This window comes from Schistocerca americana, chromosome 2, assembly GCF_021461395.2.
Source record: "Schistocerca americana isolate TAMUIC-IGC-003095 chromosome 2, iqSchAmer2.1, whole genome shotgun sequence".
NCBI classification, from domain to species: domain Eukaryota; kingdom Metazoa; phylum Arthropoda; class Insecta; order Orthoptera; family Acrididae; genus Schistocerca; species Schistocerca americana.
In genome coordinates this window covers 399,973,212-400,109,565 of record NC_060120.1, presented here as the reverse complement: position 1 = coordinate 400,109,565, position 136,354 = coordinate 399,973,212, and the positions used below count along the sequence as shown (strand labels likewise).

At 39.0% G+C, this 136,354-nt stretch overlaps 2 protein-coding genes across 2 annotated transcripts; both read right to left on the bottom strand.

Moving 5' to 3' along the window:
• Positions 1-15,998: 15,998 nt before the first annotated feature.
• On the bottom strand, positions 15,999-16,670 carry LOC124594050 (piggyBac transposable element-derived protein 4-like). The gene has a single exon (XM_047132400.1). It carries the CDS (start codon positions 16,668-16,670, stop codon positions 15,999-16,001), a length of 672 nt encoding a protein of 223 aa, XP_046988356.1.
• A 49,456-nt stretch (positions 16,671-66,126) lies between these two features.
• On the bottom strand, positions 66,127-135,642 carry LOC124593736 (eukaryotic translation initiation factor 3 subunit B). Its single transcript, XM_047132066.1, has 13 exons — positions 135,458-135,642; positions 101,553-101,748; positions 101,345-101,464; positions 88,448-88,634; positions 82,106-82,260; positions 78,038-78,242; positions 77,808-77,950; positions 76,905-77,046; positions 76,164-76,359; positions 75,749-75,957; positions 67,734-67,937; positions 67,533-67,641; positions 66,127-66,616 (listed from the first exon to the last, which is right to left on the bottom strand). The coding sequence occupies exons 1-13, from the start codon at positions 135,591-135,593 to the stop codon at positions 66,522-66,524; spliced, it is 2,097 nt and encodes a 698-aa protein (XP_046988022.1). The 5' UTR covers positions 135,594-135,642; the 3' UTR covers positions 66,127-66,521.
• Between the last annotated feature and the right edge of the window lie 712 nt (positions 135,643-136,354).

The following is a 136,354-nucleotide window of genomic DNA, read 5'->3' as shown; positions in this document are numbered from 1 at the left end:
TCAAACAGGTAAATGAAAGTACTAGAAAAAGCATTGTATGAATCATCAGTTGTCGTTTCTCAAAATACATTTCCCCAGTGTAATGACACATTCCGACGCAGAGACATACAATACCTTAAAAGCTGCGCCAAAGATAAATTGAGAGGCATGTATATTATAATCTTTGTAAAGTTCACATTGGATTCTCTTTTGTTTGATACTCCAAGGAGCTAAGGGACACTTTCGATTGTTGCCTTGTGGAGGATGGACGTGATTTTTAGACTATGCGGAAAGGCAGCCATATGGTTGGTAATTATGGTTTGTGCGACGAGCACAGCAAGTCTTATTGTGTTGTGAATAAGAAGTAGTGAAAAGTATCGAAGCGTTACGAAAATTATTTAAAGCAACGTAGCATTGTATTCCTTAGTTTCCACCGTCTTCGTGAAGTGAACCAATGCCGACTCATGATGGTACACACGGTCAACAAAGAGAAGAACATCGATGGCGACTAATGAATTAATATTGTGGCAGAAGGACTAATTCTACATCTAAGGTGAGAACTCTGATTAAATCAACAATGACGTGGAATTTAAAATGTAAAATGTTTTTTATTTATTTCGCCACACTGGCGACCGCTGACAGGGACAGTGCTGGTGGAACAAAGAGTAAGTACTTCATTGTTGTGCTACAAATGTACTTGTACTAATTACTGTTTCTCTGTTACATGACGCACATGGAAAATGACGAATAAAGTGAAACAGTATTAACTGTATAAACGGATGGCACAATAACCAGAAGGAAACAGGACAAGGATTTACAAAACTAGCGTAATCGTGAGTGACGCAGCTCAGTCGGAATTAAGGTAGGAAAGTGCAAACGCATGCAGTGGCTGCACCTTGGCTTAGCTCCACTTAAAGCAGAACCATTTCCTGTCCATATTAAAATCCTGGTAGTGTTTGTGGCAACACACAATTACACTTTGATAATTACTTTTTTATGTTCAACAATCGGAGAATTAGAAGACGTAGTGCGCCATCTTGTAAATTTCCGACGCGCAACAAATAACAATCGCGAGATATTTTTATTAATTCAACTGCCAGAGAATTTAAAGATTTAGATTAACAGTAAATAACAGATAAAAATAATATCTTCACAATGGAATCGGAGAACTTTAATTTAACAAATGTTCATGGACACGTCACCGATTCTGACAATAGTGACGTAAATGATGACGCAATTAGTTTTTCAGCACAACATAATGTAGAAGTAAATACAATTCAATTGCACTCCACAGGGATTAACAATAACGAACCACTTGCAAATGAAACCTTGTGCACAGTCGATGAAGCATCGATTACCAGATCAGATGAAAATATTTCGCGGGAAATCAGTGAACCTAGCCCGGTTTCGATTCAATCAGACCGTGGCAGAGAAACAATGGCAACAAAAAATGGCATAAATACAAACACACAAGCTTCGTCAGTTACGCTTGAGGCATTATATAGTCTGATGTCAAACGTGAGCGAGCAATTATCTGATTTAAAGATGAGTCACAACACAACGAACACAAAACTGGCGAATCTAGAAGTCAGCCACAACACAACGAACACAAAACTGGCGAATCTAGAAATCAGCCACAACACAACGAACACAAAACTGGCGAATCTAGAAATCAGCCACAACATGACAAACACAAAATTGTCAAACATGGAAATTGGGTTCCAACAGCAGTTTTCAAGTGGAAACACGCAATTTGAAAACATACACAGACATTTCGATCAACGCTTAAATAAACTCACCAATGAAATCGATCAAAAGATCGAAGACAAAGTCATCAAAACCGTCAATAGTGTATACAATGTATTGGCAAATGACTTAGAAAAGAAATTGTCAGATCTTACAAACAAACAGGAACAGGAACTGTCAGAAATAGTAGAAACACACAATCAAACACAAACCGTACAAAAATAAATACATGAAAACGTACAGGCTATTCAATTAAATTTAACAAGAGTACAGTCCGCATGTGAAGAAATACCTGACCAAGTTAATAAAGTTAACGAAGAAGTCGGTTTTCTGAAACAGGAGACTCGACGTATCAACACGGACATTATCAAAATAAATGAAACTTTAGAAAACGGTAATGTAAATGAATCAATAACTGACCGGGAAACAAAACATTTTGAAAAATTAGGTAATGAAATCAAAGTAGCCGAGGACAGAATACGCAAGGAAATTGCTGGTAGACTGAATGTTTCAAATGACTTGCCTACGTCAAGCAACAGGCAGCGCAACACTTATTCGCCCGTGCCAGATTACGATGTCAATAACGCAGAACATCACGCGCCCAGTCCGGCGTATGTGCACGCACCGGCACAGGCAAACAATGGCTATTCGCCAAACGCGGTGCTGCAACAGGCAGTAGGTGTGTCGCCTTGCATCTCGACGATTCTAGTCGATGAGAGCCTGTTGAAACATAGACAGTTTCCAGTTTTCTCCACAGAATCCAGAAAAACTCATCCAGTCGTATTCGTAAGAGCATTTAAAAATGTCTTACCAAGAAACTGGACTGAGGCACAGAAGATTAGATATGTAGTAGGCTTCACACAAGGCGACGCACTTTTGTGGGCCACAGACATGGCTGAACAGTGCGTCACCTACGAACAATTTGAACGGGCTTTCTTGGAGAAGTATTGGTCTGCTGGGGTCCAAGAAAGACTGCGCCGTGAAGTATTCAACCCACAACCGTTCAACCTCAAAAACGGCGGGTTGAGAAAGTATTTCGAAAAGTACTTGAATAAGACGCGCTATTGGAACAATCCAATACCGCACGTAGATGTTCTCAAAATTCTGAAAAACAGACTACCCGCGAACTTACGCGAAAAATTGGTAACCATACCGGAGAACGACCTTGAATACTTTCTTTCCGTGCTTGACTCAATTGGTTCAAACGGCTCTGAGCACTATGGGACTCAACTGCTGAGGTCATTAGTCCCCTAGAACTTAGAACTAGTTAAACCTAACTAACCTAAGGACATCACAAACATCCATGCCCGAGGCAGGATTCGAACCTGCGACCGTAGCGGTCTTGCGGTTCCAGACTGCAGCGCCTTTAACCGCACGTTGACTCAATTGATCTAATATACGAAGAAGAGCCGAGCACAAGTAATCGGAATGAATATTCCGGAACCAATCAAAACAACGGTAACGGATATCATTTTAATGGCAGTGGACAAAACCCACACAGTTGGCATCCGTATGCGACAAGGCCAAATAATGGAACCTGGAATTACGTAAATCGGAGGAATTCGGCGCCACAGAGACGTGAAGACCGAAGGTACAGTACAGATTACGGTCCACGCCGGTATGGAAATGATAGAAATCACGTGAATGATTGGTCAGGCCCGCGTGATAAAAGGCGGCACACAAATGAAAATTACAATAGTTACAGTAATAGGAATGATAGACCAAGGAGGAATAGCGACGGCCGGTCGCAAGAAAATGTTGCACGCAGCGGTCCGGAAACTAATTGGCGACAGAATAACCACTCAGTACACTTTGTAGAGGTAACGGACAGTACTGAAGCAACGCCTTTGTCTCCCCCGGTAAACAACAATCGGTCGTAATGAGCCCCCACCGGCCGACCGATTTGACAACAGGGGGCACAAACAAGCACACATTACATCTTAGACAATTATTTTTAAGATATGATCAGAATGCGACCGTAGAAGATGATCTATGTGAAGAAGAGATGAAAGCACCGGACAAGGTAAGTGACCTCGTGCAGGCTGTAATGACAACAAAAAGATAAGAAAGGTTACAGAATTTAACATTGGACAGGAAGTACTATTACGTACCCACCCAAAATCCTCTAAAATTAAGGCATTAAACAAAAAGTGGCAGTTGTTGTATGATGGCCCATTCATTATAATAGACAAACCTCACCCAGGATGTTATCTGTTAGGTAACACACGAACGGGCAAGGTGAAAGGGTTATACCCCCACAAGGACATCAAGGAATTTTTTCATTTAAGGTTATATGTTATTTCAGCAAAATTGAAATTGTACAACCTTGGATCACATAGTAAAATTGCTGTCATTAACCTAAGAAACTTGCGAACAACTAGGGGCATATGCCAGCTTAAAAACGCATATTTAACCAAACCTAATGAAACATGTGTTACTGTGAGTCTTAACACTATAAAATAAACCATACGGTACTTTTGTAGTCTAACTCAGTTATTTAAGAGAGGGGAACAAAGACAAATTAGCGCGAAGGTCAGAGTTTGTTCGCTTGAGACGAGCAACAAACCACACGTCGAAGTTGCAATCCAACGCTCAGCTCATGAGCACGCGATAGCTGCATGTCAAGACGAGGTCATTGGCCGCGCTGTAGGCAGCGAGCCGGGGAGAAATCTTCCCCCCTTCCATGTCCGATCAGCTGAGCGTATACAAAGCGCAAAGGCGCATGCGCGGTCGAGTCCAGGTGGCTATCACGAATAATGTTCACCAACAATGCAGAGTTTTCCCCGCACCTACAGTCCAGTCGTGGTACGTAAGCGCGCATGCGCGGAACGTTTAAAAGTTTTGAGACCACTCTTACTATGAGACACAGAGACGAAAGTCATTCAAAAACAAGAAAGGAAAGGGTACACAAGTCTTGTAAATAGTAACTTAGAAAATTTAATTATAAGCTGGTACTACGTAATAAAAGTGAACATGCAAGTACATACTGGTCATGGACGGTATTGTAAGATTATATTATACTGAGTAAAATCTTAGCTTGTACGGAAGGAGAAAGAAAATAGAAAAATAAATAAATAAATAAATAATGCAGATATATAACCGGAAGAAAGGCTATGTACACGAGAACAGCACACAATTACATATAGGGAAAAAGCAGCAAAGAGGAAATCAAAGAGATAACGCATACATTTACATTACACAGTAGCTAGCGATTTTCAGAATGAACAACAAGGTAAACGCGGGAATTTTTGTGACTAAGGAAAAGAGTGACACAAGCTTTAAAATAGGGTAATAATAAACAGACCTATGCAGCGTGAGTAATGAACTGAATCGCTCTCAAAACAAATACCTAGGGTTTATAGAGAGAGAGACACACATTAACGTTAGGAAACACCTGAAGCACTCAGAAAACAACTTTGTAGAACATATAAGCTATACACGAGGGTACATGTACGAAAGCTAAAGTGTAAAGGAGGAAAATAGGGAATGTTGCACATTAATGGACTGTAAGGCAGTTATGTATGTAAGAAGAAATATTTAGTTGTATTATTAGTATAAGGGACGGTGCTCAGCACACCCTGAATTATTTTGGAATATTGAAGGAATGGTGCAGGGTACCGAAAAAGGGCCCCACCAGCAAAGTGTATATTATAGTGGTAGATATTTTTTTGTGTATAAACGTATGTATGAATGTGTGAAAGGCGAAAGAAGCCCTGTACATGTATGGAACTTAAACAACGTAGAAGTGTATAAGGAAATTAAACTGTAAGGCAACCTCGTATAAACAGGTATACCTAACGTCAAGAAACAACTTAATTAAAACCGTAAGACTCTACGAGTTTACGAGAAAATGCGAAAAACCTGATACAAAGTGCAACATTAGCGATGCTTCACTCATGTATGCAAAAGGAAGGTATGAATTACTTTACCCACTTGAAACATGAAAGGAAAAATCATGTCAAAATTATATCTTTCACACATATAACAATTTACAGTCACAAAGAATGAAAATGATGTCGCCGCTATACGAGAAACAGGTAAGTAGTGTGATCGACAACCTGTAAGCAAAGGAATCGTCTATAAAATGAATTATGAACAAAAACGTCATAAAGAATTTCATGCTGCACTGAAGCTATGAAGGTCTGATTGTTCGTGTACATAGATTTTCATGACAACCGATGCATTAAAATGTCTGTATTTTTTCTCCCATGATAACACAAGACGCCTATAAGCGTACTTTAATTGAAGATGATACACGCACACAAGGGCGTGCCGCTATTATGAAACTCTGTACATAGTAATAGTAGTTACACCCTGAACTTCAAAACTTTATGTTTATATGTCTATGTTAATGTAGGAAATTTTATTAGAGGTAATGATTTACAAGCACACCAGAACGTGCTTAAGCACAAAACACTGTACATATTAGGGTTATGCTGCATATAAATGATTATTTCGTGCATTTTCAGATTTTATACGCAAACAAAAAAACCGTAGCATACACGTAGTCGTTGCCACTACCCTAAGTAGAAGGTAGAAAATTCCCTTCCCAAGCTTCAGTGGAGCGGCTACAGGTGTATTCTCTGCATGCTGATGCATGTCGTTGCGTATGAAGAATACGTAACGGAGGTAAACCTTAACTTATACTCGAGTTCAAGAAGGAAAACAAAGGACTTGTTCCTTCTAACAGATTAATGGAAAAAGGCGAGTGTGTGTGTGTGTGTCAGTAAAATCCAAGACGAAGAAGCCACTATGAGTGGTCAAAAATTTTTTCAATTTTAGTCGATAGTTTTTTCCTGTAGTTAATGTAAACAATGTATTGTATGTATTATATGTTATTCCATTGTATGTGATGTATTTTGTATTTCATGCCAAGTCCCGTGACTTACAAATTATGTACATTGACCAGAAGTATTGAGGGGAATGAATCTCAGTACAATAGGTAAAAGGGGTTAATGCGAAGAAAAAAAAAGTGTAGTGAAAGGGAAGTTTCGATCGCAATACTCGCGGTTAAAGTGGTGTGTGTAGAAATTAAAACTGTGCAAAGTAGTGCTACGTTGCAAGTGTCAGCGAGCCTAAACAAGTGACATCGAAGATTGAAGCTCGTATCGTCAAACGACCCATGGCGTCACAGTAGGAAAGGACAATGCCAAACAAGTTTGACATGGTACGCTTCTTACCAGGAGCTGAATCGACGGGATCGTCCTCCGCCTCGCACATAGTGTGGTGTGTTCTTCGGGGCACATATTCCAATGTACCTCGTCGTATCCAGTCTAAGTACTGGAAGGAACTACAAAAAGCACACGCATAGTGAGGTTCGGAAGTCTCGACGGTACCCGCACGTCGGTGTATATTCAGTGCACTGGCGCGCGCATTCCACCAACGTCGCCCGCTAACGGACGACCAAACAATCAGGCGCGCGTATCACCCGCCCATATTCAACACGGGCTAGCGAACAAAGCTCGTCGCCCCAGAATAAATACAGAAAGCAATACAAGGACTTAATTTTCACCTCTGATGAGGAAGGAAACATTTGTATGTAACATTGTATTCAGTGTATATTTTATTGTACAAACTTTACTACATGATGTCATTTTCTCAGTATTAACCAGAACTTTGTATATTAGGATTAAGGTTTGTAAATATTAGCATAAGTATACCAAAAAACTGACACACACTCAAAAATACCAAAGAATTCACAGTGCCATGAAAATGAGACAATAAAAATGAAGTGTGTAAATAAAAGACCCCCCAAACCTATCAATTGCAAGGTCGACTACTGTATCCTGTCAATCAAATAAAATTTTCTAGTGACAGTATACAGTAGGGGGGCAGTTGTAATGACACATTCCGACGCAGAGACATACAATACCTTAAAAGCTGCGCCAAAGATGAATTGAGAGGCATGTATATTATAATCTGTGTAAAGTTCACATTGGATTCTCTTTTGTTTGATACTCCAAGGAGCTAAGGGACACTTTCGATTGTTGCCTTGTGGAGGATGGACGTGATTTTTGGACTGTGCGGAAAGGCAGCCATATGGTTGGTAATTATGGTTTGTGCGACGAGCACAGCAAGTCTTATTGTGTTGCGAATAAAAAATAGTGAAAAGTATCGAAGTGTTACGAAAATTATTTAAAGCAACGTAGCATTGTATTCCTTGGTTTCCACTGTCTTCGTGAAGTGAACCGATGCCGACTCATGATGGTACACACGGTCAACAAAGAGAAGAACATCGATGGCGACTAATGAATTAATATTGTGGCAGAAGGACTAATTCTACGTCTAAGGTGAGAACTCTGATTAAATCAACAATGACGTGGAATTTAAAATGTAAAATGTTTTTTATTTATTTCGCCACACCAGCTTTCTTCCACAAACACCTGTATAAAAGTATTAACTTTTTGTGTGTAGCAGTGTCTTCTATATTCCCACTTAACATTTTATTAACTTAGTTAAGTATTTGCATGTTTCATGGAAATTCTAAGCAAAATCGCTGATATGTCGAATAAGTCTGTTTTATTGTAGACTTTCTCAGTGAAGAATGTGACATACTGACCATTTGCAAGCGTTCTATTTTTTCATACTGTACACTGATCTGTACTTCACTACAGATGCGTCCATGGAATATATGTTTCATCTGTTTGACTTTGTGCATAGACTTATGTTTCCTACAGCACAACTATGCAAGCGCATTTGTGCATGCATAATTTTCTGAAAATGAAGGCCTTGTGTTTTCCTGGCTTTGGTGGGAATCTCTTGCACTGTGTAACAGACGACAAGCAGCTGGTCCCTTGTGTGTTCCGATGTGTGGTGTGTTGGAGGTATGCCATGAGGCGACTTATGTTCAATAACATCTGTTGACTCCACAGGAAGCATGCTTAAATTTGAAGATGATTACAGACAAAGAGAACTTATATGGGATGCTGCTTACAGGTTATTTAAATACAAATTTGAGGTGTGATGGCCTGAGTGTCAAGTATTAAATAAAATGTCTCCGATCATCTTACTGTAAAGGAGAAGACACCGTAAGTCTCGAAGGATGAAAACAGAGGAGAACAAGCTAGAAATTTATGAAAAATGTATGTGAAAACCGGACGAATATTCATGCTATGGCGATTTACAGTATAACAACTGAGGAGCCCAACATCTGAACAGAAGAAATTATGGGGTATGTGTAGCTCCTCAGCAAACTAATAGAAACTGAAATGAAGACATCGACGATTTGACAAATACAAAATTGGAAAACACAACCTCCATTGGAGTGGATTCTGGCCTCTACGAAATTCTCAGGTTTTAGAGTACAATGATTTTAATCTTCATATAATCTTTCATGGTTAACTTGTGTAAACACTTTTTTTATAAAAATAAAACATATTGAAAGTTAAATGACTTTCATATAACGAACAAAAACCTTCCATTTACATGTATAATCACTGAAATGCGAAATAAATAGTTTAAACTGGCTGACAGTCAGGCAGCAGTAGCCGACCGAGACAGACGCAGCAACAGGGAAGTAAACGGATTTTGTCAGTTCCTAACCAGGAGCGAATTTTATTATATCATCTGTGTGCTTTAATAGTTCAGTTTCTTGTATTTCTGCGTGTAAATTTAATATACAATAGCCACAGCTGTCTCGTTTTTGTAGCATCTGAAAGAAAACCGATTTTGTGACATAATAAAAGTTCCTATTTAGGGACAAATTATTTAGTTTCTCCTGAGTGCATCGGTAGATAGGTTTTTGAATATCTGCGTATTACTAGACACAGTTCGTACGTTTTCGTCAGGGTCTACAGTAGAGTTGCGCAGCACTTGCCGATAGTCCGTTTATCTGCATAGTTTAGTTTTCCATGGCATTTAGTGTGGACAGGGACTGCGATTGTTGTGTGCGGATGCGAGCCGAGTTGGTGACTCTTTGCTCTCAGCTTCAGGCTGTGATGGCTTCGGTTACACAGCTTGAGGCTGCAGTGGATGGGCACCACTGCTGTGGGCCGGCCGTGGGGACCCAACGGACGTCCATCACATCAGAGTCCTCCAATCGGTCCTCACCAGTGACCAACCCAGTTTCTGCTGCCACTGAAGCTGACCCCTCATCTGTGGTCGAGTGAAAGGTCGCCCCGGGGTGAAGCAGGCGGCGAAAGACTTCCCAGGCAGCCACACATGAGTCCTTCCCAGTTTGTCTGACAAACAGGTTCCAGGTGCTGTCTGTGGCTGACACTGTCGCTGAGCCAGATACTGTCGCCTGTCCTGTTTCAGAGGAAACCACTCAGCCTGCAAGATCTGGGCAATCGCAGAGGGTGGGATTATTGGTAGTTGGAAGCTCCAACGTTAGGCGCGTTATGGGGCCCCTTAGGGACTTGGCCGACAAGGAGGGTAAGAAATCCAATATATACTCCGTGCGCATACCAGGTGGAGTGATTCCAGATGTGGAAAGGATCCTCCCGGATGCCATGAAGAGCACAGGGTGCAGCCAACTGCAGGTGGTGGCTCACGTCAGTACCAATGATGTGTGTCACTTTGCATCAGAAGAGATTCTCTCTGGTTTCGAGCGGCTAACAAAAGTGGTAAAGGCTGCCAGTCTTGCTTGCAAGATGAAAGCAGATCTGACCATTTGCAGCATAGTCGACAGGACCGATTGCAGAGCCGAGTGGAGGGTTTGAATCAGAGGCTCAGACGGTTCTGCAACAGTGTAGGCTGCAGATTCCTCGACTTGCGCCATAGGGTGGTTGGGTTTTGGGTTCTGCTGAATAGGTCAGGCCTCCACTATATGCAGGAGGCAGCTACACGGGCAGCAGGGGCTGTGTGGCTTGGACTGGGCGGTTTTTTTGGTTAGAGGGTCTCGGGAAAACACAAGATGGGCTTCGGTGACAAACGGTGCAAGCTGAACACAGGAAGAACATAGAAACAGGAACCATTGGTATAACAGTTGTAAATTGTCGTATCTGTGTTGGGAAAGTACCAGAGCTCCAAGCGCTAATAGAAAGCATTGATGCTCAAATCGTTATAGGCACTGAAGCCGGATATAAGCTCAGCCGAAATTTTTGCGAAGAACCTAACGGTGTTCCGAAAAGATAGGCTAAACATGGTTGGCGGTGGCGTGTTTGTTGCTGTTAGAAAAGGTTTAACTTGTCGTGAAATTGAAGTAGACGGTTCGTGTGAGTTAGAATGTGCAGAGGTCATTGTTGGCAACTGGAGTAAAATAATAATTGGATCCCTTTACCGGCCTCCCAGTTCAGGTGAAACAATTGCTGAAAGGTTCAAAGAAAACTTGAGTTTGATTTCAAACATATACCTGACTCATACGATAATAGTTGGTGGTGACTTCAATTTACCCTCGATATGTTGGCGAAAATACATGTTTAATTCTGGAGGTATGCATAATATATCATCTGAAATTGTGCTAAATGCATACTCTGAAAATTATTTCGAGCAGTTAGTTCATGAGATCACGCGAATAGTAAACGGGTGTGAAAACACACTTGACCTCTTACCAACAAATAATCCTGAGTTAATAACCAGCATCAAAACTGATATAGGGATTAGTGAACACAGGGTTGTCATGACGAAATTGAATATTGTAATCCTCAAATCCTCGAAAAATATGCGAAAAATGTACCTATTCAAAAAAGCAGATAAAAATTCACTTGATGCCTTCCTGAGAGACAATCTCCACTCATTCCAAGTGTAGACCAGATGTGGCTTAAATTCAGATAAATAGTATTGGTAGCAATTGAAAGGTTTATACCAAACAAACTAACAAACGATGGAGCTGATCCTCCTTGGCACACAAAACAGGTTAGAACACTGTTGCAGAAACTATGAAACAAACATGCCAAATTTAAACAGACGCAAAATCCCCAAGATTGGCGATCCTTTACAGAATCTCGAAACTTAGCGCCGAGTTCAATGTGAGACGCCTATAACAGTTTCCACAACGAAACTTTGTCTCGAAACCTGACAGAAAATCCAAAGGGATTCTGGATGTATATGAAGTATGTTAGCGGCAAGAAACAATCAATGCCTTCTCTGCACGATAGCAATGGAGATATTATCGAAGACAGTGCTGCCAAAACAGCCTTCCGAAATGCATTCACAAAAGAAGATGAAGTAAATATTCCAGAATTCAAATCTAGAACAGCTGCCAACATGAGTAACATAGAAGTAAATATACTCGGAATAGTGAAGCAACTCAAATCACTTAATAAAAGCAAGTCTTCTGGTCCACACCGTATACCTATTAGGTTCCTTTCGGAGTATGCTGATGCATTAGCTCCATACTTAACAATCATATACAATCGTTCGCTCGACGAAAGATCCGTACCCAAAAAGTGGAAAGTTCCACAGGTCACACCAATATTCAAAAAAGGTAGTGGGAGTAATCCACTAACTTACAGGCCCATATCGTTAACGTCGATATGCAGCAGGATTTTAGAACATATATTGGTTCGAACATTATGAATTACCTCGAAGAAAACGGTCTATTGACACACAGTCAACATGGGTTTAGAAAACATCGTTCCTGTGAAACACAACCAGCTCTTTATTCACATGAAGTATTGAGAGCTATTGACAAGGGATTTCAGATCGATTCCGTATTTTTGGATTTCGGGAAGGCTTTTGACACTGTACCACACAAGCGGCTCGTAGTGAAATTGCGTGCTTATGGAATATCGTCTCAGTTATGTGACTGGATTTGTGATTTCCTGTCAGAGAGGTAACAGTTCGTAGTAATTGATGGAAAGTCATCGAGTAAAACAGAAGTGATTTCAGGCGTTCCCCAAGGTAGTTGTCAGCCCTTTGCTGTTCCTGATCTGTATAAGCGATTTGGGAGACAAGCTGAGCAGCCGTCTTCGGTTGTCGCAGATGACGCTGTCGTTTATCGACTAATAAAGTCATCAGAACACCAAAGCAAACTGCAAAACGATTTAGAAAAGATATCTCAATAGTGCGAAAAGTGGTAGTTGATCCTAAATAATGAAAAGTATTAGGTCATCCACATGAGTGCTAAAAGGATCTCGTTAAACTTCGGTTACACGATAAATCAGTCTAATCTAAGAGCCATATATTCAACTAAATACCTAGGTATTACAATTAAGAACGCCTTAAATTGGAAAGATCACATAGAAAATGTTGTGGGGAAGGCTAACCAAAGGCTGCATTTTATTGGCAGGACGCTTAGACGATGTAACAGATCTACTAAGGAGACTGCCTACACTACGCTTGTCTGTCCTCTTTTAGAATACTGCTGCGCAGTGTGGAATTCTTACCAGGTAGGACTGACGGAGTACATCGAAGAAGTTCGAAGAAAGGCACCACATTTTGTAATATCGCGAAATATGGAAGAGAGTGTCACAGAAATGATACAGGATTTGGGCTGGACACTATTAAAAGAAAGGCGTTTTTCGTTGCGACGGAATCTTCTCACGAAATTCCGGCCGGCCGCGGTGGTCGTGCGGTTCTAGGCGCTGCAGTCCGGAACCGCGGGACTGCTACAGTCGCAGGTTCGAATCCTGCCTCGGGCATGGATGTGTGTGATGTCCTTAGGTTAGTTAGGTTTAATTAGTTCTAAGTCCTAGGGGACTGATGACCTAAGATGTTAAGTCCCATAGTGGTCAGAACCATTTGAACCATTTTTTCTCACGAAATTCCAGTCACCAGCCTTCTCCTCTGAATGCGAAAATATCCTGTTGACACCGACTTACATATGAAAATCAGAGCTCGTACGGAAAGATATAGGTGTTCATTCATTCCGTGCGCTATATGAGATTGGAATAATAGAGAATTGTGAAGGTGGTTCGATGAACCCTCTGCAAGGCACTTAAATTTGATTTGCAGAGTACCCATGTAGATGTAGATAACTCATCATTTACTAGCGAACGAAATGTTATTGACAGTCTCATAGTTGCAGTTTCCCAGACAGAAAACCTAATGGTTCGTTTGAATAAAAACGAGAACATTCTCCAGAGTTTATTATCAGAGCAAAAGCACATTCTCAAAGAAAGTTCTCAGTTTCGTATGAATAAAAACTAGGAAGCATAAACTCTGACCCAGGAGTACTTTCTCTCTACCTTCCTTCCTTACTGAGTAAGTTCTCAGCAAAGAGATTAAAATCCAACATCTTTGGTTCTCAGTTTGTTTCGTTTGCGTGTGTTTTGTGATACAGGAAGTTTTTCTCACGTTATTTCTTTGCCGACATGGGAGATTCAGATTTAGCCTTCGTGAACATTATAAAAGATTATCTAGCAATCATCAGCAAATCGCCGATTCCAGCTGCAAGAAGAGAGAAGGCAGATTGCATTCAAGAAGTACAACACCATTCCAGGGTTAGCTTTGGGAAAGAAATTACAGGCGGGCAGAATATGAAGAAACTGCACAATATGAAATCCGATATCAAGGCCAAGAAGGATATAAATAAGACAGTAAACATTAATATTTCCCTGAAAAATTGGGAACAGATATTGTTGAAGTTTTTGGACGGAGATGACTGCGACCCAACTATCCACAGAGATCCTGGCAAGACCCACACTTTCCGATTTTTTTTTTATTACATGCTTAATGCTTTGTAATTGTGATTCAGAAAAATAATTTTTTTTAACGTGTGAAAATGAAACAATGTTTGGTAAAATTCGTCTAATATATGTCCACTTTTCTGTCAAAGTATCACAGTGTACTATGCATGAAATCGGACAAACCCCTCCCACATTTCTGCATAAACCTGCTTGCTATATATACCAACTAGAAACTGAATAGTGACACAAACTACTATTACTTTTTTTTATTTTTATTAGTAGCTTGTGTAGTAGGTGGTTCAACCTCTATTATCTCTTCACCATGGGGTTTGGAAGTAACGGATGCAGACTGTACATTCTACGATCCAGAATCAATTTTTAAACTACTACAAATTGTTGCAGCCGACCATACGGACCTCATGGGGCCCAAAGTCGTCATACCTGCTCAATCGCCTGTTTTGGGGCATGAGAAAGGGTCTAAACGGCGGAGATTGAGTGTGGAAACCGATGAGGCAGTTAATTTGTCCAATTCAGAGCTGCAAAGGCTGGTGCTGCCAGTTAGACATACCGAAAAGAAAGTAGCAGAAATTGATGTGTGAAGATAAACAATATAACAAATTGTGTAGTGTCGTATTACAGCACCGATTTTTATTAATAAAAACATATTTTTTAAGTAAATGTTCATTTACATTCCTCATTTACCAAATTCCATATCCTCTTACAAAAATTATTCAGTACAATTTTTTTTCAATGAAACAATAAGAGTAACATAATCCAATTTGAAATGTTAAAACGTGTATGCACTTATTTATTGTTGTGTCAGGCCAATAGGTTCACCACATCCTTGAAACAATTTTTGGTAAGCCAAAAAGAGCAACTTGTTTCTATTTTGAATGGTATACGTTAGACGGTTGTGCAGTTATTTACTGTAGCACCTGGCAAATACCTTCAACACATTCTTTAAACAATTTTTGGTAAAGTAAAGCAAAAAGTGTAAATTTTTTCTATTTCAAATTGTGCAAGTTAGACAGTTTGTGCACCTGGCAAATACCTTCACCACATCCTTGAAACAATTTTTGGTAAAGTAAAGCAAAAAAGAGTAATGACTTTCTATTTTAAATGGTACAGGTTAGACAGCTGTGCACTTATTTACTGTAGCACCTGGCAAATACCTTCACCACATCCTTGAAACAATGTTTGGTAAAGTAAAGCAAAAAGTGTAACATGATTCTATTTTAAATTGTGCAGGTTAGGCAGTTTGTGCACTTATGTACTATAGCACCTGGCAAATATCTTCCCCACATCCTTGAAACAATTTTTGTAAAGTAAAGCAAAAATTGTGGCCATTAATCTGCTACAGTACAAAAATGACATTAAGGTTCCAGCAACTTAACCCTTTGTTTCCTGACATAAGAAAAAATTTACTTTTTAACATTTTCTTTGCAGAACTTATGCTATTGTGGCCTCAAATGACGGTAAGATTTTTTGTAAAATTTTATTTTATTTTTCACAACTTTTTTCTCTCCTGGTACTTAGAAGTACCATCAGACTCCGTGTACAGAATCACAACATGCGCAGAAAAATGCTCCAATTTTTATAACTTGTACCTTATTCCACATAAATATTAAATATTTTTACATTAGAAAATTAATTAACCTAAATATGATATTTCTGAATTTTTTTTTAAATTTCGCATAAATTTATTCTAGAGCAACTTCACAATACATAGTAACTTAGCTATACATTTTTGACAGTATATACATATCACATATTTAGTGTTAGTGATACCTCATGAAATTGTAGGAAACAGTTCTTTTTCTCATTGCAGCACAAATGCACTTTACATGTACTATATTGTGAATGTGGTCTCGACTGAATTTTATTTTTCGCACACATTTTGCATCGTCCTCTTTTACAACTGAACACTACAAAATGGTTTCTTCGGTTGCCAAGACGTACATCCTTCGGAACAGAAAAGTTATCCTTACTTCTCTTTGGGAGAGTTATTTCATCTTTACCAGAGTTTCTCTTTTTGAGATTTGGCACTTGCTGTTCATTCATTAGCCCTAGTGCCACAGCACACCTGAATTCCAGCAGTGGCAGTGCCACATGTAGATAACTGAAAATGACGTAAGGATTGACAAAAGCAATTTCTATTGCTCCCCAGAAGAGACGGTGCCACCATTTCTTTGATCGCTTGCCAAGACCATAAGTTGAATGTAATCTGTCTGCATGATCCACACCACCCATGTTTTCATTGTAATCACATACAATGACTGGACGTGGTATAGTCCTACTAGTTCTATCTTTCTGTTTTCTTGTCACTACGCTCTGTTCAATGCCATGGAAGTTTGACGCAAAATATACTACTTTATTTTCATTCCATTGAAATACTGTTAGGTCTAAAGATGACTCTCTGTGATTTGATTTAGACATTTTTCTTTAGGTAAATTCCCTGGCAAACCTTTCCTGTTTGTTCTAATTGTTCCACAGGCAAATGTATTTACCGATTTCTGTGTGAGAAGAAGTGGACAGAACAACTAGTGAGAGGTAACGCATTGTTGCTACAATAAAGTGTTCGGACAACCTGACGGTACTAATAAGTCCGCTTTATATTTTCCACTTTATCTCATTCACTTGTAACGTAATGCTTCAAACTATTATAAAAAAAACAAAGAAGGTAAGTACGTACCATGGAAAACTCAACGGAAGTTTCAATAAATTGCGCACAAATTCAGGCAACACCATGGAAACAAGCACATACAATCTTCTGTTTTCACAGCAGCGCGCGAAAAACAATTTCAAGCTCTGACCGCCAGAGAGGTCTATGTATTGCACAATAACATCTATGAAACAGTAGAGCAGAGTTACTGTTACGTACCGACAGGCTCTCAGATCACGAAACTGCACCACGAGAAAATAATTAGAGTAAAAACTTACTGGTACTTTTAAGTACCGTCGGGCAACAAAGGGTTAAGTTAACCTGTTGTGTCCAAAGCTATTTACTGTAGTATCTTAAAATTCTGTTCCAGTTTGAATAATTACATGTTAAACAATTTTTGTTAAAAGTAAAAGCGATAACAGAGAATGAAGCAAAACACTAAACAGCATTTTATTATGTGACATCAGAGCACTGAGTTTTATTTTCATCAGGGAAAATTATTGTATTTACAAAAAATACACAAATTGGGTTTAATTGTGCAATGTTTTGACTTTTTACTTAGGCAAGCCTTATTTTATTTTGCAGAATTGGGAAACGTCTTTTTACCTTTCCAAAGTACCATTCGATTATCACCCCTTCCTTAGAGTGAAGTCTGTTGTACGCCCTTTCATCAGGTGTTTCGGGATTTAGAAACGGTGTCATTAAACACAGTGCAATGACATACCCTTTGTCTCCTAAAATTAGGGCGTTGCACTGGTTCTCTCGCAATATACGATACACATCTGAGTTTTTCCATACCCTAGCGTCATGTACAGATCAAGGCCATGAAGCATAAACACTCGTAAACATTTCACTGTTATCACACGTCGCCTGCACATTTATAGATGGAAAGCCCTTCGATTAACGTATTCGTCTCCTTGTGCAGAAGGTTTCATTATAGGTATGTGAGTGCAGTCAAGGGCCCCTACTGCACAGGGAAACTTGTCTCGCTTACCATTTAACTTAAGCTGTTTCTAGTTCGTTAACGTTTCTCGGAAATCGGATCCACAACGGTACTTTTCTGTTAACTTATTACGGAACATATGAAAATGTTAGTGATACTGTAGTCTGGTGTAATCCCAAGTCTTCACCTGTACCAATCTGAAAGCCTGGATCCGCTAAATAGCGCAAAAATGTTTTCATTTTGCATTCATTGGAAAGGGCGCCTCCTCTTCTTTGGTGATTTTTCTGGAAGAAAGTGATTCGCTAGCCGAATAATGTTTTCGCTGTTAAATCTATATAAATATCTGCAGTTCCTTTCTTCTGTGTTCGTGCATATTACATATATCTTTTTTTGCCTTTCCAGAAACATAAATTCCGCCATTTTCACTAAAAACACTCGGTAACGCACAACACAACTTACTTAGCTTGAAGTATGCTAAGGAGCCCACTCACAAAAACAGAGAATGTTCTCCACTTGTGAGAAGCTTCTCTGGCTTTATTCATAAGAAATCGTAGAAATTTCTTTGCTTTGAGCAAATTCCCCCACCCTTCAACCCACACTGAGAACATAGTCGGGTGAAGTATATTCCCAGACTCGCTTTATTCATGCCAACCAGAGAACTTCCTCTGAACTTCTGAGTATAAAGTATATTTTCCGTTTTACTTATATGACTCAATATCTTGCTGTGACCACCACTGTTAATTTGCAGACAAAATGTTGTCACCACTTTTTATTCATCCATTAACAATATACATTGTATGGATGCGAACAATTCAAAGCCAGGGATAGTTACAATAATATTTGCTATGTTTTAGTTGTTTGCAATCTTACATAAATATACAATCATCTTGCATCAGTACATTAAAATAATTCTACTCTTTTGTATTCAGATATACTTCAGTGTTATAGAAGCTATGCATTATTAAAAATTGTTTAAGTTCAACTTTCAATTTATGAAATTCTTTAATTTTCTTTGTTGTAGCAGGTGACACACAAAAAAGCATTTTGCTTTGATAATGTAAATTATTTTGGTAAAGCTCTTTTATGTGGGCCTCTCTGTGAAAGTCATCTCTGTTTCCTCTACTGTAGCTATGAAAGTGATCGTTCAATGTTGAAAATTACTGGTGCACTTTCAGAGAGCACACACTACACCAGGAATTGTCATTACTTAATTTCTTTAAATATTTTCCTGCATGGCTTTCTACAAGAATTCCTTCCATTATTCTAACAGCCCTTTCTTAAAGTTTGAAAGTTAGTTTTGCCATATCTGTACTCCCCCAGAAAACCATACCATATCTAAGCGAGCTGTTTGTATAAGTATAATAGGCGCACAATAATGATTCAATGCCACAGCAGTCCCAAAACATTCTTAGCACACACTAGCACTTCCGAAGTTGTTTGTTCAAAAATCATAGATGCTTCTCCCATCTCAAGTGCTCATCCACCCATTTGCCTAGAAATATTGTGGATGGAGATTTCGCGATAGCATAGTTATCTAACTCAGCTTTTATGCTTTACTTCTAATATTACTTAAATTCATCCATACCGATTTTCCTTATTTATGACCAAATTGTTATCCCTAAACCGTTTTATTGCTTCATTTACTGTCTTACAGACATTCTGCTGTATGTCATCATCTGTGCTTCATTTCATAAAAATGCTTGTCTTTGGCAAACATCACTGTCTCTGCAGCACTCAGATCATTTATATGCACCAGAAACAACACTTGGCGTAATACAGAACCCTGGGGGGGGGGGGGGCGGGTGTTTCATGGATAGTCTTTTTTTGTGAACTGAAAGGCATACCTTGCCTTAATTTCATATGTGTACTCTCTGTTGTCTATCAGAGAGATAAAGTCTGAACCATTTGAAAGACAATCCCTGGACCTCATACCAATCTAATTTCATAAGAAGTAAGTCATGGCTGATTACATCAAAAGCTTTGGGTCAATCTAAGAATATCCCACAGCTTAGTTCACTCCTAACCAAGGCATTTAGAACCATTTTCATGAACTGAAAGATTGCTGTTCCCATTGATCTATTTTTCCAAAAGGTACATCCACACAATGCTTTTTTTATGTTCATCTTTGCGCACGCACTTAAATTTCCAACAGCGCAACTATGCATCATAATTTCCTGGAAATGGAGGCTGTGCCTTTAGCACATTTCTAACCGCCTTCAGAGGGAGTCTTTAGGCTTTTTTAGCAGATGAGTAAATGTCAAGCAGTTGGGCCATGTGCATTTCACTGTTTTGAGCTTATACTGTGAGGCGATTTATCTGAAATAATGTCTGTTGGTTCCAAAGGAAGCACACTTAAATTTATAGATGATTACAGATAAAGAAAAGTCGCATGCAATGCTGCTTCTAGAGATTATTTGAATAAAAATTTGAGATGTGATCCTCTAAGTATCAATTATTAGATAAAAAGCCTCTGATCATGTTATTGTGATGTAGTTCTGCCTAGTGGCAGGTCCATGTCTTTGAACGGAGAATTTCTGATTCCACTGTTCCCTGTCTTCAGCTTCATCCTTCAGTCTGTTGTATCTCCTTCCATCTTTCATGTCGTCCAGATGTTGAATTCTTCTCCTTCCTCATCCTGCGTTTCCTCTGAGTTTCCCTTCAATGACATCATGTATGAGTCCCTCGTGTCTAAGTACATATCCAATCCAGTTGGCCTTTCTCCGAAGAATTGTACGCAGAATACTTCTCTTCTCTCCTACTCTTCGCAGTGCATCGTCATTTCTTATGCGATCTGTCCACTTGATCTTTCCCATTCTCCTCCAACACTATATTTCAAAGCTATCTATGTATTTTTCTTCTTCTTACTCATGGTCCATGTCTCTGCTCCATACAGTGCAATGCTCCAAATGTAGCACTTTATCAGTCTTTTCCTCAATGCAAAACTCAGCAGATTCCTCTTCTTGTTGAAAGTAGCTTTGGCCATGGCGATTCTTGCTCGGATTTCGTTGGTGCAGTGGGCATCCTTTGTGATAAAACTTCCCAGATACTTGAACTGATTCACATTTTCCAGTTCCCGATTGTCAACAGTTATCTTCAAGTGTTTCTCACGTTTTGATATGCACATCACTTTTGATTTTTCGATGTTGACTTCCATGCCGTATTTTCTTCCTGTTTCCACCAAATTGTTCATCATGTGTTGCAGCTGTCTCTGATTTTTGGCGAGCACTACCAGGTCGTCTGCATACTTGATGGTGTTGATGAGACGTCCTTCTACTTTGAAGTTTCCACATCCTTTCAGGACTTCTCTCGCCAGCATTTCTCCATACAGGTTGAAGAGACTTGGCGACAAACAACATCCTTGTCTCACTCCCCTTCCTATTTCCACACTGTTCGTTTCTCCATAGTTCAGTCGTACCTTTACCCTTTGTCCCAGGTACAAGTTCCTTATAAGTATCCAATCTCCAATTGATTTCTATTTCCTTAGGGATGTTCATCAATATATTCCAATTGACTCTGTCGAAGGCCTTCTGCCAGTCTATAAAACAAGCGCAAACTTCTTCGTTAACAGCCAAAACTCTCTCTGACATATCCTCATCATGCCAATGGCGTCTCTGGTCGTTTTTCCTTTCCTGAAGCCAAACTGGTCTTCTCCCATCACTTCTTAAATTTTGTTTTCCAACCGTCTATTTAGTATTCTTGCAATGATCTTTGCCACATGCGATATCAGACTAATTGTTCTATAATCACTACACTTTTTGGCTTGCTTTTTCTTCTCAAGAGTAACCATTGTGACGTCCAAAAAGTCTTCAGGCCATTCTCCAGTTTCATAGATTTTGTTTATGAGTTGTGTCAGAACTTTCAAACTTTTATTTCCGATTTCTTTAAGCAAATCCACTAGTATGTCGTCATCCCCTGTAGCTTTCCTACTCTTCATGTCCTTTATCGCCTTCTCTACTTCTGTTGTCAGTATACTGGGCCCTTTTCTATCTTCGTCAGTAGCTTCCTCTGGCTCTATGTCGATGTCATCTGGGCGATGATCATATAGTTTCCTTATATATTCTTCCCATGTTTTCAGCACTTCCACTTGTTCAGTAACCACTTGTCCTCTAGAATCTTCTATTCCGAACGTCCTTACACTTTTGTTCTCTCCTTCTCCCAGTTCCTTCGTTTTCTGGTACATGAGGTCGTACCTTCCTCTTCTTTGTAGTTCTTCTACTTCGTCACACATTTCTTCTAAGTACTTTTCCTTCGCTTTGTCTGTTTCCCTCCTGAAGGCGTTGTTAGGTCTTCTGTATTCTTCTTCATTAACATTTTTACACTTCCTCCTTTCCTCCATCTTCTCCAGCATCTCATTGGTGATTCAGGGTTTTCTCGCTCTCTTTGTTTCCCTGTTGTTTAAGAAAACTGTTTCAACATTTTGCCGCTGATCTTCCGCACTTCCACTTGTATTTTTGTGTCTCACTACGTCAAATTTTTCTCTAACGATTTTCTTACTGCCACCTTATTCTCTCTTAGCTTTTCCAAGTCCCATTTCTGTTTTCTCCTCCCATGCTGTTGGATCTTCTTCAGCCTTGTGCTGATATCTGCAACCAAATGGTTGTGATCCGAGTTGATGTCAGCAGCTGGCATAGTCTTGGCGTCCTTCACACTGCAACTAAACATCTGTTTGACGAGTATGTATTCTATCTGATATGTGTTCATATCTCCTGGGCTCTCCCATGTGTACAGTTCACTCTTCCTTTTCCTGAACCAAGTGTCTCCAAGGGACTCGCACCTAGTGAGTACATGGCTGGCAACCACGGAGCCCCAATCTGAGTCCTGGCTTTGCTTCCACTTACTTATGCCAGGCTCCTCACTTTTATCTTTCCTGTCTGGCCATCTTCGGCCAACTCTTGTTTTTTCCGACCCTGACACTATTAGGTTTCGAGGGCTACAGGTCTTTCTTTTCCCAATCCTATACTTCCTCTGGTACCGGGCAGCAGTGGGCACCAGTCTCGAATTGACGCACAGAGCAAATGATGCTTAAGATGCATCAAGATGGAGGGCTCATGAGCGAAACCAATCAGAGTCTGGTACTTCAGCCATGATACTGCGATGTGGAAAGGAAATCGAAAGACTACCACATTATTGTATTTCCAGAACGTTTGAAGACAGAAGTTAATGATGGCGTTTCCTGGAGTAAAATAATCCAGAGATAAACTACGCCCCCGTTCGGATCTCTAGGTGGGAGGTATTTCAGGTGGTGTCATCAAAAGAGATGAACATTTTAATTTCAGTATTGGGACATGGAACGTGAGAACACTTCAAAGAACAGGAAAACTGGAAACTCTGAAGAGAGAAATGGACAAATGTGAAGTGAACATAATGAGTTTAAGTGAAGTGAGGTGGACAGATAATGGTGAAATAGTATCAGGTAATTACACAATGTTTTTATTCCGACGGTAAAAGTTTTGAACGCGGTGTAGCAATAGTGATGGGAAATGTATTAGTGTAAAGCGTGAGTAAAGTTGTGTGTCATCGCAACCGTTCAATGTTTGTGGAAAACCAGGAGACATTCTAATAGTCCAAGTGTACATGCCAACATCAGATCACGATGACGAAGAAGTGGAGAAAAGTATGATGAAATAGAAGACATCATTCAGTCTGAACAGTCTGAAGGAACAGGAAACGTAAGTAGCATAATCATGGGTGACTGGAATAGTGTGGTTGGACAAGGCAATGAAGCAAAAATTGTTGGACAATATGGATTAGTAAAAAGAAACAACAGAGGAGGAATGCCAGTGGAATTCTGTCACCAAAATAATTTGATAATGTTACGGCAAAGAATAACACATTACCAGTTTCGACATTGGAACACAGAGAAGAATAAGCCAGAAATATGTGGAAAATGTATATGAAAATCGTGGACGAATCTTCATGCTATGGCAACATAATAACTGAGGACGACACAATAACTGAGGAGCCTGACAACTGAACATGAGAAATGACTGGGCATATGTAGCTCCTTAACCTACTAGAAATAGAAACGAAGGTCATTGACGTTGCAAAGAGTACAAAACTCTAAAGCACAACCTCCATTCTAGTGCTTTATGATGTCTGTGAAATTACCAAATTTGTCGAATCCGAGGATGTTAATTATTTATGTATAACCTTTCATGATTAAAGTTGTGTAAGTCATCTTTTCCATAAAACATAACAGAAATGACACATTGAAAAGTTAATTAACCTTCACATAACGACTAAGTATGTCTCAGGTTCAGAAATAAACAATGAAATGCTTTGTTTTCAAATGAGAAATAAATATTTCAAACTGGTATATTAGTCACAGTTACTAGCAAACAAAATATTATTTCCAAACTTATCGCTGCAGTTTCCCAAGCATGAAATCTAAAATCTCGCTCTGGGCTCCACCTGAAATGCGCAAACAGAACGTTGTCATTTTGTAATTGTCGTACCTCTGTTATTTAGAAACTTTGTTTAACTACAGTCGCTTTTGCGTTTTCTTTTTCTGTCGTCTTACCGTCACAATAAACGCAGCACAAGCTCCCAAACAGAGAAGAGAGCCCATAGCAGACTACTTGCAGAATGAGGCAACGTATGGACACAAGAATGCTCATGCATACATGCGTTCCTTATGTGCATTCCCTTTTATTCTCGTGTATCTGCAATTGTACACGTGGAATGAGGCCAGTATGTGGATATACCTTAGAATTAGTCAGTATTTTATTTTTACTCTGGAAGTTAGCTAGCTTTTCACAAATTACTCTTAGAGAAATCTGTCAATGGTTTATAATTATTCATGTCAGCTGTACTACCGTTTTTTTAGAGTGCCTTTGTAATGGGTTTGCTGTATTTCTCATACCTCTGTTCTTTACCCAGTATCACCTTTTCATCACAATAAACACATCACAAACTCCCAAGCAAAGATGGGAGATCCACAATAGTCCACTTGAGCAATGAGGCAACATGTGGACCTGAGAACGTACATGTGCACATATTTTTGTGCTTGTTCTTTAATCCCGTGCTTCTGCGATTTCGCATGACCACATGGTGAAAGAGGCATTGTGTGGATATACTTCATAGGTAAGTCCACACGATACCTGTTTCGTCGTGAGCAATCGCAGACGCGTGGGAATAAAAGGGCAGGCAATAAAATTGCGGAAAGAATGTATGTATGTATGGGCAAGCAGTCTCCTATGAATCTCCTTCTTTGCTTGGGAGCTTGTGTTGTGCTTATTGTGATAAAAAGCAGACAAAAAAGAAAACGCAAAAGCGGCTGTAGGTAAAGAAGTATATGAGTAAAAGGTGTACAAAAAATAGAAAGTGAAGACAACCTTTTGTCTGCTAATTTCGGGAGGAGGTTATGAAGAGATTTTAAATTTTCTGATTTGGAAACGGCAGCGAGAAGGCTGGCGATACAATTTTGTTAGCTAGTAACTGGCATCTTTACATACTCATTTGAGTTATTTATTCCTCATTGCAAAACAAAGCATTTCAATTCTATCAAATTTGTTATTTGTAATGTGGAAAGATTGTAATTTATTATTTGAGTACTTTATACCTCTTTTCACCACAGGAAATGCCCAGACTTGTAATTATTAGCATATTTTATTCCCATACAGTAGTAGCATCTATAAGTACTGTTCTCACGTATATCTTTACGGTTGGGTCCCTTTTATACTAACATCAGAACAGGAATAAATAAGTAAAATAATAGCGGTTATTCCCGAAACTGAGAAATGGTTCTTAGTCGTTATATTAAGGTTAATTTACATTTAATATTTCTTTGTATTTAAGCATGTAACACGATATGTAGATTAGCATCCTCGGACTCAACAAATTTGGGAATTCCATAGACGCCAGAATCCACTAGAATGGAGGTTGCGTTTTTCAGTTTCGTATTGTTTGCATCATCAATGCACTTCATTTCTATTTTTTGTGATTTGTTGATGAGCTTCGCTACCCCACCATTTCTGTTGTTCCGACATCAGGCTCCTCAGTGATAGTACTTTTAAGTCGCCATAGCATGAATACTCGTCCACAGTTTTCACATATTCTTTTCATAAATATTTGCATTATTCTTCAGTTTTTTTACTTCGAAACTTACAGTATCTTATTGTTTACAAAAATATTATGGGAGACTTTTTATCTATTGTGTGACGGTCAGGGCAACACATATCGAATCTTATTCAAATAACCTTTAGAAGCGGCATTACATATGACATCTGTCTTTGCTTGTAATCACCTATTAACTTAAGTGTGTTTCCTTTGGAGTCAACAGACGTTATTGCACAGTAATCACTTTACCTCAATGCACTACACAATCAAACACATCTGGACCCCAGCTGCCCACCATCTGCTAAAAAGCGCAATCATTCCCACTGAAGGCAGGTAGCAACGCGCTGTATGCACAGCCAGCATTACCAGGAAATTACGCATGCACAATTGCGCATGCATGGTTGTGCTACTGGAAATTAATGGGCATGCGCAAAAGTTGAACAGAAAAAAGGCATAGTGTGGACACACCTGTTCAATCTTTCTCTCAAATAAACAACCTAACACTCCCCAACCCCCATACAACACACTACTAATACATGTTTCATTTTGTCAACACTGTACGAAAAGACAGATTGCAACTGACATGTCAAGTTGCAGACAGGCATGATTAAAAGGCTCTTATTGTTCATATATCTTTCAGCCACAACCTTCATCATCCGGCCAGAGATGCTAAAGTTGATGATCATGTGTGCATGAAGTGTGCTTACTTGTGTGTTTGTGTCTCTTTTTACTGATGAATATCGTGGTCGAAAGCTATTTGCATGTGTCTTTTAATTATGTCTATCTGCAACTTGACATCTCTTCTCTACGGAAAGTAACGATCTGTCTTCTTGTACACCGTTGATATTCCTTCCTGGAGTTTCAATTCTTTTTTTATTTCAGTTTGTGTTTTAAGTTAGTTTTATTTTGTATTGATTTCTTAACATTCGTACACGTTAGGTTATCCAATTTTTCAGTAGTTGTCAGTAAAAAAAGTTACTAAAGAAGATGAGATATAAACTTCAGGCAAATGACTGTAGAAAAAGTGATAAAATATTCTAACATAAAAATCGCCTTTACCATTTAATGGTAACAAAAGAAGATAATGTCCCTCAGGGGAACCAAAATGTGCCATTTCACTTCGCTATTTCTATGAGAACACATGTACATTGGTCCTGAGAGTAGAAATTAATTTATTTATTTTATACTCGAGCATTATGGGTGCTATTGATGTTAATAGTTTGTACAAATTGAATAATACATAATAGTAAGTATAATAACAAAGAAAACAATTAAACCATGTGGATTTACATACAAACATACAATGAGTATAAGGAAAATTTAGATCATCTTTTGCAGAATCAGAGAAGTCCTGTGTGGAATAGAAAACCTTCCTTTTAAGCCAGTTTTGTAGAACATTTCCAAAAGTTTTTAATGAGGTAGTGTGTGCTTCTGGTGGCAGTGCAGTGGAGAGTTTTATTCCAAGGTATATTAACTGTTGTGAGTCTTGTAAACGGTTGGTCAGTCTTTTCTTTGCAGCAATGAAATGATTGCCTTACTCTGTAGCTCTCTTAGTTTTCTTGTGTAGACTAGGCAACTAAGTATAACAGGGCCATCAAAACACTCAGTTCCTTGAAAAGTGGCCTACAAGACACGGTGTTTCTGAAAATACCCATTACTCATCTGATAGCTTTTTTCTGTCACAAAAAAACTTTTTACCCCAATGGAGCTGCCCCAAGCAGCGTGCAGTATGTTAGATGGCTACGAAAAAACGCATAGTAGGAGCTGAGCATCATGTTTTCACTCACACATGCTCTTTAGGTGTATGTTAATAAGTATTTGACTCTTGATAACTTATTGCATTTAGAATCTGTGGACGTTTGTCAATTTGGAATCCAAGTGTACACCAAGAAGTATAATTGATACACAATCACTGTTGGGACTGCATAAACAAAAAATTTCATTTTATGTTTTATTTTGGTGTACAGTTAATTCATTGTGTTTGAAACATAACAGTCTAATTGAAACTAATTTCAACACATTAATTTTAACCATAACAGTAATTTCTGACATAGAGGTGTATGGAAATATGTACTTGCGGAAAAGTTACGAAGAAAATAATTATGGAATCTTAAGTACACTAATGTGTAGAAGTCTGTTAATTGGTAGGAACATTTTATATGATATGAATCTTCTGTAATTCGTTAATACAACAAGCGTATTGTTAACGTTTGATACCTAAGCGTTTATACACGATACAAGTTATATAGAGATTAGAATTAACTCATGTGTTTAATATATAAGAATCAATGTAATCATAGAAATGTATCATTTGTTTTAGGGTGAGAGTTTTAATTGTTAATTAATCAAAGAATATTTCTAAGCAATGCCGAAGATTGTTTGAGATTGTTAAGAAAGTATAAATAGTCACAGACATAGTGGCATACAGGATTTTATAAACTTTTATCGGGCAAAATTGTGGCTATAGCAGAAAAAAAATCTAGCGACTTTTTAGGTAGTCAAGACAAGACTATGTTACCTTTTACATATTTTGCATATGAATCGGTCTTAAAATTCAGTCACTTTCGGCTATGGACCACAGCTACATCCTCAGTGTTGTGCTAATTTTCTCTTCCTAATAATTATCGACATTCCTTTACTTCCCTAATTCCCCTTGTGGGGAGGGAAAATAAAAGATTACTCTGTGGAGAAAAATTCAACGCATGTATATTGGACCACAAAATATTTTACACCACCAGTATATGCTAGAGACTTTAATTAACTCTTCGTTTAACTCGCATAATATAGTCTATTGCCACTCAAAGTGCTTCCTTGCTATCATGAACTTTCTTATGACCTGCTAACTTTAACAATTTTCTTGGAAACTTATACACAGCTCATCTTAATTATGTACAAAAAGATCCACATATTTCGTTGATCTAGTACAAAAATGCACATCTGTGTTTACTTTTCTTTTTTAATGAAACTTAGGTATGAAACCAAATACTAGTATATTAATAGGTACAGACTGGAAAAGTTGTCAACTGACAAGCTTATTTGTATCTGAGAAACGGTCAGCCATTTACACAGTAGTAACATCATGAAAAGATGATAAAGAGATTTTTGCCAGTCTCGTTAAGTGTCTAAGATCTGATGCCAAACGAGTGAATAGAAAATGTAAATATTTTCTTGCAAGACTAAAAGTGTAAGTATGTTAAAATGGGTGTTTTTTAAAAATTCTTATAATATTATTCACATCCCTCACAGCATTCTTTGGAAATCGAAAAAGCGATAGTTTTGAAAGCTGCTGCAATTTATAGTGCCATAATAAGTCTGAAATACGACCGCATTTTTACTTTGAATGTGCTTTTGCATTTCATTCACAAAACGCACTATCGTTTCGCAGCGTTTATACAGAACAGCCGCTTGGCGGCACTGCAGTAGCGAACCTGCAGAAAAACTGTAGCTCCTTCGTGACTCAACAATGAGTGAGAACAAGAATACTGTATTGGAACTGGACTGTTTGGAATGTCATTTTCATTTTAGTTGTATCGATGTGGTGCGGTGTCGCTAGTTCTTGCAGTTGTTTACAAATTATCGGTTTTGATTGCGTAACGATAGTAGTTGTGTGGAATTAACGCAGTTATAAAAAAAATCATCGAAGTGCTGCCTAAAAGAAATGTCTACAGCCAGTGTTATAGAAAAGGGAGTGAGAAATGCATGGAGTTCAAACATTGGTTGAAGCCTGTGCCAGGTAACTCAACTAAAGCCTATTGTAGCTATTGTCAGTCCGAAATGTATGCAAAAATTATGATTTGAAGAAGCATTTGGAAACGAAAAAACATAGAGCAAAATACGAACTAATTTCTCAAAATAAGCAACTGACATTTTCTGCAGTACCAGTGAAAACATGTAATTCATGTGTAAGAGCTGAGTGTACGTTAGCGTTGTACAGTGTTGAACATAGCTCAATTTCCAACATTGATCACTTGACTGATATGTGTAAAAAATTCTTTAAGGATTCGAAATCAACAAACGACATGAAATTTCATAGAACCAAATGTACGGAGCTAATAAATTATATTCTAGCACCACATTTCAAAAAGGAACTTTTAAGTGACATAGTTGACCAAGAATATAGTTTATTATTAGATGAATCAACAGATGTAAGCATCAGGAAATATCTCGGGATCGTCGTAATATATTTCAGTTTAAATAAAAAAAAGTTGTGTGTGCATTTTTAAGTTTGCAGCCCCTGGAGAGTTCTGATGCCATTGGAATGGTATCAGCACTTTTACAGTGCTTAAAAGCTGAGGGCCTCAAACTACAAAATTTAATTGCAATGGGAACCGATAATGCAGCTGTTATGACTGGTTCCAGCCACAGCATGTATACTATTCTGAATAAGCAACACAATCTTCCACATCACATCTCTTCCACATCTCATCATAACTTGTGCATGTCACTCATTACGGTTGGCAGTAACGCACGCATTAGAATTCACTTTGCCACGAAACATAGAGTTTCTGGTCCGTGAAACCTACACCTGTTTCTCACACTTGTCAAAGCGCCAAATTGAGTATAAAAATATTTTTCAGCTAATTAATTGCGGTGATGCACTGTTAAAAATACTGAAAGTGTGTGACACACGATGGCTAACTATCGAACCGGCTATAGCGAGAATTTTATCCCAGTGGGATGAATTAAAATTGCATTTTAAGACTACTAAAGATCGATGTTACACAGCGGAAATGCTTTACAATATGTACTCAGATGAATAGAATCAACTCTACATGTACATTTTGAAAACAATTCTTGGTGAGGTGCAAGACAATCAAAATCTTTGAGAGTGAAAAAGCAAACCCCATAAAACTGTTAAGTTGTTTTGATGGCTTTGCTACATTCAGTCTGCCAAAGAATTCTGTTGCCGACAGCAGTAACAACCGATCAAGACTAGATAGATCTCAAAATAAGAGATCACCTTAATCCCATCCCCTACCTTGGATATCTTTTTGAGTCACATGTGCAGAAGCTTCCAGTAAATCACAATATTAGTATTGCAGGAATAAAAAAACAGTGTATTGATTTTAACGTAAAGTTAGGAGAAGTAATCCAAAAAAGACTTCCAGCCAACTGCAAAGCTTTAGAAAAAATGACACTCTTGAGTGAGGAAGAAACTTTGAAACAATCAAAAGTCACATCATTAACTAATCTTGTAAAGGAAATGGGATACCCTGACGAAAAAATTGATAAAATCTTGCAGCAGTGGCAAACTATTCACTTCGTTGATTGGAATCATCTAAACAGGAACACTATTAGTTTTTGTGCTAAAGTAGCCAAATATAAAAATGCGATTGGAGTAAACACCTTCAAGGATTTAAGTGATTTCGCCATTGCTGTTCTATCTTTACCACATTCAAACGCCGAAGTAGAAATACTGTGAAAAATAAGCTTCAGAACAGACTTTCTGAACAAACTGTAAATTCTCTTCTTCTCATCAGAAACCAATTGAAGATTAAAAATATGAGTTGCTCGACTTATGGTCTCCCAGAAGACGTTATTAACCAAGTCGGCAAAGGAAGACCAAGAGAAAAGGGAGAGGCTTCAATTTCTTCTTCAGTTAACGCAATTGATGATACTGGTGACTTCTTATATGATTTTGAAATTTAGGTAAAAGGATCCAGCTAATGATTATATTTCCTTTCATGAATGTGCAGCGTAACATAACATCGTGACATGTTGCATCAAAAGTTGAATCGAAGTTACTCATCATTGTGGACAACTTCTGCTATGGGACCAGCCGTGAAATTGCAAAAAATTAGCTATTCCATATACTTTATGAGTGGCACTGGTCTTTTTATGTGAAACAGCCGATTTTTTCCGCGATTTCAGTATTTATATCATAATAAAATTTGGAGTTATGAGTAGCTACATTATTTGGGCTTTCAATGTAACACGTTTAAAATGTGACAGTGTATGTATTTTATTTTATTAATAATCTTATGTACATAGTAACAACTACAGAATTTTAATAGCTAAAAGCATATTTTCATTTTGTCTTTTCAGATCAGAAGCTTGAGACACGAATAATTTCGATTGAGTGGAACATTTAATGGCTTCGTTTACAAGTTTATTTTTTTTCAGATTTTTCTAACTGTACATATGTTAGACTAATTTTGTTGTTGAAAATTATAAACTTACAGTACCATTTATCAATAAATTAATGTGATTTGTTGTATTTCATACCAAGTTTCTAAAATATCGCTGGAATAAAAGTAAAATAGGACCATATGTTGTAGGCATTGTAGTACATTATTGTCTGGCAATACCCAAGAGCTGAAAATAAACGTAATAATTCCCCGCCCACCGACATATCTTTGCCCTTAAGAAAGTTTAGCGACATCTAGCGGATTTTTAGTGACCGTTATTTTAGATATCTAGCGGATTTTTTAACAAGGGCTAGCGACTTCACACATTATGCAACGGCAACTCTGGTGGCATAATAAGTCAGTCTTTTTTTTTTTTTTTTTTGAGCAGTGAGCATGTAGGTGCTCCTTTTGTATTGTAAGTACTGTTTGCCTTTGTAATAATAATTTAATTTTGTTTTGAAAGTATAATAAATATATTGAAACATAGTAAAAATTGATTTTTAATTTTAACTTTTTCGAAGTAAAATTTTTTTTCAGTTACTGAGAACGTAGGACTCCAGCTGCAACAGATCTGCAGGAAGGATGATGTAAACTAATCTTGTATTTTGTTTCAGAGCTAACCCGCTTGTTGAAATAATATTCCATTTTTTCGAGAACAGGACAAAGAAGAAAGTGAGTAACACTACAAAGGACGTAGTGATGCTGATGTGAAAACGCAACTTGGAGAACCAACTGTAAGTACAAAAGTTATTTGAATTTTTACTTTTGGAAATTGTTTTTCGTCTGCATTGTCATTATAGAGGGTAATAGGGAGATTGACAACAATAGGGAAGTTGACGATAACAGGGAGGTTAATGGAAACTTGCAAAACAGCGTAGATATTACTGATAATAATGTAGTTAATCGAGACAATGAAATCGGAGAGGATAGTGATCACAGTAGTGTATGTTCACTCTTTCGTGGATTTGAACCTAATGCATCAGCCTTGGATACGCTAGTTCAACTTATGGAAGAACAAAAACGGTCGGTGGAAGAACAGAAAAAGACAACTGAAAAATCGTTTGATGAACGTAAAACCTTTTTCGATCAGAAGCTTGATTCTATCGGTAAAATGTTAAGACAACTATGGAACCCAAATTCGCGAGCCAAAGGAGCGTTCGATAGACGTCGGGAAAAAGTAGACGAAAATTGGGTCTAGTGCAGCAGGGGATACAACCCGTCGGCTTTGAACAATGACGTCATTCCTTAGTCATAGATCGTAATGTCTTCACTTCGAGGCATAGATAATAAAGCAGTTCTGTGTTCTAATAAGCTTTTGCTGTTATGTTTCAATTTCGTTTTTTTACTGATTGCTTAATAAAGTAGGATCAGTTTATTCTATCTCGTGAGATTTTTTTTAAAAAAGCCAAAAAACACTATTGCTTAATAAAGTAGGATCAGTTTATTCTATCTCGTGAATTTTTTTTTTTAAAAGCCAAAAAACACTTATCAGCTACTGAAGGCAGCTACAACACTACGAAGAATCGCTTCTCGGCTTTTGACAAGATATTGCTTAATAAAGTAGGATCAGTTTATTCTATCTCGTGAGATTTTTTTTTAAAAAGCCAAAAAACACTATTGCTTAATAAAGTAGGATCAGTTTATTCTATCTCGTGAGATTTTTTTTAAAAAAGCCAAAAAACACTTATCAGCTACTGAAGACAGCTACAACACTACGAAGAATCGCTTCTCGGCTTTTGACAAGATATTGCTTAATAAAGTAGGATCAGTTTATTCTATCTCGTGAGATTTTTTTAAAGTCAAAAAACACTTATTACGTACTGAAGGGAGCTAGAACATTAAGAACAATCGCTTCTCGGCTTTTGACAAGATATTGCTTAATAAAGTAGGATCAGTTTATTCTATCTCGTGAGATTTTTTTTTTTTAAGTCAAAAAACACTTATGCTTTTGACAAGATCAATGTTTATCTCTCTCGCATTCCTTTGTTTCTCAACATTCTCCTCAGCTCTTTCATCTCTGTAATACATGCTCTCTGGCGACTTGTGACGTCATTGTTCAAAGCCGACGGGTTGTCCCCCTCCTGCTGCACTAGTCCCCGAAAATTCCAGTAACGTGTCGACTATACAAGGGGAAATTGTTATCTTGAAACAGAAACACCAAAAATTAGAAGAGAGACTAGATTTCGTAGAAAATTTCGAAACAGTTGCTACTGTTGATGTGTTTGAATTAAAAAAATTCGACAAAGATTTCGTAAAGAAGTTCACAGAAACTGACCAAAATTTACAAAATTGCAAATGAGAACTTCGCGGAGTTAAAAGAAGATGTAGGCACTTGTTTAGGTGAAATTTCGAACTTCAACTCTAAATTTCGAAATCGAAGATACCGTTGTTGTGAAATCTTTCTGTAGTTGCAGTCCATTGTGGAACAATGGTACATAAAAACATTTTCAAGGGAGGGCAATATACATCCGGTTGATTTCATGTACTAGATAAAAAACAATTTCAATGATAAAATGAGCAATAAGTTGAAAATTAAATTTCTTAAAAAGTTTTTAGATGGGGAGGCTTTCTCATGGGCGAACCAAGCAATCAAACCCAAAATGTCGTTTAATGAGGTAGAACAAGCTTTCATGAACAAATTCTCGTCAGAAACTAAACAAGCTAGAATTAATTCAGAATTTTTGAATGGGCCAAATCGACTAGTGGACGCAGGAAAACCTTTTGTGAACAACAGTTAAGAACATCTTGATAAACCAATTGTTGAAATTATCAAATAGACGCATTAAAACGTAGATTGCCGAACAGGGTACAGTGGAGTTCGGCCTATGGGCCTGACGACACCATTGAAGAATTTTTAAGATTTGTAGACGAATTGGACTTGGCATAGGAAAGAAATGAAAGCTATGATGACAGGCAAAATGGCAGTAGAAATAGAAACGTAGCTCACAATTTCAGAAAGGGAAGGGGTAAAACAAACATGACATACCAAAACTATGCATCCACAAGACAATCTGAAGTGAAAAGAATAAATTTTGATAGGGAATTTTAGGAGAATTTTCTATCTGAAAACAAAGATGAACAAAGAAAGAAAACAAAATCTGAATTAAAATCAGAAGAAAACATGTTGACAAATTTCTTTAACAGTAGTGATGCAGTAGTAGTTGTTGATAGTGATGAGAACAGATCTGATGAATATGGTTTAGTGAGAATGTTGAATGACTGTGAAATGAGTGAAAATGCTGTTACTGGTGCTGTATGTGTGGAAGCTGATGTTCATGTGCTCAGCAATGGAAATGAGAATGACAAGAGTAATTCCAGATGAAATTGCAGTAGATAATAGACAGCAAAATGAGTATGTAGTAGAACAGAGTAGTCAGAGTGTTGAGGTTGTTGAACAAGTGTGTGAAGAAAGAAATGAGTTTGGTATTGAAAATAATATTAAGTGTGGTGGTGATGTTTCTAATGAGAATGTATCAGATGATGATTATAATGATGATAAGTTCCTTACAGAATTAGATGGGATGGTACATGTAGCCTAGAAGTTAAAGTTGATGATTTGATGCGGGATGATTCTGGAAATTCTGGTTGTGTTCAAGTAATGAGATAGAAACCATTAGAGCAGTGTTGATAGATTATTGTTAGCAGTTGATGTTAGTGATGTTGTGTCTGAATGTGTGTGTGAAAATGGAAAGAAGATCTAATTAGTGATAGAGTACTAAGTGTAGCCAATGAGTATAGTTACAAAGTGTAAGGTCTTAAGTGAAATTTGTCAAAGTGTGTACTCAGATGATAAAATAGCCATAAAAATATGGAACAGTCTCCTGGTGGTAATATGATTAGTAAATGTGTAGAATCTGTAGTAAAAGGTAGTGATTGTGATGAAGTGGTGAAAATAGAGTTTGAAAAGATAAATGAAATTTATCAAAATGTGCATTTAGGAAAGGAAAGTTGTTTTGGAAATTTGGAACAGGCATCTGATGGTAACTCAATTAGTGAATGTGTACAAGTTGCAAAGGAAGGGAATGTGTGTGTTGAAATCAGTAGCTTGCAGACAGATTTGAGGGAGCTTTGCAAAAACAATTACCTAGTTAATGAAAGTACCTCAAAACCGAATAAACAACCAGCAAATAGTAAGCTTGTGTTGAAGAATGTATACTCTATGGCACACAGAAAAACCCATGCTCTGCACCTTGTTAAGACACGTTATGATTATTCTGACCCAATAATAAAGAAGATACTAATTGAAAGAAAATTACAACTCATAAAAGATACAGTTAATGTTCGCTGCTTTTTGCAAATGCTAACACTGAGAAGTGAGAAATCAGATAACTTAAAACGTTTGAAGCTAGTACTGTAAAATATTTTTTGTAGTTTTTATTCATATTTCCTTTATGTGTGAATATTTGCATTTTTTACCTATTTTTGTCTATTCAAAGAGTGGGGGTTAAGAAGGGTACATTTGAACATTTGTATATGCTTTTACATGGCATATATTGGGGGTTGTTTGATATTTATGTAAGACTATTTGAATGTGTTGTTATTTGGACTACGGAACATGACACAGCTGAAATTCTGCAGACAACTTTAATCACCCATTTAGCATAATTACATTTGTTCTTTAATATTTGACACACCATTCGAAATTTATTTGTTATGCATCTTACCTTCCACAGTCAAGATCGTACTGTATACTTCAGCAAACTCTACAGCGAGCGCTTTAACCCAGTAAAAGTGAAATAACCAATAAGAGGAAATTTATTTTCATTTTTTGTTATCTCTGAATATTTGACCTTTTTTTTTTTTTTTTTAGTTGAAATAGTTGAGAATACATTCTGTGCACTGCATAGTCAAGGCAAAATCTGGGGGTGAACATGCTCTCAGAAACATTTTTCAGTAGTTTTGTGGTGAAATTTAACAAGTAGGATCTGTGGTACTTTCATAGTACAAATGTAGAAGTACAGGTTACAATAAAAAGCCTCAAAATGAAACACTGCAGGCGTATATGATATACCTGATTTCATTATAAAGAAATGTGGGGACTTGATCACTGAGCCCTTAACTCACCTATGTAACCTGTCTTTTGCTACAGGAGCTTTTCCTTCATGTTTGAAAATAGCAAAAGGAAAGCCATTATACAAGAAAGGAAACAAAGATGATATTTCCAACTACAGACCATTGACACTTTTGTCTGTTTTCTCAAAAATATTAGAAAGACTCTTCAATAAGAGACTAACAGACTTGGAGGATAATGGCATTCTGTCAGGATCTCAACATGGATTTAGAGGAAACCGTTCAACCGAATCAGCAATTCAGTCCTTTTCATTAGAGGCACTGATAGCATTACACAACAAAAAATTTACCATGGGCCTATTTTTAGATTTGTCAAAGGCATTTGACACCATAAATCATGAGAAATTGCTACACAAGCTAGAAAATCTTGGCATTAGGGGAACAGCTAACAACTGGCTCAGCTCTTATCTTACGAACAGGGAACAATATGTGGAAATAGATCAGGAAAGGGATAATGTCATTAGGAAATACAATTCCAAGCTACTGACTGTTAAATATGGTGTGCCACAAGAATCAGTAATGGGTCCTATTCTGGTCTTACTCTATGTAAATGACCTAAACTTAAGCAATGACAGCAGTAAAATATTTCAATTTGCTGATGATATGAGTGTTCTAATTACAGAAAACTTAGAAAAACTCTTGTAAAAAAACATAAGAGAAGCCACTGACAGGCTAACATGTTACTTTGATGACAATGACTTAACAATTAACACTAGAAAAACTGTTGCTATGGATATATACACACAGCACAAACAAAAAATCTGATATCACCCAATCTAGAGCTATATGGACAGACAATTGCCAAAACAGCCTGTACCAAATTTCTTGGACTTCATCTTCAAGACAACTTGAAATGGAAAGCACATATTGAGCAAATGAAGAAAAAATTAAGTACTTCTTGTTTTGTGTTATATACATTAAAATTGTACCAGCTACAACATTCTTCAGTGTGTATATTATGCAATTGTACACTCTCACTTCCGGTACAGGATGATGTTCTGGGGAAATTCAGGAGATGCCATCAAAACATTCAAAATTAAAAAAAAAAAATTATAAAAATAATGGAAGGGATAGGTAATTGCAAATCATGTTGACCATTGTTTCAAAAAACGATGATCCTGCCACTTCCTTTTATTTATATATATATTTTAGAGGGAAACATTCCACGTAGGAAAAATATATCTAAAAACAAAGATGATGAGACTTTCCAAACAAAAGCGCTGGCCGGTCGATAGACACACAAACAAACACACAAAATTCTAGCTTTCGCAACCAACGGCTGCTTCGTTAGGAAAGAGGGAAGGAGAGGGAAAGACGAAAGGATGTGGGTTTAAGGGAGAGGGTAAGGAGTCATTCCAATCCCGGGAGCGGAAAGACTTACCTTAGGGGGGAAAAAGAACGGGTATACACTCGCACACACACACACACACACACACACACACACACACACACACACACATATCCATCCACACATATCCATCCGTTGGTTGCGAAAGCTAGAATTTTGTGTGTATGTTTGTGTGTCTGAGACTTACCAATATATAAACAAAGACGATGAGACTTACCAAACAAAAGCGCTGGCTGGTCGATAGACACACAAACATATATATATACAAAGATGATGTGACTTACCATACGAAAGCGCTGGCAGGTCGATAGAAACACAAACAGACACATACATACACACAAAATTGTGTGAATTTTGTGTGTATGTATGTGTCTGTTTGTGTTTCTATCGACCTGCCAGCGCTTTCGTATGGTAAGTCACATCATCTTTTTTTATATTGATATCATTAATAAAAACAAAGATGATGTGACATACCAAACGAAAGCACTGGCACGTCGATAGACACACAAACATACACACAAAATTCAAGCTTTCGCAAACTGTTGCCTCATCAGGAAAGAGGGAAGGAGAGGGAAAGACGAAAGGATGTGGGTTTTAAGGGAGAGGGTAAGGAGTCATTCCAATCCTGGGAGCGGAAAGACTTACCTTAGGGGGAAAAAAGGACAGGTATACACTCGCGCACACACACACACATATCCATCCGCACATACACAGACACAAGCAGACATATATATATATATATCGGGGCGGTTAGTAGACCCGCAACTGAGCGCCTCCCCAGGTGGCGGATGGGGGAATGCCTCCTAGATATAGGTGGTACCGAGGAAATGAAATACTCGGGGCGGACCAAAACTGCTAGTAGCGTCTGTTCCCACAGTGGGTGGCTACAAAAGGCGTCTGCTCCACATGTCAGTGGCAGCTTCAACCAATCTCCTGATCTGGAAAGTCAGGTTGTAGTCGGCAGCATTCCATACATCCAACTACTAAACATCATGATGGTACAACGAGAAAAATCTCATTACCCCGGGTCCCAGTCAATAGACTGGGATCGTCGTGAGCATTGGATTCCGGAGGCTCATGGAATCGGAGCTTCTCAAACTCTCTCAAGACCAAACGCAAACACTACATTGGCACACTCAACGTGAACACACTGATTAAGACAGGAAAGATGAAGCAACTGACAGACACTCTCGAAAAATTTCCAATCAAAATATGTGCACTGCAAGAAACACGATTCACAGACGAAGACCATTTCAACACGGAGAATTTCAGAATATACAAAGGAAAACCATCGAGACAACTGAAAAACCTAAGGCTTTTTGGCACAGGATTTGCAGTACACAGGTCCATCACGGACAGTATAATCGACTTTTCATCACCAAACAAAAGAATCAGCACCATCACAGTGAAATCAGCCAATAAATCCTACACAATAATCAACACACATGCACCGTCTAATGACTACAACAGGAAAAACCCGGACGAAATTGAAGACTTCTGGACGACAATGGAAGAAACTATCAGAAAAATTCCTGCACATAGAGTCAAAATAATACCGGGAGACTTCAACGCTAAACTCGGAAAAGGAAAGATATACAGACATATCACAGGAAAACATACTCCACACAAGGACACCAACAAAAACGGAAAACATCTGATACTTTTGCAAAATCCACGACCTCGCCATTATGTCAACAAAATTCAAGAAACCAACACGAAAACTTACCACATGGAAATTCCCCAGTGGAAAGCAAGAACTACAAATCAACCACGTAATAGTCCAGAAAGACTCACAAAAAGAAATTTTGAACATAGACACCCGTAAAGGCTACTTAGACTCAGACCAGATCAGGATATTTTGATTGGAAATTTTTCGAGAGTGTCTGTCAGTTGTTTCATCTTTCCTGTCTTAATCAGTGTGTTCATGTTGAGTGTGCCAATGTAGTGTTTGCGTTTGGTCTTGAGAGAGTTTGAGAAGCTCCGATTCTTCTCATGATGTCCATGAGTCCCCGGAATCCGATGCTCACGACGATCCCAGTCTATTGACTGGGACCCGGGGTAATGAGATTTTTCTCGTTGTACCATCATGATGTTTAGTAGTTGGATGTATGGCATGCTGCCGACTACAACCTGACTTTCCAGATCAGGAGATTGGTTGAGGCTGCCACTGACATGTGGAGCAGATCAGGATTCGTCTTTTGCCCAAGAAAAAGCTCCGGAAGAACAAAATTGTTAGACCAGATCCAGAGTATGTTACTTTAAACCAGACACAAATATTACACAAAATTAAGAGGGAGAAAACGACAGACTGGACACAACTTTCACGAAGAATCTGAGAGGCCATGGAACTACCACAAGCACCACGCACATGGAAACACCGTTGGTGGAACCACACATGTGACCAAGCTATTGACCAACGAATCAGTGCATGGAAAAAATTTAGTAGCCATAAATCCCAAGAGAATTGGATGAACTTGTTGAAAACACAGAAGCAATCAAGCAAAATCATTCGCAGTGAAAAACGACAGTATGACAAACGGCGACTGACAGAGATCGAATCAGACTTCTACAGAATGTTCAGAGAAAATATGACTGGATATCAACCACCCAACTTGTGCTTCAGAAGACCGGATGGAACCCTAGAAACCAATACCAAAAACAATTGTGACATTCTGGCAAAGTACTTTGAAAAACTGCTCAACACGGACCCCCCTATGGAAGAAATGATGACAGAAACGAGCACATACAATCCAGATAGTGAACCTCCAACTCTAGAAGAAGTTAAAGAAATAATCAAGTCACTCAAGAATCATAGACCACCAGGAGAAGATGGCATCATTGCGGAAATCTGGAAGTTACAAGACCCAGAACTCACCAAAGACATCCACAGGATCTTGGAAGACATCTGGAAGACCATTAAAATTCCTGATGACTGGAAAACTGCCCTGTTACACCCACTACACAAAAAAGGTGACAAGACAGACCCGAACAACTACAGAGGAATATCCCTACTACCGGTCACATACAAGATCCTCTCTAAAGCTTTACTGAACAGACTAGAATGCCAGACCGACCACTTGATTGGGGAATACCAAGCAGGGTTCCGTAAAGGGCGGTCTTGTGCGGAACAAATTTGGAACCTGAATATGGTGGTGGTGGTGGTGGTGGTTAGTGTTTAACGTCCCGTTGACAACGAGGTCATTAGAGACGGAGCGCAAGCTCAGGTTAGGGGAGGATTGGGAAGGAAATCGGCCATGCCCTTTCAAAGGAACCATCCCAGCATTTGCCTGAAACGATTTAGGGAAATCACGGAAAACCTAAATCAGGATGGCCGGAGACGGGATTGAACCGTTGTCCTCCCGAATGCGAGTCCAGTGTGCTAACCACTGCGCCACCTCGCTCGGTGAACCTGAATATGATTTTACAACACAAACAGAACCTGATCATTACCTTTGTTGACTTCAAAAAGGCGTACGACTCTATCGACCGGAAAACTCTCTTCAAAATTCTAGCAGAATACAAAGTAGACAACAAAACACGGGCTATCATACAGCAAACTTTAACCAACACGACCTCCAAAGTAAAGTTCTGTGGGGAACTATCAGAGCCCTTTGAAATTCGCACAGGTGTCCAACAAGGCGATGGCCTCTCACCTCTCCTTTTCAATCTGGTGTTAGATAAGGTCATAAAAGAATGGGAAACATCACAACAGGGGATAACCTTAGGAAACCTACAGATTAAATGCCTGGCTTTTGCAGACAATTTGACGATTGTCACGAAAGGTATAAAGGAAACAAAAGACGCTATTGAAAAACTGCACGAAATCGCTTCCAAAACTGGACTACAGATCTCTTATGGAAAGACACAGTTTATGAGCACAAAGAAACTCTCATCTCTGAAAACAAAGTATGGCACGATTTACAAAACGGCAAACTTCAAATACCTCGGTGAAACACTACAAATGAGTGGACATAACAGAGACTCAAACGAAGAAAGAAAGACTAAACTGGACAAGGCATACAAAGTAGTGTGGAATCATTACAACAAGAAGTCTATCTTACAAAAAGCCAAATTACGCCATTACGACATGGTGGTGCTCCCCGAGGCACTATATGCAGCAGAGACCACACTAATCCTAGGGCATACACGTATCAGACAATTAGAAAAAGTAGAACGGAAAATACTTAGGAAAATATTTGGCGCAACCAACAACAATGGAATATGGATCAAGAAACCTACAGAGGGACTGTACAAACATACGGAGACAATCACAGAAAAGATTAGAAAACACAGACTACAATTCTATGGACACCTATACAGAATGCCATCACACAGGCTGACCAAACAGATCTTTGACTGGGTAACCACTAGAAACAACGAATGGGTGGCAGAGGTAGAAAATTACCTGAACCAACTCAACATAACAGCAGACACAATAAATGACAGAATAAAATTCAGAAACATCATTAAGAAAAGTAAACTACATGAGATACAATGTGACAAACGAACAGGCATAAAATGGACCGAAGAACGCAAGCAAGATCACAGCCAGAAGATGAAAGAAATATGGGCAACCAAAAAGGCAATCAAGATGAAGCCGAAGACACAAAGCCGACAAGAAGCATGGACAGAGGACCGGAAACAGAAACACAGCGAGCGAATGAGGGAAATTTGGGCAGCAAGGAAGGCAGCAAAAGGAACTGGCCATGTAGTTTAGTCCAAATGCGCTCTTTAACGGCAAAACACCAATAATATATATATCTAACAACAAAGATGATGTGACTTACCAAACGAAAGTGCTGGCAGGTCGATAGACACACAAACATACACACAAAATTCAAGCTTTCGTAACCAACGGTTGCTTCGTCAGGAAAGAGGGAAGGAGAGGGAAAGACGAAAGGATGTGGGTTTTAAGGGAGAGGGTAAGGAGTCATTCCAATCCCGAGAGTGGAAAGACTTACCTTAGGGGGAAAAAAGGACAGGTATACACTCGCACACACACACACACACACACACACACATATCCATCCGCACATACACAGACACAAGCAGACATTTGTAAAGGCCAAAGGCCATACAGGTGAGGTATGAGTGGCGGCAAAATGAAATTAGAATTTTGACATTGAAATCTTCTCATTATCCGCCAGGCCTCAATCTCCGCTAATTTGAATTTGCCACCGCTCATACCTCATCTGTCTTTCAACAACATCCTTGCCTTTGTACTTCCGCCTCGACTGACATCTCTGCCCAAACTCTTTGCCTTTACAAATGTCTGCTTGTGTCTGTGTATGTGTGTGTGTGTGTGTGTGTGTGTGTGTGTGTGTGTGTGTGTGTATACCTGTCTTCCCCCCCTAAGGTAAGTCTATCCGCTCCCGGGATTGGAATGACTCCTTACCCTCTCCCTTAAAACCCACATCCTTTCGTCTTTCCCTCTCTCCTGATGAAGCAACCATTTGTTGCGAAAGCTTGAATTTTGTGTGTATGTTTGTGTGTCTATCGACCTGCCAGTATATATATATATATATATATATATATATATGGTTATAATAGAGGGAAACATTCCACGTAGGAAATATATATCTAAAAACAAAGATGATGTGACTTACCAAATGAAAGTGCTGGCAGGTCGACAGACACACAAACATACACACAAAATTCAAGCTTTCGCAACAAACTGTTGCGTCATCAGGAAAGAGGGAAGGAGAGGGAAAGACGAAAGGATGTGGGTTTTAAGGGAGAGGGTAAGGAGTCATTCCAATCCCGGGAGCGGAAAGACTTACCTTAGGAGGAAAAAAGGACGGGTATACACTCGCACACACACACATATCCATCCACACATATACAGACACAAGCATACATATTTGAAGACAAAGAGTTTGGGCAGAGATGTCAGTCGAGGCAGAAGTGCAGAGGCAAAGATGTTGTTGAATGACAGGTGAGGTATGAGTGGCGGCAACTTGAAATTAGCGGAGATGGAGGCCTGGTGGATAACGGGAAGAAAGGATATATTGAAGAGCAAGTTCCCATCTCCGGAGTTCGGATAGGTTGGTGTTAGTGGGAAGTATCCAGATAACCCGGACGGTGTAACACTGTGCCAAGATGTGCTGGCCGTGCACCAAGGCATGTTTAGCCACAGGGTGAACCTCATTACCAACAAACACTGTCTGCCTGTGTCCATTCATGCGAATGGACAGTTTGTTGCTGGTAACATAGAATGCGTCACAGTGTAGGCAGGTCAGTTGGTAGATCACGTGGGTGCTTTCACACGTGGCTCTGCCTTTGATCGTGTACACCTTCCGGGTTACAGGACTGGAGTAGGTGGTGGTGGGAGGGTGCATGGGACAGGTTTTACACCGGGGGCGGTTACAAGGGTAGGAGCCAGAGGGTAGGGAAGGTGGTTTGGGGATTTCATAGGGATGAACTAAGAGGTTACGAAGGTTAGGTGGACGGCGGAAAGACACTCTTGGTGGAGTGGGGAGGATTTCATGAAGGATGGATCTCATTTCTGGGCAGGATTTGAGGAAGTCATATCCCTGCTGGAGAGCCACATTCAGAATCTGATCCAGTCCCGGAAAGAAAGGTGTACAGCAACAAACTGTCCATTCGCATGAATGGACACAGGCGGACAGTGTTTATTGGTAATGAGGATCACCCTGTGGCTAAACATGCCTTGGTGCACGGCCAGCACATCTTGGCACAGTGTTACACCGTCCGGGTTATCTGGATACTTCCCACTAACACCAAGATGTGCTGGCCGTGCACCAAGGCATGTTTAGCCACAGGGTGATCCTCATTACCAACAAACACTGTCTGCCTGTGTCCATTCATGCAAATGGACAGTTTGTTGCTGGTAACATAGAATGCGTCACAGTGTAGGCAGGTCAGTTGGTAGATCAGTTGGTAGATCATCAAACAAAGATGATGTGACTTACCAAACGAAAGCGCTGGCACGTCGATAGACACACAAACAAACACAAACATACACACAAAATTCTAGCTTTCGCAACCAACAGTTGCCTCGTCAGGAAAGAGGGAAGAAGAGGGAAAGACGATAGGATTTGGGTTTTAAGGGAGAGGGTAAGGAGTCATTCCAATCCCGGGAGCGGAAAGACTTACCTTAGGGGGAAAAAAGGACAGGTATCCACTCGCACACACACACACACACAAACACACATATCCATCCGCACATACACAAGCAGACATTTGTTAAGGCAAAGAGTTTGGGCAGAGATGTCAGTCGAGTTGGAAGTAAAGAGGCAAAGATGTTGTTGAAAGACAGGTGAGGTATGAGTGGCGGCAACTTGAAATTAGCGGAGGTTGAGGCCTGGCGGATAACGAGAAGAGAGGACATACTGAAGGGCAAGTTCCCATCTCCGGAATTCTGACAGGTTGGTGTTAGTGGGAAGTATCCAGATAACCCATGTGGAATGTTTCCCTCAATATAATGTACACTCCTGGAAATTGAAATAAGAACACCGTGAATTCATTGTCCCAGGAAGGGGAAACTTTATTGACACATTCCTGGGGTCAGATACATCACATGATCACACTGACAGAACCACAGGCACATAGACACAGGCAACAGAGCATGCACAATGTCGGCACTAGTACAGTGTATATCCACCTTTCGCAGCAATGCAGGCTGCTATTCTCCCATGGAGACGATCGTAGAGGTGCTGGATGTAGTCCTGTGGAACGGCTTGCCATGCCATTTCCACCTGGCGCCTCAGTTGGACCAGCGTTCGTGCTGGACGTGCAGACCGCGTGAGACGACGCTTCATCCAGTCCCAAACATGCTCAATGGGGGACAGATCCAGAGATCTTGCTGGCCAGGGTAGTTGACTTACACCTTCTAGAGCACGTTGGGTGGCACGGGATACATGCGGACGTGCATTGTCCTGTTGGAACAGCAAGTTCCCTTGCCGGTCTAGGAATGGTAGAACGATGGGTTCGATGACGGTTTGGATGTACCGTGCACTATTCAGTGTCCCCTCGACGATCACCAGTGGTGTACGGCCAGTGTAGGAGATCGCTCCCCACACCATGATGCCGGGTGTTGGCCCTGTGTGCCTCGGTCGTATGCAGTCCTGATTGTGGCGCTCACCTGCACGGCGCCAAACACGCATACGACCATCATTGGCACCAAGGCAGAAGCGACTCTCATCGCTGAAGACGACACGTCTCCATTCGTCCCACCATTCACGCCTGTCGCGACACCACTGGAGGCGGACTGCACGATTGGAAGACGGCCTAACGGTGTGCGGGACTGTAGCCCAGCTTCATGGAGACGGTTGCGAATGGTCCTCGCCGATACCCCAGGAGCAACAGCGTTCCTAATTTGCTAGGAAGTGGCGGTGCGGTCCCCTACGGCACTGCGTAGGATCCTACGGTCTTGGCGTGCATCCGTGCGCCGCTGCGGTCCGGTCCCAGGTCGACGGGCACGTGCACCTTCCGCCGACCACTGGCGACAACATCGATGTACTGTGGAGACCTCACGCCCCACATGTTGAGCAATTCGGCGGTACGTCCACCCGGCCTCCCGCATGCCCACTATACGCCCTCGCTCAAAGTCCGTCAACTGCACATACGGTTCACGTCTACGCTGTCGCGGCATGCTACCAGTGTTAAAGACTGCGATGGAGCTCCGTATGCCACGGCAAACTGGCTGACACTGACGGCGGCGGTGCACAAATGCTGCGCAGCTAGCGCCATTCGACGGCCAACGCCATGGTTCCTGGTGTGTCCGCTGTGCCGTGCGTGTGATCATTGCTTGTACAGCCCTCTCGCAGTGTCCGGAGCAAGTATGGTGGGTCTGACACACCGGTGTCAATGTGTTCTTTTTTCCATTTCCAGGAGTGTATTTAAAGCAAAACTTACATACAAAAAGGCCACTCATCACTCAAAATCATACAATACACAGCTATGATACAAGACAAAAATTGGATGTACATGTTCAAAGTGCCAACGCAAAGTTATTTCAAAATGGTCTTATCCATCCTAGTGTCAAACTATACAATGCCTTACCAAATACTATTAAACACATACAAAACATTGGTCACTTCAAATCTAAATTGAAGTCGTACTTGGTTGATCACTGCTTTTACACAGTTAATGAATACCTACAAAAATAAATTTTTCTATGTTAACCCAATGTAGTCTCATTCAGAACAACATTTGTATTTTATCTCCCTGTATATAGCATAACAACATTTATTTAAGTATTCATCATTTATTAATATATTAATGTGTGTTATTATGTACAAAGGTATATGTAAAATTGTTAATATTAACATAAAAATCCAAATATCTCTTGCACATTGTGCAGCTGTAGATGAAAATGGATCAATAAATCAATAGATACACCATGTGGCATATGGTGCCTTGCCCTAGCCAGTGACTCCATATTTATTTTCTGGAATCACTTCCCTTTTATTATCCTATCTAGTTAGTAAGAGCAGTTAGGATCCTTCTACTATCCTAGAGCATACAGTGTGCAATTTGTAAGACCCAAGTCTATATCTTGACCAGGCACTTAGTGTGTAAGAACAAAACAACACAATTTCAATTTTTTTTGGTAACCAGTATTTTCAAAATAATATCTTTTTTTTATTGAGATTCGTTGTGTAGTGGTTTGCTACTGTGTACCAGTAAAATATGAACAGAATAATTTAGTATATGGTTCTTCAATGTGAAGGAACAGGTTTTATTACATGAAATTTTCAATGTAAAAGCAGATAATGTGACTGACTGACTGTGTGGTAATGATATTAAAATATCTGACAGATGATGTTCAAAAATATTGTGAGATTCTATGAAAGCTATGAATTCTGATGAAACATGTAGTGACAAACATAACAATTCTGTGAGAACAGTAAGTACAGATGCTATTTCAAATGGTGACAGCCTCAAATCATTTTAACAACATACTCCTCAGGAGGTTGCAAGCTCTTTTCGCAATTTGAGGGTGGCGAACCCAAGGCTCTGAGCTGGTGTGACTCCTCTCTTACTTTTCTGTACAAACTCACCCTCTTCCATTTTCTGATTTGGACAAATAGTTAGAGACTGGATGCCAAAAGGAACTGGTGCACATAGTTTATACTAAACAAGCTGCCCTTTTCTGGTTATCTGGATACGAGTACAAACTTTGGGCACGTTTAATAATACAACCAGAGTATGAATTTTGAGGAGAGTTGGTGTATAGTGACATTCTATCACTTTACAACTGAGATATGATTACGATTAGGTCAGACTGTTTGTAGCCTTATATTTGTGTTCTCATTTGGTTGGTCCTGTTACTATACCTATTATGTGAAAGTCACTGGATAGACATTGATTTACTACCAAGTATGAAAATATTTTGTCATGATCCTGTCCTTAACATGTATTAGATCTACTAATTAATTGGAAAAGGAACATTTATCAGAAAGAAATTTATTATGTTTGTATTACTTCTGTAATCCATCTCTGGAGCATAAAGAAAATGGAATTTTATGTTGGAGATAGTTATTGGGGCAGAAGTGTTCTGATTCCCAGTTTTATTTTCATGTAATTTGACTAAACCATTAGTAGTCTTACTTAATTATTCTTTTGCCATCTTAATACTATAAAACAGGAATAAGGTTTGCTATATGTCTGGTATCTGTATAAGTCATGCTATCACCTGAGTATAGATATGAGGTGTTCTTTGTCAATGTGTACACAAATCTGAACTGTTCAATACTGCTGTATGTTACAGTCAGTCAGTGTTTTTCTATAGATACAAATGTTAGCTTACTATTTGATTCTTAATGAAAACTGATCAAATATCTCCAAGATCTTATTGAAAATACTCTGATGACCACTAAAGATTCATATGTAATGAGTAGTAGAGCAAAAACTAAAGACTGAGGATTTGTATTCATGACAGCTACTTTCAACTGAAGTCTAGTTGATTCATTAATATGTATATGAGGAGGAAATATATGTATTTATCGTACCTTTAGAGTGGCTGAACTAACCATTTTTATGTTGGAATTTACCTTATCTGTGCCCAATTTTATTTGCTGTCTGATCTGATGTTGCTACATCGTATCTAATGTGGTGATGACCAACGAGAAGTCTGTCTAGTAGTTGCTGAGCAGTATGTATTCTGGAAGTAACCTGCTGGTACTTAATTTACCAATGTAAATCTGATTTTACAGTGGATGTGGCCATGGTGGCTCTCAGTCTCTATGAGAAGATGCTGAAAAATTTCGGATGACGACTTTCAAGCTATGAGAACAAGGTGCCTTTGGCAGTTATTGTGGGCAAATCCCTTTATTTGTCCTAGTGGTTTCCTGACCTGAAATGTTCATGTCGGTGTAGTTGCTCTAAAGTCTGAGTTTGACTTGTAAAGAAATGAGGACGTTTAGTCCTATAAGTGGTGCAGTTTTTATGTCTATGTGTATTTCAACAGTTGAAAACTGACATAATTTTTCCATGAAAATAGATGTCTGAAAAGCTAACAATTACTGTTTCTTGTAAATTGCTTGACAACTACCGTTACATGATACGATGCATACTATAATCATCTTTTTCATCTCGTCTATCTGGACTTAATACAATGATATACTGTTAACATGCAATGTAATTCTTTACAATCACCTATTGTCAATGTAATTTCAAACTTATGAGTGTTTATTCATATGCGCTGCTGCTTGTAATATTTTCTGCCTACACTTAATACAATGAAATACTGTTACATGCAACATGGTTCTCAGTAATCACTTATTATCAGTGCTCTATTCCTTTCAAAAGAAATGCACACACACTATAATTAATCTACAACTTACAGGCACAAAATTAGAACTACTGATGTATTTACATGTAGTATGATGTACTGTCACACGGAAACCAATTCTCTGTAATTATTTATTGTATATGTGTAAACTGCTTTCTTGTGGCACACTGCCTACCCCAGCTATTATTAACAGCAATATCATAACTATAACTTTGCTTTATATAAAATTTTGTAACATTATAAACACATGAAATATGTCCTTGAACTTATTCCAGTAACTTTAATTTTATATCTCAGACCTGCTTCCTGATAATTTTGAAAGTGCAACAAAAAATTTTCTTTTGACATTATCATACTTAGCTCTGTGGTGTTTAGCAAATACATTGATGCATGTGAAAGTACTTCACATAATGTGAACATTGTAACACTTGGATGATCTGCCCTATGAGGCAGTTGACTGTTTATTTTTTGATATGAGGTATGCTGTAATTCGACGCATTTGGCTACCTTATTTCTATTTTTTCATATTTATATAATAATTTATGTTTAAGCAGCAACAGATATCAGAGGAACACAGTAATTCTGTACCTCGCTTTAGTAATTTTCATGTATATGTCTTAGATATGTCACAGGTTTCAATATTTTATGTTTATGTAATTGATTATATTTGGTCAAGCCCAGATACAAAAGGGGCTGCTTGTAAGTCAGCTGATAGGATCTAGCATTTGTTACTTGGTTAACCAATTCAGCATTGTATTCGTCATTTACTCTGTCCAGCAGAATGCTATTTGATCACCCTTCGTTGATAAATCAATAGGGAGTGTTGGTGTTAATTTTCGGGGACTGGGAAGGTGAAGCTGTGGCAAGTCTGTTCTGCAGGGAATGGCGAATACTCTTCTGCCTCTGCCGCCACAGTGAAGTACTGGAAAGTGGGGGGTCCTGGGTAAGGGGTTTCCTGTCTGGGGTGTATCATCTTTTCTTCTTCAACTCCCAACATTCCAAATTTTCTATGTCATTTCTTACTTATCATCAGAGTACAAAGCTATTCTTCCCCCCCCCCCCCCCCCCCACAACACAACTATATATATATATATATATATATATATATATATCAAACCAACTTACCAATGTATAAAACCTATTCATATTTTGTCATGATGTACCAGTCATTTAGGATTCGTTTATTGTGTATTCACACCTAAGTGGTGAACACTTACCAATGTATAATGCTTAACCATGTTTTGTCATTATGTACCAATTATTAATGATTCATTTATCATGTATTCACACGTAAGTGGTGAACACTTACCAATGTATAATACCTAACCATGTTTTGTCATGATGTACCACTCATTTATAATTCATTTATTGTGTATTCTCACCAAAGTGGTGAACCTTACATGTTCCACACCATTACAAAGTGTTGTATTCATGATCTATGGAACAAGTACTAATCTAATCTAATCTCTAATCACATACCTGTATATAAGGTCCAACAACAGTTGTTGGTGCTGTTTCAATTACTTATAAAACACAACTAATATGATGTATTAGTCACTTATTCAAGTTAATGTCACTCAAAGTAATATGTAACCGCACAGTCATATCTCTTTCCGTTATTGTTAGCACTTACTGTGAAGGGAAAAGCAACAAATATTCCTGAAAAAATACATTAATTAATGTTAGGATGATTGTAAAAGACGGGAGTGAAGCATTGGAAGTGTCTTGACAAATGAAAAATAGAGAGATTGGACATTGGTCCGACATTTCATTCTATATATGTAGGGTGAATTATGTTAACTGCTGAGGAACTGTACTCCAAGAATTTAGTTGTACTGTATTATTATAATAATATATTTGTTATTCAATACTGTACGTAAATGTCAATATAAATTGCAGAGAATAGTGCTGTAGCACTTAAAAAAATCTTTGTACTAGTATGATTTTAGTGCTATGTTATCGAAGAACAAGTTAAAATTACAACATGAGATTTAAGACAGGAAATGTTTAAATATGAACAGTTCAAATTTTGCTGAATTGAACTATTCTTTTCAAAACAATTAATTACACAATATATATGATGGTCATAAGGAGTGGAGTATGAGCCACATTTCAGGTTTTTGCAACGAAGAACTTCTGATGAACAGATCTACAGTGTACTTCAGTTCAGTCCTCTTCATTGCACGTAGAGGAGACCGAACACTTTGTTAATTATAGTCTAATACTTTGTGTACTTGCCAAAGATACGAGGTGGCTAAATACAAACTAATATGGATTTTGAGTATTGTAGTATCTTGATTCTAACGCTCGTTCTTCAGGGCATCGTCAATATTGAGAGAGTTACATCCAACAGTGTCTCCATTGCACTCAGGAGAACCTGGAGGATCTAATGACAGACATAAATATACAGAAACAAGACCAATTCAGCTAACTTCCAATAGATAATTTTTGTGATTGAAATACATTTACCTCATATTCATGTTGTAAGACATGCTGCAGACAAATCCTGCGCATTAACTTGTTCTTTCTTTGTGCTATTAATTAATATTTTGTTTAACCTAGTTGTATCTGATACAAAATAATTTATGATAATTTTACATATTTGGTTGTACATATCTTTCGCAAATTGTTCGTTCATCCAGTTGATTGTAAAATGAGGACTGTTATGTAGACCTGCCACAAAGAGTTTTGTTCAACTTTCAGTTGTACAAATCGTTTTGGGGGTTGTTAAAATGTAACAGTACTTGAAACTAATTTCAACATGTCAATTTTAACCATAAACAATAATTTCTGACAGGTGTATAGAAATATGTACTTGTGGAAAAGTGATGAAGAAAATAATTATGGAATCTTAATTACACTAATGTGTAAAAGTCCATTAATTGGTAGGAACATTTTATGATATGAATCTTCTGTAATTGGTAAATATAACAAGTGTATAGTTAACATTTGATACCTAAGCGTTTATATACGATACAAATTATATAGAGATTGGAATACACTCATGTGTTTAATATGCAAGAGCCAAGGTAATCATTTGTTTTAGGATGAGAGTTTTAATTGTTATTTAATCAAAGAATGTTTCTAAACAATGCCGAGGATTGTTCAGGATTGTCAAGAAAGTATAAATATTTACAGCCATATTGGCATTGTAAGTCAGTCTGGTTTTGGTTTTTGAGCAGTGAGCAATGTGGCTACTCCTTTTGTATTGTAAGTAATGTTTGCCTTTGTAATAATACTTTAATTTTGTTTTGAAAGTAATGAATATATTAAAACATAAGACAAAATTGATTTTTAATTGTAACTTTTCTGAAGTTAAAATTTTTTACTGTTACTGAGAACTTAGGACTCCAGCTGCGACAGATCTGCAGAAAGGATGAGTACACAAAAACCTCAGAATAAATGTTTAACCTAAGAATAGTTACATTTTATAGTTACATTACAGTGTTCAAAGCGGTTATTATAAGTTCTTGGATTGGCTTTGCTTTGTTCCTTTAGAACACCTATGTCATTCCCAGTTGCAGTGAAAGTGGTATCATCAGCATACAGAACAGATTTGTGTAGCATGTATAGTCATTAATGTAATTATAAACAATAAGGGTCCCAGTAAGGAACTTTGATGCACACCTCATGAAACACCAAGGACTCCAAAATTTACCTTCAACTTTGTGTTGTCAAGATACGATTCCATAAAGGTGAGTCCTGTCAGTCAGTAGGTCATCATCAGATAATGTTGCTTCAAAGACACTTGAGTATTGTTGAAACCAGATTTTCAACAGCTTTCAGCATAGACGAATTTTTCCTGGAGCCATATTGAGTGTTTTCCAGTGGTCCACTGCAGGTGTAATGTTCGTAAATTTGTTGGTACATGCAATATTCAACTATTGTCGAAAGTATTGTTATAAGAGAAATAGAATGGTAGTAGTTGTGAATCTTCAAGTTTTGGCGGCACGAAGACTGTTCCATTAAGTTTCGGGTGTGCAGCCGCAAGAAATCTTCTAATATTTCGGCTGTATAATGTTCAGCCATCTTCAGAGTGAGCCCCAAGACTGCCGCTACAGTGCTCGCTTCATCTCTTTATACTGTTGTACCGCACGACTGCGCATGCGGCCACAGATGCAAATGCGCCAGAGACGTTGGTCGGTGGCAGAGACGTGCATAATGCGCGAGTTGCATCTATGACTCCGCAGTTGATCTTTGTTGGCATATCGATATATCATTGTGAGTTGCACTGTGACGACGTCTTTGCGAGTTTATTACAGCAAGTGCCAGATTCCAGGATTTGTCAAGATTGAAACCACTATCTCTATTAATTAAGTTCGTTGTCAAGCAAATTTCAATTGCCTCCTTTACTATCGAGTCCCAAAAGGACGATGTAGTTGCCAAAATTTCGATGTTGTCATACAACATACTGTGACCATTATCAATACAGTGCTCTGCCACTGCCGACTTGTTAGGTTGTAAAAGTCGTGTGTACCTCTGGTGTTCTGTACATCTTTCTTGGACAGTATGAGTTGTTTGTCCGATGTAAGAAATGCCACATTCACATGGAATTTTGTAAACTCCAGATTTTCGGAGCAGCAAATCATCTTTGACGGAGCCCACGAGTGCAGCTGTCTTAGGTGGAGGACGAAAAATCACTTTTACTTTGTGTGCCGAGAATGCGTCCTATTTTTGATGAGAGGCTACCCATATATGGCAGGAAGGCCATCGATTTAAAGGTTGCTTCATTTTCTTCTGCTTTCTTTGTGGCCTCTTTCGGTTTCATTTTCAGTGCCCTCTGTATTTGTTGTGGAGAGTACCCGTTGTCTTCAAACACTCTTTGTAAGTGGGAAATTTGATCTTGCAGACTGCTTTCGTCAGAAATAATATGCGCTCTGTGAGTCAAAGTTCGGAGAAAACTCATTGCCTGGGCAGGATGGTGGCAGCTATTTGCACGTAAATACAGATCGGTGTGTGTCGGCTTCCTATACACTTTATGTCCCAAAGTGCCATCACCTCTGCGCTGAACCAAAACATTCAAGAATGGAAGGCATCCCTCCTTTTCAATTTCCATTAAGAACTTTATTTGATCGTGGAGGGAGTTCAGATGTCTTAAGAAGTCTTGCAAGTTGTCTTCACCATGATATCATCAACATACCTCCAGAATACCATGGGTTTCAAGCGCCTTCTCCTCGAAGTCCTCCATAAATAAATTGGCCACCAGAGGGGATAAGGGACTACCCATGGCGACTCCGTCCGTCTGTTCAAAAAATTCATTGTTGAGGCCTCTTGTGGGAAAATGTACTCACCACATAAGAAACTCGGCTGACTTCATTAGTAAACTGAAATCACTGAAAATGAACCCATCTGATATATTAGTTAGTTTTGATGTGGTGGCTTTATTTACAAAGGTTCCCCTTCCAGAATCTCTACAACTTATTGAAAGAAGTTTTGACAAAGAGATTTCAGCTTTATTTAAACATGTTCTGACCTCCACATATTTCTTATTTAACAACGAGTTTTTTGAACAGACGGACAGAGTTGTCATGGGTAGTCCCTTATCCCGACTGGTGGCCAATTTATTTATGGAGGACTTTGAGGAGAAGCCGCCTGAATCTGCTGACTTGAAACCCATGGTATTCTGGAGGTATGTTGATGATATCTTTGTAGTTTGGCCCCATGGTGAAGACAACTTACAAGACTTCTTAAGACATCTGAACTCCCTCCACAATCAAATAAAGTTCACGATGGAAATTGAAAAGGAGGGATGCCTTCCATTCTTGGATGTTTTGGTTCGGCACAGAGAGGATGGCACTTTGGGACATGAAGTGTATAGGAAGCCGACGCACACCGATCTGTATTTACGTGCAAATAGCTGCCACCATCCTGCCCAGACAATGAGTGTTCTCCGAGCTTTGACTCACAGAGCACATATTATTTCTGACGAAAGCAGTCTGCAAGATCAACTTTCCCACTTACAAAGAGTGTTTGAAGACAATGGGTACTCTCCACAACAAATCCAGAGGGCACTGAAAATGAAACCGAAAGAGGCAACAAAGAAAGCAGAAGAAAATGAAGAAACCTTTAAATCAATGGCCTTCCTGCCATATGTGGGTAGCCTCTCATCAAAAATAGGACGCATTCTCGGCAGATACAAAGTAAAAGTAATTTTTCGTCGTCCACCTAAGGCAGCTGCACTCGCGGGCTCCGTCAAAGATGATTTGCTGCTCCAAAAATCTGGAGTTTACAAAATTCCATGTGAATGTGGCATTTCTTACATCGGACAAACAACTCATACTGTCCAAGAAAGATGTACAGAACGCCAGAGGTACACACGACTTTTACAACCCAACAAGTCGGCAGTGGCAGAGCACTGTATTGATAATGGTCACAGTATGTTGTATGACAATGTCGAAACTTTGGCAACTACATCGTCCTTTTGGGACTTGATAATAAAGGAGGCAATTGAAATTCGCTTGACGACGAACTTAATTAATAGAGATAGTGGTTTCAATCTTGACAAATCCTGGAATCTGGCACTTGCTGTAATAAACTCGCAAAGACGTCGTCACAGTGCAGCTCACAATGATATATCGATATGCCAACAAAGATCAACTGCGGAGTCATAGATGCAACTCGTGCATTATGCACGTCTTTGCCGCCGACCAATGTCTCTAGCGCATTTGCATCTGTGGCCGCATGCGCAGTCGCGCGGCACAACAGTATACAGGGACAAAGAGAGCACTGGAGCGGCAGTCTTGCGGCTCACTCTGAAGATGGCTGAACATTATACAGCCGAAATATTAGAAGAAGAAGAAGAAGAAGAAGAAGAAGAAGAAGAAGAAGGTGATTTCTTGTGGCTGCACACCCGAAACTTAATGGAACAGAATGGTAGTTGTCAACACAAGACTTGTCTCCTTCGTTTATGTATAGGGATAACTGCTGTTATCTTTAAGCAGGTTGGAAAAGAACAACTCCTAAAAGTCTCGTTTGTTAACACACAAAGTGGTTGTAGTGTATGTCCACAATCTTTTTAATAACAAAATTTGATAGACCAAACGAGTCTTCCGAGTGAGTTGCTGAATTTTGCTATAGCTACTGCGACATCAGTGACAGCAATTTGTGTCCACTTCACTCTAACTGTTGCAGGTTTGCTGTGCGATATGAATGAGGGAACTGGCATCTTGGTTTGCTTGGTAACAGATACTTGTCTACAATTATATTTTCTCTTGGGTGATAATATAAATATTTGATTCTGTTAACTTGTTGCAAATATAGGAGTGAATTAGTTAGATGACATGTATTCAGTTCGGGTTGATCTTTCATCAAAACAGAGAATCCGAGAAGCTCTTGAAATCTGTTCTTTGTCAAAACATCCACAATGGAAGTAGGTCCCCAAGAATACAACCAGAGATGTTCCTTGGCAAGTTTTGCCAGACCGGGATTCGAACTCTGCTTAGTAGGCAGATGTGCTGACCACTATGCCATCCAAACAAAGTAGTCACCACAACTGCATGGACCACTGTAGCATGCCTTCCATCAGACCCAAATTCTCAACTTATACCACACACTACTGATGTAGTGCCCCTGCTCATTAGCCTCATTACTCGCAGCATCTCAAAGAGTTTGATGTGCATCTGCACAGATTTTTTCTAATGGATGGAAATGAAATGGGAGACTACATGAAGCAGTGGCCATCAATTTAAAAGACAACTTTCTTTTCTATTGAGAAACCAAGATGAGATATTCAAAGGGCTGACACGGTACCACTACATATTCCAAAATTTCGTCATTAACGTTACAAATCATCAATGCCACGAGTTGTGAAAGAGATGGAATTCATTAATGGGCTGCAGACAAATAACTTCACCTTGGAATCTGATCATAGGAGAAAACCCTAATTTCCAGGTAAGTGTTACAAGGAAGCAAAAGTACCCAAAAGGGTGAAGAAAATTGAAGATATTAGAAAATGTGTAGATTTGTTTCTGGTAGTGAAAGTGTGTCATCTTTCTGGAATAAAACATTAACTTGGCCTATTGCAGATGTGTGTGTGTGTGTGTGTGTGTGTGTGGGGGGGGACTTTGCAGGCCTACAGTAAACCTTCAATACAATTTGTTGTTGTACCTCACGAAATTTTTATCCACACACACACACACACACACACACACACACACACACACACACACACACACACACACACACTGATTGCGAAAACAACTTGAACCCACAGCATAAAAATATGTTTTACAATACAAACGGCATAGCAGGATGATGTGAGATATTGTTAATATACTTTTGGAGTGCTACTTAATCTTCAATTTAAGTTTCACCACATTCTAACATGCCATGTGTAAATTGTATTTCTTTTCCTTCTTAAAATTAGGTCAATGTGACTTAGGTTGTCTTTGCAATATGTGATTCATATGTAGTCTCACCTGTAATATATCATGGAGATATCTAACTTTGTATTCGAGCAACTCATTAAAATCTTTCAGCTTGTAGAAAACGGCCTGATCTCTGTACATCCGCTTTTTAATAGATAATGACATGACATCTTCAGGTGTATTTATATGTCTTACTTGGAAATCTATTTTGGTGTAAACACTACATGCTTTTTTTCCCCTCCCACTGTTCACACTATAAGCAAGAAAGGAGGTTCAGCATAGCCGACTTCAATTTTTCGTACCCTCTGTAAGATTTATGATGACTATCTGGAAGCCACATGATCATCTGGTATCGTAGAGGAGTTTGAAGATGGTATAATGTAACACTGAGATCAGTTGCAAATAAAATAAAACCTATTTAAACAGCTGAAGGTGTTATCACTATTACATCAACAACTGCCACAGTGACTATATGAGGTTGAATCAAAAAGTGAGTTACGCTTCCAAGTTATGGTCATTTATTAAACCACATACACACAGGCAACACGGCTATGACAACATACAATGTAACACTTTCCTACATAGTCCCTGAGAGACAGTAAACATTTTTTGGAATGGGTAACCAACTGAATGAGTAGAAATCACCTTGTTTCGTAATCATCATCCACTGAGATCCTTTTGCATCTTGCCAGACATACGATAATCACATGGTGCTAGGTCTGGACTGTACACCACATACCTCCAACTCAAATTGCACAGCAGTTCTGATGTTTGATGGGCCGAGTGTGGTGTTGTGTTATCATTCAACAAAATCACACCCGCACTCTATTTTCCCTGCCACTTTTCTTTAACTGCTTTACACAACGGGTGCAGGATTACTCCCTGCTGTCATAAAAGCATTGGAAGAGTATAGAACGCAGTGGCCCCATTTACGGCATGTTATCTTTGCCTTCTGCTAGCTATCTTTGGCAGCAGTTATTGTCTGTGGTGCAGAAATACAAACATTTCAGTTCTGCTGTTAGTGTGAGAATTATGACTGTGTTCAAGCTTTTTTGTACGATTTACCGTTTAAAATGTCAAGATATAGTGGTAAAGTGTTTAAGAAAGTGGCTAAAGCTTGCCATTTACATGTGGATAAACAGTTTCTACAAGTGAGTCAACATAATTCAGCGGAAGATAATTGTGAAGCTAAGACAACGAGCAGTTCACAGAGGAAACTTGGAACTGGTGTAGAGTTTGTCCAGTAGTGGTTTTAGGAATGGTAACTGTGGCAATAAATCTTTAAGATTATATGACAGGAATGACAGATGATATTGTGTGCAATATGCACTTATTTTGTGACAGCTGTCAAACGGACATTCAATTCAACACATCAATTGCTAAGAATTGGGCATATGAAGCCAATGTAAGATTCTGCTATGGGATGAGATGTGTTGGTGTTGGAAGGGAAGGTAGCTATTTGTTTTGTGCAATAATGAATATGCCATCTCCATCTGCCTTATACTCAAGATTAAACAATTATCTTCTGAACACCTTGGAAACAGAATGCAACAGCAGTTTGTCAGAAGCACTGAAAGTGGCAGTTTTACTTAACAAAGACCTTCAGACAGAAGCAAACGACCCTTGTAAACGACCCTTTGCCTTCTACAGATCTGTGTGTTTCATCAGTTATAAATATTGACACAGGCAAAGCTTTGGATTTGCAGGTGACATCCAAATATTGCTCTGTTTGTGCACAGAGGAAAATGTTAGATAATAAGGAAGAAGAGTGACAATGGAAAATAAAACACAAAGTAAAATTATGATTATGATGGTTCTGGTAGTGGCATGCAGCCAGCAGGAATGAAATTAATATTCCATCGGAGCGAAATGAGGCTTGGAGTTAAGATATGTGAAATATATTGGTGATGGAGATTCTAGTGCTTTCAAATCTGTTGTAGGAAACAAGCCCTATAGAAATGTATGCAACATTGAAAAGCTAGAGTGTGTGGGGCACATTCTGAAGAGGATGGGTGGGAGACTTGTGAAACAAACAAGAACAAAAAGGTTTAAAATTCAAAGATGGAAAGCCACTGGGTGGGCCACAATGTCTGACTGACAAAGAGAAGCACAGTTTGCAAATATATTATGGCAAAGCAATAAGGTAAAACACTGGAGATTTGAAGGCAATGTGGGCAATATTTTTTCACAAGTTGTCAACTATTCAGAAGCCAGTACACGAATTGCGTGATATATCGTGGTGCAAAAATAAGCAGGAAACAAAACCTATTCACATAAACACAGTATTCCTGAAGCAGTCTTAAAACACCATAAAGCCAACATCCCAGTTTCTAGCTCATCCAGAATCGTTAAAGAAACGTACTTATGGTGGAACACAAAACCCAAATGAGAGCTTCAACAGTCTCATTTGGAAGAGATGCCCCAAAACAACATTTAGCTCATCTACTGTTGTTAAAATTGCCATATAATATGGATGTCGTGTTTAATCATGGTAACATTGGAAGAATAAAGACCTTTACTGGACTAGGATTCGTTGCAGGTTGCTTCACCGAGAAGCTATTGAAGAAGATAGATACCGTGTGTGTTGCACGTCTGAACTGTCGGAAGGATATAGCCAAAAGGGCATGCCAGAAACATCAGATAAAGAGGAAACAGGTACATGAAGAGCAAGAAGACAACGTATGGTTATGGTCAACATTAAGATACTAGTTCATGGTGTAAATCTTTTATGTGCATTTCCTGAAACTTTCATTTTTCAGTGTATAAGGAACATTTTCCACTGAACCACTGCAGACAGAAAAGTGAAATTTTCTGCAGACTTTGTTCATAGTATAACACAACTTTCTGTAGTACATTTTTTTAAAAGTATTTCTGAAAAAAATATTTACTTTTCTGTGAAATTGCTTTGTTTCATAGGCGTAATTTTCTTAAAATTAATTGCAAAGAGCTCTAAAATCGATATTAAAAATCAGTTCCACACGTCTGCTTATGAATTACCTACCACAATATGAAAGTTTTAAGTAAAGTAATTTTTGTGAAAATGTTCCTTACATGATAGCATGTGTTGCGAAAATTTCCATCAATGCCATTATCAAATTTTTTGAGAAAAAAATTTGAAAAAATTCGAGTGTAGCCAATAACATAATTACCTCACATGTAAGATTTGATTCTATTATCTTTCAAACACCAAAAAACTGTGTTAGATTATGTAAACATGTCCATTTTCTTCTACGTCCCCTCTTAAGCCCAACTGATGGAAGGAAAGACAGCTAAAAACAGGGACTTCGAGAAAGGACCATAAAATACGCCACTGAGAAATGGAGGGCTCGAACTGAAGATTAAATGTCCTTCCTCATATTGCTACAATGGATAAAAAGTAAAACATGGTCAACAGCCTGCGCGTCATTTATCAAAAGCCGGTAATTCAGATGGTAAAAATAAATGAGAATGTATGTGGTTAAAAAAGAACATTCTGTCAGGAAAAGGTGAACTGTCAGAGGTTGAGGGCAATGAGCACATAGTGGTGGGGAGCTTCATTTAACAAAATGATGATGGCCGAAAGGACAGTGCTCAATTCATAACCTGGCTAAAATGATCTCGCGGAGAGAGCTTGTTTCCATGAAGGGAGGACCAGTGCTGATGCCAAAGTGACACCATGTACTGACACATGGGAACACAGAGATCATTGGAAGGAGTGAAAGAACTAGTGGGCCGAGGTACGAGGACTGCAACCTTGGCAGCAGCAGCCTCGTTGCCCATCAGATCGATGTGGCCAGGAACTCACATAAACATCACAGTGGCTCCACCAAGAGTGAGCAAGTGACACCTTTCCTGTACCCATTGCACTACGGGATGGACGGTGCTCAGCACAAGGAGGCTTTGAAGGTCACAGAGAGAGCTGGAGCAGATGATGCAATTGAAAGGCCTGTGTCACCTGATGTACTACGCAGCCTGAAACAGGGCAGAGCTCTGATGTAAATACTGTGCAGTGGTCCGGAAGCCAACACCGAAAAACGTTGGTCCCACTGATGAAGGTACACCCGACACCACGATCAGTCTCAGAGCCATCAGTATACACAAAGGTACTATCGCGAAGTTTTGTGCGATGGTTATGAAACTTACAGTGGTAGAGTGAGTCTGGAGTAGTGTCTTTAGGAAGCACTTTTCCACTGGGAAAGTTGCAGGGAGCGTGAAGTTAATCTGCCAGAGCAAGAGCCGAAAGTGAGCTCCAGGAGGTAACAGGGTGGCCAGGCGTGGCAGACAAATGCCACGCTTATCTGCTGAGGAGAAAGTCAAGGCAGTTTGACAGCGGTAGTCTAGCAGCTTCGGCATACACACTCAACCAGGCTAGCGTTATCAGGTACCAGTGGCCAAACAGGTGCCACGACGGTGGATAGTACCGAGATGGCGTAGGAGGGATGGACATGCAGATGCATTAACGAAACACTTGCAGTCTAATTTCAAACGGACAATGGACTGATACAAACCGAGAAGGGTGGTCCGATCCACTCCCTAGGAAGTACCACTGAGGACAAGTAGGAAACTGACGGACCACGTACAGCAGGCAGCCAGGTAAGACACGTGGGAGGACCAAGAAAGGAATTTCGTAGTTTCAATGAACGAAAAGCAACAGGCCGCAGATGTAAAGGTGGTGGAAGAAACCAACTGCGCCACCAGAAATTCAAACAGTTTTGTCAGTGTAAAAGTGAGAGCCATTGTTGATGCTCCATGAATAAAGATGATCAAGACATCACTGAAGACTCTGCTCAAGGAGACAAGTCCGTGGAGAACTGCAATAGATCGCAAAATCGTCAACAAAGAGGGAGTCAGAGATGCCCAGAGACAGGCCATTATAGGGTTAGTGGCAATAGCAAAGAGGATGACACTCAGGATGAAACACTGAGGCACACAGTTTTCCTGGATAAATATGTCCGACAAGGCAGAACCCATACGTACCTTGAAAACTCATTCTTTTAACAATTCCTGAAGGAAAAGGGACATACAACCAAGGAAGCCCCACATGTAGAGAGCATGGAGGATACCAGTCCTCCAGCAGGTGTAATAGGCTTTCTCCAAATCGAAAAGCATGGCCAGTCTGATATTTTCACAGAAAACCATACATTAAATGGATTGACAAAGTGAAAAGATAGTCAACCACAGCATGCTCGAAATCCACACTGTGCAGTGGTTAGTAAATTGCAAGACTCGAGCCACCATACGAGCCGGGTGTGAATCATAGCACCTTGCAAACACAGCTGGAGAGAGAAATGGGGTGATTGTTAGAAGGAAGGTGTTTGTCCTTGCCAGGTTTAGGCACAGGACTGACAGTGGCTTCGTGCCAGCATCTGAAAAATGTGCCCTCTGCCCAGATGCGATTGTACATATGAAGGAGAAATAGCTTGCCCGCAAGCTTGCAAAACCTGAATGTGAACATTGTCCAGTCCCGGGGTGGAGGATAGGGATAAAATGAGAGCATGATCTAGCTCCCGCATAATAAAGGTGGCATTGTAGCATTCACAATTCTGAGAAGTCTCCTCCACTCGCTTCTGAGGGATGAAGGCAGGGTGATTGCGGGTGGAGCTCAAAATCTTCACAAAATAGTGGCCCAAGGTGTTAGAGATAGTAGGGTCCACTATGATATCTGCGCCTGTCACGCTGGAAATTTGGGAACGGACCTTCGTCCCAGAGAGCCGTTTGAGGTTGGCCCATACTCCGGAGGAGGGAGTAGAACTGTTAAAACAACAAGTAAGGGAAATCCAGATAGCTGGTCATCGTAACTGGGGAAATGTTAATCTAAGGTCGCCATGGAGGATTAAAGACTGCTGTCAGCTTGGAAAGCTGCCACTTGGGTGTTTATGTAGGTGGGGTAAGTCAGCAGTCTGATAACACATGGGAAATGGTTGCTCAAGTACGTGTCACGGAGAACAGACTACTCGAAATGATGGGCAAGCTGGGAAGTGTAGGAGAGGACCAAATGGAAATAGATATGAGTGGAGTGTGGAAGGAACATGGATGCTCCCGTGTTAAGGCAGATGAGATTAAGGTTACTGAGGAGGTAAGCCAAGACGGCATCTCTGACGGGTTCTGGGTGAGCCCCAGAGGGGATGGTGTGCATTAAAGTCACCGAGCAGCAGAAATGGGTGAGGGAGTTGTGCAGTAAACTATGGGAAATCTGCCCTGGAGACACTGAATGACAGAGGGATGTAAATGGTACAAAAGGGGAAAGGTCAAGCGAGGAAGATAAATGGGGACTACAACAGCTTGAAGCCCAGTAGTCACGCAGATGTGCTATTATCGTCATCCCGGATGAACAGCATGACTCCCCCACGAGATGGAGGAAAGTCAAAGGGGACCAGGAAAAAAAATGCGAGAGATCAAAATGGTCGTAAGGACGCAGTTTGTTTCCTGGAGGCAGAGAACAAGCGGATGCTGCGATTCTAAGAGCAACTGTAAGTCCTCTGTGGGGTTGATGGCCGTGAACGTTCCATTGGACGAGAGCCATGGCAATGGAAGAGGAGAAAAAATGAACGAGTGTCTCAGTGCGGCTAACAAGTGCCTGCCAGCCTTTGAAGACTCACTGCTACAGGGCACAGGGGCTGGAGGATTCTGCTCCATGAGATCTACAAAGGTGTCAGCATTCTCCCCCTGTCGATCTTCAGAGTCTAGGGCAGCAAAACGGTTTGCGGTGTGCACCAGCGACATCGATGTCAGCCACAAAGGGTGTCATGTGGCGACACCATCTAAGAGGATCTCTTGAGTCAGCAAAGGAGAAAACCGTTTGCCTTCTTGGAGCCTTTCTGGTTGGCAGAGGAAGGATAGCAAAAGGGGAATGAAGAAAGGAAAAAAACGAACAAAAAACCAGTGGAGAGACTGTTCTGATATCTGCTACTGAATATGCAGAACACATTTCCAAAATGTCCCAGACATGGTCCCCAAGGGAGGGGAAAAAGAATAGCAAGAGGACAGAAGGCAGCATGATGTGGCAAAGGCTGGGGCTCTGTAGTAACTGAGCATGAACCCACGAAAAAGCTAGAAAGTGGGCTGCCATCCAGTTATTTCTTTTCGAAGTACTTGGTGCGGTTCAGCTTACCTTATAAACATAACAGACTGGAGGAACTCAAGCTACACTGACTAATGTAAACAACATTGCCACAAAATTTTTGAAATAGCATAAATGAAAGTCAGTCATGCTAATTCGTTCACTGAGCACTGCCATCACTAAGAACATGGGGCAACATGAAGCCCTCATTACCAACACAGAGTTCTTGGAACAACTAGCCAAAATCTATCACTTGATGGACATCTGATATCCAGTGACTCAACAGTCTATACTGAACTGTAAGTTTTGTGCTACAATAGTACTTACTAACGAAAAAGGGTTGAAATGATGTCACAAAGACTAAAATACTTCAGTAATTTTAAACACAGTTTTTACTATGTGGCACTGCTAGGCACTGTACAGTGTAATATGGTATACTCTTTTTGTGATTTTGCAAATGATTAGGAACACTTTTCTTATTTCCAGTTATTATTGCACAATCTGTACAGATGAAATGCAATTTCACAAAAAATACATTTATTTAATTGCTGGTATATTCTATATGGAACATGGTAGAGTTTGCCAAAATACAGTCTGAATGGTAATATTTTATAACAATGTACCGGTAAGCAACTCAGTATTAAAAGACCACAACACACAAATGAAATTGCTGACTTAAGCACAGACTGCCCTGGACAGTTTTTCATAAATGTCATTCTAGAAAAACAGAGTTCACAGTGATAGGAAGTCACACTCCCCCAACACTTCTCCACACAATACAGAGACATACTGAAGTTACATGTGGGGACCGCTCCCCACATTCACCAATACTTAACAGTATATCTACAAATACTGTATTCCTTTATGTCCACTGTCAGAGGTTTCCAAGAATGGCTTCTACTTCAGATCCTCACTTTAGTCCAACAATATCCTCTCTTCTTTGACAAAAAATTCTACTACTTCCTCTTCAAAGTTTCTTGGGTCTGAATCAAGTTCATCAGTATCAATATCTGCAAGAAAGAGAACAATGAGTAAATTTGAAATAAAACATAGGCACAAATTACATATTTTATGTTGCGACAGAATTGCAAAAGTATAAATAATGAAGGAAACAATAAGACTTAAAAAAGGGTACCATTTTCTAATAGACAAAACTAGAATAATATGAGCAAGGATGGGGGGAAAGGAAACACCGCTAACTTTTAGAGTCAGTCATTTTGTACATGTGCATGTGATGCCAGAAGGAACGATAAAACGAGAAATGCATGGAATTTCAAAGAATAAGATTTGAAGCACCAGAAAAATATAATTCAACAGGGACAATATAACCGCGCGCTGTGTGTGTGTGTGTGTGTGTGTGTGTGTGTGTGTGTGTGTGTGTGTACACAAGTTCTGTATTAGTTAGCTCTGAAGACGGGCACTGTCTAAAAGCATAGCAACATTTTTGATCTCTTATCTGTGTCTATCGACCACTCAACACCATATATCGTAAGTGGTTGCATTCATAACCACACTTGTCTCTAACTTTCCATTGTTCCATTAAAATTTTTGTAGCTATACCACAAAGATCATTGACAACAATGACTTTAATGCTTTCTTGTAAACACACAAGCAGCTGTACATAACAGAAACAAGTGCACCAGTTAACAATATATATGTGATTATAGCTAGTAGTGCTTACCTTTAAATATACATTAATGACAAATCATATATTTGGAAGAGATTCTGAAACGCTGACAGGAAGGACCAGCTAAGAAAGGGCAATAATATCTAAATTGCAACACCTGACATGGGAATCTCTCACACAATGTAATATGGTCAAGCATTGCTAATGGAAATGAAGAATGTAAAAATCACAATGATATTTGTGTTAAAGTAATGACGAGCCTGCTGATACAACAAAAAATGGGTAAAACAAACACTCACTGTTTCTGAGAGCCATACGCCTATCCTTTTGCTGCATCCATTGCTCAGTACATTTAGCTCTATACTCTGCAAATTCCTCCTTCAGTTTTGCTCGTTTCTCTATCAATTCCTGGAAGTTTAAATTGTTAATGTTTAAGCTGAAATAACAACAACAAACTGGGCTACCACAATAGTTACACGAATAATGAAATCAACAGTCACCTTTGATGCCTTCCACATACGTGTACGATCTTTTGATTCGAACTGAGAGCTATATTTTTTAAGATTCTTTTTTATTTCATTCTGTTGTTTCTGTGTCAACAAAGTTGGCAACCGAGGTCGCCATGTAAAGCAATAAAGCATATCCACAGGTGTCCGACTCAGTATTTTTCCTTGGAATGACCAGATCCAGTAAGCATTGTCTTCCTTAAATAAGAAAAATAGAAATGGCTTTATTTTCTCATATTCAAGCAGTATTTGTCAAATAAGCAATGAATAATTAAAAATACATGTCCCCAAGCATGTAAACTCTTCTACCACTTTAGATTTACCTAGATACATACATATTAAATTGTGAATCATAGTTACTTAATAATGCAGGGTTTTCAGAAATGAGTCTTCTAATGAAAAAAATTGTTTCTACAGTACAAAAAACATTTTTTACTTTTATCTGCACTGTGAATGTGAACCCCCCCCCCCCCCCTGCCTCGTCAACTAAGAAAATGCACTTAGCCATTACCAAATAAATACATGAAAAATATAGGCCATGTAATACTACAGCTTGCAGTCAAAATCAAGATAAAATCAAACTTTTTATATACAGCAACGAAGGAAATTAGAAAACACTAACACCCTTCTTGTTTTGGGTCAACAGCCAGAATAAACTTTTTGGAAGGAAACATCTCTCTCTTATAGAGTGTCATCTTCACATGTAACAAAACTCTGCAATTAGCTAATTTTAAAGTAACTGATCACCGATTTTGGTGTGCTTGGCAACTATGAATACTCCTTAATGATGTTAGACACTTTTATATCTGGGATAGAGGTGAAGTAACTATAATGCATCTCAAGAAGTTGTTTGTTTACTTTGTTTTTAGGGCACAAAAACAACTAAAGGTCATAGAACACAAATCAGGGAGGGGAAATAAACCCAAATCAACGGAAGGAAAGACACCTAAAAAAAGGGACACTGAGTAAGGTCCATAAAATACGCCATAGAGAAGTGAAGGTCCTGAACTAAAGATCAAATGTCCTTCGCCAAATTGCTACAAAACATAAAAAGTAAAACAAGGTCTACAGCCTGTGCTGATGGCTAAAACATAAATGAGAATGTAAGTGGGAGAGGTGAAAGCGGACAAGGAAGAAATGCGAGAGCTCACAGCAGTCTTGAGAATACAGTTTTTTTCCCCCTGGAGGCAGAGAAAAAGTGGACACTGTGATTCTAAGAGCACCCATTAGTCCTCTTTGTGGAATCGAAGACTGAACGTTCCATTGGAGGAGAGTCATGATAAGGGAAGAGGAGGGGGGAAAAAATGATTTGAGTGCCTCCTTGGAGGGTGCCGAGTGCCAGCCTTTGAAAACACTCTGCTACAGGACGTAGCGGCTGGACAATCCTGCTCCACGAGTTCTACAGAAGTGTCAGCATTCTCCCTCTGTCTATCTTCAGAGTCCAGGGCAGAAAAACAGTTTGTGGTGTGCACCAGGGACACAAAGGTCAGCCAGGTGAAGGTATCATGTGGCGACATTGTCGAGGAGGACCTCCGAGTCAGGAAAGGAGAAAACTGTTTGCCTTTGTTTGACTTCTTGGAGTCTTTCTGATTGTCAGAGGAAGAGTTACATGTTAGTTGGCTGGAGGAATGTAGGAAATCTTTGCGGGAGTATTCCTTCTGTCCCGTCCGGAATGCCCATTGTGTAGCAGGTGACTTCGCCCTGTGAGGCAGAAGTCTGGTGGCTTGTTGCATAGTTGGAGGAGACGGGCATGCTACCATGACATTGGACGATTTCACAACTGCAGTGCTGAATTTGAGGTTGCATGTCTATGTCCTTCGTGGAGCAACATGTAGCAAGAACAGTACTCCAAGTGCCGGATGGTAGAATGCAATGTTTCCGACTAGCCAACAACTTTCGAGCGATCAGGTAAGGCACTTTTTCCTTCACCGAGATCTCCTGGACAGTCTGCTTATCGAGATACATGGGCCAATCTCTACAGGTGGTGGCGCAGTCGCTATTGCAGTTGATACAGACGGGAGGAGGAGGCCAACAATTGCCCACCAGAGCATCCCTACCACAGGTTACATATTTTGCCAGGTGTTGACAGACATTTAAGTGTGGTTGTAATGACAACACTGGTAGCGCCTCAGGTTTGGAATGTACGGTCGGACTGCAATAACTTCATAACTCACTTTGATCTTTGACGGAAAGTAAGAAAAAGAGTGGGTATGGGCACTAAGGATGCATTTACCTTTCTTATCACCGAATGGACTGCAATGACGACCTGATTGGAGAGGTACGTTAGGATTTCTGTCTCGGTCAGACCGTTGAGCAGCCTCTTGTAAATAACACCATATGAAGAATTCTTCATTTGATGGGCCTTGACACAAACAGGATAGCCATGGAGGAGCAAAGCTACAAGCACAGTTGTTGGCTTGAGAATCGGAGGTAGTCTCCAAAAGCAAAGTGCCATTTCATAAATAAGAGCAGGATTTCACAGGGCCAGCAATTGCATAAACAATTTTCTGGATAATAAACTGATTTACTGTAGCAAAGGGCTGACCATCTTAAGTATGTGAAACCACGAGGAACCGTGGTACAGCTGGGAGGGTCTCTGAATCATTAGCCTCATTCCATTCACATATAGTAGACATTTACTGTGAGATGATGATTGGCTCATTGTGAGAAAATCCCCCAGATTGCCAGTGTCTCTGATGATGCAATCCTTCCAACTGTGCGCCCCCCTCAGAAGGGGTGCACCAGTCTTAGGTGATTATTCACACCTCCCGAACAACTAATTGACAATTTGGGAAGGTAGCAGGTCAGGCAGTCACCCCTCCCTGGGCCTGGCCTGTACCAGGGATATGTGCGAACCCTATCTATCAATTCGGGACTGGGAATTACACGTTACCCAATCACCTGTTACGCATCAGACGCCTTCAGGAGGTCACAGGGAGGAAGAAGAGGGAACTCAAACACCGAAGCAAAGGAAGGATAAGAGAAGGGGAACGAAGAAAGAAAAAAGGAACGAAAAACAGAGAGGGTTTTCTGATATCTGTTACTGAAAACACAGAACACCTTTCCAAAAATATCCCAAACATGTTCCCCAAGGCAGGGGGAAAAAGAATAGCAAGATAACGGACATGCAGCACAGAAGGGGAAAGATGCTGCAAAGGCTGGGGCCCCGTGGTAGTCAAGCACGAACCCGCCAAAGAGCGGCGAGCCCCTGGGGTAACTTGTTATTGGTAAAGGACAATATAATGCCAATGTCTGAATGTGATTTGATGAAATTCTGCCAAGCTCTTAACTGTGAATTGGCGAGTAGTAGTGAAACTGGTCCACCTTATATTATATCAACATTACAGGCTATAACAACTTTAAGTGCTGTTTCCCTCACAATTACATCACATCTTGCAGGCATAAGAAAGAAAAAAAAAGTGTGAACTTATTAAGCAGTTTGCATTATTATTTTTAGTGGTGTATGTGAAATAACTAATGAAATTGAAATCGGATAATAGCAAAGTAGACAAATAAATTAATACAGGTTGTGGAAGGAACACGTGTAACTAATTCTGTATGATTACAATAGGGATGTAGTATTAGCAACTACATAAAAGGGAAGATTCTAATCAGTAACAAAGAATGAAGTAAATATAAGAAATCAATGCTACCGTAATTTTCAGAAATAACCCTTCATCCTAGAAGCAGCAATGATTTTGTCGTGTTAGTTAAGTTTCTCTGTTGCCAATGGAGAAGTTTAGCAAGGAGTTAGGCTCACTACCTATTCACTGCATTTTCACATTTGCCAGCAAGACTTAGAGGAAATTTATTCTACCATGGGCAAAACTGCCTGCCTGCATTCTCCTAGTTTGTACTTCATTACATAATATAGAATTTAGCAAAATTGTTTAGTTTGCTAGTTTTTTTGTCAACAGCTGAAAAATAGAAATTAGAAACTGCCAGAGGCAAATTGTTTTTGAAAGAGGCAATCTGACAATATGTACATGAATAATAGGTTTCAGCAAATGCATGTTTTGCAACAAAAAGAACCACAAAGCAAGTAACATTTCAGACATTACCTACAGCATGCGTGCACATGCACACCGCCTTGGATAGGAATAAGGTGAATTCTAGGATAATTTTAAGCTGCATTTAATTTCAAATTAGGCTGGCGCTCAGTGGACAGAAACACTTTCTGCTAATACCTTCTCACAAATAACTAGGATGCAGCACAGCAAGCATTCTAACAATAAATGGATACTGGAGTATATTTTGTCAAACAATGGAAAATCCAGGATGAAATACTGACAGTATTATAGAAAAGGATAAATTTTTAACACTTTTGTGGCTACTTTATGATGACCTGCTTGTTGGCTTTTGTCTCGGGTTCTTTGGCTGATGCTCGTTTGATGATTTTTCTGATGTTTTGCCAGCATGAGTGGCTGGCATTGTCAGAGCTTCACCCTCCCTTACTGGTGATAGACTGAGTTCTGCTCGCAGCCACAGACTATATGTACCTGGTGCGCCAACATCCAAGAGCTCTTCTGTGGTGATTTCAGGTTTGGTTCTCCCCGTTATCTGCAGCGGGCATTCGCTGCAGCACGGGAATCCAGGATCCATTTACCTTGAGGCTTTCTTCTTTCTGGTTGAAGCTGTTCTTATGTATGTGCATTTCTATAGCTTCTCAGAACAAGCAGGTGGGAGAGCTCTTGTCTACAGCAAGAACTTCTGTGTTGGCGAATTTTGTTATGTGGTTGCCTCACACACTGCGTGCGCCACGGCCAATTTCTTCACCTGCCCCAACCTGCAATACTATTTATGTTCTGTGATTCTGGTGTTCATTGATCGTCCTGTCATTCCAACAAACTTTTCTGCATTTACATGGTATGTGGTATATTCCCGACACTGCAAGTACTCTTTTCTCCTTTGCCAACCTGAGACACTCTTTGATCATCTTTATTGGTTTATAGTCTTTACACTCTGTCTGCACAATTTATGGTCCATTCTGTCCTCCACTCTGGGAGTGTGTGGCAGAAAGGTTGTACCTGACATTTCTTTTTACGGTGTGTCACTTTGCTGAGTGTTTGACTCTGTGACAATTCCTGTGTAAATGGTGGAGCACTCATTGCTCCTCATAACACGTTCCAGGTATTGCATCATGTGTCTGAGGTGCTGCAACTCATGTATTCCTCTTGCTCACATTATAAGCATATTAATCATGCCTCTTTCCTGGCTCTGGTGATGATTCAACAGTTTGTGCAGGTTTCAGTCCCTGTGAGTCAGTTTTTGATACATGCTGTGTCCCAGGGTCTCACCACCACTTGTGACCTGCACATGTAGAAACTGTAGCTGTTTGTCCTTTTCTACTTCCATGGTAAATTTTATGTTGGCATGGAGGCTGTTCAGATGTTTTAAGAAGTCATCAATCTGTTTCTCACCATGACTCCACACAATGAAGGTATCACGACATATCTGTACTACACCTTAGGTTTACAAGATGCCAAGTTCAATGTCTGCACTTCAAAATGAAAAATCATCAAAAAAATATCAGCCAAAAAACCTGAGAAAGTGTGAATGATGTTCTCTCTCGCCTTTGTCATGGTGTGGGGTGATGGGGCTATGTAAAAGTTCTTAAAATGCCTTTTCACCACAACCTGAGGACACTGTATATGACAGAATGGAATGAGCCGTATCACCTTTGCTGTATAGATCACCAGATGACCATAAGAATATGTACCATTAAGACCAATTGTTAGTGCTCCTGGCTCACTGACGTATAAACTGGCCTTGGCCTGTCTGCTCTAGCTGCACATGGGAAAGACATATGAACGTAAAGAACTCAGGACATTTCACCAAGAAGTTGAAGGAACTAAAACTTTGACCAAATGACATCCTGACCAGTTTTAATGTTGTGTCTCTGTTTACCAAAATGCCAATCAGTGACACACTGGAGCAAATTGGTTCCCTTTTCCTCCAACAGATAACCAAGCTCTTTCACGCATGGTTCACCGCGAGTTATTTCACATGGAATGCCACCTTCTACAAACAGCTGGAAGGCATCACCATGGGTAGTCCTCTTAGTCTAGTTGTGGCAAACTTCTTCGTTAAACATTTCAAAGCACAGGCATTGGACTTGGCACCTCGTAAACCTAAGGTGTGGTGCGTATATGTCGATGATACCTTCATTGTGTGGAGCCATGGTGAGGAACAGCTCGGTGACTTCTTAAGACACCTGAACAGCTTCCATGCCAACATAAAATTTACCATGGAAGTAGAGAAGGCAAACAACTACCTTTCTAGATGTGCTGGTCACAAGGGATGGTGAGAAACTGGGACACAGCATGTATCGAAAAATCACCGAACAGATCAATACTGGCACAAACTGTCAAATCACAACCAGAGCCAGATAAGAGGCATGACTAATAAGCTCGTAACGAAAGCGAGACGAATATGTGAGGCACAGCACATCAGACATGAGATGCAACAACTGGTAAATGTTCTGAGGAGCACTGGGTACTCCACCAGTTACATAAGAAGTATCACAGAATCAAACACATGGCTAAGTGACACATTGGAAAAAGAAATTTTGTGTACAGCCTCTCTACAATACATTCCCAGAGTGATGAACACAGTGGCCGTATGCTGAGCAGTGTAAAAACTATTTATAAACTGACAAAGAAGATCAAAGAGCATTTCAGATTAGAAAAGGGGCCCACTTGCTATGTCAGGAATATTCCGCACATCATGTACATGTGGGAAAGTTTATGTCAGAATGACTGGACAATCAATGAACACGAGGGTCAGAGAACATAGTGGCACTGCAGGTTGGGACAGGTGGAGAAATTGACCATGGCAGAGTACACACTCAGAGATCAAACACAAAGTAAAATTGGCTGACACAGAAGTTCGTGCGATAGAGAAGAGCTATCACACCCACTTGTTCAGAGAAGCTATAGGAACACACAAACGAAGAACAGCTTCAACAAGAAAGAAGAAAGCCTCAAGGTGAACCGATCCTGGATTCCTGTGCTGCAGTGAATGACCACTACACATAACAAGGAAAGAACCAAATCGGAAATGACCACAGAAAGCCCTTTGACACTGGCGCACCAGGTACATATAATCTGTGGCTGCGAACTCTACTACATGAAATAACCAGCAATGGAGCATGAAGCTTTGACAATGCCAGCCACCTGTGCTCACAAAATGACAGAAAAATCATTGAACAAACATTGGCCGATGAATCCAAGACAGAAGCCAACAGGCAGTTTCTCAAAGGACGTATTGCTGCTTCCCATATAGATGAGATGTTCATTCACAGACACGCACAACAAAAAGACTGCTATACATTTCAGCTTTCGGCCAAAAGGCCTTCTCCTAAAGTAGAAAACCCATGCCCCCCCCCCAACAATACACCCCTCATTCCTCATTCACACACATCACTGTGTGTGTGTGTGTGTGTGTGTGTGTGTGTGTGTGTGTGTGTGTGCACTTTAGAAGGCCTTTTGGCTGAAACCTCAAATTTATAGGAGACTCCTGTCCCCTTCCAACAGCAGCAAGAGAGAACTGATTCAGATTACAGACTGCCACTTGTTACAGCAGAAAATGAAATTTCAAAAAATGTGGAGGCACACTTTTAAGCAATTCTCAATTAATGAACACATTAATTTTCACATATTTTTATAAATTAATTGTAACTAATACCTACATAACTGGTTTGTAAATTTGTCACACAACGAAGGGAATCTCTTACAATTATGGCAAAACATCAAATGCATCAGGCCCAGCTTACTGACAAACTTAAGGAATTTCCGAAGGTAGGTCCTTATGAAACTAATTAATGACCTGACATATAACGAAGAGTTCAGTAAGGAGTTAAGGAAATAATTGGTGGAGAAGCAAGATTTTAGGCAAATTACTGTCTTTAGTTGTTTGTTTGAAACAAGGAAATGTTGAAGGTCTAGTTCAATTACTATAGAAGCAATATACCTTAATTAAACTTACAAATATATTAAAAGTGGTCTCACCTTCGCTTTCCAGACTGTCACTGCAGTAACAACATACCGACCTGTTGGGTCCCACTCAATATGTGACACATTAAAATGTTCCGTTGTATTCATTATAACAAAATCATTTGTGTCAACAAACTCCAAAGATCCAGCATCGCTGGCTAAAACAATGAACTGTCCGCATGGTGCCCAATACATTTTGTTACAGTTCCTCTTCTCAAATTTTTCTGAAAAGCATAACCTCTGCTAATACTGGTACATCTTCAAATTTACATAGAAATAAATGTGATCAAAGGAACATTACTAACAAGAGAAGTAAAATTCAGAATAAATTAAAAAGGAGTTAGCCTATGTAGTTTATTATAAATATATATTTCTGAAGATGTACACAAAAAGTACTACACATAAATGTGCAGGAAAGATGAGAACATACTCAGGAGTGTTGGTGCTTGTCCTGTTTTGACACCATAGAAGCTTACACTAGTATTGTTTGTATCACCATGGATAATTGCAAACTTTGAACCAACTGGTTCCCAATCAAACTGCAGGATGTTTTCTTTGATTTCAACACTGTCTACAGGTATCTGCTTTTCCCTCATGTGAAAAATTTCAAAATTGTAATACATTCCCTGAAAAGGAACACACACACACATAAATAAATACTGAAATGCTCTAGATTTAGTCAATTCAAAAACTGTATTGTGTGAATCCTTGAAGCTAAACATGAGAAACTGGAGAAAAAACGACACAAGGAGAAGAGTAAATGGGTGTCAAACTAACATAGCATAGCAATTTAATAACACAATGGGGGAAAAACTTTTTCCAAACATGTTTGCGCATTATTTATGACCTGAACAACAATCTGTGTATAGAAAGCTTAAATTTTATCTCACTTATGTAGAATCTTCCAAAGTAAAACAGTTAATTACAAGAGGTTTTCCCTCTATTTACTAGTACAGCATTTTATCTGGATAACAATCAACTAACACTCTGGTACAGTATTTATATTTGCTGCTAACTACCAATCACCAACTGGTTGAAACAACTTTTAATTGAATGACAAGCAGCAGACATGTTATTTGTAAATCTGAGACAACATGATCACAACAAAACAGTTTTATGACAAACAGTTTAACATCTAAACAGAATTAATTACTTGAAAACATCTACTCACACTGTATTTGATTTCATTCTTTTCCTTCCTTGTAAGTTTCATATATCGATTCACATTCACACACAAATAGTCTCCTGTCTTTTGCCAATACATCTTGCAATCTGCGACATTGAAAAGATTCTTTGCTCTGACTTCATTGCGACTGCAAAAAATGCATTTTCTCTTAATCAAGGTTATTTAACATTAACCATTTTTTACATAGATTAATATAATTACATCATTCCATTTACAGTTACATTCCACAAGTGAACCATACATGCAGAGGACTATCATTTGCCACTTTTTTATTCCACTTACATAGGAAAAATTGCAAGAAAACCCGCTTGTGACGAGAAGCTGCAAAATAGAAGCTCATTGCTTCAAAACCTCAAACAGGCACCAAATAGCAAGTCTATTGTTCACTGCATAATTACAATTTACCCCAATTACAAAGTTGGTAGTACACCGTTGTAAATCGGTTTCTCCTCTGCAGAGGAAAGTGCTGCAGCAAAATGAGTAGCATTAATAAAAGTGATTTGAAACATTACTGCCTGTTAAGTTTAACTCTTGTATCAATAAATGTAATTTTTCTGCTGTATTACTCAATATGTTAACATTCAATAATTTTGATATGCTAATGCTTTTGCACATAGTACCCCCAGCTAATAGGAATTAATCAACTGAAGAAATTCTTGTGCCTGTTCCATTTAGCAAAAATTTTGCATTCAGATAAACTAATGTAATATTGGAACATTCCTAACACTAAAATTACAAGTTAGATCATCATGAACCCAGACCTATACCTTTGATAAATGTTCATAACAAATACTAAAGTGTATCTCACATACAATACAAAATTCAGCCTCCAGAAGGCCAACGGCAATCCTCTGAAATATATATAGTTGCAGTGGAACAGTAGCATACCTTGGTATCTCAAGAAGTGAAACTCTGGCTGGCACGTCCTTATCTTCTGCTACCCAGTATGCCAAAACATTATCAGATGGTGACCAGCTGAAATCTCTTATACCAGTAATCTTTATACTCTTCTTGTCCAGTAAACCAAATGACTGAAACATCCAAAGATTTATAGATACAAACAATGATCTGTAATGATGTCAAGATATTTCCCATAGAAAATATGTTCATACACTTACCGGCGTTTCATAGACACTAAGAATATCAGTACCTAATTTTGCAAAATATCTGTCATCGTGAGACCAACGAAGAATTGGCCATATTGTCGTCGTCGTCGTATCTAGAGGAAATGATCTTTTTTCCTGTCCAGTGCGAATGTCCCATGCAATTGAGGTTTTTTTATCACTATGATCATCAGCTACTGGCGAACAAGTAACAAGGTATCTGTAAAAATAGATTAGAAACCATCTGTCTAACCATTTCTTGTCCGTATCTGCAGTTTATTTAGGGGTTAATTCCACTACAGTAGAGAAATTTACAAGATAAAATTGAGGCAATGACCCACTGTAACTCAAAAGCGATTTTTTGCTCAAATTAGAACAATACAACTGAATACTCAACACAGAATTTTATTCAAATATAAGTCTGAATTCCTGAAAATTAAAAGTATTGCACACCATGAGAACAATTGCAATATTTCAGTTTACTATAATCAACAGAAATTACAAAATGATGGGTGGAAGTATCTACTTATATTTGCTTACACAAACAGTGTACATATACAATTAAAAGCACAGTTGTTTACTAGTCTCTTTCTGATGACTGTAAGGCTACATTTTCGACATACAGTATTTAACAAATATCTTACTAAAATACATCTTTCTTCTAGAACTCTGGTTCTAACAGTTACCATTTCTGAAGAACACTTTTCTCAAATGAAATACAGTGACAAACGTAAAGGCTGGAGTAAACATTCTCATTATAGATTACAAAAACTTCAGATGAAGGATGTGTTTAAAGTGACTAATGCTCGTTTCAAAAATCTTCCTGGAATTCACATGGATTTTGATTCAAGACTGACTTGGGCTACCATTACAGAGCTTACCACCAAAGTGAAGTAAATTAAAAAAAAATACTGATTAACAAAAACTAAGTGTCACAGAGAGACGATATATTCATTAAGAATGAATGAATCTGGCCAATTTCCGTCAAGTGATTTTAAGCAGATAATAGACACCTAGTGAGAGCGTTTTCCTGGTACACACAAGATAACAAAACCTAAGTATTTTAAATTATGGACAGATACAACCTAGAAGAGACTAACTAAATAACTCATCGCATATGTAAGGCTGGCTAATCACTGGCAGGAAAAAAATGGGAAGGGCCAATCACTGAGACAAATGTCCAGCACTAAATCTTAAAAATCATTCCTTGCTCCAGCAGAAAATTTATTATCTCTCAGAACCACAAGAATGGTGTGTGTGTGTGTGTGTGTGTGTGTGTGTGTGTGTGTGTGTCAAATACACAAAACCTGGTAATTTGGAAAAATGCTGTAATTGTAAACATAATGGATAATGCCTGAAGCACCCACACGAGGATGATGAAATGAAATAGGTTGAGAACACATTTGATGTTACTTCAGTGGGGCAGGGGGACTTTGAAGTATGAGCCCACTTAACAGAATGTTGCATCACCTGTTGACAGGATGTGGGCAATGATTTGCTTGGCAAGGATGTCATAACACTGATGTATCCTATGTTTCCCATTTACAGTACCACTCCAAACACAGCTATTTGTGTTGTGATGTTAACAGCAGCCCAGGCTTGGAACAGTGATTCTGTAGACTCTGTGCTGCCAGCTGCCAACCAAAGGTGCAGGATGACACACAATGGTGTAGGGACCCTGTTACGCGCTCTTGGGTGACAGATACAGATGTGAAGGAGTTACAATATGGTGATCCTTCCTTGTGGTGGTTAGATGTGGTCAACTGGAATTTTGACAGCATGCCTGCCCCCACGTTCCTGTGCAGTCTAACATAAGCCACTGACACATCTGAATGCCATATAGATTGCATGATTTGACCAGCAGCCAAATCGAGAACTACTATGAGGCTCCTTCCAAACTTTGCCAGGTGCTGATAATGTCATCTTACATGAATATACAGTGACCACTAGAACCCAGATTTTACGTAATTACATGTCCTATTCCTTTATACGTAATTATTTTAAAAAATGAAATTTCAACGAATTACACTGAAAGTACCATTACTGCAAATAAATTACAAATTTTACACACTTCTTGGTATAATACATATTTCACACTATACCAGATAATTTAACGTATGTTAATATTATTGTGGAACTATTACACATTTTCATTAAGTTCCATAAATTTTCCTTATATAGCTAGAAGGGGGGGGGGGGGGGAAGTTAAGTTTTATTATTGTGTTTCTCACACTGTCGTCCATCCCGTTGCACTGAAAATGGTAAATGCCTCAGTATGCGGTGCTTAATCACTTTCAATTCTTGTACTTTTCTTGAAAGCTGTAGCTTTTGAGGCTCCACAATACGAGCCGGAGAAATTGACCCCAAGGCAGATTTATGTCTTTCCTTCAGTATGTATAGGAATGTGATGTTACCTGATGTTAAATACAACTTCACTATACCTACATTATGCAAGACACCTAGCAGTGTGTTGAGGGACCTTTGTGTATCACTGTCACTCCTCCCTTCACCACCCCAGTTGTGAATGGTGGGCAGAAGAACAATTGTTGGTAAGCCTCAGGTTGAGCTTGAATCTCTTCATTTCAGCTTCAACATCTTTTCACTAGATACATGTATGAGAGAGTAATATATTGGTAACCTTTCTAAGAGCATGTGCTCTCTGAATTTTAATACTAAACCACACTGTTATGCACAACTTCTCTCCTAAGCATCTGCAACTGGAGATGACAGATTATCTCCATGATGATTTTGCATTTACTACATGAACCTGTAATGAAAAGTGCTGCTGCACTTTCAATCATCTTATTTCCTCTATCAATCCAATCTGACTAGTAAAACTTTTAAGACACGCCCTTTCCTGATGATTCTTCTAATGAATCTCAGTCTAGTATGTGCCTCACCTGTGATTAGTTGTATGTGGACATTCCACTTTAGCTCACACTAAGTGGTTACTTCTACGTTTTTATGGCAGTTACGGTGTATTGTGATTTGTCATCAATAGCATAATGAAACATTAGTGGATCTCTGTCTTTTGATGATCAACACACTACATTTATTTACAGCCTCAGTCTACTGCCAGTGCCTGCACCAAGATCATTAATACATATTGTAAATATGTGGAAACCCTACAAATCTCTCCTGGGATACACCCAAATATACTTCTAAGTCCAAAAATCTAAGTCCAAAAATCTAAGTCCAAAAATCTAAGTCCAAAAATCTAAGTCCAAAAATCTAAGTCCAAAAATCTAAGTCCAAAAATCTAAGTCCAAAAATCTAAGTCCAAAAATCTAAGTCCAAAAATCTAAGTCCAAAAATCTAAGTCCAAAAATCTAAGTCCAAAAATCTAAGTCCAAAAATCTAAGTCCAAAAATCTAAGTCCAAAAATCTAAGTCCAAAAATCTAAGTCCAAAAATCTAAGTCCAAAAATCTAAGTCCAAAAATCTAAGTCCAAAAATCTAAGTCCAAAAATCTAAGTCCAAAAATCTAAGTCCAAAAATCTAAGTCCAAAAATCTAAGTCCAAAAATCTAAGTCCAAAAATCTAAGTCCAAAAATCTAAGTCCAAAAATCTAAGTCCAAAAATCTAAGTCCAAAAATCTAAGTCCAAAAATCTAAGTCCAAAAATCTAAGTCCAAAAATCTAAGTCCAAAAATCTAAGTCCAAAAATCTAAGTCCAAAAATCTAAGTCCAAAAATCTAAGTCCAAAAATCTAAGTCCAAAAATCTAAGTCCAAAATCTAAGTCCAAAATCTAAGCCCAAAATCTAAGCCCAAAATCTAAGCCCAAAATCTAAGCCCAAAATCTCTACACTGAGATGACTCTTCAATCCCACAACACAGCTATTCTGCGCATTTGTATTTTGTTCATTAGGCAGCAGCGTAGAACTGTACTCAATGCCTTCTGGAGATCAAGGAACAAAGCATTAATCTGGGTGCCGGTAAATGATGTCTCCTGGGTTTTGAGGACGAACAAAATGAACTGGGTTTCACACAATACAGCTACTTTACTAACATGAAAGACTTTTCCACAGTGCATACCAATAAATTAATGTTATCCACAAATTAAAATTTGACAGAATTAACTTACTTTTCACAAGGTGAAAAATTAATAAACTGAATTCCAGGATGTGAAAATCTGAGTTTATCAAATTTTTCTCCATACCACAAAGCCACACCTTGCTTGTGGAAGGTAGCAAGGTAAGTTCCGAGTGGGGACCATATTGTGTGGGACTCTGACCAGCGCTAAAACAGAGCAACATCTAGTAATGAAACATCACAAAGAATTAAACAACTGTTACAAAAGCATGGAGAGTCTATTGTTCAAATAATAAATACCAGAAATAATGTCAAATATGCCAATGTTATTTCACAATTAACACTGTGAAGGATCTGGAGGGGTGACATCAGATGGGGCTGACTGTACACAAACTCCATTGCTAAGCACTGGTTACACAAAAGAACTGGAATAAAAAGGAACCCCATTCAAATCTGTGAAAATAGATGTACTGTACCAGTAAATATAAAACTGTCATCAACCTTAAAATTTTTTTTTACCATGACAGTGCTTTACTAGGCATGGTCCTACTGGAAGTGGCATGCTATGGCCTTCCTCCAAATCTCTGAACTGGCTAATCCACAACAGAGTTATAGGGGATCTACAGTTCATCCGACACCTCCGAGAAAGCAAGGTCAGCCAACAGTTTTGCCAAACAGCCCACAGTTATTGTGTACATAACAGTTTGCAGAAACCCCAGCATTAAATTGTATATGAAGGATGCAAAGACTGTTGCCAACACTTCCAAAATCAGTCAGCAGCGTAACTAAAGCTGAAAATGTTCTGAAGTTATGTACAGAATTAATTACTGTCAGAGAGAGAGAGAGAGAGAGAGAGAGAGAGAGAGAGAGAGAGAGAGAGAGATTTAAACGTATCTGTTATTCACTCCCTTCTTGAAACTTCACCAGTTAAAGGAGGTATGAAGAACTACAATGCCCCTTCAATCCAAGGCTTATCATAAATTTGATGTAGAGCTTTTAATTCTATACTATTTCTCCACATGCTTACAAGTTTCTGCAATCATCTGATTTTGTCCTTCTACTGCGCCCAAATTCATTAAGGAAGCTCAGCTGCAGTATAAATGTGAACCCAAGTAATTCTAATTCTTAAGTAACTTGAAGGATGGAGTTTCATGTGTGGAACCACGTGAACTGTTTGTGGCCTTTGTGTTATGTGAGATCCACATCAAGCTACACACAGATTTTAAGGCAGGAAATATTGCTGGACTGACTTTGGATACTGCTGATGCAGCAGCCAGGGCACATGTATTCACGATTCAGAGTATTCTTTCTGCTTTCAAAAAGATTGTGTATACACTGCCTGTGAAGAAACTGAATGCAGAAAGGTTGTTTAAAATATGATTAAACTGGTTACTCAAGAGTGCCATGACTATGTTGAAAATTTGGTTGAGTTGGGGCCAGTTCATAATGTAGAAAATTGGGAGGGTACAGCCAAATTTATAAATTTGATTAGGACCTGGTGGCAAAGTGTTAACCCTTTAACTGCTCTGGACATGTTAACGCGCATGCCTTTGTACCTGTCCCTGTGTGCTCTGAGCGTGTTTACGCGCGCCACCAGTCCTTCTACCTGGTACTCTTGAATGTGCGCATGCGTAGACACAGTCAGAGTTCCAGATAGAAGGACTAGTGGCACGTGTAAACACGTTCAGAGTATACAGGGAAAGGTGCAAGGGCGTCTGCGGTAACACACCTCTGAAGGGAATTCAGCATAAGGAAGAAATGCTACAGACTCTGACCAATAAAGCAGCATACATGTGTTATACTTTCCTGGATAAATTTATTACTTAAGCACAATTCAGTCTATACAGACAATTAGTGTGATGTCAGTATTATATCTCACTTAGGCAGTTGTTGGAAACTGGAAAGAAATTGAGACTCATGAGTATCTTAAAACTAAATGTGCATCAACAAGAAAAGCTGAGAATTTTAGAGAAGCTGAGAATTTTAGAGAAGCATAGTTGTGATGAAAGTACCATGAGCAGTTATGTGATATTAGTGATTCATTTTTTAATTTCAATATCAGTAATGATGATTTCAAACACGTTGAATCTGATCTCCCAGTTATAACATACATTGTTGGTTCCTGTTGCCACACATTGATAAGGAACTTCAATGTACAAAGTGCAGAGATGTTTTGGCAATTTATAGTCTGTGGCAACTGATAAGCAGTTTAATTAGGCAATAGGGCAGAGTGTCAGTAATTCCCATATGAATATCCTGTGACAGAAGTTACATAAAGTTATTTATACAGAGAACCAAAGAAACTGGTACACCTGACTAATATCATGGAGGGCCCCAGTGAGCATGCAGAAGTGCCACAAAACAACATGACGTGGACTCAACTAATGTCTGAAGTAGTACCGGAGGGAACTGACACCATGAATCCTGCAGGGCTGTCCATAAATCTGTCTGTCGGAATGCACAATGGACATGAATGGATGCAGGTGATCAGATAATGCTTACGTACGTGTCCCCTGTCAGAGTTGTTTATAAACGCGTCAGGGGTCTCATATCACTCCAACTGCACACACCATTACAGAGCCACCACCAGCTTGAACGGACCCCTGCTGACATGCAGGGTCCATGGATTCATACCTGTACACGCCCATCCCCTTGATATAATTTGAAACAAGACTTGTCTGACCAGGCAACATGATTCCAGTCATCAACAGTCCAATGTCAGAGTTGACGGGCCCAGGCGAGACGTAAAACTTTGTGTCGTGCAGTCATCAAGGCTACACGAGTGGGCCTTCAGCCCCGAAAGCCCATATTATCGATGTTTCATTGAACGATTCACATGCTGACACTTTTTGATGGCCCAGCATTTAAATCTGCAGCAATTTATGGAAGGGTTGCACTTCTGTCACATTGAACGATTCTCTTCAGTTGTCATTGGTCCTGTTCTTGCAGGATTTTTTTCCAGTCACAGTGATGGAGAATTGACATTTTACCGGATTCCTGGTATTCATGGTACCCTTTCGAAATGGTTCAACAGGAAAATCCCCACTTCATCGCTACCTCAGAGATGCTGTGTCCCATCACTCATCCGCGGACTATAACACCACGTTCTAACTCACTTGAATCTTGATAACCTGCCACTGTAGCAGCAGTAACCGATCTAACAACTGCACCATTTGTGCCAGACCAAACATGGGTTTCCTGCTTAATAGGCAGATGCTTTGATTGTTGGCCATCCAGACACTGCTACTGCATGGACTACCAATGATTGGCAAGGGGCACTACGTTAGTAGTGCGTGGATAAGCTGAGAATTTTAGTCTGGCAGGAAGCATGTTAGGGTAGTCCGAGCAGTTGTGATGATCACTGTCTCCAGATGGTTCAGTAGAGCATCTGCCTAATAACCAGGAGACCTGTGTTCGAACTTCAATCCAGCACAAATTTTCAACTTCGCCCATTGATTTCAATCAATGCCCACTTGCAGCCAATGTCTGTAATTCCTTTGTGTCAAAGTTATTCGACTTTGCAAAAGTTGTTGGTATAACACCTTCCTTCATGAAGCCACTGAATCAGAACAGTAGCAGCTGAACTCTTTTTGAATATAATTATGGCTGATGATGTGATGTGTGAAAATTGTTATCCTCAACACACTGTACCAGAAATATCTAACAAAATTATATGGACTACTGTAAATATTGTAACAAATAATTAGTACAAAAAACTGAAACATTTGTGCAGTCTCTTGAAGGCTTTAAGAGGGGGAAACTTGTGTGCTGGACCTGAAACTTTTTAAAATTTTTGTCTCTAATCTTTACTACTTATTACTGCCTTTCACAGGTCTCCAATGCATAACGCAGTACTCTTCGATGCAATGCATAATGTTTTTAGTGTAAAATCAAATGGCTATGAGTACTATGGGATTTTAAAGTGTTGTACATTGTCTTGAAGATATTGAGAAACGAAACTCAAATTTTTAGGGCACTGTTTGACAACATTATCTTTTACTGTTTAACATGCACTGCTAGTTACCTGTCACTAGCCTACAGACAAGCCCAAAATAAAATGCTTTTACTCTTTAAATGAATGCTGCAATACATATTGTGGCTCAGTAGAAAGTGTAAAACGGAATATGTCGCACAATCTCTTGAAAATGCTAAGAAATAAAAAGTCCAAAGTTTTTGGACACAGTCTGATATGAAATTCTGTTTAAATGCTTAATAAACAAAGGCTTTTGTGGCCACTTGCTGACAAATTTCTTGTTGGCTTCTCTCTTGGGTTCTTCAGACAAGGTTTTTTGATAATTTTTCTGATGTTTAGTCAGCCCGAGTTGCTGACGTCGTTGAAGTTTCACCCTCAATTGCTGGTGGTGGATAACAACATACACACTTAAGAGTGCCAGTTTAAAATAAGTAATACATGCTGACATTCAGATATTGGCTATGTAAGAAAACAGAAAATTTTTCAGTGTTTATCTTTTGCTCCCCCCTCTGATTGCATAGCTAGTCCTAAAATCTATTCATGTTTACAAATACAACTGCTCTCTGAAGTAATATGTTACTGTTTATAATAAGAGTGGATGATCAAGTAATATGTTACTGTTTATAATAAGAGTGGATGATCAAGAACGAAGTGCTTGGATTAAAAAAGATGTAAGACAGATGTAGTCTTTTCTCTCTACTGTTCAGTCTGTACATTGAAGCAATGATGGAAATAAAAGACAGGTTCAGGAGTTGGATTAAAATTTAAGGTGAAAGGATATCAATGTTACGAATCGCTAATGACACTGCTGTCTTGAAAGTGAAGAGGAATTACAGGATCTGTTGAATGGAATGAAGTATAATTGGTACAGAGTATGGATTGAGAATAAATCGAAGAGAGACGAAAGTAATGAGAAGTAGCAGAAATGAGAACAGCCAGAAAATTAACATCAGACTGATGGTCACAAAGTAGATGAAGTTAAGGAATTGTGCTACCTAGGCAGAAAAATAACCAATGACGGACAGAGCAAAGAGGGCATCGAAAGCACTTTCACTGGCAAAAAGAGCATTCCTGGCCAAGAGAAGTCTACTAGTATTAAACATAGGCCTTAATTTGAGGAAGAAATTTCTGAGAATGTATGTTTGAAGCACAGCATTGTATGGTAGTGAAACATGGACTGTAGGAAAACCAGAACATAAGAGAATCTAAGCGTTTGAGATGTGGTGCTACAGATGAATGTTGAAAATTAGGGGGACTGATGAGGTAAGGAAAGAGGTGGCTCTGCGCAGAATTGGAGGGGAAAGGAATGTACGGAAAACTCTGACAAGAAGAAGGGACAGGATGATAGGACATCTATTACGACATCAGGTAATGACTTCCGGGGTAGTAAAGGGAGCTGTAGAAAGCAAGAACTGTAGAGGGAAACAGATATTGGAATACATTGAGCAAACAATTGAGGACATAGGTTACAAGTGCTCCTCTAAGCTGAAGAGATTGTCACAATAGAGAACGTCCTGCTACTTCTAACAAATCAAACAAGATTTTGTTTTTCTTTTCAATAACTTAAATGTTAAGTATTATTTCACAGCTCACTGTAACCTGATATCAAAGACCACACATATCATCATCAGATATACAAGTTATCCATTTTTAAACTGTGTAAAATTCGACTATACTTGTTTTGAACATTACAAATACTTACAACAAACAGGTGTAAGATTTATTACCTCATGAAAGATATAAATATGAATTCAATAAATCATTCATCCAATTGCCAGCAATCCTCATTGTCACATTTTATGAGGAGTATCTGCAAACTACAAAAACAAACATGTTCCAATCATACCACCACCATATTTAGGCCTTTCTTAAGAGGTACTACAAATAAGCGTGAATGTTAATACATGATAGAGCTGCTACTTATGTATTTTTTCAAGTAATGCATGCAGCACTTATCGTGAGGCTTGACAGGAATGCAAGGGCTGTGAAAAAAGCTGGGCTGAAATGGCTAATCAAGATATTAGCAGACAGACACTGGCTTTCACAGTGATTAACTGAAGTTAGCCTTTTATGTCTCAACCTACCCACTACCTTGTACCTACAATGTGTTAATACAGCATTCTACAACTCTTTGCAGTTACTGCAACCTGTAACAACAATTTGGGCTACATTACAAAGTAACGTACCAATTGATAACATGGCACAATCTCTTAACAATATCAAAGATCTCAACTGGAGCATTCAAAAGACATCCCTCGTTTTATACACACTCAGTGCTTCAGTAAAACTAGCATCGCATCAGTTATGTACAACTGATGTGTTGCTAACATATAAGTAATGTATGAAAAAAGTTCTGGCTGGCACTTTCTGTTCATAACTGTAGTCCATACAACTACGCATAAAAACAATACTCCTACTTACATCACGTTCCATTATCAACTCAGGGGTTGGACTGCTGTTGAGCCAAATGGACACTTTCAATTCACCCCCATGTGAAACACAATACTGGTCAAATGCATCCTGTTCTAGCATGTAATAATGTAGATTTCCCTGCTCCTTATATGGCTGGGGTTCTGGTGGCTCCCATTCATCAGAAATTTCTTCATATCTTGAAGAGAAGGTTCTTTATTACCAAGAGATAATACTTCTCAATAACTAAAATTTACATGAAAATTTTAAGCACAGCAACACAAATTGGCTCTTTCCCACCGTACTCCATCTCCGTTTTTTTGGCATTTTTATGAGGCTGCTTAAGTTTCCATTGAAGTGACATATCAGCAGTGTAATTTCTTTGACATCAGAAAGATGTCAAAGTTCCTTTTTGTATTTAAATTTACGTTGCTAACCAGAAATTAGGGGGCAACAGTACAACAAGCAATCAACATTCACTGAACCTAAGTACACAGTCAAAAATGATTGAACGCAGCATGCACAATTAAATCTTCAATTTGTCATCCCTGAACAAAAAATACAAAGCATCGAAATTCACCCCGTATTCGATGTTGAAATTTTAATAAATCTCAAGTGTTCTAATGGTGGTCGTTGACTGCAGACCAAGGGAGAAATATAGAGTACCACTGTTTTCAATTTTTCATGTACAACATTTTCAATGTGTTGCTTCACACTACAGTATTTGGATTTTTAGCTACTTGGGTTTTTAACCATCCTAAGAAAAACCTTTACTTCAGAAACTTACCGGTATTTAATAAATTAATGGGATAAAAATAAGACAAATTTATACCTTCACCAATCAAGTATCCAGACTGAAAAAGAGCAGTCGAGAGAAGTGGAGGTTGGATTTATCAAACCATCAAAATGGGAAAAATGACACAGTTTTACTTATGCAAGGGTCTTACTTCTGAAAAATGGCATTTTGTTGCGATTGGTAACAGTGATATCTTTTTATTATTTTATGAACAAAACAATTAGATACATACATGAAATAGATATAAAAGTATATATGTACATTACACGAAATAAAGCAGCTGATGTGTACTGTTACAAATGAGAAATCATCAAAAGCTTATTGATCATACATGAAAGTAGGTCAGCGATACAGTGTCACAATCTTGATCAAATGTGGTGTTGTTCTTGTCAGTCCAAGGGTCAGTTCAATGCAGCTCTTCGTACTAGTCTACTCTGTGAAGGCCTCCTTATCTCTACATAGCTGCTGCAACCTACATCCACTTGAACCTATTTACTGTAATCAAGCCTTAGACTTTCTCCACAGTTTTTAACTGCCAAACTTCCTTTAATTACCAAATTAACAATTATTTGATGACACCACATATGTCCTATTGCTGATCACTTCTTTTAGGTAAGTTATGCCATAATTTGTTTTCCTTCCTCAATCTGATTCTGTAACTCCCCATTTGTTATCCAGTATACCCATCTAACCTTCAGCATTCTTCTGTAGCACTGCATTTCAAAAGCCTCTATTCTCTTCTTGTCTGAACTGTTTACCATCCACATTTCTCTTCTGTACAAGGTTACACTTTGGCCAAAAATCTTTAGGAAAGACTGCCTAACACTTAAATTTATGTTTTACGATAAATTTCTCATTTTATTACTCAAATAGCAAAAGCTCATCTCCTATTTTGTTTTATTTCCTAATCTAATTCCTCAGCATCACTTGATTTAATTCAACTACACTTCACTACCCTTGTTCTGCTTTTGGCATGTTCATCCTACATCATCCTTCAAGACACTGTTGATTCTTTTCAACAACTCTTCCAAGTCCGTTGATGCCTCTGACAGATTTACAATGCCATTGGCAAATCACATAGTTTTTATTTCTTCTCCCTGAATTTTAATGCCTTTTCCAAATTTCTCCTTGGTTTCTTTCACTGTTTGCTCAATGTACAGAGTGAGTAACATTGGGGATAGGCTACAACCCTGCCACGCTCCATTCTCAACCAACCACTGCTTCGTTTTCTTGTATCTGCCATCTGGTTTTTGTACAAGCTGAAATAAGCTTTTGCTCCCTGTATTTTACCATTACTACATTCAAAAATATAGAGTATTCTGGTCAGTATTGTCAATACAAATCTACAAATACTAGAAACATAGTTTTGTCTTTCTTTGACCTATTTTCTAAGATAGGTCACAGGGCCAAGCATTACCTCGTGTGATCCAAATTTTCTCCAGAAACCAAACTTATCGTCCCCAATGATGGTTTTGACCAATTTTCTCGTCCTTCTGTCTTCTGTAAAAAAATTATGACAGTTTTTTGCAATCATGACTTATTAAACTGACAGTTCAGTAATATTTACACCTGTCAGCTCCTGGCTTCTCTGGCACTAGAATAATCACATTCTCCTTGAAGCGCGAATGTATTTCACCAAGACTGAATGTATTTCACCAGTCTCATATATTACACACTTGGAGTATTTTTGTCTCCCAAAGATCTCAATAATTCTGAGGAGAATATCACCTGTCCCATGGGTCTTATTTAGACTTACACCAGTCAGTAATATCTCGAATTATTCTCCTAATACTGTATCTCCCATCTCCCCTTCACCTACTTCCTCTGCTCTTTCTATTGTGTTGGCAAGTTTGTTTCCCTTAAGGTACGCATCCACTACCAAGCAGAAGCAGCACATGGCATAGGTAAAGGGGTCACTGTCCATGGACTCATGTCTTCAAGGTTATTGCAGTATTTTTTAACCCATGAAAAATGTTCAGCTAGGACCATTAAAAAACCTTGATCACAACTAGAGATTTTACTCATCACAGGGCAATAAATCCCAATGGCTAGCAAGCATCTAGTGACATTAACTTACAACATTTGCTTTTGAAAACTAGTCTGCAGTATGATTACATAAAGGTGGAGGCTGTCTGGGCCCATAGTTCTCAAAACTTTTTGTATCAACTAACCCTTGTTTCCAGTTTATAATTTCAGTGATCTAACAGTAATGGCATATGAGGAGCAGTGCTACATGTTATTATTAATCATTACGTGTCATTGACAATCTACAGAATAAATAATGAGTGACAAAGTAATTGCTAGCCCATCAATGCCTGCCACCGTGACACCCAGAAGAGTGAGAAGCTATAGAAGAAATGTCATTAGTGGCGAGGCTAGGAAAATAATAAGTCGGGTCACAGAATGCAGCAGTCTGAATGAGGACACTGGTGAAATACTGTCCTGCATTTGAAGCTGGCCGTCCTTATAACCCACTTACGCAAATCCTTGTTACCTCTGTATGTAGTTTATACCATGGCTACAGACCAGTATAAGGTGCATGCATCAGTGGGTTGCCAGCCCTGGCCGACAATGGAGGCCTATAGTGCGCGTCATTTACAAAGGCGGCCGAGTTTAGGTTCCTTCTAAGCATCTGACGTCACAAAACACAGTCAGCCAATGAACAGAGAACGACGTTGCCAGAGCTCGACTGCAGTGCAGAGCACAGACGAGTGGCTTTAGTTTTAGAAATGTTCAGTCATAAATAAAGTAATTGAACAAAAGCAATGTCTTGATAGCAGACTTTATTTTATAGAAAGATTGGAAAAGCATTCTTTACACCAATTGCTTCATTTTCTATTAATTAATTAAACCAAACAAGCAACAAGCCTCCTAATTCAGGCGATAGCAAGGAAAGGTGTTTGTGTCATTTTCACGAACCACTTTTTCGCAATAAAGAACAGCAGTAATTGTTTATTTCCTATTGTGCTTCGACGAAACATGAATAATTTATAGTCATACCAACAGTGTTTGTCGGTATTTTACGTGATATTTTAGAGTCCTACAGAAGCTCCGTCGTACGACTGGCTGCGTTAGCGTAATGGTTATGGTGTTTGGCTGCTAAGCTAAAGGTTCCGAGTTCAAACCTTGTTCGGTGCTTAATATTTTCTTTATTTAAAAGCAATATCGAATAGTCTTACTTGAATTTTATTCGTTTGAATGTAATTTTTTGAAATTTCGAGTGCTTTGTCTTTTCATTATATTCAGAATAATGTTTTCGGTTTTTCCAATTTCGTCCTCCAATATTTCTTTTCACAGCAATTAAAAACAATGAAAAGGCACACATACAATATTCATGTTATCTGTTTTGTTTGTCTATCTTCTCTTCCACAGTCGCTGTTTTACTATTCATGTTGAGATATATTCTTTGCAACAGTATTAAAAGTATTATTTAGAGCAGAATTTCCACTCCTACGTTGCCGAGCTACTTGATTGTCTGACGCAATTCTTTGCTTCGCTGCTTTGGCTGCATCATTATATTCAATGTTTTCGTCAACTGATCTAGGTTTTAGCAAGTGTTTGCTGTCCGTTGTGACAAACACAAGTTGTTTGTGCACTGCGCCTCACTGACAATATATTTTAGTCTCTATGTTTTATTACATCCACAATTCAGTGTTGTGTACTTCGCCAATTTTGTTTTAATCAGAACATTTGACTCTGGTATAAATAAGACTATTATTACAGTCGCGAAAAACGGAATATTTCTTAATATTACACATGACTGGTACTTAAAAGAGATATTGTTATACAGAAATTTTTATATGCAAATTAAGTATCTTGTCCACATTTCATTCTCAACATTGTGGCAACTAAAATCGACCATACGGAAAGTATACACTATGGACTTTTACCTCTGCAAACTATTCAAAATTTCGTGCAATGGTTTACTACATTTCATGCTGCACAATAACTGCGTTGAACATCGAAACAAAATTAAATCATTCATGGGGGGAAGGTATCAGTCAAGAAGATGTGTAAAAATCAAATTTTTTGGCCAAATAGTTTTTGTGAAACCGAATGATAAGTGTGTCAAAGCAGTTGGAACATCATGTGCCAGCACAGTGATGACAAAATTGCGCACAGTGCTGTAGCAGCGAAAGGCACTGGGTCAAGTAAACACAACAATGAGGGTGCCGCTGAACCATAAACTAGACTCCCATACTCAAGGTGGGATTGAACAAGGGTATTGTAGAGCTGCAGCAGAGTAGAGTGATCTGCACCCCTGTTGGTGTTGCTCAGGCAGCGGAGGCCATTGAGGTGCTGCCAGCACTTCCGCTTAAGCTGACAAAGGTGAGGTAGCCAAGTCAATTGGGCATCTAAAACCAGTCATAAGAATCGATATGTATCCACTACAGTGAGTGGATCATCATTAAGGTAAAGTTCTGGTTCCGGACGAACAGTACGACGTCAACAGAAGTGCATGACACATGACTTAGCAGCCGAAAATTGGAAGCCATGGGCAAGAGCCCATGACTGCCTTGGGGATGGCTCCCTGTAGGTGCCACTCGGCAACACCAGTACTGGTGGAGCAGTATGAAACGCAAAAGTCGTCTACATACAGAGAGGGTGAGATGGACGGCCCTACAGCTGCTGCTAGACCATTAATGGCCACTAAAAATAGTGATACACTCAACACAGAATCCTACGGGACCCCGGAAAGTACGGAGCGACAGGAAATTCTGGATAAAAATCTGGAGCGGGCCTCAGAAACCCCACCCATATAATATGGCAAGGATATGATGTCACCAGGTGGTGTCATACGCTCTGCGTGGATAAAAAAAAGACTGCAACAAGGTGTTGGCGTCTGGAAAAGGCTGTTCGGATGGCAGACTCAAGGGACACAAGAGTATCAGTGGTAGAGTGCCCCTGGCGACAACCACCCTGACATGGAGCCAGTAGGCCATGTGACTCCAGGACCCAACCCAATCGCCGACACACCATATGTTCCAGCAGCTTACGAACAACGTTGGTGAGGCTGATGGGCCAATAGCTACCCACATTAAGCAGGTTTTTACCAGAACGATGGTACTCTCTGGCCATTGCGATGGAAAGACACCATCACACCAGATCCGGTTGAAGATGGCACGGAGGTGGCGCTTGTAGTCAGACGAGAGATGTTTAATCATCTGACTGCGGATCCTATCCGGCCCAGGAGCTGTGTTGGGGCAATGTGCAAGTGTACTTTAGAGGGTTCACTGTGGCGTGTAGTGAACAAGAGGACTTCCCTTTCCATCCGCCGTTTGAGAGTGCAAAACTCTGAGGGGTAGTTCTCCGATGAAGAGGCTCGAGCATAGTACTCAGCAATCATGTTTGTGTCGGTACATAGCACACCACTGATGGTAACGCCAGGGACACCTGTTGGGGTCTGATACCCAAAAAGACGTCTGATCTTTGTCCAGGCTTGGGAAGGTGGTGTGTGGCACCCAATGGTCGACATTTACCTCTGCCAACACTCCTGTTTCCGTTGTTTTATAAGCTGGCGTACACGGGCACGGAGCCACTTAAAGGCTATCAGATGCTCTAGGGAAGGGTGTCACTTATGCCACTGTAGAGCTTGCTGATGCTCTGTATTTGCCTCAGCGAGTTCTGTGACCACCATAAGACTGTCTTATGCCGGGGGCATGCTAAAGAGTGAGAGATTGCATTTTCTGCCGCACATAAGATTCGAGTAGTCACCTGCTCAACCATCACATCAATGTTACCATATGGGAGAGAGTCAACGGTGACATCAGAGGTGAAAGTTCCCCTGTCCGCCTTGTTTAAAGCCCATCTGGGCAAGCATCCATGGGCTTGACGCCGGGACAGTGACAGGAAGATGGGGAAGTGATCACTACCACACAGGTCCTTATGTGCTTTCCAGTGGATAGATGGGAGAAGTCAGGGGCTGCAAGTTGATAAATCAATGGGCAAGTAACTACCTCGAGCCACACTGAAATGCGTGGCGGCCCCAGTATTTAAGAGGCAGAGGTCGAACAGACAGCAGAGTTTCGAGATCTTTGCCTTGACCAGTATGCATGGTGTCAACCCACAAGGGGTTATGGGCGTTAAAATTTCCCAAAAGTAGGAAAGGTTTAGGGAGTTGATCATTCAGTGCAGCTAACACATTCAGGGGTACTGTACCATCTGGAGGCAGATATATATTGTAGACAGTTATTTCCTGCATTGTCCGTATTCTGACAGCCACAGCTTCAAGAGTGGTTTGAAGTGGCACAGTTTCACTACAGACCCAGTTGAGGACATAAACACAAATTCCACCTGACACTCAATTATAGTCACTATGGTTCCTGTAATATCCCTTATAGCCACGGAGGGCAGGGGTCTGCATTGCCGGGAACCAGGTTTCCTGGAGGGCAATGCAGAAAGCAGGTGAAAAGCTTAACAGTTGCCATAGCTCAGCCAGGCAGTGTAAAAAAACTGCTGCAATTCCACTGGAGGATGACCATCTTGAGACTGGGAAGGCATGGAACATTCAATGAGGCAGTTTACGCCTCAGGGTCACCTGCTGCCACTGACGTTTTGCCTGAACAGTCTATATCCATTGTGCCTGAGAGTCCAGCGAGATCCAGGTCGTCAGCAGATGCCAGCATCTTCACCCCATCCTCAGACACAGAGCTCGTAGGTAGCAGTGGTGTGGGTGCCACTACAAGTTCCTTGTTCTTGGGGTCTTCCTTTTCGATTTCTCGTGCTGTTCCTTGGTTTCCCTGGCTGGGAGGACTTCATTGAATCAGTCTCCAGGACTGAGGATGAGCGTGAGGCCCTGCGACCAGCTGCTTTTGGGCTCTTCAACCACTGGCAGGTGTCATCTCTCCCACTAGCAGAAACTTGTGAAGGAAGTGATCCAAGGGACCCCTTCCTACCAAGAGGAGCCAAAGAAGCCTTGTGTTTCTCTGGCTCATTAGTGGGGACTGAAATCCCAGATGGTTGGGGAGGGGGGGGGGGGGGGGCTTTGCTCCTGAAGTAGATGGTGCGAGAGCAACAGGCCGCCTGCTCCGACAGCCAAGAGTTCACGGTCGCTTTCACTTCGTCGTCGTCATTGAAGCGCTGCCTGCCAAGATGGTGTTTCAGGTACCGGAAAAGATGAAAATCGCTAGGAGCAAGGTCGGGGCTGTATGGTGCATGGTCCAAAACTTCCCAGTCAAAAGAATCAATCAAATCCCGAGTCTTTTGGGAGGTGTGAGGCCTAGCGTTATCGTGCAGGAGCAAAACTCCTTTTGTCAGCATGCCGCGCCTTTTGTTTTGAATTGCTCTGCAGAGCTTCTTTAGAGTTGCACAGTAGGCATCTGAGTTGATTGTCGTTCCTCGTGGCATGAAGTCCACTAGCAAAACACCGCGCTGGTCCCAGAACACAGTTGCCATAATCTTGCGCTTTGACAGCTTCTGTTTGGCTTTGACCTTGACGGGCGAGGTTGTGTGTCGCCATTCCATCGATTGTCGCTTGCTTTCGGGAGTGATATGGGATACCCATGTTTCATCTCCAGTGACAATTTGACTAAACACGTCATCCCCTTCTTCCTCGTAACGAATCAAAAAGTCCAATGAACTGGCAAATCTCTTCGCTTTGTGGTCCTCTGTGAGGAGTCTGGGTACCCACCGAGAACACAGTTTCTCAAAGTTTAGGTTTTCAGACACAATTTTGTACAAAACCGATCTTGAAACTTGTGGAAATTCCAAAGAAAGAGTGGAAATTGTGAATCTTCTGTCCTCACGAATCTTTGTTTCGACTGCAGCCACCAAATCATCAGTGATCACAGAGGGCCGGCCTGAGCGTTCTTCGTCATGGACGTTTTGACGGCCATTTTTAAACACTCTAACCCACTGACGCACTTTACCTTCACTCATTGCATTCAAGCCATAAACTTCTGTTAACTGACAATGAATTTCTGCAGCTGATAGGCTTCTCGCGGTCAAAAAACGTATCACTGACCGTATCTCACACGCGGCGGGCGGCAACTTGCATCAGTGTGAACGAGAAGGATGCCGGCAAGTAGCGTGGTGGCTTGTTGCGACGTCCGTGCGAACTACGGGACTATACGCGCGAACAGCCCTTACTTAAAAAACAACCCTCGTAATCTGAAGCTGATCATCCTCTCGAGCAGTTTACAAAGTACATTTGTCAGGCTAATTGGGCGGTAGCTGTCTAGAGATGTTGGATTTTTCCCGGGCTTAAGGACGGGGATAACTATACTCTCGCACCATTGTGACGGAGAAGCACCCATGAACCAAATGTGGTTGAAGACCCTGAGGAGCTATTGCCTCAGGGGAGCAGCCAAGTGTTGCATCATCTGGTTGTGGATGGAATCTGGGCCTGGGGATGTTTCTCGTGAAAAGCTAAGAGCTTGCACCAACTCCCATTCAGTGAAGGGTGTATTATAGGGCTCAACGTGGTGCGGCATGAAACAGAGGGGGATCTGTTCAACTCTACATTGCTGCCAGAGAAAGGTAATAGGGTAGGAAGAGGACAACAATGCCATTGCAAAGTGTGTCTCGAGGTGTTCTATGAGAACCAATGGAACAGTGCACAGAGCACCTAGGAGGTTTAGACCCTGGACAGTGGACTAACACTGGTGGCCCAGAAGCATTGCATAGATGGAGGGACATACGGTTTCACGTCGTATCTGGATCACACAACCTTGACCTTCTATGGGAGGGTATCCCCCTCCAAAGCCAGAATGAAGGCGCCAGTAGCAGTGCAGTTGTCTTTGCGATCCTTCTGCACACTGCTCCAGGTTAGCAGTTCCTCATCAGTTTGCTGAATGAGATCCCAATGAAAAATTGCTCCCCGGACCATATTCAGAGATTGGTGAGGAGTAACAGACACTGGGACATTGCCAAGACAATCACAGGCATGAAGAGCTGCAGAAGAAGAAACTGATCAACAGGGAGTGCAACTGCCACCTTACTAATAGATTCAACTTCACCAAACTTGTACTTGATATTTTCCACAAAAAACAATTGCTCTGTGGCAGTGAATGTGTCCCCATTTGTCCTAGTACAGACGAGGTAACGGGGGAAGGGTTTCATCCCAAGACAGCGAGCCTGGGCCTCCTCCCATGGTGTAGCCGGGAAAGGCGATGTTGCTAGGTCATGCAAATCAGCATTGAATGATCCTGCCCCATTTGAAGAGAAGGCCGTTTGAGAATGGCCAGATTTTTGCAGCTTGATACGCTTCATGTGCCAAGCATCCATCCTGATACCACCCACTCCGATGAGGGGCTCTCCCCACGGGTGCTATCCAGACACAGCAAGGGCGTCTGGCATGGCAGCTGTTGCGGGAGTTCCAATACTCCAAGAAGATAAGCAATCACTCCTTGGCATACTTGGGAAGGGAACAGCTCAGGTACCAGTAGTGTGATCCCTGTGTTGTCAGGCGGCTCAGCCATATGGGTACATAACAGTCCCACCACACAGACTAGCTACAATCGGGAAGGGAGAGGGGAAGGAAGGGGGAGAGGAATCCAGACTGTAGGTGCTAGGGAGGGAGTTCTTCCCCATATGGATAATCCAAAAAACAGGAAATTTCAAAATGGAGGTCAAACCTCAAGTGGGGACCTAAATCCAAAAAGGGATGAAAGAACAGACAAAAGGAATAAAATTGCAACCAATACAAGAAAACAGGTGGATAGCCAGGTCAACATAAATCAGGGCACAGAGAGGGGAAGCAGCCGGCAACAGGGAAGGAGCGAGGATAGGGATGGAGGGTAGGGGGAAGGAAACGCAGCCAGGGAATGAAGAATTAGCTGAAATAGCTCGGTGCCCCATGTGCGCCATGCACGAACTCACGAAAGAACTGTGTGCCCCCTGGGGGTGTCACACACACATTGAATAAATGAGTTCGAGATAGTCTGGTGTCATAGAAAGACAGCAGTCAGCCAGGGCGTGCTCATCATGTCATTACCCCTTCTGCCATTGCTGCAATGCATGCTACCATTAGAAATAAAAAAAGGCCGGTGGTTAAGACATTCAGCTCATGTTGGGCATGAGAAATAATCTGAAGTTCCGGAAAATCTGTGCACAGTGGATTCCTCGCAGTCTGGTCGGCATCACTGCAGCATCTCAAATGTCATCAAGATATCCTGTATTGTGATAGGAGATGAAATATGATATCATTCTGAGCCAGAGAGCAAATGTCAGAGCCAACAAAGGAAGCACTTGGATTCAACCCCACTGCAAAAAAATCCAAAGCTGTGTGCGGGCTCTGGGAAAGTCATGATGACCTCTTCCTTTCACTGTAAGGGCCCACTGCCCACTGACTTCCCAGAGCACAACACCACAATAATGCACAGCAGTCAGTGGACACTGCGAAAACTGAAGTGCACTGAGGCCGAATGCTAACGCATGCCATTCTGTTGCAGGATAATGTTCTCACAGACGTTGCGAAGGTTGTTTCCACTATGCTGCAGAAGTTTCGCTGGGAAGCCCTTCCACACCCTTATATAGTCCTCATCCCTCCCAAATTCCCATAATTTTGGAGCCCTGAAGAAATAGTGGCTGTCAATTTGTTTCGGATGAAAGACACACACCAGAGTACTATCATGCTTCACAGGCAACCACCAACTTTTTCCATGGCAGCAACGACCATCTTGCCTCACAGTGAGATACATATATTAACAGTTATGGCAATTACTCTTGAAACAAACAGTTCATTTATGAGGTCTGTTCAACAAATTCCCAAACTTCGTACACAAAATGTTTCTACACTACGTTCTACTTACTGTAAATGGTCTCCAAAATCATCTCTTCCACACCTGATAAACTGCTCCCAATGCCGTTTCCACTTCCAGAAGCAGTCTTTGTATGTCTTTTGCTGAACAACAAAAAGGGCCGCCTGTGAATTTTCTTTTATCTCATCTAACATCACAAATATTCATCTTTCCAACAGGGTTTTCAACTTATTTTGGGGGCATGTGGCAGGGGGCGTGTGGCAGGGGGAGGGGGGGGGGGGGGGGGGGGGGGAGGGAAGAAGAAGAAGACCGCAAGGGACAGCTCTGGAGAGTACAGAGGATGAGGCAGCACAGTGATTTCGTTTTTTGTGCAATAGTCATGCACCAATAGGCATGAATGTACAGGTGCATTATCATGATGCACGAGCCAAGAATTGTCTTGTCACATTTCAGGCCATTTCCTTCTTACGTTCCCACAGGCAACACATCCAATAGTACCATCTATTAACATTTATGATGAGCTGATCCTTCAAAGTCAAAGAAACCTTTCAGCATGGTTTTGACATTTGACCTGACAATGTTTTTTTTTTTTGTCTCTGAGAACCTTTTCGACCCAATGTGAAGATTGAACCTTGGTCTCAACATCCCACATGTAGACCCACGTCAGTTATGATTCTCTTAAGGAACATCTCATTCTCATTTGCACGATGGAAAAGCTCTTCACACATTGCGAGGCAAAGGTCTTGACTCGAGCCGCAGGACAAACTTGGCAGCAACATGATGTGTTACAAGATGCTGTGTCAGGATTTCATGACATGATCGAACTGAAACATTACATTCTTCTGCAATCTCTTGGACTGTCAGTCTTTGATTGGCACGCACAATTTTGCTGACGTTCCTGATGAGAGAGTCGTCTGTAAACATCAAAGGGCATCCTGAACAAGGGTCATCTTTAACTTTCTTCCAGCCATTTTTAAACCGTGTGAACCATTCGGAACACTTGGTATGGCTCGAGCATTCATCACCGCTAGCTTCCTGCATCATTTGGTGTGTGTCCTTGACGGTTTTCTCGAGTTTTACACAAAATTTAATGCAGACGCATTGCTCCTCTAACACTGCCATCTTGAAATTTGCAAACTGTGCAACACAACATTCTGCTCAATACAGCGCTGAATACTAAGTAATCGACGTTCAACAGCGAGACTTCCGCCAATTACACATTAAACACAGGCGTATGCAGGGATGCCAACCGCATTTCGCTCCAACACGCCACTGGCACAAAATAACGAACGTTTCGGAATTTTTTGAACAGATCTCGTAGCACCATCTCTCTCTTTTTCACTCGATTACCCCTTATACATATATAGAAAAACAAACAAAAAATACTGAGTAAGTAAGGAAATGTATACTCACTTCTTGAAATCTGTGAACAGATTTACCAAAAAGGTATGCTGTCTGTCTAGCTTGTGGTTATTCAGTAAGCTAACAGCTTCCAAAGCATACTTTGGGCTGCTGTACTCGAGGAATATGTACCTTAAAAATTAATATATATTTTTTGACATTAGGAAACAAAAACTTGGTATTTCAAAAATGCAATGTAAATATTGATAAAAATTATTACCCTTTTGTTGTGCCATCTTCTGTCTTCGGATAGTATTCATTAACAATGACACCAACTTTGGAAAACAGTTTGTTGATAACAGAGGATAATTTTTCAAATCTTTCTGGTCCAACCTGAGGTACTCCATCAACAACAACAACAGATTCAACTCCATCAGTTTCACGAGGTTTTTGCATCAACAGATCACCAAGCAATTCTGAAATAGTGCAGAAGCCAAATCTTATACTGGCGATAGAAAAAAAAACTGTCACGAATAAACAAATATACTTAAAGAAAAACTATTTCACTAAATTACAAAATGTGATGTATCTCTTATAATATTCATAATACTAGAGACTACAACTGGCATAATTTATTAGGACTGAGAAGTTTTATTTATAGTTTTACTCACCTGTGGTTCACTTTTACAGGCATATTGTGCATGTAATTTGCAAGAGATAGCAAATGATAAATGATGCAAAGTATGCTGTACATTAGCTTGATATTCTTGTGTTTATGGGGACTGTCTACAAAAGAGTGCTCCGCAAGCTGCCTGATGTTGCATCATGAGACATAGATTTCTCCACAACCCTGCTACATTTCATTTCATTAATGGTGTAGAGGAATGACTTAAATCTACATATGATTTCTCAGACTTTACTATTGTGGTCATTTTGTGAGAGGGTTAGATGAAAGAGATACAGCTCTTTTTGGAGTGTGCAGGATTAGAAATTTTACAGTAATCCTCTCCAAGACACACAACACCTATTTGTAAGGTCTTGCCAGTGGAGTTGTATGAGAAACTTTGTGATGCTCTCTCACTTACTAAATGAACCTTTGCTGAAATGAAATGAGCTACTGTTCTTTAGGTCTTGCCTACCTTTCCTGTTAACAGTACTTGGTGCCGATCACTCCATATTAAATGCACCAATTTTGGTTAATTTTTGGACCTTGATGACCCAGATTTCTGCAGTTGCCATTCTAAAGCTCTTGAACTGCACTTTAATTTGATGAATAACACCACACTACTGTGAGGTTAACTTAATCTGCAAAAATCCATTAAATTTTGGTTTTTCAAAAATCTAAAAACCACCCTTTTTATATAGTCTCTAAAAATATGTGATTCTTACACATTTCTGTTTGTTTTTCATGTAATTTAAAGATGGAGAAAGGATGTGTTGAGAGGTGAATTAATTTTTGATATAGTACTGCATATGGTCGATTTTCCTCGCCAACTTATGTTCATGATCAATAATTATGTATCATTGAAAAGGCATTTGAAAATAATTGACCTCAGCTTCTATCATTAGACCATGTTCAGTGTATAATTTGTTGCACACCAGTTTTCTGGTTATACTAAATAACTCACAAGAGGCACAATATCTTGTAACATACAATTTTGCTGAAAATTAACTAACAGTGCTTTATGATGGATCATCAGACCACCAGCCAAGCCAGAGTGCACTGTTTCATGATATATGACCACGGGGATAACGCTGAAAGCATACATGAAGTAAGGTTACCGTCACACTTCAGTAATTCAAAAACCATCCAACAGACTAAAACTAGTCTTCCATCCCAGTGCCTGAATTTCAGACAGCAATTAAGCTGTACTCTTTGAATGGTAAATAGGTATACAACTTATTTCTACACAGCATACTTCCTCAGAAGATTTACACTGTCAGTAGTTACCACTAGCAGTTCCACTTCTCACAGCTGGTAGCTGGGTCCTTGCATTCTGAAATATTATCATTAATCTAAAAAAACTCATCCAAAGAGAACACCTGCTTCATTTCTTTTCTTGTCTAAACCCTGAAAACTTATGTTAAATCCATCATACAAGTGGGGCTTCACATACCCTAGCTCAAGAGATTGCTCTGTGGGCTTCTTTTATTAATTTTTATCCTCTGGCAGAAAGACACAGTTAAAGCTCTTTTAAAAAACTTTTTAAGTTATTCTTAAGTAGTAGTTTCTATTTTAGGTAAATTTTATTACTCAAATATTTTGCCAGGTATTTACTTTAGAATGAATGAAGTTTTAATTCAATTTTTTGTAGCACCTTAGCTGGGACCTTACGTGAAAGTAGTGATTTCATGGTTTGTTTACTTAATATTTATTTTCATTTATAAATTTCATTTTCTTAATTTTATTTCTCATGAACCCATTATTTCTCCATACTGAAATTAAATGTACTGTTTGTCAACAAACAAGAAAAACAATTTTTTTATATAAAAAAAGGGAGAATATTTTAAAGATTTTCCAAAATTTATTTTTTGGGTTTTAATCACATGAAGAAAATTTTACAGCTTTACTGTGCTGAGTACCAAACCAAAGCTTACATTAAGTCCTTTATAGTAACATATGTTTCCACTTTCAAGCCTCAACAGCTTTCAAATGGACATTTTGGTTTAGAAGACACTCGGGATAAGAGCCAATTTTCATTTCTTGATAAACAAACAAGCAACACTTCGAAAGAGAATGAAACACTGTAGTTTTTTGTTAGTGAACAGGTATTGGCAACAACAAAATATTGACAAGAATCTGACTATGAGGTCTAAACCTTTGGTTGATCTATGGATTGACCAGCAGTATGTGTGCCATAGCACCAAGCAACATCCTTCTTAATGGATGAATGATACTTCTGTAGGATTGTTACATGTCAAACTGGCATAATTATGATGTTTTTATAGGGAGTCTAATATGGAAACAGCAACTTAAATCTATCTAAATGCATACTACTATAAATATAATAACTGTAATTCTTTCCAGTGTTTGCTCATTAATCATCTAACTAACCAACAATGTGCCTTCCCAACTATTTGTTTGTAATGTTATAACTGCTTATATTAAGGATCAACTGTATCAAGTGTCAATCCTCTGCAGATGGTCCTAGATTTTGTTAAAAGTTTCTGGCTTTAGGACTTCCCCACATACATTAGCTCAAGTTTAAAACAATAGTTGATCATACACTGGATAGATATTTACTCAAGAGAACAGTTCATAATGGTAGGGACCCTACGTGGTATACAGCCAATCTCAAGAAACTCCTAAAGAAACAGAAACTACTGCTTAATAGATACAAAATAAAGCTTAGAACTACAAATAGACACTAAATGGAATGTGTTTAGCTGTCAAGAGAACTAAGTATAAAGCCTTGAATGACAACCATGGCAGAATACTGTCAAATGATATTTCACAAACCCCAAAGAAATTCTGCTTGTAAGCAAAGGCTGTAAGTGGCATCAAAGATAGTGCCCAGTCACCCATGAATGAAACAGGAACTGAAATCAAAGGACAGCAAAGCAAAGCTGAAATGCTTAAATCAGTTTTCAAATGTCCCTTTGCAAAGGAAAACCCAGGAGAATTGCCCCAATTTAATCCTCATACCATTGAAAAGAAGAATGAACCAGGTGTTCATGTCAACAGGTGAAATCATTAAAAGTAAACAAAGCTCCATGGCCCTATGAAATTCTATAAGATTCTATAGTGAATTTACAGTAGAGTTTGATGTTCTAACTTCAATCTATCACAGATTCCTTGGACAAAAAACCACTTCCAGGAGTTCAAAGAAAGCACACGCCATACCCCTTTACAAGAAGGATAGCAGTAGTGATTCACAAATCTACCGTCCAATATCCTTGACATTGATTTATTGTAGAATCTTAGAATATTCTGAGCTCAAGCATAATGAGGTATCTCTAACAGAATGACCTCCTCCATGACAACAACAACGACCTCCTTCATGACAACCAACATTGCTTATGCGAAACCCAAACTAATTTTCTCACATGACACAATGAAAGTTCAGGATGAAGGCACTCAAGTAGGTGCAGTATTTCTTGATTACCAAAAAATATTTCACTCAGTGTCACATCTATGCTTATTGTCAAATGTACGATCAGATGGTGCATCAAGCTAAATCTGTGATTGGAATGAGGATGTTTTGGTAAGGATGATGCAGTGGATTCTCTTGGATGGAGAGACAGCAATAGATGTGTAAGTAACGTTGGATGTGCCAGACGGAAGTGTGTTGGGACCCTTGCTGATCATGTTGTATGAATAATCTTCCAGTCAATATTAATTACAACCTCAGACTTTTTGCACATGATGCAGTTATCTATAATGGAGTACTGTCCGAAAGAATCTGCAAGAATATTCAGTCAGATATTGATAACATTTCAAAGTGAAGCAAAGATTGGCAACTTGTTTTATATGTTTAGAAACATAAAATTGTACACTTCACAAAATGAGAAAAAACTTAGCATCCTACAACTAAAACAGTAATCATCATAGCTGGAATCAGCCAACTCATACAAATACCTTGGTGTAGCACTTAGCAGGCATATGAAATGGAATGATCACATAGGCTGTCATGTATAACACAGATCGTAAACTTCAGTTTATTAGTAGAACATTGGGAAAATGCAGTCAGTCTAAAAAGGAGACTGCTTAAAAATCACACAATCAAACCATTCTAGAATACTGCTCAAGTGTATGGCAACTGTGCGAAACAGAACTAATGGGGGATATTGAACGTATACAGAGAAGGACAGCACAAATGGTCACAGGTTTGTTTTATCTGTGGGAGAATGTACCAAACATATTGAAGAAACTTAACTGGAAGATAAATGTACACTATCTTGAGAAAACCATTCAGCAAAAAAATCAAGCAATGGAAACTCCAGTAGGAATATCAAAAATGTTGAAAAAGATTGCTACTTATTGTAAAGAAGACATGTCAAGTTGCAGACAGCACAATTAAAGACACTTACATAAAAGTTTTCAGCCACAGGCTTCATCAGTAAAAGAGACACACATTCTCACACACACAGGCAAGCACACCTCACACACGCACACGCACGCACACACACACACACACACACACACACACACACACACACACACACACACACACACACACAAACTCCAGCAGCTCGGGCCAGAATGCCACTGGCCCAAGATGCTGGAGTTGGCAGTCGTGTGCATGAGGTGTGCTTGCTTGTGTGAATGGTATGTGTGTCTCTTTTACTGGTGAAGGCTGTGGCCGAAAGCTTTATGAAAGTGTCTTAATTATGCCTGTCTGCAACTTGACATGTCTTCTTTACAGTAAGCAGCAATCTGCCTTTCCTAAATTGTTGATATTCCTATCTCAAGAAAGCCTACTTATAAAGTTTCTTGAAACAGTTTTAATTTATGACTTTTAGGAATGTACAATCCTCTGTGTATCGATCGCATATGGATTGTAAGGACAAGATAAGATTAATGGCAGCAGTCATAGACATTTAAACGATCATTCATTCTGCATTCCATATGTGAAAGGAATGGTAAGAATCACTCATAACTTGTACAATGGGATGTAGCTCTCTGTCATGGTTTGCAAAGTATAGGTGTAGATAACCAACAGCACATCTGTCAACAGCCTCATGGAGCTTCTGACTTCTGGCAAGGTAACTAGAAGGTGGAACCAATGTAAGATTTTCCTCAGTGAAATAATCTTGAAAGACAGAATTCAGTATTTTGAACTCTTCTGTACCCTCCACCATATGGTGGCAGTGCGATCACTTCATGACAACACTTTTCTGAATTTTTCATCACTGATTTTCAGTTTCAAATTCATCACACACTTCATATGCTCCTCACAAAATTGGCTCTGAGCACTACGGGACTTAACATCTATGGTCATCAGTCCCCTAGAACTTAGAACTACTTAAACCTAACTAACCTAAGGACAGCACACAACACCCAGCCATCACGAGGCAGAGAAAATCCCTGACCCCGCCGGGAATCGAACCCGGGAACCCGGGCGTGGGAAGCGAGAACGCTACCGCACGACCACGAGATGCGGGCTCCTCACAAAACTTTTGGCTTCAATTAAATCTGAGATTAGACGCTCTACTTTAGCAACAAATCCCAACAAGGTTTTCACCCATGAAAGATCTTGCCCATAGCTCATACAGTTACTTGGTGCATATCATTCAGTGTTTATGTAGGTGTCACGACCTAAGAAATCCATTTTTGTGCTTGCCAAAGTCTAAGCAAACACTCACTCAATGGAATGTAGCAATGACAAGCTGAATAACCAATAATGCCACAATATAACTTCTTCGTAATCAATGAAGAGCATCAACAATATCTGTGATGCTGAAGACACTGTATTGCTGGCAAAATGTGCAAACTCCCAAAGCTTCACTTCTAAATGTAAATTCATGCTGGCATATACAGTGTTTGTGCTGTTATTGTTTCCAACTTTGTTCACAGTAATATTTGTTCTCCACAGCTCTGTTCACATCAGTGCAAAAACTTTCGTATTAAAATCTGGTAAGGCCGCATACAGTGACTAATTTGTGGAGGTTTATGAATAATACTCAACACTATAATGTGACAAAACTACCTCCACCTGAACATGCCAGGAAGGCCCAACAGTACCAACCGGCCACCGTGTCATCCTCAGCCCACAGGAGTCACTGGATGCGGGTATGGAGGGGCATGTGGTCACATACCGCTCTCCCGGGCATATGTCAATTTACGAGACCGGAGCCGCTACTTCTTGATCCAGTAGCTCCTTAACTTTCTTCACAAGAACTGAGTGCACCCTGCTTACCAACAGCGCTCGGCAGACCGGGTTGTCACCCACCCCAAGTGCTAGCCCAGCCCAACAGCGCTTAACTTCCATGATCTGATGTGAACTGGTGTTACCAGTGCAGGAAGGCCGTTGGCAAAGTGATGAAGATAAATTGGTAATTAAAAAATCTATAGAAAATGTGATACACAAATCATTTCATAATCAGACCATGGAAGTTCCATTTGAAAATAATAATAATAATAATAATAATAATAATAAACAACCTCATGGAGGCCCGGGAAAAGAATAGGCCTCCGGTATGTTCTGCCAGTCGTAAAATGCGACGAAAAGAACAAACCACTAATAGGGCTAGCCCCCCTTTAGTGTGATTACTTGGTTCAGGACAGAACTAAAGAAGCCTCGGACAAGCTGCGTCATGGTCGGGGACGACGCTTGAACCCTATGCCCGCCCACAATGGTAACGACACTGCTAGCCAACTGGAAAATGATTTAAATCCAAATAGAGGTGTTTTGCAGGATATGCTTCCTGCAACCACCCTAGAAGGAAAACAAAGACAGAGGATGAGATGGTCAGATGAAGTTAATCGACACCTCATGTTCTATTATTACCAAGCAACAAACCTAGGAACCAACACAACTGGATACAGATCACAAGTATACACAACATTTATTACCACATACCCGGAATTAAAATTTTTAACAGAACAACGACTAGCTGATCAGATCCATGTAATAATAAAAAATAACAGGATACCCCAGTCAGAATTAGAAAACGTCAAACAACAAGTACAACAAATACTGGAACAAAATCATGTGCAATTAGAAGAAGAAAATACAGTAATGGACTCAAACATCCCAGAGAAAACAAACAAAGAACAAAACGCGCCAATTAAACAATCAGAGGAAAACGAAATCTTAAGACAGCCACCAGAACAAGCACAAATAGAACACGAAGTGACACACATGTTAGATATAGAAGAGAAATTTCAGCTGACATATATAGAATACAAAGACAAAAATACAGACATTAGACCATTCTTGCATAGACCACCAAATAACCCACAAATCGAAACAACAACAACAACAACTATCAACACAATCATACACAACAAAATAAATGAAAATACAACTATGGAAGAGTTACAACTACTGGTTTATGTAGGAGCACTCACTACACTAAATATACACACTAGGCAGAGATCAGAACCAACCAACACACAGAAGAAACCCACAAAACCAGCATGGCAACACAGGCTACAGATCAGAATAGAAAAACTGAGAAAAAACATTGGACAGCTAAAACAATTTATAAGAAATGAAATATCAGACAAAAAACGAAAAAGGTTACGTAAAATCTCACAACAAGAAGCAATAGAGCAATTAGATGAAAAGAAGCAGAAATTACAAGCATTGGCCAAACGACTTAGAAGGTACAAAAAAAGTGAAAATAGAAGGAAACAAAACCAAACATTCAACACAAACCAAAAGAGATTTTACCAAACAATAGATAACACACACATTAAAATAGACAATCCACCAAACATAACAGACATGGAACACTTCTGGAGCAACATATGGTCAAACCCGGTACAACATAACAGGCATGCACGGTGGATAAAAGCAGAAACAGATACGTACAAGATGATACCACAAATCCCTGAAGTGATAATTTTGCAACATGAAGTCGCCCAAGCAATTAATTCTACTCACAATTGGAAAGCCCCTGGAAAAGATAAAACAGCAAATTTCTGGCTAAGGAAGTTCACCTCAACACATTCACATCTAACTAAATTATTTAACAGTTACATTGGAGACCCATACACATTCCCTAATACACTTACACATGGAATAACTTATCTGAAACCTAAAGATCAAGCAGACACAGCAAACCCAGCTAAATATCGCCTCGTAACATGCCTACCAACAATCTACAAAATATTAACTTCAGTCATTACACAGAACTTAATGACACATACAACACAGAACAAAATTATAAATGAAGAACAAAAAGGCTGCTGCAAAGGAGCACGAGGATGTAAAGAGCAACTGATAATAGATGCAGAGGTGACATATCAAGCTAAAACTAAACAAAGGTCGCTATACTACGCATACATTGATTACCAAAAAGCTTTTGATAGTGTACCCCACTCATGGTTACTACAGATATTGGAAATATACAAAGTAGATCCTAAATTGATACAGTTCCTAAACATAGTAATGACAAACTGGAAAACCACACTTAATATCCAAACAAATTCAGATAATATCACATCACAGCCAATACAGATTAAGCGTGGAATATACCAAGCAGACTCATTAAGTCCTTTCTGGTTCTGTCTTGCTCTGAACCCACTATCCAACATGCTAAATAATACAAATTATGGATATAATATTACTGGAACATACTCACACAAAATCACACATTTGCTATACATGGATGATCTAAAACTACTGGCAGCAACCAATCAACAACTCAATCAATTACTAAAGATAACAGAAGTATTCAGCAATGATATAAATATGGCTTTTGGAACAGACAAATGTAAGAAAAATAGCATAGTCAAGGGAAAACACACTAAACAAGAAGATTACATATTGAATAACCACAGTGACTCCATAGAAGCGATGGAAAAAACAGATGCCTATAAATATCTAGGATACAGACAAAAAATAGGAATAGATAATACAAATACTAAAGAAGAACTAAAAGAAAAATATAGACAAAGACTAACAAAAATACTGAAAACAGAATTGACCCCAAGAAACAAGACAAAAGCTATAAATACTTATGCTATACCAATATTGACCTACTCATTTGGAGTAGTGAAATGGAGTAACACAGACCTAGAAGCACTCAATACCCTTTCACGCTCACAATGCCACAAATATAAAATACATCACATACATTCAGCAACAGAAAGATTCACATTAAGCAGAAAGGAAGGAGGAAGGGGATTCATCGACATAAAAAACCTACATTATGGACAGGTAGACAATTTAAGAAAATTCTTTCTAGAACGAGCAGAAACTAGCAAAATACACAAAGCAATCATTCATATAAATACATCGGCTACACCACTGCAATTTCATAACCACTTCTACAACCCTTTAGATCACATAACATCAACAGATACGAAGAAAGTAAATTGGAAAAAGAAAACACTACATGGCAAGCACCCATATCATCTAACACAGCCACACATTGATCAAGACGCATCCAACACATGGCTAAAAAAAGGCAATATATACAGTGAGATGGAAGGATTCATGATTGCAATACAGGATCAAACAATAAACACCAGATATTACAGCAAGCATATTATTAAAGATCCCAATACCACAACAGATAAATGCAGACTTTGCAAACAACAAATAGAAACAGTAGATCACATCACAAGTGGATGTACAATACTAGCAAATACAGAATACCCCAGAAGACATGACAATGTAGCAAAAATAATACATCAACAACTTGCCATAAAACATAAACTAGTAAAACAACACGTTCCCACATACAAGTATGCACCACAAAATGTACTGGAGAATGATGAATACAAATTATACTGGAACAGAACCACTATAACAGATAAAACACCACCACATAACAAACCTGACATCATACTCAGCAATAAAAAGAAGAAATTTACACAACTAATCGAAATATCCATACACAATACAACAAATATACAGAAGAAAACAGGAGAAAAAATTGAAAAATACATCCAACTGGCTGAGGAAGTCAAGGACATGTGGCATCAGGAACAAGTTGACGTTATACCGATTATACTACCAACTACAGGAGTCATACCACACAATATCCACCAGTACATCAATGCAATACAGCTACATCCAAACGTATATATACAACTACAGAAATCCGCAATTATGGATACGTGTTCAATAACCCGAAAGTTCCTAAATACAATGTAACATATACCATACAGTTAAAAGGAAGTCACGCTTGATGAAGGTCCGCGTCACTTTCCATTTTTAACCAGACCTAAGGTCTGAGAAAAATAGAAATAATAATGTCAACAAAGCAACTTTAGCAAACCAGATACTTGCTGCTATTCTATTTTCAGGCGAGCAAAGATATTTCAGATTTCAAGGCGTACCATAACTGAAATAATATGTGCAACACTGGTTGACTAATTTTGTAAAGATAACCAAGTTATACAAATTACACTGAACAGACTTGTTTCCTTCAACCATATTTAATTTCAGTATTGTATATTTTCATTTAATAGTTCTTGCAACACCTGAAAACAAATTAACATTATTTCAAATGCTGACAACTTTCAGTCACTGGTTATAAATCACAAACGTATTCGGCCAGGAACTGCTCTTCCACCATTGCACAATGGAGACTGATGGGACCATTGTTCCTCAGTGTCCCGTCCCAGAGGAAGAAATTGTTCTTAACTGCAATTGTTAATTTATCAATATGCTACTTGCATTACTTGTAGCAAGCGGCACTTCTCTTCAAACAAGCTGGTTGCCAAAGAAGAGTTCCAGATGCAAGCGTGCTCCAGAATGCCTCAACTGGCGAACTAATACAAAAAGTTAACTAATTTTGTAACAAAACAACAGTTTGCCTGGAGAAGGTCGAGGTGCTATCATAAGTTTCGGTGGCGAATAATGTATTCACGTTGTGTGAAACTTGACATAGGAAGCAACTGACAAGAGGAAGGAGTGAAATTTTTTAATTACCTTTTATTAAGGGTATGAATGGTGACATTCACTATCATGTTCCCTGTATGCAAGTCTTTTGGAAACTCCTGTTACTAGAACATGAGAAGGCAAAAAAAATTCTTTATGTTAAGAATCATTCATTCATTTCTGTGTCCGGTCAGCATTTCCAGAAGGTAGCAACTCTGATGGCTTGTTGTTTCCCTCTATCAGATTCTGTGTCGTGCAGGGTTGTTCAGTTGAAGACAAATTAGCAGATGGGCCGGGTCTTACGTTGCTCCGCACTTACAGGCTGTATCTCCATCAGCCGGAAGAATGCCCCATTTTTGGCATGTTGGTATTGCAAAGAGGAACACCCACCCTAAGACAATTGAGCAACCTCCAAATAGTGTAGGGGAAGTCATTTCCTGGAGCTAGCTCTTCCTTTACAGGGATACCAGGTGGTAGCTTGCTCTTCCACCTGGTGATGCAGTTTGAATCTGGTGTTCCTCTAGTGGTTGAGTCCTGGCGATGAAACTCTTTCTCAACTTCAGTCAACGGACTACAGACTAATGATCATGCAGTGGATGTCGGGGATCATAAGTTTGCTTAGTCCTCTACATCAGCAGCAACAGCCCTTCTAATAGTTGGGGGAGCTATTCCAACAATCTGGTGGACTGTACCGACTGGAGTTGGCTTCATACATCCCGACAAGATCAGGACAGTCTCATTGATTGCAATATCAACCTGTTTGGTGTGAGTGGGTGAACAGGTGAAGCATACTCTGCAGCGGACACACACAAAGCAAGAATAAAGTCCTAGAATTTTGCTTTACAGTCAGCCCCTTATCACTACGACAAGCTATTTTGTAATACATTGCTTATATTGCCACCAAAAAAGCCTAGCTTACCACTATGGCTCGAGTTTTTCACTGTTTTAACCTTTGGACTCTTCTGTGGGGTTCATAAAATGTTGTGATCTTCAGTTGGAGCTCTCCATACTAGCATATACTGTGTAAACCACCTTACCTCTGCGTAACTAAATGGTTCAAATGGCGCTGAGCACTACGGGACTTACTTCTGAGGTCATCAGTGCCCTAGAACTTAGAACTACTTAAACCTAACTAACCTAAGGATATCACACACATCCATGCCCGAGGCAGGATTCGAACCTGCGACCGTAGCGGTTGCGCAGTTCCCGACTGTAGCACCTAGAACCGCTCGGCCACTCCGTTCACCTCTGCATAACTACCACAACCTCTATCCATTTAAACCTGTTTACTGTATTCAAGCCTTGGCCTCCCTATACAATTTTTAAACCCCCACACTTCCTTCAACTACGAAATTGACAATTTCTTGATGCCTCAGCATGTGCTCCATCAACCGATCTCTTCTTTTAGTCAAGTTTTCCCATAAATTTCTTTTTCCCCCAATTTGATTCTGTACCCCCCTCATTTGCTATTACATCTATCCAATCTAATCTTCAGCATTCTTCGGCAGCACAATAATTCAAAACCTTCTATTCAATTCTTGTCTGAACTGCTTATCGCCCATGTTTCACATTCATCCAAGGCTACACACTCCACACAAATGCCTTCCGGAAAGGCTCCCTAACACTCAAATTTACATTTAATGGATTTCTTGTCAGAAATCCTTTTCTTGCCATTGCAAGTCTAAACGTTATATTCTCTCTACCTTGGCCATCACTCAGTTATTTCAGTACTCAAAAAGCAAAACTCTTCCACTGCTTTCAGTGTCCTGTTTCCTAATCAAATTTCCTCAGCATCATCTCATTTAATTCGACTACACTCATTACCCTTGTTTCATTTTTGACGATCCATTCCGTTCTTTTAAGTCCACTGCTGACTGACAGGTTTGCAATGTCATTGGCAAACCTCTAAATTCTTATTTCTTCTCCCTCAACGAAGCCCCATTCCAAATTTCTCCTTGCTTTCCTTCAAAGCTTCTCACTGTACAGATTGAGTAACATCCACCCTAAGACAATTGAGCAACCTCCAAATAGTGTAGGGGAAGTCATTTCCTGGAGCTAACTCTTCCTTTACAGGGATACCAGGTGGTAGCTTGCTCTTCCACCTGGTGATGCAGTTTGAATCTGGTGTTCCCTCTAGTGGTTGAGTCCTGTCACACTCCCTTCTCAAGCACTGCTTCATTTTCTTGCCCTTCAACTCTTGTAATTGTCGTCTGGTTTCTGTACAAGTTGTACATAAGCTTTCACTCCGTGTATATACCCCCACTACCTTCAGAATTTCAAAGAACGTATGCCAGTCAACACTGACAAAAGCTTTCTCTAAATCTTCAGGTGCTATACATGGGGTTTGTCTTTCTTTAACTTATATTGACTCTTATGGCCAGTATTCCCTCAGATGTTTCTAGATTTCTCCCAAACCCAAACTGATATGGGTTGACTTCTACCAGTTTTCCCATTTGCCTGAAAACAATTCAAGCCAGTATTTTGCAAACCAAAATTACTTGCCTTCTTTGGAATTATTAGAGTCTTCTTCAAGTGCAAAGGTATTTTGCTGGTCTCCTACATTTTGCACACCAGGCGGAATAGTTCTGTCATGGCTGGCGGCTCTCCCAAGAATATCAGCAGTTATGAGAGATCACCACCCACACCAATGGACTTGTGTCAACCTAGTGCTCTGCCAAATTCTTCTTGCAGACCATATCACACATCTGATCTACATCGATTTCCCCCTCATCACTTTCTATAATATTGCCTTCAAATTCAATTCCCTTGTAGAGCTCCTCTATCAGGGTGTATACGACCCGGGACAACCGGGAAATCCGGGAAAAACCTGGGAATTTTTTCATCCGGGAGAAAACCGGGAAAAACCCGGGAATTTTTCGGAATTCCGGGAATTATTCATTGTTTTAGCTTTCAGTTAAATTTTAGTAATTTTGACTGCAGAATAGCTTCTCTAGCAAAGAACGTTATTATATCCTGCTACTGGAGAATGGTACTGCAACAATAAAATATAAACGAAAGGGAAAAAATAAAACTTTAGTGGCAAAGGAAATGTGCAATTTACAACAACAAAAAACCATGCACGCACAAGCGCCTGCAAATAGCAAAAATATGTCAAATGCCGTAGGGTGCAGACTGTAATTCTTCATAACAATAAACTGCTTGCTATGAGCATGACGTCACAACTGTTCACATTAGGTTCGTTTGACCAATTGCCAGTGGTTTGTTGCGCATGCGCATTTGACTCGCGTATTAAGCAGCACCTTCTCCCGCTACTTGAAGTTTGGCTGTAAGCTGTATCGGTAGTAGCAGCAAGCAGCCAGATGCAAACGAGAAAAATTTTTCTCGCGCGCCCTAGCTGCCAGATTCACGCTTGCACAGAGTTGTCCGAGTTGTAGTGGGGAGGGGGTTAACCTCTACGTTAGCCGTGTTAACGTTAAGTGATTTCACTGCTTCTCTTTGTGTACAGCTCCCATGTCAAATGAAAACAAAACGGATTTCTGTGGCCGGGAGCTATCAAGCGAATTAAAATACATTCACATAATTACGGAGGGCAAAAATATATTATTAATTTCAGTTTTCTGATTTTATTCTGTTTCCAAGTTGGTAGCAGTCAACAAGCATTTGCAGAACATTGAAGTTATTTTTGCAAGTTTGCTAAAGAAATTTGGCTTTATTAACCTTTCCGCCGAAGCAATCATTTTATTTGAAACTAAGTGTTTCATTCTACAGTATTGGCTAGTTCCAACTGTTCGCTGAATTTCAAGTGCACGTTATCATCTTCTGCCATATATGGCATTATGCCATAATAAAGAACCAATAATGAGATCGTAGAGTACTGGTACTCCAAGAAAATTTACATCCCAAAAACCACACTGAAAAGCTTAATATCAGATGGGACCTACTTCATTGTGAATCTGGAAAAAGCAGATTTGCACTTCAAGCCGAATTATGCATTTTAGTATGGTTTACGAAATTCCGATGCTCTCTGGAGTATCCTCTGATGCACTGTTTCTTTTATGGTGTAATGTAAGCTCTCTTAGTGCTTTATACACACGAACATATGGGCTTCCTACACCACTGCAGTTGCACACGCACAATAATGCCTGTTTTCTGGCGCTCTCTGGCAACTGGTAAATCAAACCTATTTCTAACAGTCTCCGGTTAGTATTACGAATTGTAGTTAGAAAAGCGTTACTTTCAAAGTAAATTTCTTTTTACGCAAGATGAATTGTGTTACGTGTGAGAAAGTCGGATGGATATCCAAATCACAGAGCGTACAAGACATTTATGTCATAATTTTAAATTTTTCTGGCACATTTATGTGATGTGTCTTAAAGTGCAACACACGCAAAAAAAGTTCAATATTACCTGTGAAAGCTTAGGTTCTGTTGTAGCGTGTTAATCTTAGAGACTAACATTATATGTGAAAGCTTAGCTTTTCTTGTAGATATACGGTACTGTGTACATTGATGTAAACTGTTAACTTTTCCTCTTGCGTGTTCGCGCTATGTAACCAGTGATCTTGCTATTGGCTGACTATAACACGTGTCATAGGCCCTGAATAGCTGCTGTCATCGGCTGACGAGATCTCGTGGCTTGAGATATGACTCGCTTACAAAAGAACATCGGAACCTCGGTTTCAACGCTCCGGAAACTAACGTCCTGTGTTTGGTGCAATTCGCATTTATACTTTCGTAATACGAAAATATGCAACGTATATTTTGCTGCAAATCAAAGGTCTTTCCAAAACTTCTCTCCTTTTTTTTTTATTAAAAGTCTCTCCAAAACTTCTTTGCCCCGCCTTTTCTTTTTTTTCCGGGAAGTTCTATGAGATTGTATAAAACGTTAACCATTAAAAGGATTGATAAGTTTTACAGTTCCGAGGGAAAATCTACGGAAAACCTACTGTCACTTAGAACAGAAAGTGTGTATTTTTGCCCGGGAAAAAGCATATTTTTTAAACGGGATATCCGGGAGAAATCCAGGAATTTTTTTCCCTTGTCCCCGTATACACCCTGTCTATATACTTCCTCCTCATTCACCTACTTTGCTTAGTACAGACTTGCCATCCAAGTGCTTGATATTCATGCAGCTGCTCCTACTTTTCCAAACATTTCTCTAATTTTGCTATAGGCACCATATGTCTTTCCCCTTGTTATACATGTTTCTACTTACTTACACTTGTCCTCTTTGTCCTCTAGCCATTCCTGATAACCTTTTTACAGTTTCTGTGAACCTAATTTTTTTAGATGTCTGTATTCCCTTTTACCTCGTTTGGCTGCTTCTGTATTCCTTTATCATGTTTCAGTCAATTGTTGCCTAATGCGCCCTATTAAATTCTCAATATGTTTCTTATCCCAGTCTCATCACCTTCATTCCTTGTCTTTTTGCAATTTCTTCAGTTTCAATCGGCAATTCATAACTAATAAATTATGGTCAGAGTTCACATCTGCCACTGCAAACATGTTAAAGTTTGAAATATGGTTTTAAAATTTCTGTCCTATCATTACTTATGTAATTCTGAAACCAATCAATGCCCCTAGGTCTCTTCCACAGATACGATCTTTCACAAGTCTTGATCGAAGTGTAAATGTTGATTAAATTATGCCCAGAGCTAAATTCCACCAGGTGGTTTTTTTTTTCTTTCAGTCTTCTCCCCCCCCCCCCCCACCCTCTCCACATTATTGAATTATAGTCTCCCATCACAATAAAATTTTTCTTTCCCTTTAACTATCTGAATAATTGCTTTTATCCCATCACACATCCTCTTGATCGCTGCTTCATCTGCAGAGCTAGTTGGCTTATAATCCTGTATTAATGTGTGTGTGTGTGTGTGTGTGTGTGTGTGTGTATCTACACACCCTATTTTTTTTTCCATGTAACCTCCATCCAGTTCTATAGCCTTCCCCAGCGCAAAAAAGGGCATGTATGCCCTGTCGGTATCAATCCTTGTCCTGGTGGTGTAACCAATGCTTCACTGTGTAATCACCTCATTGCCCTCAAAATGTCTTTTATGAATGGCATCCTTTAAATGGCCCAAACAAGTGGAAGCTCGCTGCAACATTTCAGGTGTGACAGCCGTGAATGTCTCCCCAACCACTGCAAATCATGTAGCTCCACTGGGCCTCTGTCCACCCCAGTAGCTGAGTGGTCAGCGTGACGGTTTGCCGTCCTCTGGGCCCGGGTTCGATTCCCGGCTGGGTCGGAGATTTTCTCCGCTCAGGGACTGGGTGTTGTGTTGTGTTCATCATCATTTCATCCCCATCCGGCGTGCAGGTCGCCCAATGTGGCGCCGAATGTAATAAGACCTGCGATATGGCGGCCGGACCTGCCCCGCGAGGGGCCTCCCGGCCAATGACGCCAAACGCTCATCATCATCACTGGGCCTCTATCCAATTAAGGGATCTAACATTTCTTGCTCTGATGCATGCAATACCAGTTTTGTTTTTCCTGATGACAACACTGAGCTGTCCATGGTCAGATCAGAATACGGGACTAATTTACCTGCATAATGTTTTATTCAAGAGGGTGCCATCATTAAACTATACACTAGAACACCATGCCCTTAGGAAAAATTTAACAGCTATAGTTTCTTCTTGCTTCCCACCTCTCAAGTACCAGCACAGCAAGGACACACTGGTTGATGTTAGAAATCCGGACCAGTCAATCATCCAGGTCGTTCCCCTGTGCCCCCTTCATAAACCACGTTTGTATGGCCCCTCTACAGATACCCCTCCATTGTGGTTCCACCTACTTTACGGTTATGAGTATCAGAGGCGCAGAAGTCACCACACCTCGTCAATATCTGCGGTTCACAACGTTACTGATAGCATAATGGTCACAAAATGCTGTGAATGGTTGCCTTGTTGATTGAATCACTGACCAAAGATATGTTGCACTGTATTCTTCACTACTTTCCTTTAGTGATTCTGGAAATATGGTTTTAGATGTTAGACTTTGGATCTTACAATCAATATAAACTACCATGATTTGTATATATTATTTTTAGGCTGTCAGGTTGTTACTTTTTAAAATGCTGGTTAACGTGAAAGATGTCTGTGGGGCATGACGCAAGACTTTTGAAGTCACTGATTTGCTTGATTTAATTGAAACGCAATATTATATGTTTATTAGATGGCAGGGGTTTCAGAAATGTAGATCTATTTCCTGAATAAATAAGTTCACAACAAAACTGGTGATTTAACATTTGCTAATTCATCAGATTGAAATCAGAATGTCTGTCTGCTCATATGAAAGATTTCCAGCCATTTCAAGGCTCTGAACTGCAGGAACACAATAACCTTCAACCAGTAACCATTTCATACTTTATTACACAATGATCATGCTCTATATGGATGTGATGAAACAATTTCAAATGAGTTAATTGGCACAGATAAGATTATTAAACAGTTCTTGAACGACTTCCTTCTGTAACATACAAATTCACTGTTCACATGGATATCAGCATGCTGTGTTAAAAATATACAACGTTACTGATAATCTAACTTATAAACAATGATGTTGCCACTGTGTTGACTAAATTGGAACAGCTGATTTGGAGAAAGAATTAATGTAAAACAACTGACACTTGAAAAACTGGTGGGTCTATATGACTGACAGAAAAATCTATTCACTCATATCAACAAAAGTGAAAACCAGTTTGCGATTTGATTTTCATTTTCCAAAATATTGTGCAAGGATTTTGGGAACTATATTTCAAGCCTTTGAAACAGTATACCATGGCAAAAAGTAACACAAACAGATTGGCAAAAACTTGTGTGTCAAAATTCACTGACCCGGACTTCTTATCCGGCACGTCATCCAAGAATCACATGTGCTAAAATCTGGGAAATTTCAAACCTGTTGATATTGTTAAAGTTTTGTGTTGTGAACAGTTTTATTTAAAAACTTTACTGACATTTACATATTTCTGTTTTACCAGACATGGACCGTTTTGCATTCTCTGCCGCAATGGAAGTTATTATTGTTGTTCAGCATTATTCTGTGAACGTCTAATAAACCAGTTGCCTTTTTTTTAATCTACAAAAAAGTTGTCATTCCTAAATAACCAAACAGGTTGTGGGCCCAGGTGGGCTACTGCGTAATTACTTAAAGGAATTGAGGAAACACAAGTTGTCAAGTTTTGTTTCAAACTGAAGTGTAAATTCAGTAATTCGTGTACTGCAACTTTCGTAAGTCTGTGTAACTTTTGAAGTTAAGTTCGACAAGAGTAATATGCATTGGTTTACTGGAATGCTAATCAAACTGGAATACATGGAAGTACAAAGCAAACGCCTGTCTACATGGTGTACCTGTAGTGCTCGATGTTATTGAAAGTAGGTTACTTAAACGCATAGAACCTGCGGAACATGCTACTGCTCAAGTAAAAGCCACATATAAGAGCACACTAAATAATTACCTTAAAGCTGACAGCAATGCTTTAACTGTACTGATTGGATATGACAGAGGAAACACAGCAGAAAATAGTGCACCTTACATCTCAAGAAGTATGGGCAGAATTGCATAAATTATTTGACAGTGTTCCTGAAGATAAACTTTATGACCTTTACGATTTTTTGGATATGTGAAACATTCTAGGAACGATGTAGCACCTCATATCAAAGCTGAAAAACATGTGGAATGCTTTGAAACAAAAAATAGCCACAGATGCAGAAAATAATCCATAATTACCCATTTTATTTTTAATCTGTAAAATTTTAGGCACACTAACAGACCAGTATTTTTCATTTAAATCAAGCTGGATGCTTATGTCAAAAAGTGGCAGGACTGTTGATAACTTGACAACTCAAATATGTGATTATGAGAAAACTTTGTCAAGTTAAGAAGATTCTACATCTCACGAGGCTCTTATTAGTAACTCAGTGAAACAGTCTTCTAAACAACCACAGCGGAAATAGAAAGTTGTCTGTCGTTACTTTAAGAAGACAAATCGCATGATCAGGAAATGCCGAAAGTGAATTGCGGATGGTCAACCACAGAAGTCTCAAAAGTGATGTGTTGGGAGCTGCTGAAACTTCAAATATGGTTCTTTTTGCTGAAACATTTGTTGTTGTCATGTCATCTGAGTGTGACACTGGTAGCTGGTTTGTAGATAATGGTGCAACAAGTCAGATCACAAATACTGACAATTTTTACAAGACATTTGAACCATTTTCTATGACACCTACAGTTACATCAGCAGTTGGTGATACTGTTGAGTCTCTTTGCAAGGGCACACAAGAAATGGAATCAGCAGTGAATGGAACCTAGCACAAAATCATTGAGTGACGTACAGTACATACTAAAAATTAAAAAGATCCTGTTTTCAGTCTTAGCAGCACAAGAAAAAAATCCAAAAACTACATTTTCATCCACAACAGAAAGGTGTTATTTTAAAATTGGTGAAGTTACAAAACTAGTTGGCTATCATGACCATTATGGGAGACTGTTTGAATTAATGGGAAGCATTCCTGCTGAAGTAAATGAAACCAGTTGAGAAAATGCACTACAATAGTACCATGAAAGTTTTGCATATCAAAGTAAGCGACATGTCAAGATGTTAATCTCCAAGATCTTGGGCTTAAACCTGGGATTGGACTCTCGAGCTCTGTGAAGGCTGTATTTATGATAAAGCATATTGGCTTCTATTTGGCCCATGTAAGAGAGCTTCTGATCCAGGAGAGTTGATTCACATGGATGTAAGTAGTCCTTTTGGAAAGTCTAATTCTGGGTATTGCTACTTCGTGGTGATTACAGTAAGTTTCAAGCTGTTTACTTCAACAAGGAAAACTAAGACAGTTTATAACTGAAACAAACACTGCTGCACATACAATTAAAAACCTTTTAAGTGATAACAGAGGACAATCACAGGAGGGCATAATCCACAACTTTATTATGCAATACACGCCACAGCAAAATGGATGTTGAGAAAGAGAAAATCATAATCTTGTTGAAGCAACCAGGGCTATGATGCTCATGGAAACATTCTTCAGTTGTTTTGGGCTGAAATGATACATTCTGGTACATCCATCATGAATCACATGAATCAAATGGAACCTTCTCCACATATGAAATATGGTATCGAAAGAAGCCTGGCATGAAGCATCTATGTATAATACGGTCTAAGCATTATGCTCACATTCCAAAACAATTAAGGGGGAAAATTTATCGAAAAGCAGTAAAAGGGATTCTGACTGACTATGTCTGATGACTTATCCTATCTGTTGTGAAGAAAATAGTCAGTTAATGAAATCACAAGCTGTTATTTTTGAAGATAAAATTATGAACCCCTCACTCGGGGTCTCAAGAGTCATCAGATGAAATTAAGATAAAAGTGAAATTTAGTTGTCCAGGAGAAAATGAATTCAATAATTATGACGATTTACAGGACGAAACTGAAGAGAGATTAGAACAATCAGATGATGGAAGAATTACGCCACAACTGCAAGAATGTTTAATGCTACAAATGTCCAAAAAGACCGACTATGTAATGCAATTAATGAATGACCTCTGAAGAAAAAGAATTTTATTATGAAGCCATAAATTCAAGTCGACGAGGTGACTGAAAAGCAGCAATGGATCGAGAAATGGCAGCAAAAAAACTGACTTTGGAAGAGAGTAATTCCATGTTAGTGGATCTATAAACTGAAGACTAATTCTGATGTATCAGTGGACAGATTCAAAGCAAGATTGGTTAGGAACGGATTTTCTCAAAAGAAAGGGATTGATTATGAACGAACTTTCAGCCCTATGGCAAAGATGTCAACTATTCGAACATTTGCTCAGTGTTGCAGACAACAAGAAGATGAACACTACACAAATATATGTGACTACTAACTTTCTTTGCGGTGACCTGGAGGAAATTATATTTATGACAACCTGATAAGGAATGGAATGAGAGATTCACTAATTATGCAATAGGATTAGGATTTGAGAGAAGTGAAGCTGATCTTTGCCTCTTTATAAGACAGAATGGTTCTTACAAGAGTTTCTTTGTACTCTATGTTGATGGCAGATTGACTATGGCAAACAATTACAGTGAGCTTAATGATTTTACTGAAGATATTGAAAGAGGATTCAAAATAAAATCAAAGCCAGCATCATATGTCTTGGGCCTGGAAAATGACAGAAAAGTATGGTTCATTCAAGTCAAAAGTCACTATACCAACAACATTTTGGAGTGCTTTGGAATGAGTGATTGTAGAGCTGTAACAACTCCAATTATCAAGGATGATGGCATGGAAGAGAACCCTATCAACACCAAATATCCTTACAGAAGAGCAGTTGGATCCTTGATGTACCTGATGTGTGGGACAAGACCAGACATAGAACATGCTGTTGTAATAGTATCTAGAAGTCTTGAAAATCCAACAGAACATGACGTAATTACGGTAAAAAGAATTTTTTGCTATTTGAGATGCACATATAACTATGGACTTATTTACAAAAGTGATGATGACAAATGCATTTTTGAATGTTATAGTGACGCAGATCATGGAGGTGATCTAGGGACTGGATGATCTCTGCCTGTACTTCGGTGCATCCGTCAGATCGATGTGTCGGCGACAAACTTCAATTGCAATCTCTACTACAGAAGCTAAAGTCGTAGCGGCTAGTGAAGCAGCACAAGAAACAGTCTGGGTGAAGATACTTTTAACTGAGCTTTTCAAGCTAAGAGATTGGAAACCCTGCACATAAGTGGACAATGAAGCTGCTGTTCGACACACACAGAATTGTGAATATCACCGATGAACAAAACATTTGTCTCTGACAGTTCTTTGTTTGATAATTAGTTACAGCTAGTGAAACTACCATTTCAAGAGTAGATCTAGAAAATCAGTTTGCAGATTTATTAACAAAATCATTACTTGCTGCGCAACTAAGACAGCTGTGTAAAAATATGAGTAAGATATTAAATAAGCAAGAGTGTTAAAAGTCTTACATTGTGAACAGTTGCATTACATAGCTTCGCTGATAATAATAAACCAGTGCGGGTCAATCCAAATGAAGTTGGTTGCTTGACCATTTTCAAATATTTTAATTTTTTATGAGATTACCCTATAATTGAGAAGCTCAAAACTTTTTTTTTTAATTTACCTTTCACCTTTACTGAATGGTGGCCATTTGTAAGTGCGCAATGATGTTTCAGTTTACAAATGTTAGTAAAAATACTAATATCTCTGCACTGGGTTAAGTTACAACATTGCAATTGACATGATTGTTTTCTGAAAAGTGTCTTCTACAACATTGTCTATTACACAAAATACCCTAAATTCAAAAATAACCAGTCAAAATGACCTCCAAAGTTTGGTATCCAATTTTAAACATCCACTTTTTGGGCCCAAACATAACAAACAAAGAGTGATTTATGAGAGTATTTTTTCCTCTAGTTAGATATCATACACTACTAGCCTCATATAGAGTAACAACACTTACAAATGTTTCCGTAATTTTTTATGAGTTTTTGAAAGTTGAAAATTCTCATTTTTTGAGAAGTTTGGGGTTAGTTCTCTCAGGTGGGACTGAATATAAAAATATGATTTTTGTATAATTTGTACTACTATATGATCGCAATGTCCTATAAAAATTTCAACATTGATATCTGACTGTGAACAAAGATATGAATTTGTGAAAATGAGGAGATAATTCACATTACTCTACAACTGATCTTATAGCTGTTGCCTATTCATGTGTGATATTGGTGGAATATAATCAATTATTGAAGTAAGATACTGAATTATATACAAAAAATGGAAACATTACTGAAATTAACATTTATATTATTTTGACTTACTTAAAATAAATATTTTCAATTAAAATCCTTTGAGATGCGACTGTTCCTAAACCTGGTGGTGAATGTTAAGAACACATTTCTTCAGACAGCTTCTGTGATAAAGAATAAGACCTCCCAGTTGGTGTGGTAAGTTCAAGCACTGAAAGTTTCCTTAAAACATTTTTCATTGGTATCCAAACTTTGTCACTGGTAGATTTCTTCAGTGATATTCTTGGGCCGGCAGGGTGGTAAAAATGCACAAAAACAATGGTCTTTGTAGGCTGGCTTTACTTCATGCTTTGTTGTACCTCATACGTCATCATATGCATTTTGGAAATACGGAAGAGTCCGATCCCGCCCGTCTGCTTTGACCCATGACGTCACAAATATGGTGGAAGCGACCATAAACCACAATTCCAATATGGCGCATATAAAGTCGTTACGTACACATTATGAGGACAAAAATACATAAAAAAAACACACACACGTTCCACAAAAAGCCTAATGACACTTAATGGGACAAACGCAGGAAATAGGGTTTTTTTGGGTGGGGATAAACTAAATACAAACAAATTTAGACACCCACCCCCATACAAAACCACGCAAAATGACGAAAAAACCGACATCGCAAACTCCCCAAATACCACTAAACACAATGTCATCTGGAATCGAACACTTCCCTTAACCTATATAGCTCAACAGCAGCTCTCGATTCCATAAATTAGTACCTAACACTTCCCTTGACCTACATAGCTCAAAAACATCTCCCGACACCAATACCAACATTCACAGCCACACATCGGGATCAAACACTTCCCTTGACCTGTTATCCTTATGACATCTCCACATACAGCCGTCCCTGGTCTGAGATGCCGGAACTTTAAGTAAGCCTCATTTCTTCACGACATACTGAACACTTCACGACTTCATCTAAAAATCCGAATAGTTGGAAGATATTTTATCAGAGACAATGCACTGTCCCCCATCATAGCCGACAACTGAAAACCGTTGACCCTGTCCATCATATCCATACCTACCAAAGACATAAAAAAAAACAATTTACCAAAATTCACACACGACGCCACACTCTGAAACTAAACCAAAAACATCACCTAACACACCACCGATCACATCAAAATGACACCTACAAACACGCCACTCTCACAAACTAAATTCCGCGCCGTAGTGACGTCACACACCACAACAGCCTTACGTCACGGGTCAAAGCCGACGGGTGGGATCAGACGCTTCGTCCGACCCTGCATTTTTACGATGGCAAGATGCAAAAAAGTGCCATTCAGCCGCCAATCCAAAGTCTTCTTGTTCTTATATTGACTACCACTTCCATCTGAAACTATATCAGCTTCATAACCTTGGGAAAATTTTCTTATATACTTTTGAAACACATTACAGCCAAAGTGTTGTGCTCCAAGTAGTCAATTAGAATGCAAATTGAAGAATGCAAACTTCATCTTTCCCATTTTTAAAGTACAGAATAAATGGATGCACTGTTGCCTGGTCACTGACCCAACACTAACCTTGTACTGCATCCTGAATCACAAATGTAAAATTTTCTGCAAAATCAGCTAGCACTATGCATTCAGTTTCATGAAGTTGTGCTTATTTTGTCCTTCAAAAACTTACTTTGGATTTTTAAAATATAGTGGTAACTTGAGTTTTTGTAAGTTATCAATTAAAGATTCCAAGTACTCTTCCTGAGATTTAACCACTGTATCATTTCTGCCTTGTCAGTTGTGACCCACTGTTTGAAGGTAATACTGTCTGGCATTTCCTCATCATCTTTGTGAAACAATTCAATAACAGTTTCCTTACCAGGGCATTCATTACACAAACTACTCATGCAGTTATAACTGTTAGTGTCACAGACCATTAAATCTAGTAACTCTTTGTAGTTAAGATCACTGAGTTTTGCACTCACAATCATCAGTTTGACACTTTGATGCTATAAACAGACACATATGGAGTGTGTCCATGAGGATCCAGCCAAAATACACCACTTAGGGTGGAGGTCACAAAATTTTGACCTTCCAATTTTGCATTCAGGATGAGATTTTTTGAAAGCTACATGAAGTTCATTTAAATTTGACAGCACTAGTCAATTCTGCTTTGTTACTTTAATTCCAATAACAACAATCTTTGCAACCTGGGCACATTTTACTGTTTTCATCATCTTCAAAAAACTGCTGGATCTTTTAATTGTTTCTTCACTTATACCTAGGCTACTCCTTTCTTCTTTCCTAAAACTGGAAAAATGCCTTGGTCTTTCACTAATTTTTGGGTTAGTTTAACCAAACAATGAGAAAAATTGAATTCATGAACTATGTTTTCTCTTTACCATGGGTCAGGGAGCAAACTAAAAATAACTTTTTCCTCTTTAGATGTCACTGAACATTTAATTTTAAATTTCTTTATTAAGCTCAAATACTCAGTGTCAGATAATGCAGGTGGTAGGTTTTCCTTCTTTAGAAATAATGTTGGTATCTGTATTATTAAAGCACGACTTCAAGTCTCTTCTAATTTTGTCTGAAATTTGTTGAACCTTATTTTCAATAGCTGCTTTTCTTTTACTGCTACTTAATTTTATTATTTTCAGAGCAGGAGATATGTCTAACTTAGAACAAGCAAAATCCAGTATGCTAACACCTTCTACATTACAAATATAAATGTCATTAACTAGATTACATGATTCTGGTTCTGGATCCACAACAAATATTTTTGAGTAACAATTTGGGCACAGGGAATTTCTAGGAATCGCATTATGTTTCACTTGAGAAGCTGTTTCACTCTGACATAACAAGTGCAAATGTGTACGTTTTATTTCCCTCAAACTTTCAGTAACAGACTTTTTATGAACTTAAAGTGGACCACAGCACTTTCTTCCAAAAATATGGTTGTACTTCAGAATATATTTCTTCTCATGATAGCCACACACTGGTGTTCCAGAACTTACTCGAAATTTAAATGAAGTTTGTCTAACTTCATCAAAGTAACCGACATTTTTTCAAGTTTTTTTGAAACTTAACTGTAAACTGTTTTGTGACACACTTCACTTGCTATCTGTTCCACAGAGCACTGTTCAACCATATTATTGCATTACACTTAATCTGCCAAAATTAATTACATATTACACACAGAACAAAGCACATAACACATTCAACACTAAGTATGTACATCCACTGTACTGTACTGTTTCAGAACAGACTGACTACAACAATGCCACACCCAGCAATAATTTAATTCTTTATTGACAATAAACCTAAACGTAAATGGGCATTTTTATTACCATAAAACAAAAGTGAAAGCTCTTATTGTTTAATATTGCATTATTAAAAATAAACTAAATGAATATTAGGTGATAGTGTTAACTAAATATGTCACAAATTTTATCACAATGAAACAATAAACCATTTAAATAGGCAACAGCCAGAAGATCAGTTGTAGAGTAATGCGAGTTATTTCTTCATTTTCAAAAATTTATATCTTTGTTCACGAGTCATTCCATGTCAAATCAACACACCTATGTTACCTCAACCCTCTTTGATTTTGCTGGAAGTTGGTATACTTATAGCGGGAACTGAGACTAAGAAAAAATACCAAATTTCAATTTTTTTATCTCAAACCATTCCTGAAATATGGCTATTTAAACTTTACAAATTGTCCTAGGAGCTGCCCTAATTGAGCTAGAGAACTGGGAAAGGTGTCTTTTGCATGCTCTTTCCAGGGATATGCAACAAAACATAGCTTCTAATTAATAACCTTTTTCAAAATGGTAATTAATATTTTGATTTAATTTTTTTGGAAAAAGCATATAATTGAAAATTTTCAAAATATTTCCATAACTACTTCATACTGTTGCAAATCGCATGGCAAAATATAAATGTGGGATGATGGGGTTCATTGTTAAAAAAAATTATTCTGGATTCTTGTTTTTCACTAACGGCCCTAGTTTGACCAAACTGACCTTTAACAAACAGGAATTTCTTTAAAATATACTGAAAGGTAAGTAAAAAAATATTAGAAATATCAAAACATCACCTTATTAAACCAAAACTAATCAGCATATTTTATAATTAAGTTGACTGCTTATTTTAATTTCATACAACTTCACTAACAGTATATTAACCGATATAACAAAAACAAGAAATTGAGCATTTAACTACAAACTGAAATAAAGTATAGATAAGTACAAGTATTTACATAATAGTTCTGGTCCATGATGTTTGAAATGGAACTATTAAACAAATTAAATACGCAATGCTTGTTTTTGTGTAACAGGTATCTGTACAGAGCTAAATTTAACACAATAGGTACTAACAATAATTTTGAAACAACTTTCTATAAAATATACATTAATACTAACCTGAGACAAAAATTAATTTTTGGGTTGAAAGCAGTTTCCCAATAAATTGTCTTTGAACTTCACATATTACATTTTAATAAAGCTGGCTGGGTTTGGTTTACATCACTTTCATTAAGAATGTATGTTCTCCCTGTCGGAGTAAATGGATTCACTTTTGTGAGAACACCCACAACTGACACCCACAACTGACACCCACAGGACATCTGCATGTGCAGGATAAGACAATGACTTAGCTGGTCCACATGGATGAAGAAAAGTTATTTTCACTTCATCATCAAGTTCTTCGTTTTTTTTCTAAAATGTACCCAAGCCACCAGTTTCTGCCATATACAGTGGTGACATAGCCTGATACATCTTGTAACTTCAGTTTGTCTGGTGTTGTAGTTACTTCCCTCTCCCAACTCTGCATATCACCTGAGAAGTATTTGACTATTAATTTTGATGTAGTGTTGGGAATGAAAGTGTGAAATTGCTGTGTTCCTTTGATTGTCAATGCCTCTTCAAGATGGCTTTTTAAGAATATCTCTGAAGCAGCATAGTCTTCTTGAGTGGAATATGCAAAATCAACATTTGTGATATTATCTACTGCCCACTCAAATAGATCTCGTGCGGTTTGGATCTGATTTTGGTATGGCCTTTGCAAACTTGCACGAGCTGCCAGTTTCTTTACTGAACCCCCTACTCCATCACAAGGCCCTTTTCCATGTGCTGTGGCTGAAAAGTGCCACTCAGCTTTTATGTTGAAGTCTTCCTCATGACTGCAAAGGTTCAGGAAGTTTTTCTAATTTTTAAACTGAGCGGAAGAACCGTCAGAATAATAGTATATCTTTTTTGGAATCTTTTGAAATTTATTTGTTAGATATGAAATTAGCTTCTTTTTAAAGGTGTAAACCGCAGTTGTATTGTGCTCCAAGCAATCAGAAACAATGACAAAGCTCATATGCTCAATTTTGTCTTCCTGTTTGTAATATATAACAAAACGATGAATGGTAATCTGTTGTCTTGTCCAGTGGAAACTCTGAGCTTCATCCTGTAGAACTATACTATAATTTTCTGAAAAATCACATATGACAACAAATTCAGATTCCATAAGGTTTTCTCTTGTGGAGTTAAGGAATGTTCGTTGTTGCTTGGCAATGAAGTCGTGCCGAATCAAAGTCGACATCTTACTACAAAATAAGTATGAATTCTTCAGAAGTTTTCTGAACAATTTCCAGATTCATCGGTCAACTGACACCCACTGTCGGAACTGAACTTGTTCAATTAAGTTTTCATGAAAAGTGTCTCTCAAAATTTTACATATGACAGTTTCTCCTGGGCAGTATTCACAGTTTCCCATGTTGCAATCAACTGATGATGGGTTGCAAAGCATTTTTGCAATGCACTGCTTATATTTGTTTAAGCCGCTGTTTGTTACTGTATTTAGTTTGGCATTTTCTACAATAATTTTATGTTTTGGTGAGTTGTGCACACGCAGACAGTGTGTCACTCCTGCCAGCTAATACACAATGTTTTGGTCTCAACTCAGCAAATTTAGAGACACCTATTTTTACGTTACGAAACTTTTCTTTAAAATGCTTGTAAGCTTCTTCAAGGTTACACAAAATAAGTCATTTTGATATTTCTGATTTATTTCCACTTGTTTCTGTAATTGTCACACAATCCTTAATACCTGGCATTGCCCTGCTAACAACCATTTTCATAAAAAGAATGTACAGTTTTGACAGTTTCTGTTGGTAAACACTTCCCTGGTTTTGGGTTTGGACCTTCCATGAATCCCTTCTCTTTCAAAATTTTTTTGGACTGCCGAACAATGTAATTAGGAGCATTAAATTCCCTCATTATTTTCCTGACACTCCACTTTTCAGGTAAACTTGTAAGAATCATTAGTTGTTTTGTTCTACTTATAGAATTTTTAAAGTTTCTTTTAAGTTTTTCTAGAACGGATTCATCAGTATCAGTATCTGATGAAGTTTCAGGAGCAACGAAAAGTGTGTGTGTCATTGATGAGATTTTCTTCACTTTTGATTTGGCGTAATGCCTAGATGTTAATTTTCTCTTGTCAATTGGGGACTCACCTAGTTCTTGAAGTGTTGTGTTAAATGTTTTAACAGCTACTGAAGTTGGAGTGAAGTCAGGGTCTTGGTCTCGGATGATTATCTCTGATCCAGAAGATTCTTCAACACTCATCACTGATGGGCTCTGGTGTCTTTTTCAATTTGGTTACATCTTTACTACATTTATCACAAATCTTGGCACCACTTGGTATTTGAGGAATTAATTTGGGCATCCATGTTGTGACATTTCTCAGTTTTTTTCTGCCTCTAATAAAACGATTTGACTTCTTCAATGGATTACAACACTGCACTCTTACAGGACTGCACTTTTTACTTCCATATTTATACAAAAACCAATTATAAACTGTCCTTCAATGTATCGATTTACTTGAAAATGAACTATTAAATATAATAGATACAGACTGGTCAACACAGAGGTAACAATTGATGTGCATTAAAACCACAGTGCACAATAATGCTGTAGGCACACAAAACATTAGAAGGTAACAATGCAGACTACATCTCAACAATGGCTCCAGTCTCTGAATCATTGTACAGACATCAAGCCCTATGTATATGGTCTTCTACTGACGTACTACCTTAAAGGTCAGTTTGGTCAAACTAGGGCCGTTGGTGAAAAAACAAGAGTCCGGAATTTTTTTTTTATGAACCCATCATCATCCCACATTTATATTTTGCCACGTGATTTACAACAGTATGAAGTAGTTATGGAAATATTTTCAAAATTTTCAATTATGTACTTTTTGCAAAAAAAACTAAATCAAAATATTAATTACCATTTTGAAAAGGTTATTAATTAGAAGCTATGGTTTTTTGTCCATCACTGGAAAGAACATGACAAATGCTGCAAAATGACACCTTTCCCAGTTCTCTAGCTCAATTAGGGCAGATTCTAGGGCTATTTAAAAAAGTCCATTCACACATTTTTGGCCAGTTTTTGAAAAGTTTACATGACCATATTTCAGGAAAGGTTTGAGGTAAAAAATTGAAATTTGGTATTTTTCTTAGTTTCATCACCCACTATAAGTATACCAACTTTCTGCAAAATCTAAGACGGTGAGGTAAAATTTTTATTTGAAGTGTGTTGATTTGACATGGAATGACTCTCGCGGTCAGATATCTACATTGAAATTTGTACAGTACATTGCTTTCATATAGGTGTACAAACTGCGCAAAAAGCATATTTTTATATTCAGTCCCACCTGAGACAACTAACTCCAAACTTTACATAAAGTGAAAATTTTCAAATTTCAAAAATTCATAAAAAATTTGTAAGTGTTCTTGCTCTATATGAAGCAAGTAGTGTACAATCTTTAACTATAGGAAAAAGTAAACTCATAAATCACTCTTTGTTTGTTATTTTTGGGCCTAAAAAGTGGACTTCTGAAAATCTGGACAGTACCCAAACTTTTGAGGTCATTTTGACCTGTTATTTTTGAACTTAGGGTATTTTGTGTAATAGACAAGGTTGTAGAGGACACTTTTCAGAAAACAATAATGTCGATTGCAATGTTGTAACTTAACCTAGGGCACCAGACCGAAAAATCGTCGCGCGCATACAAATAAAAATGGCCGCCATCCAGTAAAGGTGCAAGATAAATTATTTTAAAAAACTGTTTTGAACTTTTCAAATATAAGGCAACCACATAAAAAATTAAAATATTTATAAATGGACTAAATAACCAGATACCACCCGTCTTCTTTGATGTCATAAAAATGTGGACATGAGTCACTCACTGAAATCCAATATGCACAGAATACATGCCATATGAATTGTCATTATTCCCATTACATTACATTCATTGGCTTCAGCAACTTGTAACCAGACTTCCACCTTTTGACATAATCTAGCCTTCTGGTTAAATATGTTCCATTGATTCTAAATCTGTTGACCTGTACCCAACATACAAGCATATGCCCAGCATCTTAAGTTTTAAAATATTCTCATCTTTCCTAAGATTTGATCCAATCTTTCAACATTATAGTTACTCATGTTAAATACAGCAGCAATTTGTTCTATGCAGTTGACAATTCAAAACTTCACAATGTACACATATACAAAATGAATGGCATTTGTGATTTTCTGTAATAGATCATGAATAATAGCTTATTATGATTTGTGTGACAACAACAGTAGTCTCCATTGCAAACATACGGAGAACAGCAGAAGCTGTAAACAAGAGACAATACAAGTTTTAAGAAATGGGGCACTAGTTGAATACATGTATGATGAATCAGACTACCATGATAATTGTCATTACTGCTAGGACAAGTAAGGTTGGAGAGAATGGCAAGTCACATACCATAACTACCCCTGGTATAAAAAAATAGAAATGCAATCAGTCACAAATATTTGCAAGCTTCTTCAGTAAAATAACACCTTTGCAATCCCAATTGGATCTAAGGCTTTGTAAATTGCGGTATAATTTCCAACTTCTGCACAAGACATAAATGTACGATGTGTTACAAATTTCATGGTCTGAGGAATGAGACTATACAGCATCTATGCTCTCCACTAATGAATGAGTTCCGGTGTTTTGAGGTATTTCAATCACTGACACGAAAATATACGAGAAACATCTACCCCAGGAGAAAACTGTGAAGGCCTAGAGTGTGATGCGGAATAATGCCATCTACCACACTGTATCTTGGTTCTGGTGACAGACACATTTGTAATCTACTCCATCTTTGGCCAACCGGCAGATAGTATTTAAATAAGCGTTTTCCTGTGTTTTGTACCAATAATAATTCAAAAAATTCTGACAGGAGGAAAACCATTCAGTTTCTGAATTTTTACAATATAACTACACTTTGCAATCAATGGCATAATTTCCAATGAAAAATATGAGCGCAAGAACTGCCCAATTAACAGTCATTTGATGTAGGCCCATCCAAGTTGATAGAGAAACATCACGTAGGTCGGGTTAGGCTGTAAGACATGTACAAAGTTATGTTTTGACAGATCTTGAAAAAAAAAAGTATGACTAGAAGGCAAGGGGCGAATTCTGCACCCTTAACGCACAACATATGTAATGCTATATTCCGTATAACGTCGGTGATACCCTTTTATCCAACGCTTGATAAATTAACACATAAGACGTGATTCTCTCTTACCATTCACCAACATACCTCACTAAGATGTATTAGCACTGTACTTCGAGTCAAGCTCACGTCAATTTTACAATGTTTTGCATTCACCAGCACTATTCCGCTCAAAAATGTAAAAGAAGCAGATAACTGCAGCTGCCACATGCATTTAACCTCTAATACTGTCCCGGCAAATAATTTTTTTTCTGAGCTCGGGAATTCAGATTCTTCGCCGAATTTGGTTTATTCACATTTCTTGTTAAATCGCAGATCACATGTTGTAAATAACTCTTATCCACGCAACTTAGTAGAAAAGCACAGCCCATATGCCAACTTCTAACGCCCCAAATTATAAGACTACAATACCTTCATCAGTAATGTTGTCCACATAGCCCTCGGGATCATCGAAGTTAGGTTTTCCGTCATCATGATTTTCTGTTTTGTCTTGTTTATTGGAATCTGCGTTTTGCGCTGATTTATCGCCATCCTTCTTCTTAGCCATCTTGGAAACCTCGTGGAGACAGCAAGATCAGACGCTACTCATTCGACTAAATGACGCTATCGATAAATATGGCCCTCAAAGACAAACCACTTCAGACATGCGCTTTGAACCCTTGTTGAAACCACGAAATGGCCCGTTCAAACGTAACGTTTTATCTGCGAGGATTACCTTGCTCTATTTGGTAATCCTTTTTAAACTATGTCCATACGATTCCTCTTTTTCATGCATAATCACAGAGAAATGGAAACAAAAGGGTACGCACGAGAATTTATACATAGACACACGTGCTTTCTCGGGCTCACACGTTGCCTCAATGCCCTTAGTATACGTTAATGGCAGAACTACACTACTTCCTTTAGTGCCAGACACTATTACGATTTACTGGTGTTATCTTTGATTTGAAACGGAAGGTGCCATATCCATTTTTAGTAAGTCTATGATTTTGGAATAATTAGCTGTTTTGTATTATAACTTCCAGTAAGCTGTTTCGAAGTAACGGCGCATTGAAAATTTGTCACAAGCACGTCACTCTTATGATTAAGTGTCAGTTAATAACGGATCAACGATATAAGTGTTCAAGAGGCACTATGGTAAAATTTACCAGCTAGTCGTTCGGACTTACTTAAGAGGGGTGGGGTATTGTGGCAGAAAATAGAGACGATAGAAGGACGCCAAAAAATATAACTCATGCCTTGCAAACTGCAACATATGTATTAGAGAGAACTCCAATATAAGATTCTATTCAACAAAGAAAACGACCC

Excerpts from the sequence above, each read along its gene's own strand:
- LOC124594050 (XM_047132400.1), bottom strand. The coding sequence starts at position 16,670 with ATGTCTAAATCAAATCACAGAGAGTCATCTTTAGACCTAACAGTATTT.
- LOC124593736 (XM_047132066.1), bottom strand. The coding sequence starts at position 135,593 with ATGGCTAAGAAGAAGGATGGCGATAAATCAGCGCAAAACGCAGATTCC. Across the intron at positions 76,360-76,904 it reads AGAATGAAATCAAATACAGT|GGAATGTATTACAATTTTGA; the intron begins GTGAGTAGATGT and ends GTTCCTTTTCAG. Across the intron at positions 75,958-76,163 it reads ACAAGCACCAACACTCCTGA|AAAAATTTGAGAAGAGGAAC; the intron begins GTATGTTCTCAT and ends TATGCTTTTCAG.